We start from the raw sequence: 144,179 nt of genomic DNA on the forward strand, positions 1-144,179 counted from the left end.
TCGGCCTAAACACAGCTGTTCTACAGCTATGATAAAAATAATGGACGACATAAGGATGGAGTTCGACAAAGGACATCTTACACTCCTTTGCCTTTTAGACTTTTCGAAAGCATTTGATTTAGTGAATCATGATATTCTTTGCAAAAAGCTCAAGTATTTTTTTGGGTTTTCTGATAGTGCTCTAAACCTTATGGTTAGCTACCTTGCTGGAAGAACTCAGAAAGTGACCTGCAGCTCTACGTCCTCTTTGTCTAGTATCGTTACCTCTGGTGTACCGCAAGGATCTGTTCTTGGTCCCCTTTTATTTAGTCTCTTTGTCAATGATGTATTCTCCGTATGTCAGCATGTACAGGTTCACGCCTATGCTGACGATATACAACTGTATTTGTCCAGTCGTGTTGGTCTTGTTGAAGATATGTGCTATAAAATTAATTGTGATCTGTCATCTATTTCACAATGGGCTACTGTTAATTGTCTTTGTTTGAATGCTGTTAAGTCATATGTGTTGCCTATAGGTAGCAGTGTAGTGCATGTAGAAGATATCCCAAAGTTGTATATTGGTAATGCTGATTTAATGATTACTGGAAAGGTTAAAAATTTGGGATTTGTTGTAAACTCTACGATGACTTGCTTAGACCATATAAACAAAGTTGTAAGCAAAGTGTGTATTGCTCTACGTAGATTACGAATGTCCGCTTCATTTACGCCTCTTGAGACGAGAAAGAAACTGGCACTTCAACTAATTCTACCCCACATCACCTATTCTGAGCTTGTATATAGCAAGCTAGATTCTGCTTCGTCGCGCAAAATTGATGTTGCGTTTAACAGTGTTACGCGTTACGTCTACGGACTCAAAAGATATGATCACATCACTGCATGGAAGACCCAAATTCTGGAGTGTACTATTTCCAACTATCTCGCTGCTAGAAATTGCACGTTCATGTATAAGCTTTTAGAATGTAAAGCTCCGGAATACCTTTACGTTAAATTAATGCTAACAAGATCCAGAAGGCATCAAACTCTGATAATCACTAAATATAAATACCTGTCCTCTTCACGGCTTTTCTTCGTTAATGCTGCTATGCTCTGGAATTCAATTCCAGAAGATGTCAAAGCTGTTATGGGTAGATGTAACTACAGAAGGATAATTCACAATTATTTTATTTCTACAGTGTGAAAGTGATTGCGATCTGACTTGCTCTATGCATATTTCATTCCTCTATTTTTCCTTTTACTAAATTTTTCAAATTCTAACTTTAAAATTACAAACATAATATTATTATTAAATCAGTTTTTAATTTAAAATACTACGTTTATGTTAAATTTGTTTTTTTTTTTGTTTGAATTTCCAATTTCGTATTGTACTTTAAAATACTCAGTCTTACATGTACACCCACACATTCTAAATAAATAAATAAATAATTCTATGTCAATTTCATTTGATTTTACATAATTTTTATATTTTTGTTTAAGGAGCTCCATACCAAAACGTTATAATTACATGTGAAGTTTGTAGAAAATTTAAGAAAATACAATCAAAAAGTACAAAGTCTAAGATCAAATTCAAAATTTTAAAGAAAAAGTTAAGTAAGTTAGACCAGTTTGCTATATTTCCAACACTCGATGCATAGACTGAGTTGAAAAAAATACACGTTGGTCGAATTTCGACCACCGGCGATGCTAGTATTTATAAATGCAATATCTTGGTTGATTGTGACTGTGGCTGGATTGCATAAGATTGTGTTAAACGCCTAGGCACAATGAAATTTTTCATATAGATGCGTTTAACACAAGCTTATGCATTCCAGTCAATGTTTTAAACATTCTCCCTTTACAACAAAAAATACTTGCTAACATATTTTGTGTCGTATTCATTTGTTGCAGTTTTCAATTGCGAAAATGTTACAAAAGTTAACAACGAGTGCGAAAAATAATTCCACTTCCAAAGAGTGCCAGCACCCTTAGCCAAAGCAAATGCCAAATTCTTCTTATACTTTGCTTGCAACAAAATTTGAGAGCTGGCTACTTTTTCATATCAGACGGCGCCAGTCTCCATCGAACTGTCGTTCTGCATAAAAATACGTGCAAACAACACATCATGCATAAGCATGTGTTAGGCAAGATACACACGAGGCGTAGCTTCATAGATGCGTACAAGATATGACATGTAGCTACGATTTCTCTACGCTTCAAGATCTGCACACGAAGCTACTTTCGAGCGTCGCTACAAAAATTTCTTTAGGTATGTCCGTCCCCGAAGCGAAAGGAAAATAGATATTAAAAGTAGTTTGCATCCCCGTGCCTTTGTAAATTGTGAAAGGCAACTTTACACCACCGCGGACTAGAGAAAAAAAGGATTTGTAATTTCCAACACTTTTTAGCCTTTTGTGGTGTTGAATACTCTTTTTCGCTTTGCTAATATACCTTACATGCACTTTTATTAACTAGAATAGCATTTTCTAACTAATTATATAAATTTGCATACAAAAAATGTAAACCAGCATTTTTCTCTTTTTTTTTTTTCAAGCGTACGGACGCTCAGTGAACAACATTGCTGTACACTTAGCTACATGAAGCTTTCATGCATCTTGAAGCTCGTGTGCAACTCTCAATTCAAGTACATGTGTTCGATATCAAAGCGTCTATGACGCGTAGCCTCGTGTTCGCCTTGCCTTAAACTTATCTATATGAAAAACTGCTTATGTGACGGAGCTATAAACGCATATGAAACATTTGATTGCGCTTTGGCCTTTAAAGCTAAGGCCACACTGACCCTGCAAAAATTGTTGGATTACGTGTTCCATTTTCTTCATGCTGGAGTACTCTAACAATACTACTTTGCAATACGTTTGCGGACCACCATCAGCCGATCATTGCTCGTTTTTTAACGACAGTGATCACGACACGATGACGATCGAACAGAGTTGCCAAAAGTAAAATATTGCATGCAAATAACTAATAATAAAATTTACCTTGGCAACTCTGATAAAATGCAACTGCGCACTGGTTTTAGGTATACATACTAAAGTATGTATAGAGAAATATTAGTTTCTTTATTCACGCAAATTCTAAATAACATAAGAATATTCGTAGTATAAAATATAAAAGTTGTATTGCTCCTCTTCATTTACTTTCATTTTAAATTAAATTCACTTCGATAATTTTTTCCGACACAATTCCTCTTTAGTACGTTGGCATATGATCCTCTGTGGGTGCTCCATGGAGTACACAATGAAAGTATTTTGGAAAGTACTCTCACGTATGTACTCTATGGAACACTCACAAACAAAGCGAGAGTGGGATCAACTACTCCTCTCCTAGGACATCCAAATGTTAATTGGAGCACATTTTTTGTATGAATGCAGATTAGATTTGGAGCAGTCCTATACTCCCAAAGGAGTATTCCTTAAATTATTTATAGAGTATTCGCGTTTTTTGAAGGGGAGCTGCACTTTTTTGCCTATTTGATCGACATAGCCGCGCCGCGCAGTGCTGATGCCGCTAAGTGTGCTTTGCTTCATAAGAATATTTTGCAGCGCAGTGTAGTGCAGCTCAGTGTGGCCTTAGCTTAAGACTGAAGTTTCCGTGTGGGCATTGTATAAAAGTCGTAAAATTGCAATCAGCTTTTCGGAAAAATACGATTACGTTTAGGCTTTTGATAACGTTTTACAAGACGGTGCACCACCTCATTTTTATCGAAAATTATCAAAGGTGGTATCGAAAGACCTACCTAATAGCCGCGACCGATCACAAATAGTCATCAATATCCTCTAACGGGAGTCCAAGGAAACTCGCCGTTTCAACAGGGGTGGACCATAAGGAAAGGGTTGTTATAGGCGTTGGTTCCACATTACAATTAAAGAGATGGTTGGTGTCATGTGGGGACACATTGCAAGCGGGGCATACATTTTGTATGTCGGGGTTGATTCTGGATAGGTGCGAGTTTAACCTGTTACAGTATTCAGAACGAAGTTGAGCAAGAGTGACACGCGTTTCCCTGGGGAGTATGCGTTCCTCTTCCGCGAGTTTTGGATACTTTTCTTTAAGTACTGGATTCACCGGGCGATTCCCGGCATAAAGTTCCGACGCCTGTTTATGGATTTCACCAAGGACCTGCTTGTGTTTTTTCACCTCATACGGCTGGGTTCTCGGGTGCCGTATTTCCTCAAAATGCTTACGGAGATGACTCCTTAAGCCCCTAGGCGGTGCTGGCTCATCAATCAGATGTCTGTTGGGATGCCCAGGTTTCTGGGTATTCAACAGGAACTGTTTGGTCAACATCTCATTTCTCTCCCTGATGGGGAGTATTCTCGCCTCATTACGCAGATGGTGTTCTGGGGACATAAGAAGACAGCCCGTGGCGATTCTGAGAGCAGTATTTTTTTTTTTTTATTCCAGTGGGTAATTTTTAGCCTTGGCGACCATATGGGTGACGCGTAGCACGTAATCGGTTGGCTAATTGCTTTGTATGTAGTCATGAGCGTTTCTTTATCTTTTCCCAAGGTACTGCCAGCGAGGGATTTGAGGATTTTGTTACGGCTCTGAATTCTCGGAACAATTGCGGCTGCGTGCTCACCAAAATGTAGATCCTGATCAAACGTTACACCTAAGATTTTGGGGTGTAGGACAGTCGGTAGCGTAGTGCCAGCGACGTGGATGTTCAAAATGGTCGACATTTGGGACGCCCATGTTGTAAATAAGGTCGCGGAAGATTTAGTCGGTGGTAGTGCTATGGAGTTTTCTGAAGCCATGCTGATGAGGGGCCAGCTGCAAATTTGCTTGGAAATAAGGGAGCAAAATGGCTTCAAGCGTCTTTGCCACTGGCGATAGGAGAGACATCGGACGATACGACTCTCCTATGTTAGCTGGTTTCCCAGGCTTTAGTAGCGGGACCACCTTAGCCATTTTCCACTTCTCGGGTATGACAAAGGTGGAAAGAGACAGGTTGAAGACATGCGCTAAATATTTGAATGGCTATGCCGTCTGGGCCCACTGCTTTGGATGGTTTAGCACGACCAATGGCGTCCTCAACCTCTTTAGCGGTGATGGTGATTGGTGACGCGCTGAATTTGAGCTTATGTGCGTGTCTATTGGCTCTCCATCTATCTTTGTCGACCGTAGGATGCATTATATATTGTCGGCAGAAAGCGCTCGCGCATTTTTTCGCATCCGACAGCACTTTGTCGCCAAAGGCGATGGAAACTTTGTCTTTGTGCTTAGTCGGATTCGATAGGGACTTTACGGTGGACCAAAGTTTACCCCCACCGGTAGAGAGGTTACAACCTCTTGGGTGCTCCTCCCATTTCGCCCGCTTGTGTTCATCCACAAGCAATCTGATGCGTTGGTTTATATCCCTTATTGGGGGTCGCCTGGTTCAAGCTGTCTTATAAGATCACGTTCTCTCGCTAAGTTTGCGGCCTCCGCCGGGAAGTGGGACGGATTTCGGGATGTCTCCCGGCGGGAATGAAACGTGCCGAGGCTGATTCAATGACCTTACGGAAGGCACGCTCCCCTTGGCTGGAATGCATAAGATTGTGTTAAACGCCTAGGCACAATGAAATTTTTCATATAGATGCGTTTAACACAACGCATTCTCCCTTTACAACAAAAAATACTTGCTAACATATTTTGTGTCGTATTCATTTGTTGCAGTTTTCAATTGCGAAAAAGTTACAAAAGTTACCAACGAGTGCGAAAAATAATTTCACTTCCAAAGAGTGGTAATAGTCTAGTTGAGGGGTCGACTGCTAATACGCTACCAAAAATATCGAGAGAGGTGTCAAAAGACGCGTCTTGACATCAGTATTAATAATCCGAAGGCGGAAAATAAAAATTACGCGTTCAAAAGATATTAACGAAAAACCGAAAAAAGACCCGCGGGTACCTCCGAAACCGGGGGTCGGATCCATAGTATTTTTGCGCAGAACACCTTTCGGCGTTGGCGGCCTTCGGCCGCGCTTATAAAAAATAACCCTTGGCTACGCCATGCCACGTCCGGGTGTGTGGTTTAACCGTGGCTACCGCCACGGTGATGCACAATTTTTTTGGTGGGTACAAACACAACAACAACCACATGGAAATCGCCAACTTCAACTGCAAATATATCCGGACAGAGATAAAATTTTTCTTTTCCGCCTTCAGATTATTGTTCTCGAGGTTAATACGCGTCTTTTGACACCTCTCTCGATATTTTTGGTAGCGTATTAGCAGTCGACCCCTCAACTAGACTATTACCTTATTTTTTATAATCGCGGCCGAAGCCGCCAACGCACAAAGGTGTTCTGCGCAAAAATACTATGGATCCGACCCCCGGTTTCGGAGGTACCCGCGGGTCTTTTTTCGGTTTTTCGTTAATATCTTTTGAACACGTAAACATTTTTATTTTCCGCCTTGGGATTATTAATAATGATGTCAAGACGCGTCGTTTGACACCTCTCTTGATATTTTTGGTAGCGTATTAGGCTACGCCATGCCAAGTCCGGGTGTGTGGTATAACCGTGGCTACCGCCACGGTGATGCACAAATTTTTTTGGGGGTACTAACACAACAACAACCACATGTAAATCGCCAACTTCAACTGCAAATATCTCCGGACATAGATAAAATTTTTCTTTTCCGCCATCGGATTATTGTTCTCGAGATTAATACGCATCTTTTGACACCTCTCTCGATATTTTTGGTAGCGTATTAGCAGTCCACCAAAAATTTGAAAAAGCTGTTTTTTGCATTCGTGAACGAGCAGATATTACCTTATAACTCCTATGTTAGCCGATCCAACACCGGCTGCGCCATGCACAGTAATTCTGGTAGAACACCTTTTTGCATAGGCGGCCGAAGGCCGCCTACGCGGAAGTGTTTCAACTTTTCAAAATGAGTAGTAAAAATATATATTTTCCTTTTTCTTTATTAACTGAATGGTGGTAAGGTAATATTTATATTGTTTTTTTTTTGTTTATGTGGCAGCACAGCTTTGTAATGTCAATAAAAAAAAAAATATATATATATATATATATATATATATATATATATATATATATATATATATATATATATATATATATATATATATATATATATAATGTGCATGTTGCTACAAAAGCGCGATTGATTTAATAAAAACATTTATAATAAGTAAAAACAATGCAAAAATGAAATGTGAATATACAAAAATGCAATTTAAGTTTATCGTTGCCAATTTATATAGATATTTATGTGGATTAAGGTTTTGAAAGTTATGTAAATTGTAATTTAATGTGCTATAGAAATTTGCTAAATTTGCAAACTTTAACAACAAATAACTTTTAAATTATAAGTTTGCGCAGTTTGAAATATATATATTTGTGATCGGGACAACTCCCTCTTTCATTTGATACCAAGTTTTACCCCGAACTCGGGGGGGGGGTGCTATTCTAAAATATTCCCAAAATTTCAACCGATTTTTTGCTTATATCTTGACAGAAATAAAAATTTAAATTTTCGCTTTTGGATTCCAAAAACGGAGGTCGAGACGCGTCTTTTGATACCACCTTTGATAATTTTCGATAAAAATTAGGTGGTGCACCGTCTTGAAAAAAGTTACCCTTTGTGTTTATCCCATAAAGGGCGCCTGTTTCGGCGTTATCGGCGGTGAAAAACGATAACAATTCGGTGATCGGTTGAAATGTACACACGCATCTAAATACATGTGTTTATTTTATCGGGCGATCAAAATCGGTGGCTGTGTAAGCGTACTCCTATTGATATAAATTGTTAAAAATGGATTCTAGTAATAATTTCAATCGATATAAAATATACCACTTATTTTTAATTTTCGATTTTTTATTTCTAGTAAGCCAACATTTAGCATCAAGTACAAATACAGTTCAGGGCGGTTCGAGTTCTGCTGAAGTATGACTGAAGTCAAGAACAGGGGTCGACTGCTAATACTCTTCAAAAAATTTTGAAAGATGTTAAACGTGCGGGTAATAGTATAGCACAGAGGTCGATAGCTAATACGCTTCCAAAAATATGTAGTGAGGTGTCAAACGACGTGTGTTTACCTCGATAACAATAATCCGAAGGCGGAAAATAAAAATTTGGTAAAGTCTAGTTGAGGAATCGACTGCTAATACGCGTCCAAAAATAAAAAAAACGAGGGAGGTGTCCAAAGACGCGTATTGACCTCGGCAAAAATAATCCCAAGGCGGAATAAAAAAATTTTATCTTTGTCCGGAGATATTTGCAGTTGATGAGGGCGATTTTCGGTAGGGCAATTGTGCAGTTTAGGGGCCCCACCCCAAAACTGGGACTTTTTTTGAGTGAGGTATCAAAAGACGCGTATTCACGTCTAGATCAAGAATCCGAAAGCGGAAGTTAACTTTTGGTAGTAGTGCAGTTTACGGTACCCGCCCTAAAGTTGGGCGAAGATTTTCGAGTGATGTATCAAAAGACGCGTATTATAATCCAAAGGCGGAAAAGAAAAATGTTATCTCTGTCCGGAGATATTTGCAGCTGAAATTGGCGATTTTTATGTGGTTGTGTTGTGTTGTACCCACAAAAAAAATTGTGCATCACCGTGGCGGTAGCCACGGTTATACCACACACCCGGACTTGGCATGGCGTAGCCCAGGGTTATTTTTTATAAGCGCGACCGAAGGCCGCCAACGCATAAAGGTGTTCTGCGCAAAAATACTATGGATGGCAATGACATTTCTAACTATAGGCCGATTGCCAAACTCACAGTATGCTCCAGGCTTTTCGAAAAAATCATAAAGGAGAAGTTGTCTTATCATTAAAAGGGTGATTGACCCGCGTCAACATGGGTTTGTTGCTGGTCGCTCTACTGTCACTATTCTAGGGTCGTTTTCTGATTTCTGTATCTCTGCATTTAAGGATGGCTGCCAGGTTGATACCATATACACCGACTTCTCAAAGGCTTTTGATAAAGTTTCACATCAAATCTTACTATCTAAACTTGAGTATATTCTGTATTCTTATCTTGTTTAAAATCGTATCTATCGAACCGGTCTCTATGTGCTGAAATCGAGGGCTGCAAGTCCCTACCTTTTTATGCAACGTCTGGAGTTCCACAGGGTAGCATTCTCGGGCCTTTGTTGTTTGTGCTTTTTATAAATGATATTGGTTCCTGTTTTTTTTTCTTCCTCTTTCCTTATATATGCAGATGATTTAAAGTTATTTCATAGAGTTAATGGCGAGTCGGATTCCCCACTCCTACAAAATGACCTAAATAATCTTATTGAATGGTGTAATGCCAATAATCTCTTCCTCAATGTGAATAAATGTTTCCACATGTCTTTTACTAAATCATCTAACTTATATTCCACACTCTACGATATCGCAGGTGCTCGTCTGGTTTCGGTTAATGAATTTATTGACTTGCGTGTTGTTTTTGATTCCTGTTGTTGTTGTTGTTGTTGTTGTAGCAATGCTCGCCCCACCTAATAGCCGCGACCGATCACAAATTGTCATCAATATCCTCTAACGGGAGTCCAAGGAAACTTGCCGTTTCAACAGGGGTGGACCATAAGGAAAGGGGTGTTAGAGGCGTTGGTTCCACATTACAATTAAAGAGATGGTTGGTGTCATGTGGGGACACATTGCAAGCAGGGCATAAATTTTGTATGTCGGGGTTGATTCTGGATAGGTAAGAGTTTAACCAGTTACAGTATCCAGAACGAAGTTGAGCAAGAGTGACACGCGTTTCCCTGGGGAGTATGCGTTCCTCTTCTGCGAGTTCTGGATATTTTTCTTCAAGTACTGGATTCACCGGGCAATTCCCGACATAAAGGTCCGACGCCTGTCTATGGAGTTCACCAAGGACCTGCTTGTGTTTTTCCGCTTCGTACGGCTGGGTTCTCAGGTGCCGTATTTCCTCAAAATGCTTACGGAGATGACTCCTTAGGCCCCTAGGCGGTGCTGGTTCGTCAATCAGATGTCTGTTGGGATGCCCAGGTTTCTGGGTATTCAACAGAAACTGTTTGGTCAGCATCTCATTTCTCTCCCTGATGGGGAGTATTCTCGCCTCATTATGCAGATGGTGTTCTGGGGACATAAGAAGACAGCCCGTGGCGATTCTGAGAGCAGTATTTTGGCAGGCCTGTAGTTTCTTCCAGTGGGTGGTTTTTAGGCTTGGCGACCATATGGGTGACGCGTAGCACGTAATCGGCTGGCTAATTGCTTTGTATGTGGTCAAGAGCGTTTCTTTATCTTTTCCCCAGGTACTGCCAGCAAGGGATTTGAGGATTTTATTACGGCTCTGAATTCTTGGAACAATTGCGGTTGCGTGCGCACCAAAATGTAGATCCTGATCAAACGTCACACCCAAGATTTTGGGGTGTAGGACAGTCGGTAGCGTAGTGCCATCGACGTGGATGTTCAATATGGTCGACATTTGGGGCGTCCATGTTGTAAATAAGGTCGCGGAAGATTTAGTCGGTGACAATGCCAGGTTTCGCGAGGCGAAAAAACTGGAGAGATCAGGGAGATAGCCGTTTATTTTATTGCATAGCTCATCGATCTTTGGGCCTGGGCCTGTGGCCATTATTGTGCAGTCATCGGCGTAGGAAACGATTGTGACTCCTTCCGGTGGTGAAGGTAGCTTAGATATGTAGAAATTAAACAAAAGCGGGGATAGGACACCACCCTGTGGCACCCCTTGTTTAATTCTCCTTTGTTTTGATGTTTCGTTTCTGAATTGCACCGATGCCTGCCGACCACCCAGATAATTTGCGGTCCACCTTTTAAGACATGGGGGAAGGGTGGACCCTTCCAGGTCCTGCAGTAACGAGCCATGGTTGACCGTATCAAAAGCTTTTGATAGGTCTAACGCTACGAGTACTGTTCTATGGTGGGGATATTGATTCAAACCGCAATTTATCTGGGTGCTAATGACATTTAGCGCGGAGGTAGTGCTATGGAGTTTTCTAAAGCCATGCTGATGAGGGGCTAGCTGCAAATGTGCTTGGAAATAAGGGAGCAAAATGGCTTCAAGCGTCTTTGCCACTGGCGATAGGAGAGATATCGGACGATATGACTCACCTACGTTAGCTGGTTTCCCAGGCTTTAGTAGCGGGACCACCTTGGTCATTTTCCATTTCTCGGGTATGACAAAGGTGGAAAGAGACAGGTTGAAGACATGCGCTAAGTATTTGAAACCCTCTTTCCCTAGGTTTTTAAGCATGGGCATGGCTATGCCGTCTGGGCCAACTGCTTTGGATGGTTTAGCGCGAACAATGGCGTCCTCAACCTCTCTAGCGGTGATGGTCATTGGTGACGCGCTGAGTTTGTGTTTATGTGCGTGTCTATTGGCTCTCCGTCTATCTTTGTCGACCGTAGGATGCATTATATATTGTCGGCAGAAAGCGCTCGCGCATTTTTTCGCATCCGACAGCACCTTATCGCCAAAGGCGATGGAAACTTTGTCTTTGTGCTTAGTCGGATTCGATAGGGACTTTACGGTGGACCAAAGTTTACCTACACCGGTAGAGAGGTTACAACCTCTTAGGTGCTCTTCCCATTTCGCCCGCTTGTGTTCGTCCACAAGCAATCTGATGCGTTGGTTTATATCCCTTATTTGGGGGTCGCCTGGATCAAGCTGTCTTATAAGGTCGCGTTCCCTCGCTAAGCTCGCGGCCTCCGCCGGGAAGTGGGGCCGGATTTCGGGAATTCTCCCGGCGGGAATGAAATGTGCCGAGGCGGATTCAATGACCTTACGGAAGGCACGCTCCCCTTGGCGGGCATCAGTCGGGATAGGGAGGGCAGCAAAGCTGCTGTCTGTAGCAGATTTATATTCTTCCCACTTTCCTTTTTTGAAGTTTATGAAAGTGCGTTTTTCGGTGACGATGAAGTCGGCGGTACGCTCGAACGAAATAAGTATGGGCAGGTGGTCGGATGCCAATGTTACCATCGGCTGCCAGTTGACGCAGTTTACGAGTTCTGCGCTTACGATTGAGACATCTGGCGAGCTATGACAGCTTCGTACCATACGTGTGGGGGCGTCTCCGTTTATTGTGCAGAACGTCGTTTCGTCTATTTGATCCGCCAACATCTCACCCCTACTGTCCGCCCGCAAGTTTGAATGCCATAGGTCGTGATGGGCATTGAAATCGCCTAAGATAATGCGATTGTTGCCAGTGAGTAAAGCCTCGATATTAGGGCGGTATCCACTGGGGCAACAGGTGACAGGAGGGATGTAGATGTTGATGATTTCTAGATTTGCATCGCCTGACCGGACAGATAGGCCTTGACGTTCTAAGACATTGTCACTGCGGTCGATGCCACGATCAAATATATGATATTGCACAGAGTGGTGTATAATAAACGCGAGGCCGCCTCCATTTCCGCTCTCGCGGTCTTTCCTGTGGACATTATAACCAGAGCAGGTCTGCAATGCAGATCTTGTCGTGAGTTTAGTCTCTTGAATCGCTGCAATGCGGATGTTGTGCCGCTTCATGAAATCGACTATCTCCGTAATCTTCCCAGTTAGTCCATTACAGTTGAACTGCAGAATTCTGAAGTGCATGAGGGGTAAGTGAGGGGTGACTACGCCTAGGTTGTGGAAGGCCAGGACGCAATTGCTGTTGTGGCCTTGGGACTGGGCGCCCTTGGGCAAGCATTGGGGTACCCGGATGATTTGGGTTTGCGACCTGGCAACATGGCGCGATGAAACCCGTCGGGGGGTTGCCGTCGCGGAGACCAGAACATCTAGGAAAGTGGCACCACCCAAGGCAGAAGCTGCATTGAGCGGATGTCGCAAACCTATATATTCTGTGCTGGCAGACGGTGCAAACGGAGGCAAGGACTAAGAGTCTGTTTCCCTGACCTGCACGATTGCTGCCAGAAAAGAGGGGGGGAGAAGAAGACGGGGGCAGGGGCTGATGCTCAGCATTGCTACCAGCTCTACTACGAAGGTAGTAGTTATGAGTGGTATCAGCTGTTTGAGTTGTTGGCGCCGTGGGGCGCGAGCAGCAGCGGGTACTTGTTGTGGCTTGCTGAGCAGCGAAGCTGCTGGAAGGTAGTGGGGATACGCTTAGGCGTAGACTACGGGACGCCCTTGGGCGTGAGCAGCAAGGAGCCACAAAAGATTTATAAAAGTTACGTGGACGTCGGGTTTTGGGATCAAGCCCAGAACAACCTGTCCGATGCAACCATCCCTTGCACGAGACACACTGAACAGAGTATGACCGTCCTAAAAAGATTCTTTTCTGGCAAATGCAGCAAAACCATTTCTCATGACCGGGGTCAGGAGACGGACCCGGATTGGGTTCGATACCTTCCCGGAGTAAGAGAATATGTAGCAGTCCTGCTGCAAGGAGCTGCTGGGAGGATGACAATTTGTGGGAGGGACGAAACAAATTAAATGGGGTCACACTGAAATGACAGTCCTTGGTCGGGAAAAATCCCGAGTCGCTCCGGTACATAGAACCGACTGCCTTTGATTCCTCTTTGTCTTTTGTCAATCATATCTCTTATATGCTTCCCAAGGCTTACAGAAACCTCGCCTTTCTCGTAGATATGCAAAAGACTTTAAGGATCCTCATACAAGGAAGGCTCTTTATACCTCTCTCGTTCGTTCAAAACTAGAATACGCCTCAATTGTTTGGAATCCTATCTATAGCTGCTATGCTGCCAGAATTGAAAGGGTTCAAAGAAAATTTACTCTTTTTTATCTATTTTCACTCAACTTTGACGACCCAATTCCATCCTATCACTCGCTCTGCTTACTCATAAATCTCCAACCTCTCGAATCCAGAAGGATAGAACATCTGCTAATGTTCGTCTATGATCTAATAGTTGGCTCTCTTGATTGCCCAGTTCTCTTAGCGAAGGTGTCATTTAATGAACCTAATCGGAGTCTTCGAACGTTTTTTCCATTTTACATGAGTGCTTGCAGGGCTAATTATTGTAATTTTGACCCAATTTTTCGGGCACTAAATGAATTTAATAAGACTCTCAAGGAGGTTTTTTTATTGATTTTTCTCTGTCGAGAAGCATCTTCAAGTCAACTTTGCAAGAGTTCCTATAATCTTTACTTGCATTATCTTTTTATCTTTCGTTTTCGCTAGTCATGTTACTTACGTTATTCGTTGTGGTTTTCAGTTGATTATTTGTTCAAGTATTTACCTGCTTTTGTATTCTAGTCTGTAAGATTGTTTAATCATAGACTGCATAAATTATACATACATACATACATAATACACGTCCATAAATATCGAGAGAGGTGTCAAACGACGCGCCTTGACATCAGTATTAATAATCCGAAGGCGGAAAATAAAAAATTTTAACTCGTTCAAAAGATATTAACGAAAAACCGAAAAAAGACCCGCGGGTACCTCCGAAACCGGGGGTGGGATCCATAGTATTTTTATTCAGAACACCTTTCTGCGTTGGCGGCCTTCGGCCGCGCTTATAAAAAATAACCCTGGGCTACGCCATACCAAGTCCGGGTGTGTGGTAACCGTGGCTGATGCACAATTTCTTTTGTGGGTACCAACACAACAACAACCACATGAAAATCGCCAACTTCAACTGCAAATATCTCCGGACAGAGATAACATTTTTCTTTTCCGCCTTCGGATTATTGTTCTCGGTAATAGTCTAGTTGAGGGGTCGACTGCTAATACGCTACCAAAAACGCGTATTAATCTCGAGAACAATAATCCGATGGCGGAAAAGAAAAATTTTATCTCTATCCGGAGATATTTGCATTTGAAGTTGGCGATTTCCATGTGGTTGTTGTTCTGCGCAAAAATACTATGGATCCGACCCCCGGTTTCGGAGGTACCCGCGGGTCTTTTTTCGGTTTTTAATATCTTTTGAACGCGTTAAAATTTTTATTTTCCGCCTTCGGATTATTAATACTGATGTCAAGACGCGTCGTTCGACACCTCTCTTGATATTTTTGGTAGCGTATTAGCAGTCGACCCCTCAACTGGACTTTTACCAAGAAAAATTGTATCTCTGTCCGTAGATATTTGCAGTTGAAATTGGCGATTTTAATGTGGTTGTTGTTGTTGTACCCGCAAAAAAAATTGTGCATCACCGTGGCGATAGCCACGGTTATACCACACACCCGGACTTGGCATGGCGTAGCCCATGGTTATTTTTTACAAGCGCGGCCAAAGGCCACCAACGCAGAAAGGTCTTCTGCGTAAAATTACTATAGATCCCACCCCCGGTTTCGGAGGGACCCGCGGGTCTTTTTTCGGTTTTTCGTTAATATCTTTGGTAAAAAAAAGTTAACTTCCGCTTTAGGATTCTTGATCTTGACGTGAATAAGCGTCTTTTGATACCTCACTCGAAAATTTTGGCCCAAATTTCGGTGGGTACCGTAAACTGCACTATTACCAGAGCTAGAACTTTTTCTTTTCCGCCTTCGGATTATTGTTCTCGAGAATAATACGTGTCTTTGACGCATATTAGCAGTGTCATGCTGTCGTAAAGAACCGTACAGATACATATACAATATTTCTTTGCCGTCTTTCCTGTACGCATATTATATATATATTAGCAATCGACCCCTGTTTTAGACGGTTTATCCAATACGCGATTCGACTCTTATTTATTACCGTGTTCAAAATTGCAGGCGCGGTCCACAGGTCAGATACATATATCGTTTGATAGAAATATATGTAATACGAAGGTCCAGACGCGTCTTTTTATGCACCTTTTGAATAAAAAATTACGTAGTTCGTCGTCTTGCAAAACGTTTTCAATTCTCGAAACTAAAACAACCATGTGGAAACTTTTAACCTTTTTTATATATCTCCAGACCGAATTAATAGTTTTATTTTTGCAGTTGACCGCTGTCCTAGACTTACTTGATCCAATATTGTTCGACTCTTGTAATGTATTGTTTTCAGGGCATTGGTCCTGTTTTCATCAAACAAATACTTTTATCTCAAGAGGGAAGTATACAAATATTTGGTTTAACTTTTGGAATGATAACATGCGTTGCTGTAGTACGATCCATTGAAATATCTTCTACTAAAATAACTTATACCTTAGAGGATCACTCTGGGCAAATTGAGGCGCATTATTGGTTGGAGGAAGGAGATTCTCTTAAAGCGCCCGACGTTATGTTGAATAACTACGTTAAACTCTATGGGAGTGTTAGGGCTCAAGGATCCCAAAAAATGTTAATGATTTTTAAAATGCTCGCCATTATGAATTCCAACGACTTATGTACTCATATACTTGAAGTGCTTAATGTACGTTATAAGTCTTATGATTTTGCAACAAACACCTCCAATAATGTAGTGAATATAAATTCCGGACAGAGGAATGAATCTGGAGAAATTACCTACTTAGGTTTAGAAGGGAAGCAATTAGCAGTCCTCCAAGCAGTTAAGAACAACATTACAACTGAGGGGATAAACCGAAAAGAACTGCAACTCAAATTTAGTCATATTAGTGGAAACGAAATAAAGTAAGTAATGATTTTAGAATATTTATTTTAGTTCATGCGCCTTTAAAATTTAAGCATTTGATTTTTGATGTTGTTGTTGTAGCAGTGCCACGCAGGTCCGTCAAGCTGGACCCTCCACGATGTATTCGAAATTTGGTGGGCCAGGTATTATGTGCTATTTATGTGCTAATTTGTTCCCAAAATAAAAAATTTTGTGCTTTAATTTAAGTACTTTTTTCTAACCGACCACTTTTGAAGTTTTAAAAAAATCATTAAAAGTTCTCACAAAAAGAATCGTTTTTGGATCCATTGGGCCCATAAATAGCACATAATTCCCACATTTAAATTTTTTTGTTCGACCTAGTGCTTATGAGGGGGGGGGGGGGGGGGCGGCACTATTGAGCACATAAACCACATAATTCCCACAATTAAATTTTTTTGTTTGACCTAGTGCTTATGAGGGGGGTCTAGCTGGACCCCCACTTTTGATGTTTAAAAAAAAAATATTACAAGTTGTCAAAAAAAAAAAGTTTTTGGAACTATTGAGCCAATAAATAGCACAAAATTCTGCACCTATCCCGTTTCGATTTTGCCGTCTGGGGTTATATGCCCCCGCTTCCCCCTTACCACATAATTCCCACATTTAAATATTTTTGTTTGACCTAGTGCTTATGAGGGGGGGGGGGGGGGGGTCCAGCTGGACGTCCAGCCCATTTTGGGTTAAAAAAAGTACTTAAATTTTGAGCACACAATTTTTTATTTTGGGAATAATAATACCTTGCCTATAAAATTTCGAATCCATCGTGGGGGGTCCAGCTTGACGGACCTGCGCCTCGCCCCATACAATAGGTGCGACCAATCACAAATTGTCATGTTGTTGTTGTTGGTGTTGTTGTTGTTGTTGTTGTTGGTGGTGTTGTTGTTGTTGGTGGTGTTGTTGTTGTTGGTGTTGTTGTTGTTGTACCAGTGCTTCGCCCCACCTAACATCCGCGACCGATCACAAATTGTCATCAATATCCTCTAACGGGAGTCCAAGGAAACTTGCTGTTTCAACAGGGGTGGACGATAATGAAAGGGGTGTTAGAGGCGTTGGTTCCACATTACAATTAAAGAGATGGTTGGTGTCATGTGGGGACACATTGCAAGCGGGGCATACATTTTGTATGTCGGGGTTGATTCTGGATAGGTAAGAGTTTAACCTGTTACAGTATCCAGAACGAAGTTGAGCAAGAGTGACACGCGTTTCCCTGGGGAGTATGCGTTCCTCTTCCACACGTTTTGGGTACTTTTCTTTGAGTACTGGATTCACCGGGAAATTCCTGACATAAAGGTCCGACGCCTGTTTGTGGAGTTCACCAAGGACCTGCTTGTGTTTTTTGCTTCATACGGCTGGGTTCTCAGGTGCCGTATTTCCTCAAAATGCTTACGGAGATGACTCCTTATGCCCCTAGGCGGTGTTGGCTCATCAATCAGATGTCTGTTTGGATGCCCACGTTTCTGGGTATTCAACAGGAACTGTTTGGTTAGCATCTGAAAAGCGTAGTGCCATCGACGTGGATGTTCAAAATGGTCGACATTTGTGACGTCCAAGTTGTAAATAGGGTCGCGGATGATTTAGTCGGTGATAATGCCAGGTTTCGCGAGGCGAAAAAACTGCAGAGGTCAGGGAGGTAGCCGTTTATTTTTTTTGCAAAGCTCATCGATCTTTGGGCCCGGGCCCGTGGCCATTATAGTGCAGTCATAAGAAACGATAGTAACTGCTTCTGGTGGCGAAGGTAGTTTTGATATGTAAAAATTAAACAAAAGTGGGGATAGGACACCACCCTGAGGCACCCCTTGTTTAATTCTTCTTGGCTTTGATATTTTGTTTCTGAATTGCACCGATACCTGCCGACCACCCAGATAATTTGCGGTTCACCTTTTAAGACATGGGGGAAGGGTAGACCCTTCCAAGTCTTGCAGTAACGTGTCATGGTTGACCGGATCAAAAGCTTTTGATAGGTCTAGCGCTACGAGTACTGTTCTATGGTGGGGCTTCTGATTCAAACCACACTTTATCTGGGTGCTAATGACATTTAGCGCGGTGGTGGTGCTATGGAGTTTTCTAAAGCCATGACAGGCTAGCTGCAAATTTGCTTTGAAGTGGGGGAGCAAAATGGCTTCAAGCGTCTTGGCTACTGGCGATAGGAGAGATATCGGGCGATATGACTCTCCTATGTTAGCTGGTTTCCCAGGCTTTAGTAGCGGGACCAACTTGGCCATTTTCCATTTTTCGGGTATGACAAAGGTGGAAAGAGACAGGTTGAAGACATGTGCTAAATATTTGAAACCCTCTTTCCCTAGGCTTTTAAGCATCGGCATGGCTATGCCGTCTGGGCCCACTGCTTTGAATGGTATAGCATAACCGATGGCATCCTCAACCTCTTTGGCGGTGATGGTAATTGGTGACGTCTATCAGTCTATTTTTGTCGACCGTAGAATGCATTATGTATTGTTGGCAGAAAGCGCTCGCGCATTTTTTCGCATCCGACAGCACTTTGTCGCCAAAGGCGATGGAAACTTTGTCATTGTGCCTAGACGGATTCGATAGGGACTTTATGGTGGACCAAAGTTTACCTACACCGGCAGAGAGGTTACAACCGCTGAGGTGCTCCTCTCATTTCGCCCGATTGTGTTCATCCACACGCAACCTGATGCGTTGGTTTATATCCCTTATTTGGGGGTCGCCTGGATCGATCTGTCTTATAAGGTCACGTTCTCTCGCTAAATTTGCAGCCTCCGCCGGGAAGTGGGGCCGAATTTCGGGAATTCTACCGGCGGGAATAAAACGAGCCGAGGCGGATTCAATGGCATTGCGGAAAGCACGCTCCCCTTGGCGGGCATCAGTCGGGATAGGGAGGGCAGCAAATCGGTTTTCTGTAAAGGATTTGTATTCGTCCCACTTTCCTTTTTTAAAGTTTATGAAAGTGCTTTTTTCTGTAACGATGAAGTCGGCGGTACGCTCGGGCGCAATAAGCATAGCCAGGTGGTCGGATGTCAATGTTACCATCGGCTGCCAGTTGACGCAGTTTACGAGTTCTGCGCTCACTATTGAAATATCCGACGAACTGTGACAGCTTCCTACCATACGTGTGGAGACGTCTCCGTTTATTGTACAGAACGTCGTTTCTTCTATTTGCTCCGTCAACATCTCACCCCTACTGTCCGCCCGCAAGTTTGAATGATAGATCGTGATGTGTATTATTTATTTTTTTTTTATTTATTTTTTTTATTTATTTATTATTACGGTCTTTAAGACCTAGTTTAGGTTAAAATTAAAGGATTAACATAAATACGCATGTCACATTTAGTGACGTACAATACAAAAACAGTTTTTCTTTGAACTTACTAATATTTTCACAGTCTTTTATCTCATAAGGTAACTCATTGTATATTTTATACCCTAAATATTCTAGAGACCTTTTGACGAACTCAGTTCTTATTCTAGGCAGTCTTATTTGTATTTGTATTTGTATTTATTAGGCAATTCATCCCAGCACAACAATTTGGCAAAAATTATTTTATAGTGCTACTCGGTAAAAGGCATAAAATAGGAGCAATTCAAACTTGAAACTTAAAGCTAATGACTATGGCTAAGAAAAGGTTACAATAAATAATCTATTTAATAAATAATAAATAAATAAATAAATAAATAAATAAACGAATGATAGAGTACATTTGCTTAGAAGAAATCAGTATTTTAATTATCTAGGTTATTATAGAAACTTCTTAATACTTTATTGAAGAGCAGAGCATTGCTGATAAGCCTAAGTCTAGAACGGAGCGAGTTCCAAACCGTATGGAAGTAATGAAAAACTGGCGATCAGATATTAGCATACGATGTCTGAAGTGGGTAAGGATAACAGATCTAGACGACTGGAGAAAATTTAGTCTCCGATACAGATAGTCAGGTTCCTTCATATATATTAATTTATGTAGCGTAGTGAGCGTTTTAAGTTTAATAAGGTTATCGAAAGAAATGTTTACCAACCTGTAAGCATGCTGAGAGGCGTGGTCAAGTCTTTTCAACCCATAGACGTATCTAGCAATGTTGTTAAGTATTAAGTTATTAAGTACGCTTTTGCTATTAGTAGACGAATATGTAACGGAGTAAAATATTGTGTAAGCCAGAGTGTACGAAGCATCCCATACAATTTTCCCCCCGTGCGGAAGATGTGATCTTTCCATGTCAAGGTTTTGTTAAAAACTACACCTAGATTTTTTGCCGTGTCAACGTATTCTATAATAGTGTTGTCTAAAATTAAATTTTCCCACTTTTATCTAGTGACCTTCTATGAATGACTATACATTTCGACTTTTTTGGGTTAAGACATAAAGCCGTGGTTACTCACGAACGTACGTAGAAGAAACGTGTCAGCAGACACGACCTATCTTATGAGTGTGCAATGTAAACGAAAACTCACCGACGTGCAACGCCCGTACGTACGTAGCCCGGAACGTAGAAATCAAAACAATTTTGATTTTTTCCGTAGGAACGTGTCAGCTGATCGCTCTCTCACTAGACAGAGTTGCCTAGTAAACTTTTGTGCGCTAATTTTTGACCGTTTGCAATTTTATGCAAAAACGCCTAATTAAAGTTTGAAAAATTGTGAAAATAATTCGAGATAATTATGTAAAAGTGCTGATTATAAATATTTAATCTATTTATACTTATTTAATAGTATTCCGGCCTTTCACAATATCAAAAATTAAATTGGAAAAAGTTGATGTTTCCATAAGCATACATGCAAAATGGTCAATGGCAACAGTGCTTATCTGTAAACAATACACACACAAACATCTTATGTACATGTACACAGACGCACACATTGATTCCTACGGGCTTGAGAGTTCGGTCAAACGTGCTTCGTACGACAAACGTCCTTACGTACGGCACACGTCGGTGGGTAACTGCCGCATAAGCCGTTCATAGAAGCCCACGTACCAATTTGACACAAATCGTAATTTAAGTTATTAATACACGAACTGGTACGATCACTAGGACAGCACATATACAATTGTACCTCGTCAGCATAAATGTGAATATTACAATACTTGAGAACACCAGGCAAATCGTTTATATACAAAACAAATAACAGGGGACCAAGGACTTGTGGGACGCCTCTTAAAACACTGACGAAGTCAGACTTTCTGCTACCAACACTTACTGCCTGAGTTCGGTCGGCCAAATACGATCTGATTAGGGCTGTTGCACAGTTGGAGAAATTAAATAGGTTGTCCAGCTTCTTGCAGAGAACGGTGTGGTCGACCGAGTCAAACGCTTTTGAATGGTCGAGAAGAGTTAAGAAAGCAGTAAAATTTTTGTCAACTTGTTCTCGAATATCCTCTATCACCGATAGGAGCGCCGTTTTACAGCTACGATTTGACCTGAATCCAGACTGTGAATCTGTGAGAAGGTTGTTATCCTGCACATAAGTATTTATCTGGCAGTGAAAAATTCGTTCGACGACCTTGGAAAGGAAAGGCAGAATAGCTATAGGTCTCTATACTCCTTGTTTTGCTTGGGGATTGGGATTACCTTAGCAACTTTCCAACATTTGGGAAATACACACGACGTCAGCACAGAGTTAACCAAGTAGGTTAAGTGAGGAAGGATTTCAGGAAGAATTATTTTTAAAAATTTCGGACATATACCATCGAACCCCATAGCATTAGACTTTACTGAAAGAATGGCTTGAACGACATCACAATCATCGACACTAGCAAACTCAAGAGGACCAAAATCAACATTAGCGCGAATACAATAATTGTCAGCACATATATTGTCAGTTGAGATTGGCAGATTTACAAAATTTATATCTATCTCGTTAATGTCTACATTAGGGAGGACAGAAATATCACATTTGGATTTTCCGATACCAATATCTTTAATCGACGTCCAGGTTTCCTTCGAACTCAAAGCAGCACTAAACTTGTTATTATAAAATTTCTGCTTAGCTGACCTAATGGCTTTGTTTGCAGCGAGCCTAGCTTCTTTGAAGCAGTTGTGAGCCTCCAGGGTTTTGTGTCTTTTCCATCGTGAGTAAGCAAGGTTACGCTGGTGAATTAAGTGTTTTAGATTGGCACTAAACCAAGGGGTATTATTGTGTGTAGCAGCTTTGAGTTTCACTGCACATGGTTGTCGAAAAGCATAATAATATGGTTCTGTAGGAATGATGCCTGATCATCGACCGATGTCGGCGTACGAATCAAGCTCCATTCGACCGACTCCACCGCTGCATTAAGGGAACTGTAATCTATGCTTCTAAAATCACGATACGTAAAGGAACATTGAATGTGTGACGTTTGAAAGTTGTAACTAAGAAATATCAGATCGTGTTTTGAAAAGCAAGATGCAGACAATTGATTGTAGTGGAGCAATTTCAGGGGATCATTCACAAAAAATAAATCCAGCAAAGAAGAATTTGAGTCAGTAAAGTGTGTAGGTGAAGTTAAATTGGTGGGAAAAAGTCCAAGAGACTCCTTAGCTTTAGAGTTGAGTCGACGAGAATGTTGCAATTTCTAGTTCCATACTTGTGGATTTCATGATTATAATGTATTTTACTACTCAGGTAATTCTGTAACATTCCTAACCTAAGTTGGTGTATAAATTTCAATGTGAAATAACTAACTGACTGTTTAATACTAAGCCAGTTTAATCTATTGAGTATTACAATTTTTGGCGTTCTTGGAGGAAATTTTAAAATAAATCGCATTGCCTTGTTTTGCTGTATTTGGAGTTTCTTAATATATATATCATTACTTAATAAGAGAATAGTAGGACAATAATTGAACGATAAACCAATATTTTATGACTTTGACTGATGTGTTTACATGTTCTATACATGAAGCCTATTTTCTGTGCAATTTTCCTTTCCAGATAAGTTAAATGCTCTCCAAAATTTAGATTATCTTCAACCAAAACTCCTAAATACTTAATTTTGTCTACTCTTTGATTTGCAATGTTTTTTACCTTCAGCGTAATATTATTTAAACTATTGTTACCTATGATATTAGTGTTTTTACAAAATATCATGAACTTAGTTTTTTCGACATTTAATTTCAGTATACTAAGGCATAACCATTTGTATAGCGAGTCCAGGTCTTCTTGTACTTTCAGCACGGCACATTCTTCATATTTTTCACTTATGATAATCAATGTATCATCCGCAAATAGACGTATTTTACAATATTTTAAGCATCTTTTGATATCATTGATATACAATGTAAACAATATTGGCGCCAAGACCGAGCCTTGTGGTAAACCAATGTAAATATCCACCACTGATGAAACTTCCTTTCCAATTATCGTTCTCTGCTTTCTGTCGCTCAAATAACTCCGGAACCATTCCAACGCCTTTCCTCTTATACCAATTTTAAACATAACGTCCAAACACTCAGATCTATCGACAGTTTCAAAAGCCCGTTTTAAGTCCAAGAAGACAGACACCGTAAATTTTTTGTCCGCTATGTCTTCTTTCCAATCTGCAATTACCATATTTAACGCTGTTTCACAAGAATGGCTCTTCCTGAATCCCGATTGTTCTGGGATAATCACATTGTGCTTCTCTAAGTATGCCACAAGTTTATTCTTCACCACTGTCTCCATAATTTTTTCATCTGTAGGTAACGTGTTAATTGGACGTAGTTCCTCAGGTTTCATTGTATTTTTTACTTTTTCCACATGTATTATTGTTGAAATTTTCCAGTAACTAGGTACAATACCGCTGTTTAAGGACTCGTTAATTAGATCTTTGTAGAAAATAGCAGTATATATCATGTCATCTTTAAAAACACCCTCCGATAAAAGCTTGTCGCCGCCATATTTGGTTTTAAGTGATTTTGTGATAATAATAATATCGTCCACTACAATGTCAGTAAATTTAAATGTTTCAAATGGATTACTGGGATTTGCTCTTATTTCATCCCCATTTACAATTTCTTCGACGCTATCATTAATTTCAACAATACTTTGTATAAAAAAGTTATTTAGGGCATTAGCCATATCATATTCATTTTCCAGGCATTCACCGTTAATTACAATTTTAGTGATATTTTTTTAACATCATTAAGCTCGACAAGGTCTTTTAGACACTTCCACATACATTTCATATCGCCATTGTTATTATTTACTCTATCTTCCATCTTTTAAGCTACAAACCAATAAAACACGATATTATGATCTTTACTCTCTCACGTTTATTCACCAACTGCCTTATATTTAAAATGGCTTCACCTAGTGTTGCCACAATACCTTGAAATGTGTAATACTATGGATGCCAATCGTTTATTATTATAAAAGTATTCATAATGCTGCCACAGTTCGTCCATCCTGACCTGTAATCGTCCCGATTATGCCTTCATTAGAGAGATTATGATTCAACCAAGGCTTCATGTTCGCTACTTCCCATATTCCTTCATAAGGGATTTGACTAAGTTGAAAACCCTCGACATCTCTAATTAAATACCTATCATTTGGGAGGACTTTGCAAACTCTGTAAGGACCTTTGAACTTAGGTGCAATCTTTTTACACACACCTGGAGTACTTATATAATTTTTAACCATAACGTAATCGCCTTCTTTATACGTTCTTTGAATTCGATTTTTATCTTTTAATAATTTATTATAATTTTGAGACTTTAATATATTAGCTACTGCTTTTTCTCTTATTTCTGTCACATTGCGATCATTTTCGTGCAACATGTTTTCTTCCAATTTTTCTTTTAGGAAATCTATTACATGACCTCTTTGTGGAACTCCGAAAAGTATTTCACTTGGAGTTGTACCTGTACTACGATGCATCGTATTATTTCATGCACTCTATTTCCGGCAAGACCCTATCTAAACTAAAATTAGAACCACCACTAGTTAACTTTGCTATCATTGGTGCAAGACTACGGTTTACGCGCTCTACTTGGCCATTGGCTTGCGGTGAGCCCGTTGCAATTTTAATGTGTTTTATGTTGTTATTTTCCAAAAAACTTTCAAAATCTTTAGATGTAAATGCACTGCCTCTATCAGATATCAATACTTTCGGGCGACTATAGCTACTAAAATAAGATTTTAAACAGCTGAGGACCTCCTTCGCGCCTGCTGAACACGCCGCATATAATTTAAAAAATTTACTAAACCCATCTATAACCAAAAATACATACTTCTTTTTTGAGTTGTTAAGTGACACTGGACCAAAGTGGTCTATATGCAAAGTGTCGAATGGTACGTTTCCCTTTGGTATACTATGTAAGAGCCCCTCACGTTTCCCGCTTTTTGGTGAGAATGCAATACACTTCAAACAGTTTGAAATATAATGTTTAATTTTTTCCTTCATGTTAGGAAACCAATATGCTTTTATTATGGCATTGAAAACTTTATCACACCCCATATGACCCATTTCATCATGATACCTTTTCATTAAATTTCCTTCCATTTCCAATGGCACATAACATAATATCTTTTGTCAGACTACTCATCTACTACTATAGAAAATCTACCGTTATCATTTTTATTCGCATTATTTTTTCTTTTAGTTAGGATAGCTTTCAAATATAAAACCTATCGATATGCTCCCATATTGTCGACTCAGCTGGCATAGTATAGGTTTTTGATTGCAAATATGCCAATACCACTCGTGATGATGCTTCCCAAGGCAGTCGGTTCTATGTGCCGGAGCGACTCGGGATTTTTCCCGACCAAGGACTGTCATTTCAGTGTAACCCCATTTAATTTGTTGCGTCCCTCCCACAAATTGTCATCCTCCCAGCAGCTCCTTGCAGCGGGACTACTCCATATTCTCTTTCTCCGGGAAGGTATCGCATCCATTCCGGGTCCGTCTCCTGACCCCGGTCCTGAGAAATGGTTTTGCTGCATCTGCCGGAAAAGAATCTTTTTAGGACAGTCATACTCTGTTCAGTGTGTCTCGTGTAAGGGATTGTTGCATCGGACATGTTGCTTTTGACTTGATCCTAAAACCGGACGTCCACGTAACTTTTATAAATCTTTTGTGGCTCCTTGGTGTTCACGTCCAAGGGCGTCCCGTAGTCTACGCCTTAGCGCCCCCCACTACCTTCCAGCAGCCCAGCTGCTCAGCAAGCCACAACTAGTACCCGCTGCTGCTCGCGCCCCGCGGTTCCAACAACTCATACAGCTTCTACCACTCATAACTACTATCTCCGTACTAGAGTCGGTAGCAACGCTGAGCATCAGCCCCTGCCACGTCTTCTCCCCCCTCTTTTCCGGCAGCAATCGTGTAGGTCAGGGAAACAGACTCTTAGTCCCTAACCCCGTTTGCACCGTTTGCCAGCACAGAATATATATGTTTGCGACATCCGCCCAATGCAGCTCCTGCCAGCAGTTGCGTCCTGGCCTTCCTCAACCCAGGCGTAGTCACCTGTCACTTACTCCCAAAGTGGCGACGTCTCCCCCTATGCACTTCAGAATTCTGCAGTTAAACTGTAATGGACTAACTGGGAAGATCACGGAGATAGTTGATGAAGCGGCACAACATCCGCATTGCTGCGATTCAAGAGAATAAACTCGCAGCAAGATCTGCTCTGCAAACCTGTTCTGGGTATAATGTCCGCGAGAGCGGAAATGGAGGCGGCCTCGCGTTTATCATACACCATTCGGTGCAATATCATATATTTGATCCCGACATCGATCACAGGGACAGTGTCTTACAACGTCAAAGCTTATCATCATCCACATCTACATCCCTCCTGCCACCTGTTGCCCCAGTGGATACCGCCCTAATATCAGTGCCTTACTCACTGGCCACAATCGCATTATCTTATGCGATTTCAGGACTGTTGGGTGAAATACTGTTGATTCTACGGTTGTGTTTATTTCTGCTCCTCAAATTTTTCATTTTAAAATGGTAAAACTATATACAAATACTTTTTAAGAATAAATAATGTGTGAGACAGAGACTCAAAAAGAGGAATCAGAAGTTTGTTTCAAGAATATTATACCAAATAAAGTTTAATTTTTAAATTTAATATATTTGCAAGTGACTCTAAATAAAGAAAGCAAAACGCATACACTTACAAAGTTTGATACATTAATATACATATATTCATTCTTTACAAAAAATGCAGAATAAATGCGACAAGTGCAAAAATACGATACGTGGAGAAGTGTCAAAAACTCATTGCGTAGGGGTGTGTGGGAAATATTATCATTTAGCGCAAAAATGCTCTGGCATATACCAATATAGTGTTAATCAATTAGACGAATGTGAAATGCTTAGATTTATGTGTACTGATTGTGTGCAAAATGTGCATAACGTAGATGACATTCTAAAAGATATGCAGATGGTAGTGAGCAAAAATGGCAAACAACTATCTGAGTACCGGAATGAATTTGATAATGCTCTCAAGAAACATGAAAGAGAAATAAAACAAGTTTTAAAAGCAGTGAAAGTTGCATTTAGCGACAGAATTAAGGCAATGCAAAAAGCGCAAGAATAATGCGAAAATAGTGTTGTAGAAGTGAACAAAATACGGAAAATTGCTGAAGGCTTCAAGCGAAGCAGCGAGCAGGTCTGTGATGAGTTGAAAACAACCAAGGATGACAATAAGAAAATGATTGAAGAAATACGTAAAGAGAATAAAAAAATGTGCAATGAAATAAAGAAGTATGTTAATAGTGTTGAAGCCAAAGTGTCATACGCAGCGATAACAAAAAATGAAAGACAAAAAAAGAAGTGTTGCCAGACATTAGAAATAATCATCCCTTAATTGTCAAGCCGAATAAAAGGCAAAATATTGAAAAAACCAAAACTGCCCTAAACTAGAAACTTGATCCTAAAGAGCTGCATATAACTAATATAGTAGCAAGACAAAGAGGAGTTGTTATTGTTGAAAGCAAAAATGATCATGAGCCTGACAAAATAAAAAATGCCACTGAGAACAATCTGGGAAATAACTATGAGGTTAAGATTCCCAAAAAAGTGAAACCAGCAATCATGGTGACTGGTATAAATTTTAAATATAGCGACGAGGAACTGGTGCAAAGAAGTAAACGACAAAACATTTGTTTAAGTGAAACGGACATCAAAATTGTTAAGCAATATGAAGTGAAAAAGAACCCGAAAAACTACTATAATGCTATGATAGAAATAAATGTTGAAGCGTTCCCAAATATACTAGCTGGAGAGAGGCTTAATGTAGGTTGGGAACGTTGCCGAGTATATGATGCAGTGCAGGTATTGTGTTGTTTTAAATGCAAATGCTTCAATCACAAAGCGGCTGACTGCAAGGAAAAGGAAGTATGCACAAAGTGCTTGAGTGAGCATAAACATACACAATGCATAAAGGATGTAGTAATCAAGTGCATTAACTGCATAAGAGCAAATAAGGAGCTGAATCTAGGACTTGACGAAAACCAAGATACTCTGGATAGAACTTGTCCCGTATACCAACAAAAGCTAGATGCAACGAAAAGGAAAGTTGTTTATTAGCAACCAAAGAAGATCCTTAATGCAACACAAAAGTCAAAATATTATCGATATAAATAATCGAGATAGCAATATATACAACTTGGAATGCATTTATCTTAATATTAGTAGTATTATAGCAAATAATGGAACGTCTTATTGAAATAAGAAGACCAAGTATTGTGTTATGTACGGAAACGTCATATCTAATCTATGTTGCGTTAGAGCTGCCACCCAGTTTCTTCGAGCATTATTTTTGGCCCGTTTTTTTTTCGAACACCATGGATCCAGTCAATGGTGGTAAGCGTCGTGGTGACGACATTAATAACGAGGTTGATAGCGCCAAAAAGGTTCAACGGATCAGCGGCTTCTCTCCTAGTTTAATGCAAAACATGGACCAGCGATTTCCTAAGTTCAACGATCTGATTGCCAAGCAAATTTTGGACTCGAAAAAAAGCTCATTGAATTCGTATGCAAAAAACTAGAAGACAAATTTGTGGTGCTGAAAAAAGAGGTCAGTGACCTTAATGTAAGAGTTACTCAGCTGGAGAGCGTGTTCGAGCGCGTTGGTTATCTCGAAGAGGAAGTAAAAACACTCAAAAACAATGCGTCAAAGCAAGAGAGCCATATTGCCGCAAGTGAAGTCCGTGTACACGGAATTCCCTTTAAGGAAGGAGAAAACTAACAAGTGTCTTTCATCACCTCTGTTCCACTCTTAGATTGCAACCAATTCCTATACAGCCCAATTCTAAACCAAAATTCCGTGCGAGTTTTTTCCCTTCTCCCATTCCTCGTATTCTAAATAAAAATTCCTTGTGAGTTTTTTCACTTCTCCCTTTCCTCCTATTCTGAACAATGTTCGAAAAAGCGGAAATCGGTTATGGGAGAAAAGTAGGTATTATGAATGTGAGGGAGAGGGAGATTTCTCTCATAGGAGTTTTTTCACTTGTTAAATTAAAGGGAATGCATCAAAATAGTTAAAGGAAATTTGTTCTTTTAAGAAAGAACACTTATTTGCACAAATTTGTGCTAAAATATGTATTTACATTCTACCACAATATTATCACTGTTAATACGACAACAACTACAACCACAATATTCTTTATTTTAAGTCGAAAAGTATATCATAAGCAACGGTAGAGCTCTTGGTATACATATTTGATGCAGCCATCCAGAAATTGCGCAAGGATTTTTTAATAAGACTTAAATAGATTTTGGCATATGACGAAGGACGAATTCAACTCAACTTGGCCGCCAGAAAATTGCTTTGCTGAATGAAAGCAGGCAACTCCGGCAGATTTGTGTTATGTTCCGCTGTTGATGTTGCTGTGGCACCAATTCATTACTCATTTCAGTGAATACCACATGAAATGCAATAAATACTGTGCATTGTTTATATTTTATTTCTTAATTTCCAACAAATTTGCAACAATAATTAAACTTCAATTTTTTAAACAAAATAAGAAATGTGCAACGAAATTTCAATTGACAAAACAGCTGACTTCGAAAATTCGAAATTCCTACTCCCCAATTATTGTTCTCCCTAGGAGAACAGAATTGGAGGAATTTTTCCGCGGGAATAAAAAAATCCGCGGGAACAAAATTCCGCGAGAATATTTAGAATTGGTCTGATAATGAGCATTTTTCGGCTACGGAAACTAGACAACAGCGTGACAGATCCGGGGGGAGACGTCGTCACTCTGGGAGTAAGTTACGGGTGACTACGCCTGGGTTGTGGAAGGCTAGGACGCAACTGCTTTTGTGGCCCTGGGCTTGGACGTCCTTGGGTAAGCATTGGGGTACCCGGTGTATTTGGGTATGCGGCCTGGCTGTTGTTGTTGTTGTAGCAGTGCTTCGCCCCACCTAATAGTTGCGACCGATTACAAATTTTCATCAATATCCTCTAGCGGGAGTCCAAAGAAACTTGCTGTTTCAACAGGGGTAGACCATAATGAAAGGGGTGTTAGAGGCGTTGGTTCCACATTACAATTAAAGAGATGGTTGGTGTCATGTGGGGACACATTGCAAGCGGGACATACATTTTATGTTTATGTTTAATTTATTTAGTCTATGATCAGAAATAATCTTACATACTAGAAACAAAAGTAATTAAAAACTAAATAAACAACTTATAACTACAAAAAAATTTTGAAAATATTGTTACGAGTATTAGCAACACTAAGGGGTACTGTCATCTCTAAGCCGATGCTAAGAGTAACTTCTATGCACATCCATAAATAAATCATTATGTATCTACATAAACGAATCAATCATTATGTCTACACATATGTACATACACGCAGCGGAGAAGCATCGCACAAACACATGCAGATATCTTATCTGAGATGCTCCCAAACGTATGCAATTGTAATTGTGGAAGTGTCGCTCACAAATACACGCGCATATGAGAAGCTATACACGTTCATCTGTAGCAGAGCTGATGAAGAATGAAATCATTTGCTTTTTGAAATTAGAGCTTTTCTACAATCAGTATTTCACAATTTTTTCTTCATACGAGAATTATGATTTAATTTTTTTTAATTCTACAATCATGCAGAGAAATAAAGATCTCATGCAGCACCGCATGCAATTGAAAAGAATGCTAAATCAAACTGCAGAAATAAATGTACTGAAATCAATGAGTGCACTCAGGTGATTTCACATTTTTGGTGTGTGAAGTCATGCATTCAGTATCAATCACTTGCTACAAAAATGCGTATATAGTACCTAAAATAGTACGAAAAATTTTTAAGTTCCATTTTATGAAAGCTTAGTTTTAAAGTTGGTTGAAAAAGTTGTTATGAAGATAATTAGCGTGAGAAGAGTTAAAACAACTTGCTCAAGAGCATTAAGCATGACAATTTTAAAAATGTCGAGATATATTGAAAAAAAGTATCATTCCGGCAAGTGGAACATTTCTGTCTTTCATATAAATTTTTTTTTGGGGTTGCTGATATAGTGTGTTTTCTACTTGGGCATATTGAATTAACCCTCGGAGCATATTTGGTGATTAATTTTGTTAGGTTTTTTAACAAATTTTGCTCGCTATTTTCGACGGAGCCCTTGAAATTCGCTCTCACAGCTTTGAAAAAATAAAACTAAATGGAAAATAAATGCTTATCAAAATTTTATTTTGGAAATTGTCATAGGCAAAGTCCAAAACCACCCAAATAGCACAAATCGCAAACGTAAGATTTTACTGCTCTGAACCCCAGACACCCCGCTCTATACATACAAATCATAAAGTTTTTATTTGAACCTTAATTTTGCAAAATAACGGTTGAATAAAATGTTGCTTTCACAAATGCTATAGACTTTTTCAGTAAAAAGAAGCATTTTTTAATTTAGAAAAATTATTACTTACCTTCCTATGGTAAAAATTTGAAAAGAAAAAGTTGTCTACAGTTAGTTTTATACCCAACTGTGTAAAGTTTGCATCATCGGTTTCAATCAATTTCTTTTTTCCCCGTGATCATTTTGATACACTTTATCTCTATTAGTTTATGCCATTACGATGCAGAGTGACAGATGAAACCAATAACCTTATTATCTTGGTTAGAATAAAATAAAATGGATATATCCAAAATTGCACATCACTTGCGCACCATACAACAATATATGGCACATTTATATAAAAATCTGTGAAAATCGGCGTGATATCGAGCAATCTTTAAGTGAGTGTAAACTATTTACTTTACTGCAAAATTTCTAAACTGTACCTACTTGCTAAGAACCATGGATCTTACTGATCTTGGTATTCCTTATTTACGTAGTTTTTTTGTGCTTTTTTTCATAAAAAAAAAGTTTCTTGCACTTTTAATGTTTTTTATGTTATTAGTAAAAATACGTACTCACCGTACAAGTTTCTGAGGTCTCGAAAACTAAGTTTAGACATTTTTTTTAGTTTCCGAATAATGGGCGAATATGCCAACAAATTCTAAAACTTCACCTTATATTAGGGATGTCAATATTTTATAATTTCGGAATCTTGTATTGTAATTAATACCGGCATTAGATATTCTTTAGATTTCAAAAATCTAACCTACGAAAGTGCACAATATTATTTAGGATAACCTTTTATGGATCAAATCATAAGGGTTAAAATTAATTCAGAAATAAAAAGGTTTCAGACTTCGTTGCATAACATTTTCAATTCAAACTAACAATCACATATTTTGAAAAAAATAATATACATTGTATAATAATACCATAATTTCTTGAGAACCTTTAATCTATTGTGATCTGATAAGTCAAAGAAATATCATAACATTCTACTTATGTATGTGTATGTTCTGCTTTTAATACTAAGCATATGGTAATGAATACAGTTAGTTACTTTTAAGAGAGGAAGGAACCGATTTTTTAATACAAAAAAGCGAGTCCGAAACATCAAATGTGCTAGAGTGGGATATGTAATGCTGACACAAACAGCGGAAGGGCTCATTTAGTTCAAAATTTGATCTACAATATTTTAGGTAGAGAGGATTAAGATGTTTTGAAGGCCGGCAAGGGACATTAAAGTTGTTTACTTCGCTCAACAGGAATGAGTTAGAGACCGAACCATTTAGTAATTTAATCATAAATACAATTCCAAGCATTTCCCTACGACTAGCTAGGAAATTCCTTAAGGAGAAAGGTAAGAATTATTTTTGGACTGATTCTAGCCAATCAATATGAACCTGGTAGGCTCGGGTTCCAAATTATTGCACCATATTCTAATATCGGCCTGACTAATGTTGTAAAAAGAGCTTTAGTAACATACGGGTTGCTGAATTCTTTATACCATCGCCTTACAAACGCCAGAATACCTCTAGCCTTATTAACAGTTGTAGTAATATGAAGGTTGAAGTTATGTTTACTGTCAATATCAACCCCAGGGTCTATAAAACTGTATACATACCTGTTCAAGATTTTAATTGTTAAGAGTGTAGGAAGCTGGCTGAAGTAATCTACATAAATTTGTATTTTTTTCCAAATCTGATTGTAAAATAGACCTTTCTTCGCTTGACGCATAGGATACAAAAAATTTACATCTTCCTTTGCGAGAGAAAAACTAATTCTTAGTATTAACTTATTTGATTGGGCGAAATTCAAAATTTTCTTGCTAACATATTCTTGGAAAAGACACGGCGATATACATATATTGTATGAGCAATAAAGTTTCGAATTGGGTAGGTAGTCCAATATTGTACTTATGTCATTTAATGATTTATTTATTTTTATATATTTTTTGCTTATGACAATAGAAAAAACATCGCATCCAGACACAGTGTAGCATTTTCCACAAACATGAGATATATAAAGAAAAAAGCTTTTAGTTACACTGTTAACTATTAATAAAAAATTACGTTGGTGTCATGCGAATTTCATCATTTTATATGAACAAACTTTCTAAAAGTCTTGAAAACGATATAGGTCGTATTTTCCATTAAAAAAGTGGTCAATTTCGATACCATTCGCTGCCAAAGCTTTCTAAATTTTCAAAACTACTGCAGGGTCTCCAAGAAAACAAAAAAAGGTTTTTATAAATAATAATCTGTATAAAATCCCCCTTTCTCCTTGGTTTTGATCCCCCTGATTCAGGGATCGCCAAAAGCTTCTTATGGAAGTGTGACCACACCTACTTTGAAATCCAAAAATAAAAAAAAAAATGGCGACTAAGCTAGTAAAAAGTACACTGTAAAAACTTCGAAAATTCATAAAATAACAGTTTTTTAATATCTCGATCCTTGCGCCACCTGCCGGCGATTTTTTTCATATGTCGCTTTCTATTCATGTATGTAATATGTGTTCCAAATATTAGCCTAATCGGAGCACAGATACGATTTTTTGAAATATTTCGATCCATGCGCCACCTAGCGGGAGTTTCTTTTCACAAGGCGATTTCTATTCCCGTATTTAATATGCCTTCCAAATATGATCCTAATCGGAGTACAAATACGATTTTTTTAAATATTTCGATCCATGCGCCACCTATTTAAAATTTTTGTCCTATTGAATTTTCATCGAGTTCTGAACCATATTCCAAGTTTCAAGCTTGTAGCTTATCGGGAAGTTACTTAAATTTCGATTACAAAATTCTGTTCGCTACACAGAGTTAAGCTAAATAAAACCTTTTAAAAAAACGGCTATTATTTATTATATTCTATTAGATAATTGAGTGATAATCTTAAATTATTTTCTTAATTTCAAACTTTTCACTAATATGTATATTCCATATTCAACTTTTAAGTTCAAGTGACACGAAATAAATGTTTGTCAGTGGATGTCTATTCTTCATTTTGTTTTCTAAAAAAATAGCGACAACCAATCAGCGAGCAGAAATGGCGCTAGCATGTAAACAAACCCAGTCGGACTTGGTAGCTTTCAAAATTAACGTATCGCATAGTTTTCTTGAATGCATTTAAAAATACTTCTACGTGCCTTCAATTAAATAAATCAAACAAAGCTTCATTGTTTTCGTACAGGTGGCCGAAAAATATAACCAAAAATATTACTTCAAAAGTCATTTTACACGAAATTATCGCAGTTGAGTTCCTAATGGGCACAGCAGAATACATTCCTATGCGATGCGCTTGCTTAAGCGTTTTACAAAAACAATTGCGTGAAAGCGCTTATGAGGTGACGACCGCTGCCCTGATGCCTTTAGGCCATTTGTACCAAACGTAACGGGAAGCTTAGTTAATGCACAGAGACATCACAGCCCTAGATCTAGTGGAAAGTAACTATTAAATCTTGGTTTATTTTAAGTTATGCACACAATGCCGAAGACTTTGTAAATCGGAAAAATAGTTTTTTTAAATTTCAGAGTAGCTTTTTGTTTTTTTATAATGACTTTTACTTTTGACTTATACTTATATACATTGAAACATGCTTTACAGATGTTGTTGAATTTCGATACATAGGTATTTGCTAGTAAAAATAGATAAGATATCATTAACATGCTCTAATAAACGAATTCAAGTTACTTGTGCATGGTGAAATAGACAGAGGTCCAAAATTACAAAATATTAAATCACTGATTAGCATAGTTAACCATATCAAGAAATGCTGAAATAAATGTATTGCAAAGGCAAGCTTAAATCTGAAAGTGAAATAGTCTCCCAGTCTTAAAATATATATTTGGGGAAGATGAAGAAATGCCGGGCCTTTGAATAATACAATCACATTTTATGTGTTTTTGATATAAAGAGGCACACTGTGCACAACTATTTGACGTATACCGACTAACTCACAGCAAGATCTGCATTGCAGACCTGCTCTGGGTATAACGCCCACAGGAAAGACCGCGAGAGCGGAAATGGAGGCGGACTCGCGTTTATCATACACCACTCTGTGCAATATTGTATATTTGATCCTGGCATCGACCGCAGGGACAATGTCTTAGAACGTCAAGGCCTATCTGTCCGGTCAGAAATCATCAACATCTACATCCCTCCTGCCACCTGTTGCCCCAGTGGATACCGCCCTAATATCAGGGCCTTACTCACTGGCAACAATCGCATTATCTTAGGCGATTTCAATGCCCATCATGATCTATGGCATTCAAACTTGCGGGCGGACAGTAGGGGTGAGATGTTGGCGGATCAAATAGAAGAAACGACGTTCTGCACAATAAACGGAGACGCCCACACACGTATGGTAGGAAGCTGTCACAGCTCGCCAGATATCTCAATCGTGAGCGCAGAACTCGTAAACTGCGTCAACTGGCAGCCGATGGTAACATTGGCATCCGACCACCTGCCCATACTTATTTCGCTTGAGCGTAACGCCGACTTCATCGTCACTGAAAAACGCACTTTCATAAACTTCAAAAAAGGAAAGTGGGAAGAATATAAATCCTTTACAGACAGCCGCCTAGCTGCCCTCCCTATCCCGACTGATGCCCGCCAAGGGGAGCGTGCCTTCCGTAAGGTCATTAAATCCGCCTCGGCACATTTCATTCCCGCCGGGAGAATTCCCGAAATCCGGCCCCACTTCCCGGCGGAGGCCGCAAACTTAGCGAGAGAACGTTACCTTATAAGACAGCTTGACCCAGGCGACCCCCAAATAAGGGATATAAACCAACGCATCAGATTGCTTGTAGATGAACACAAGCGGGCGAAATGGGAGGAGCACCTAAGAGGTTGTAACCTCTCTACCGGTGTGGGTAAACTTTGGTCCACCGTAAAGTCCCTATCGAATCCGACTAAGCACAAAGACAAAGTTTCCATCGCCTTTGGCGACAAAGTGCTGTCGGACGCGAAAAAATGCGCGAGAGCTTTCTGCCGACAATATATAATGCATCCTACGGTCGACAAAGATAGACGGAGAGCCAATAGACGCGCACATACACACAAATTCAGCGCGTCACCAATCACCATCACCGGTACAGAGGTTGAGGACGCCATTGGTCGTGCTAAACCATCCAAAGCAGTGGGCCCAGACGGCATAGCCATGCCGATGCTTAAAAACCTAGGGAAAGAGGGGTTCAAATATTTAGCGCATGTCTTCAATCTGTCTCTTTCCACATTTGTCATACCTGAGAAATGGAAAATGGCCAAGGTGGTCCCGCTACTAAAGCCTGGGAAACCAGCTAACATAGGTGAATCGTATCGTCCGATATCTCTCCTATCGCCAGTGGCAAAGACGCTTGAAGCCATTTTGCTCTCTTATTTCCAAGCAAATTTGCAGCTAGCCCCTCATCAGCATGGCTTCAGAAAACTCCATAGCACTACCACCGCGCTAAATGCCATTAGCACCCAGATAAATTGCGGTTTAAATCAATACCCCCACCATAGAACAGTACTCGTAGCGCTAGACCTATCAAAAGCTTTTGATACGGTCAACCATGGCTCCTTACTGCAGGACCTGGAAGGGTCTACCCTTCCCCCATATCTTAAAAGGTGGACCGCAAATTATCTGGGTGGTCGGCAGGCATCGGTGCAATTGAGAAACGAAACATCAAAACCAAGGAGAATTAAACAGGGGGTGCCACAGGGTGGTGTCATATCCCCACTTTTGTTTAATTTCTACATATCTAAGCTACCTTCACCACCGGAAGGATTCACAATCGTTTCCTACGCCGATGACTGCACAATAATGGCCACAGGCCCAGGCCCAAAGATCGATGCGCTATGCAATAAAATAAACGGCTACCTCCCTGATCTCTCCAGTTTTTTCACCTCGCGAAACCTGGCATTATCACCGACTAAATCTTCCGCGACCTTATTTACAACATGGACGCCCCAAATGTCGACCATTTTGAACATCCACGTCAATGGCACTACGCTACCGACTGTCCGACACCCCAAAATCTTGGGTGTGACGTTCGATCAGGATCTACATTTTGGTGAGCACGCAGCCGCAATTGTTCCGAGAATTCAGAGCCCTAACAAAATCCTCAAATCCCTCGCTGGCAGTACTTGGGGAAAAGATAAAGAAACGCTCATGACTACATACAAAGCAATTAGCCAGCCGATTACGTGCTTCGCGTCACCCATATGGTCGCCAAGCCTAAAAATCACCCACTGGAAGAAACTACAGGCCTGCCAAAATACTGCTCTCAGAATCGCCACGGGCTGTCTTCTTATGTCCCCAGAAAACCATCTGCAGAATGAGGCAAGAATACTCCCCATCAGGGAGAGAAATGAGATGCTGACCAAACAGTTCCTGTTGAATACCCAGAAACCTGGGCATCCCAACAGACATCTGATTGATGAACCAGCACCACCTAGGGGCTTAAGGAGTCATCTCCGTAAGCATTTTGAGGAAATACGGCACCTGAGAACCCAGCCGTATGAAGTGAAAAAACACAAGCAGGTCCTTGGTGAACTCCATAAACAGGCGTCGGACCTTTATGCCGGGAATTGCCCGGTGAATCCAGTACATAACGAAAATTATCCAAAACTTGCGGAAGAGGAACGCATACTCCCCAGGGAAACGCGTGTCACTCTTGCTCAACTTCGTTCTGGATACTGTAACAGGTTAAACTCTTACCTATCCAGAATCAACCCCGACATATAAAATGTATGCCCCGCTTGCAATGTGTCCCCACATGACACAAACCATCTCTTCAATTGTAATGTGGAACCAACGCCTCTAACACCCCTTTCCTTATGGTCCACCCCTGTTGAAACGGCAAGTTTCCTTGGACTCCCGTTAGAGGATATTGATGACAATTTGTGATCGGTCTCGGCTATTAGGTGGGGCGAGCATTGCTACAACAACAACAACAACGTCTACCGTTTCAGGTTTTTAAACGCATTTTTCTCCACCTTCACTGCACTATAATCTACAAGAAGCACTTCATTATATTCCTTATTTATGTGGAAATTGATTTCTACTTAACTTTTAAAAAAAATATGCTTATTTTTGTAGAAAATACCAAAATACAGTTTTACAATATAAAATGTCAAAACATTGAGTCGGAGTTACCGTCGCTATTGAATGCGAGAACCACATTTTGGATTTATGATTGGAAATTATTTTTTTGGAAATAATATTTTATTCCAATTATGTTTTATGAATGTATTAACTCATTTGTTCGTGTTTCTTATTTATTTCTATCAGAACTGAAGCATTTAAAATTTAATTTCATTGATTTGGAGCAAAATTCCCCGAATAAAACTTTTTAGAATCAAACAAAATGTTTTAAATGAAATATGGCAACCCGGTTATTTATTTATAACTATTTTGACGCCTTCAAACCAATCACAGGTATGTTAGCCATCAAAAGTACGAAAGTATCAACTCTGAAAGCGGATATTTGAATGGAAGTGAATGAAAAAGTGATTGCAATCTACAAAGTTTGCAATCACTCGTAGGAGTGCTCTCGATGCATTCACAATCACGCTGAATGCTCTTTTTACAGTCATGCAATCACTAACGGAATTTTTGAATGGAAAAAATGAAATCGCATCCAAGCTTGGCTTATATATTTGAAATCACCCAATCATATTTGTAAAATGAATCAATCTTGATTTATAACTGTATTGATTGAATCATTTTACAGCTCTGATCTGTAGTTATAATTATATGGCAGTAACAAAGTAAATTCTGGAAGCGCCTAGAAGATGCAACGAGGAAATCACAGAGTATAAAAGCTCCAACAGTAGAGGCGCGAGAATAAGTTTTGTTTAAGCACGCTATCTGTCGAGCAATAGAAGTGTTATTTTGAAAGTAGTCTAATAAAGACCATTTTGCATTACTGAATAGTGGTGTTATTTATTCAACAGTTTAGTGATTCGAACCTTAGTAGAAAATTTGAAATAAGCGGAATTGCAGTAAATTCGTTACAATTGGTGTCAGTAGGAGGAATTGTTGAATAAATTCCGAAGACTTCGAATACAACTTGGACATGGCAAAGTTGAGTGAATTGACGATCCAGCAACTGAAGGAGGAGTTGGAAGTCCGTGGATTGGCTACTTTTGGCGATAAATCTCAGCTACAAAAACGACTAAGTGTAGCTATGGTATTTGAAGGAATCAATGCTGAGGAGTATGTCTTTCATTATGACAGCGACAAAACAACAACAAAAATGGAAGAAAAAAACGAAACACCGCAGACAGTGACGAGCACAATATCTGCACAAACATGGACAATGGCATCTCAGCTGGAGTAACAGGAGGCACGCATTTCAGAAATGGCGTCGCAAAGTCATCTCAATTGGAAGAGCAGAAGACATATATGTCATCTCAACTGGAAGCGCAAGAGGCACGTATATCTGGAATGTCGCAAAAATTTCGGAACAGGTATCATCGCAGCTCTTTGCGAAAATGGAAGAGCAGGATGCAAAAATTTTACAACTCGAGGACAAAATTGATGCCGAGATAGAAGCGTTGAAAGGTCTTATGCAACAGTTACAACTAAATCGTCCAGCTTTTCTAGCGAGCAATCCGAAGGTAAAAACTCCATCTTTTGACGGCTCTGTTCCTTTCGAGGTATTCAAGCTTCAATTTGAGAAGACGTCAGCAGTGAACAACTGGAATGCTGAAGATAAAGTTGCTGCACTGTTCGTGGCATTGAAAGGGCCTGCAGCTGAAATCTTACAGACAATTCCAGAGTACGAACGGAACAACTATGAAACATTGATGAGCGCTCTAGAGGGACGTTACGGAAGCCAGCATAGGAAACAGATATATCAAATTGAGTTGCAAAATCGTTACCAAAAGGCGAATGAGACTTTGCAGGAGTTTGCGTCGGATGTTGACAGATTGGCTCATCTCGAAAATGCAGACGTACCCGTGGAATACACCGAGAGGGTTAAAATTCAGAGCTTTATAAATGGAATACGGGATGCCGAAACGAAACGAGCTACATATGCGAACCCAAAGCCAACATTTGCTGAAACGATATGCCATGCCCTGCCTCACTTTTGAGTAAGCCCGCATACAAAGCTCATCGCGTGGAAGTGGAAAGGCCAGATTGGGTAGACACAATTTTGGAAGCACTGAAGGGATTACAACAAAAAAAATGCCGGAGTTATGAAGTGTTTCAAGTGCGGTAACCCAAGTCACATTGCACGTCATTGCAGCACTGGTCATGGTAGTTCCAACTTGGCTGGTCGTAAACGCAAAGCTAGAGGAGATAAGCAAGAGCGAGTCAAATGTAAAGATCGAGAAATTGCCCCAGCTATTGATTGTCGTGTGATACCTATCTCGCAAAATGGAAGGAAATCGAGCAGTCTAACCGTCAAAGGAAATGTGGATGGCAAGGAGCGTGTACTGACTGTAGATACGGGCGCATCTCATTCTTTAATCCGATCCGATTTAGTCAACAGGAGAGTAAAGCCATTACCTAGAGCTAGATTGCGTACGATTACTGGTGAGTATAACCAAATCCAGGGAGAAGTGGTATGTGAAGTCGTAATTGGGGAGGTCATGGTTCTACACAAATTCATTGTGGCAGAGATTGCTGATGAAGTCATATTGGGAGTGGACTTCTTGGTTGACCATGACATCAAGATCGGTATGCAGAGAAGGGTGATGCGTTATGAGAACCAGGATGTGCCACTTAATTTAAGTTTGGAAAAAGGGTTCAGCAGTAAGCGAGTGCTGGTGGAGGAGATTCGACAGAGACCACGAAAGTCAAGGAAAGTAGATCGAGCAAAGGCTGATGGAACAAATGGGCCAAACAAATCAAAATCGAAGGTATCTGTGAGAGAAACACTGGCATTGAAAAGCCCTAACGGACGTACTAAAACGACGGAAAGAATTTCGCACAAAGAATGCAAGGGTGGTTTCAAGCCAGGGCATACTACTGTTGTGAAGTGTCGGAACGATACTGATTATGCAAAGCAAATCCGTCAAGCGCAAGCTCTACGAAGTAGTTCATTGGCCAAACAACAAAGTGTGAGGGAACGAACCAGGGTAATGACCAGTACGATGAAACACAGGTACGACGAGAACAATAATTCGGGAGGTTTCTTGGCGGGAGATTTGGTACTGTTATACAACCCTCACCGGCGGAAAGGTGTTCCATCCAAATTTCGGTGCAGTTGGGAAGGCCCGTACAGAGTTGTGAAGAGGATCAGTGATGTTATCTACCGCATACAAACAATTGGGAAACCACGAAATAGAAGGGTGGTTCATTTGGAGAGGCTAGCAGCGGTTAGATCGAGAGATTTGTCTGATCGGGACGATCAGACTTAGGTGGAGGGCAGTGTTACGAATATTAGCAACACTAAGGGGTGCTGTCATCTCTAAGCCGATGCTAAGAGTGACTTATGCACATCCATAAATCAATCATTATGTATCTACATGAAGTCAATCATTATGTCTACACATATGTACGAACACGCAGCGGAGAAGCAACGCACAAACACATGTAGATATCTTATCTGAGATGCTCCCAAAAGTATGCAATTGTAGTTGTGGAAGTGTCGCTCACAAATACACGCGCATATGAGAAGCTATACACGTGCATCTGTAGTTATAATTATATGGCAGTAACAAAGTAAATTCTGGAAGCGCCTAGAAGATGCAACGAGGAAATCACAGAGTATAAAAGCACCAACAGTAGAGGCGCGAGAATCAGTTTTAATTAAGCACGCTATCTGTCGAGCAATAGAAGTGTTATTTTGAAAGTAGTCTAATAAAGACCATTTTGCATTACTGAATAGTGGTGTTATTTATTCAACAGTTTAGTGATTCGAACCTTAGTAGAAGATTTGAAATAAGCGTAATTGAAGTAAATTCGTTACAATATGAATAGCATAAGCAAAAAAAAAAAAAAAAAGATACAAATAGATATTGCAAGTTCAAATGAGAGATGTACTTCCAGAGTTGAATTGAAAATATTTCTCGACAAAGAGAAATCAATAAAAAACCTCCCCGAGAGTAAGTAAAATGGTAAAAATGTACGAAGACTCCTATTGGGAACATTAAATGACACCTTCGCTAAGAGAGCCAGCGATGAGATCATAGACGAACATTATCAGATGTACTACCCTTCTGGATTCGAGAGGTTGGAGATTTATGAGTAAGCAGCGCGAGTAATAGGATGGAATTGGGTCATCAAAGCTGAGTGAATTTAAACAAAAACGAATAAATTTTCTTTGAACCCTTTCAATTCTAGCAGCATAGCTGTTATAAATAGAATTCCATACAACTGAGGCATATTCAAGTTTTGCACGAACAAGAGAGGTATAAATAGCCTTCCTGGTATAGGAATCCCTAAAGTCTTTTGCATGTCTACGAAGAAAGGCAAGGTTTCTGTAAGCCTTGGGGAGCATATAAGAGATGTGATTGACGAAATAAAAAGTGGTATCAAAGACAACACCTAAGTCAATAAATTCATTGACAGAAGCCAGTCGAGCACCTGAGATTTCATAGAGGGTAGAATGTATGTTAGATGATTAGAAAAAATACATTTTGTATGTCGGGGTTGATTCTGGATAGGTAAGAGTTTAACCTGTTACAGTATCCAGAACGAAGTTGAGCTAGAGTGACTCGCGTTTCCGTTGGGAGTATGCGTTCCTCTTCCGCAAGTTTTGGGTACTTTTCTTTGAGTACTGGATTCACCGGGCAATTCCTGGCATAAAGTTCCGACGCCTGTTTGTGGAGTTCACCAAGGCCCAGCTTGTGTTTTTTTGCTTCATACGGCTGAGTTCTCAGGTGTCGTATTTCCTCAAAATGCTTACGGAGATGACTCCTTAAGTCCCTAGGCGGTGTTGGCTCATCAATCAGATGGCTGTTGGGATGCCCAGGATTCTGGGTATTCAACAGGACAGTTGTGACAGTCTATATAGTGCTCATATCGAAAACATTGTCAATCTTTGGGAAACTAATGATGATGCTAATTTTTGTATTCTTGGCGATTGGCGGACATCACATGGCTGAATTTACAGAATAATGGCATTTTAACTCCTACAAATGTTACGTTCTTACAAGAAATTAATCTCATTAATAGTTTTTTAAGTTGTGATCTTATCCAAATTAATCATTTATTTAACGCTCTTTCTAGGTTGCTTGATCTTGTGTTTGTGGACGAAATTTTAATATTTGAACTGTGCGCGTCCGATAAGAATCATGTTCCGCTTTCTATCTTTATTCAATACTTTGACGCGATTCCTGCTTCTACTCTCGCGGACAATCTTTCTTTGAACTACCGGTGAACTAATTTTGAAAGGGCTTAACAATTCCTTCCTCGATGTAGCTTGGGAAAATCTATTTGATTCTCAGGACGTCAGCGCTTGCTACGATACCTTCTGTATAAGTTGTGTGAGATTTTTAATATCAATGTGCCTCCTCTTGAGCCAAAGCTATATAAACTGCCTTGGTACAACAAAGCTCTAAAAAATCTAAAAAATAAGCGAAATAAGTATAACAAGTTGTATAGGGCTAATACTACGGATACTTTCCTCAAAGAGCAATGTACCACTGTTGTTGTTGTTGTTGTTGTAGCGATTAGGTTACTCCCCGAAGGCTTTGGGGAGTGTTATCGATGTGATGGTCCTTTGTCGGATACAGATCCGATACGCTCCGGTAACACAGCACCATTAAGGTGCTGGCCCGACCATCTCGGGAACGATTTATATGGCCACATTAAACCTTCAGCCCATCCCTCCCTCCCCACCCCCAAGTTCCATGAGGAGCTTGGGGTCGCCAGAGCCTCGTCTGTTAGTGAAACGGGATTCGCCGCTCGAAGGTGAGGTTAACAATTGGGTTGGAGAAGCTATATATTGCGCTACACAACCCCTTGAATCCCAGCAATGTACCACTAGTGTGAAACAGTTTAACGTTCTCGATAAATTTCTGTATAAACAGTATATGGGAAGGCTCGAAACGGATCTAAACGAAAATCCTAAGGCCTTTTGGAATTTTAATCGCTCCAAACGTGGCTCTTCTAATATTCCCACTTGCATGCACTTTAATGGCAAGAGCTCGCAGTCTCTGGATGTTTCTGTTGAATTCTTCGCTGAATTCTTTAAATCTTATTTTGAAGATGATGTTGCTGTTCCGAATCTGCTCTCGGCTGTCACTGAACGATTAGATTTTGCATCACTCACGATCTCCAATACCGATGTTGGCAATGCTATGTTAACACTAAAGCCCTCGGTGAAATGCGGCAGTAATGTCGTCTGCGCGTATGTTCTGAAGCACTGCATCGTATCTTTATGTTCCCCTCTTTGCTACATCTTTAACTTGTCTCTCTCATCTGGCATTTTTATTGATAGATGGAAATGTGCTTCGATAACACCGATTTTCAAAACCGGGAAAAAAACGATGTTTCAAACTATAGGCCCATTGCTAAACTTACTGTTTGTTCGAAACTTTTCGAAAAAATAATAAAAGATAAACTATCCTTTATAGTCAAACGTATTGTTGAACCCAATCAACATGGGTTTCGGACGCTCTACTGTCACTAACTTGGCGTCTTTCTCGGATTTCTGTATCCGCATTCAGAGATGGATCTCAAGTTGATGCTATATACACGGACTTCTCGAAGGCCTTCGACAAAGTCTCTCAATCTTAAGTCACACTCATTTGTCGCAACATCTGGAGTGCCTCAAGGCAATATTTTTGGTCCACTCCTGTTTGTGCTTTTCATAACTTGGTTCCTGCTTCAAAAACTCCAGCTTTCTGCTATTTCCTGATGATCTTGAATTTTTCCGTAGAATCAATGCCCCTTCAGATTCCTGCCTTATGCAAAGTGGCCTTAATGTGGAATATTGCTGTCGCGCCAATAATCTTTTCTTAAATGTTAAAAAATGGTTTAGTATGTCTTTCTCAAAATCCATGAGCTCCCATTCTTCGTTGTACTCTATTTCAGGCATCCAGTTGGCGTCAATTAACGAACATGTTGATCTAGGTGTTGTCTTTGACTCAAGTTTCACATTATCACCAATTATATATGTTATGTGCTCCCAATGGCCTACAGAAACCTTGCTTTTCTTCGCAGATATGCAAGGGACTTTAAAGATCCGTATACTAAGAAAGCCATATATATATCGTTAGTACGCTCCAAACTAGAATATGCTTCCAATATCTGGAACCCCATCTACAGCAATCATTCGGCCAGAATAGAAAGAATTCAAAGAAAGTTTGTCGGTTTTGCTTTGAACTCCATACATTTTGATAACCCGTTGCCTTTTTATTCTTCTCGTTGTCAATTGATAAATCTGCAATCACTTGAAGCGAAGAGAACGGTGCACTTGGTTATGTTTGTGTACGACTTAATCGTGGGCTCTTTGGACTGTGCGACTCTTCTTGCGAAAATATCGTTTAATGTGCCGCAAACAAATCTGCGCGCATTCCTGCCTTTTTATTTGAGTTCTTGTAGAGCAAATTACTTTAATTTTAGCCCAATTTTCCGCGCCCTATCAGAATTAAATAAGCTCTCTACTAGATTAAATATTGATTTTTCTGCGTCTTCCATTAAAGGCTTCCATTGACTTACTCTTTAAATAATGTTGTACCCATTGTATATGTTTAATGTTTATATTTATTTTAAATATGTTTTTGAATCTAGTCTGTAAGATTTTTGGTCATAGACTGAATTAATAAACTAAACTATGTTAATCGGCTGGCTAATTGCTTTGTATGTGGTAATGAGCGTTTCTTTGTCTTTTCCTCAAGTACTGCCAGCAAGCGATTTGAGGATTTTATTACGGCTCTGGATTTTCGGTACAATTGCGGCTGCGTGCTCGCCAAAGTTTAGATCCTGATCAAACGTCACACCCAAGATTTTTGAGTGTAGGACAGTCCTTAGCGCAGTGCCATCGACATGGATGTTCAAAATGGTCGACATTTGGGACGTCCATGTTGTACATAAGGTCGCGGAGGATTTAGTCGGTGATAATCCCAGGTTTCGCGAGGCGAAAAAATTGGAGAGATCTGGGAGGTAGCAGTTTATTCTATTGCAAAGCTCATCGATCTGTCGGCCTGGGCCTGTGGCCATTATTGTGCAGTCATCGGCGTAGGAAACGATAGCAACTCCTTTGGTGGCGAAGGTAGCTTAGATATGTAGAAATTAAACAAAAGTGGTATATGACACCACGCTGTGGCACCCCTTGTTTAATTCTTCTTGGTTTCGATGTTTCATTTCTAAATTGCACCGATGCCTGCCGACCACCCAGATAATTTGCGGTCCAAATTTTAAGACATGGGGGAAGGGTAGACCCTTCCAGGTCTTGCAGTAACGTGCCATGGTTGACCGTAAAGCTTTTGATAGGTCTAGAGCAACGAGTACTGTGGTGGGGGTTTTGATTTAAACCGCAATTTATCTGGGTGCTGATTGCATTTAGCGCGGTGGTGGTGCTATGGCATGCTGATGACAGGCTAGCTGCAAATTTGCTTTGAAGTAGGGGAGCAAAATGGCTTCAAGCGTCTTGGCTACTGGCGATAGGAGAGATATCGGGCGATATGACTCTCCTATGTTAGCTGGTTTCCCAGGCTTTAGTAGCGGTACCACCATGTCCATTTTCCATTTTTCGGGTATGACAAGACCCTTCCAGGTCTTGCAGTAACGAGCCATGGTTGACCGTATCAAAAGCTTTTGATAGGTCTAGGCTACGAGTACTGTTCTATGGTATTGATTTAAACCGCAATTTATCTGGGTGCTAATGGCATTTAGCGCGGTGGTAGTGTTATGGAGTTTTCCGAAGCCATGTTGATGAGGGACTAGCTGCAAATTTGCTTGGAAAAATGGAGCAAAATGGCTTCAAGCGTCTTTGCCACTGGCGATAGGAGAGATATCGGACGATACGACTCACCTATGTTAGCTGGTTTCCCAGGCTTTAATAGCGGGACCACCTTGGCCGTTTTCCATTTCTCGGGTATGACAAAAGTGGAAAGAGACAGGTTGAAGACATGTGCTAAATATTTGAAACCCTCTTTCCCTAGGCTTTTAAGCATCGGCATGGCTATGCCGTCTGGGCGCACTGCTTTGGATGATTTAGCATGACCGATGGCATCCTCAACCTCTTTGGCGGTGATGGTAATTGGTGACGCGCTGAACTTATGTTTATGTGCGTGTCTGTTGACCCTCCATCTATTTTTGTCGACCGTAGAATGCATTATATATTGTCGGCAGAAAGCGCTCGCGCATCTTTTCGCATCCGACAGCACTTTGTCGCCAAAGGCGATGGAAACTTTGTCATTGTGCCTAGACGGATTCGATAGGGACTTTACAGTGGACCAAAGTTTACCTACACCGGCAGAGAGGTTACAACCGCTTAGGTGCTCCTCCCATTTCGCCCGCTTGTGTCCATCTACAAGCAATCGTTGGTTTATATCCCTTATTTGGGGGTCGCCGGGATCGAGCTGTCTTATAAGGTCACGTTCTCTCGCTAAACTTGCGGCCTCTGCCAGGAAGTGGGGCCGAATTTCAGGAATTCTACCGGCGGGAATGAAACGAGCCGAGGCGGATTCAATGACCTTGCGGAAAGCGAGCTCTCATTGGCGGGCATCAGTAGGGATAAGGAGGACAGCAAAGCGGTTGTCTGTAAAGGATTTGTATTCGTCCCACTTTCCTTTTTTAAAGTTAATGAAAGTGAGTTTTTCTGCAACGATGAACGCTCAAGCGAAATAAGTATAGGCAGGTGGTCGGATGCCAATGTTAACATCGGCTGCCAGTTGACGCAGTTTGCGAGTTCTGCGCTCACGATTGAAATATCCGGCGAACTGTGACAGCTTGCTACCATACGTGTGGGGGCGTCTCCGTTTCTTGTGCAGAACGTCGTTTCTTCTATTTGATCCGCCAACATCTCACCCCTACTGTCAACCCGCAAGTTTGAATGCCATAGATCGTGATGGGTATTGAAATCGTCTAAGATAATGCGATTGTTGAGTACGGCGCTGACTTGATCCCAAAACCCGACGTCCACGTAACTTTTATAAATCTTTCAGGCTCCTTGCAGTTCACGCCCAAGGGCGTCCCGTAGTCTACGCCTAAGAGCCCCCAACTACCTTCCAGCAGCCCCGCTGCTCAGCAAGCCACAACAAGTACCCGCTGCTGCTCGCGCCCCGCGGCGCCAACAACCCAAACAGGTGATACCACTCATAACTACTACCTTTGTAGTAGAGTTGGTAGCAATGCTGAGCATCAGTGGCGGCGTCTCCCCTTATGCACTTCAGAATTCTGCAGTTAAACTGTAATGGACTAACTGGGAAGATTACGGAGATAGTCGATTTCATGAAGCGGCACAACATCCGCATTGCTGCGATTCAAGAGACTAAACTCACAGCAAGATCTGCATTGCAGACCTGCTCTGGGTATAATGTCCACAGGAAAGACCGCGAGAGCGGAAATGGAGGCGGCCTCGCGTTTATCATACACCACTCTGTGCAATATTATATATTTGATCCTGGCATCGATCGCAGGGACAATGTCTTAGAACGGCAAGGCCTATCTGTCCGGTCAGGCGATGCAAACCTAGAAATCATCAACATCTACATCCCTCCTGCCACCTCTTTCCCCAGTGGATACCGCCCTAATATCAGGGCCTTACTCACTGGCAATAATCGCATTATCTTAGGCGATTTCAATGCCCATCATGATCTATGGCATTCAAACTTGCGGGCGGACAGTAGGGGTGAGATGTTAGCGGATCAAATAGAAGAAACGACGTTCTGCACAATAAACGGAGACGTCCCCACACGTATGGTAGGAAGCTGTCAGAGTTCGCCGGATATTTCAATCGTGATCGCAGAACTCGTAAACTGCGTCAACTGGCAGCCGATGGTAATATTGGCATCCGACCACCTGCCCATACTTATTTCGCTCGAGCATACCGCCGACTTCATCGTCACTGAAAAACGCACTTTCATAAACTTCAAAAAAGGAAAGTGGGAAGAATATAAATCCTTTACATACAACCGCTTTGCTGCCCTCCCTATCCCGACTGATGCCCGCCAAGGGGAGCGTGCCTTCCGTAAGGTCATTGAATCCGCCTCGGCTCGCTACATTCCCCTCGGTAGAATTCCCGAAATTCGGCCCCACTTCCCGGCGGAGGCCGCAAGTTTAGCGAGAGAACGGGACCTTATAAGAAAGCTCGATCCCGGCGACCCCCAAATGAGGGATATAAACCAGCGCATCAGATTGCTTGTGGATGAACACAAGCGGGCGAAATGGGAGGAGAGCCCAAGCGGCTGTAACCTCTCTGCCTGTGTAAGTAAACTTTGGTCCACCGTAAAGTCCCTATCGAATCCGTCTAGGCACAATGACAAAGTTTCCATCGCCTTTGGCGATAAAGTGCTGTCGGATGCGCGAGCGCTTTCTGCCGACAATATATAGTGCATTCTACGGTCGACAAAGATAAACGGAGGGCCAACAGAGACGCACATAAGCGCGTCACCAATTACCATCACCGCCAAAGAGGTTGAGGATGCCATCCGTCATGCTAAACCATCCAAAGCAGTGGGCCCAGACGGCATAGCCATGCCGATGCTTAAAAGCCTAGAGAAAGAGGGTTTCAAATATTTAGCGCATGTCTGCAACCTGTCTCTTTCCACCTTTGTCATACCCGAGAAATGGAAAACGGCCAAGGTGGTCCCGCTATTAAAGCCTGGGAAACCAGCTAACATAGGTGAGTCGTATCGTCCGATATCTCTCCTATCGCCAGTGGCAAAGACGCTTGAAGCCATTTTGCTCCATTTTTCCAAGCAAATTTGCAGCTAGTCCCTCATCAACATGGCTTCGGAAAACTCCATAGCACTACCACCGCGCTAAATGCCATTAGCACCCAGATAAATTGCGGTTTAAATCAATACCATAGAACAGTACTCGTAGCCTAGACCTATCAAAAGCTTTTGATACGGTCAACCATGGCTCGTTACTGCAAGACCTGGAAGGGTCTACCCTTCCCCCATATCTTAAAAGGTGGACCGCAAATTATCTGGGTGGTCGGCCGGCATCGGTGCAATTTAGAAACGAAAGATCAAAACCAAGGAGAATTAAACAAGGGGTGACACAGGGTGGTGTCCTATCCCCACTTTTGTTTAATTTCTACATATCTAAGCTACCTTCACCACCGGAAGGAGTCTCGATCGTTTCCTACGCCGATGACTGCACAATAATGGCCACAGGCCCAGGCCCAAAGATCGATGCGCTATGCAATAAAATAAACGGCTACCTCCCCGATCTCTCCAGTTTTTTTGCCTCGCGAAACCTGGCATTATCGCCGACTAAATCTTCCGCGACCTTATTTACAACATGGACGTCCCAAATGTCGACCATTTTGAACATCCATGTCGATGGCACTACGCTACCGACTGTCCTACACCCCAAAATCTTGGGTGTGACGTTTGATCAGGATCTACATTTTGGTGAGCATGCAGCCGCAATTGTTCCGAGAATTCAGAGCCGTAACAAAATCCTCAAATCCCTCGCTGGCAGTACCTGGGGAAAAGATAAAGAAACGCTCATGACTACATACAAAGCAATTAGCCAGCCGATTACGTGCTATAATTGCAAATTAAATGGGGTTACACTGAAATGGCAGTCCTTGGTCGGGAAAAATCCCGAGTCGCTCCGGTACATAGAACCGGCGGCCTTGGGAAGCAACTCTCTTTATGCAGTGTGAGCGACCATGACTTGTTACTTGTAAATTACAATTTAGGGTTGAGTTAAGCGGTCGCTGTGGTCCGCCTACCATACCGAAGATCCTGGGTACTCGCCCCGGGCAAAGCAACATTAAAATTTTAGGCCTGAAGATTTAATGTGACCACATAAATCGTTCCCGTGATGGTCGGGCTAGCACCTTAATGGTGCTGTGGTACCGGAGCGTATCGGATCTGTATGCGGCAAAAGTCCATCACATCGATAACACGTGGAGTCTTCGGGGAGCAACCTTATCGCTACAACAACAACAAAAACAACAAAATTTTAGAAACCAGGTTTTTCAATTAGAAGAAAGTTTTTCTAAGCGGGATCGCCCCTCGGCAGTGTTTGGCAAGCACTCCGAGTGTATTTCTGCCATGAAAAGCCCTCAGTCAAAACTCATATGCCTTGCAGATGCTGTTCGGAGTCGGCATAAAACAAGAAGGTCCCGTCCCGCCAATTCGTAGGAAAAATTAAAAAAGGAGCACGACACAAATTGGAAGAGAAGCTCGGCTTAAAATCTCTTCGGAGGTTATCGTGCCTTACATTTATTTATTTTGTATAGGGTTTCATTCTCCTGTATACAATGTTAATGAGCTAGCTACTGAAGCGGCCGTCGTACCATGGAATGACTTTGTTTCTAGCTGACTTAAACGAAAAATTTGGTTATTTCTCCACGTTGGTTAGTTACCTCTATGATAAATACGTCCCTATAAAGAAAAAAAATAAGTAAACATAGGCAGGCGTGATTCACTACGGGGGTACGTAAAGCAATAAACGCAAGGCACAGGTGTTACTTTGCCTGGAAAAAAGACAGAACTGCGGAAAATTGGGCAATGTTCAAACTAATGCGTAACAGAGCTTCTGAAGCAGAGCTAAGAAATCTTACTTCCAAAGCAAACTCAATATCAAGATTCCTTCTAGTATTGTCGAAGAATCTAAGAAGTCTTGGGATAAAATCCCAAACGAAGTCAGAGTGTATGGTTGATCCTAACACTATGCACGAATATTTTTCAGTAAAGATGCCTGTTGATTGCGCTCGATTCGAACAGATTTGTGAACTTGTTCTTCAGAGTGATATTAAATTTAGTTTTAAAAATGTTAGTGAATCTGAAGTTATACCTTGTATGCTTTCAGTTAAATCAAATGTGGTAGGTGAGAACAGTATCAGTTTAAAGTTTATATAGTTAATTCTGTCGTATGTTATTGGCCCATTTACGCACATTTTAAATTTTTCATTTACAACTTCTAGGTTCCCTGACATTTGGAAAGTAGCTAGTGTAACACCTGCTGCTAAAAATATGATGCAACTCAACCATGTGATTTTCGACCAATTAGCATTTTACCGGCATTTTCAAAGGTTTTTGAAAGATTAATATTAAATCAAATGAGGGGATATCTATCAGAGAGTGGTCTCCTATCTGAGTATCAGTCCGGTTATCGCAATGCTACATCCCTATCTCATTGTTCGTATAGCATAGAAGATGTGTCTCCTCTTATACTGTGTGGTACAATTATCAAATATGAGAATGCTGCTAAAACCCTTGGCTTAGATTGAATACCCCCTCTCTCATTCGTTGATCATATAAATGCAACAATTTCTAAGTCTTACTCTGTATTGAGACAGCTTTGGATATTAAGCTAAAACTTGTTAAGACTTTATTAGTGCCCATAATCTCATATCAAGAACTAGTGTATGGTTGCCTTGATAAGTGTTGCATGAGTAAATTACATTTGCTAATAAATAACGCAGCTAGATATGTACACCTAAAAAGAAAATATGAACATATTCCGAACTATCCGTACAAATTCTTGGTTGCAGTTTATCAAAATTTTTTGAACGCCGTTTATGTTTATTTACACACAAGCTAATCCATCCCCGTTGTCCGAGCTATCTCTTCTCGAAATTAACGTTTGCACACTCAACTAGAACATGCAATCTTATAGTACCACACACAGTACTATCAAAAGTACAATAATTTAATTATATTTATTTTAGTATATGCTTAAACTTGAAACTCATTTGCAAGGTGTAAAAAACATACACTTTTCCTACAACTTTACAAAATTTTACCAAGTTTTCCCTAGCTATATACATGTATCTCTTATTTTCCAAAATTTTTTAAAAATCGGATATAGATTTAAACAAGAGTAGTACCCAAAGAAAAGTAATCAAATTACCTTTCTTTTGATAATACTAGCATTTATTACTCGTTTATAATGAGTGAAAAATATTCACTTTCGTTACAACTTTATAAAATGTCTCAACATTTTCACTAGTTACATATATGTGTATCTAAATTTGAAAAAATTTTCAGAAATCGTTTATCAATTTTAACGATAGTAGTACCGAAAGAAAAGTAATCAAATTACCTTTCTTTTCATATATACTATCATTTATTACTCGTTTACAATGAGTGAAAAATATTCACTTTCGTTACAACTTAATAAAATTTCTTAACATTATTTCTAGCTATATAAGTTTAACTAATATGCAAAAAAAACATATTTTCTCCGTTCCCAGCAGATCCATATCAGCGTAAGTGGTTGGCATGCTGCTCCTTATGATCCCTAAGATATATTTGCTACTGGAAAAATAGAAAAAATAAAAGACAAAATTAGTTATTGATTCAACATAACTTTCAGAGACGGGCTTTATTTACCTTTTCCAAAGTTCTGCTTACTGAAGCTATGGATGCATCCTGTGAATAAAGCAGGTTGAAGTATTTGATTTCTAAGAAGAAGAAAAGAAAAATAAAAGTCAAAATTAGAAATCAATTCAACAAAATTGTCTAAGTCTGAATCTTCCTTTTTTTAGAGTTCGGGTTAACGAAAGACACTAGTGCTGAGGTGAATATTTGCATTGCTGAAATAAAATTAAAAGCCAAAATTAATTATTGATGCAACAAAATTTTTAAAAACTTGATCTTCCCTTTTTTAGAGGTCGGGTTAAACAATAGCTTTTTGAATTTTGCTATGTCATTGCTGAGAAAAAAGAAAAAGAAAATTCTAAGTGTGTAAAAAAATTCAACATAATTTTTTAAAAAGACTTCATCTTCCTATTTTGAAAAGCAAAAACAAATTAAACAATTAATTTAGAAATTGTTAGTTCCAAAGTAGAATATACAAAATTTTACAAATAAATTAGAACTTTTTTAAAATAACTATTATGTATATATATTTTTTTTTGTTAATTCATATAATATTTTATTAAAAATATATTAATACTAATTATATACAAAGAAATAAATAATAAAAGCAATGCAGGTTAATTATGTACAAAATCAAAAAGGAAACGGAAAGACTTAAATAGTAAAAGGAAATGGTGAAATACATCTACAAACTACTATTTACAATGGCAATCTTAACTATATATAACCTATGCAAATTTATAAAATAAATTATGTAATAACGGAATTAAAATAAATCTAGGGCCTACAGGTATAGAATAATACTTAAGGACTAAATTTTCTTTGTTTATAATATGTATGTCCTCATCTATAAGTTGAGCTACTAAAATACCTAATCCAGATGAGGACACAATGGGCTCTATAAAAACGTTTCCAACTTTTGTTAAAACTCGAACTACGAAACTATTTTCGTTTTGTTGGTTAACAATCTTTATAGAACCCAATGCACTACTTAAGAAGAAACTGTCCTTATCATTCTTAAAATTTATAATAAAATTATCATTTTTAAAAGTTTTACTACAATCCGTAAAATTTCTTCTTTCTTCTATTCTCAAAAACACTTGCTGCAGTATCTTAGATGTATTGTGAATAATTTTTTTAATGTATTGCATATAATTCTTAAATTTATATGCTGAAAAAGAATCTAACGGGCCAAATTGTTTTACGCAATCGCTTAAATGCAAAAGGCCGTGGACATTGAAACTAATTAAATTCGCGCCAAAATATCTACTAAATTCGCAACATTAGATTCTACTTTACAAGACTTCTCACAGGAGAGAAGTCGAACAGCACAATGCAACAAAAGAATGTGATAATACCCCAGCGGGTTAGGGGATCAGAATATACCCGCGGTAGGTATGCCTGTCGTAAGAGGCGACCAAAATACCAGATTCAAAGGGCTGTGTAGCGCAACCTTTTAGGTTGCCAGCGCAATATATAGCTTCTCCAAACCCAATTGTCAACCTCACCTATCCGCGGCGAAACCTGTTTCACTAACAGACGAGGCTCTGGCGACCCCAAGCTCCTCATGGAACTTGGGGGTAGGGAGGGAGGGAATGGCCTGAAGGTTTAATGTGGCCACATAAATCGTTCCCGAGATGGTCGGGCTAGCACCTTAATGGTGCTGTGGTACCGGAGCGTACCGGATTTGTATCCGGCAAAGGACCATCACATCGATAACACTCCCCAAAGCCTTCGGGGAGCAACCTTATCGCTACAACAACAACAACAACAACAGAATGTGATAATAAAGGTTATCCGGTATGCAGTCTTTCAAAACGAAAATGCCAGAATACAATAAAAACTGCCGGTATTCTGTCGATTTCCAGTTGCTTAATTCGTCTAGATCACGGCTTCGTCTAGAAAACTCAGAGGGAACGTAATTATTCAGAAACATCAATTTTTCGTTCATTCTCGTTACGTTCCCTCTTTTAATAAGTAACTGGAGTAGTTTTTTTGTTACTCCTAAGTCCTCTTAAATGCATGGGTTCTAAGGGAAACTGAGAAACCATGCCAATATTTACTGATTCTAGCAAAATCTCCCTCTGCTTATGGAATGACAAAGCTAGCCTATTTTTAAATGAATCATCTGTTCTTAGTCGCCCACTTCTTGGGATAGGCACACAAGATCTAAATATTGCCCCATTTGCAAACATTTCGGGCAGCTATTTTTTGCTGTATGACCCTTTACCCCAGTTATAAATGCCCGAGGTGGTGAATCGCAAGTAAATAGCCTAACACTAAATTCCTTTAACAATTGTGTAGATCCCACTTTCACCCCATTATGAGCTAAAGTGCCTATCTCCTCGCAAAATTCTTTTAAAAAATCATTTAGATCTGGGGGCTTACTCATCCCTGAATAACAAGCTATCATAAATGGTTCCGAATTGGGGAAATCTACAACATAGCCCCTGTAATTGTTGATGGTACTTCATCTCTATCTAAAGAAATTGCCCCCTGCTAGTTGATGGTATAATCTGTATCTTGCCCAGATGATTCATTTAGTTTCCTAAATTTTTCTTTCAATTCCTCAAAATATGCCTTTTCTTTGCTCATTAAATTTGAGAACGTTCTCTTGTTCATCGGGACAATATAAATAATAATAATAATAATAACAATAATAATAATATTGATGATGATGATAATTATAAACATTTTTGTATCCTGTTTTGTTGTGCTGTTCTGCAGTGTGTTCCCCAAAAGAACTGGAAATAAAAAGTTAAAAAAAAAAAATGTTAAAAACTAATATATCAACATACATAAAATGACTCCGTAAAAGTCCTGAAATGACCCTGACATAGTCCAGGAAAAGTCCCAAAATAACCCCGACGGGATCCGAAAACCATCCAGAGATGCCGGAAGGGACCCAAAATGACCCCAAAAAAGTCCCGTAATGATCCCGGGAGCCATTAAGAATTTATCTATCACAAGTACGCAAATTATCCCGAAAATACCCCGACGGGGTGCCGGACGGATCCCGAAACCCATCCAGAAATGATGCCGGAAGGGTTCCCAAATGATCGCGAAATAGTCCCAAAATTATACCGGAAGTCCCGAAATGACCCCGGCGGGATCACGAAAACCACCCAGAAATGATCCCGGAAGGGTCTCGATATGACCCTAACGGGATTACAAATAAGGTGAAGCTAATTGTAAAACCATGTTAACAAGGCAGCAGGCGCGCTGGAGCGAATGAAGAGTTACATAGAAACATACAGGTAAAGCTAATAAAAGCGTGCTAATAAAAACAATTGAAGGAGGGCGGATGGCGGGAGGAGAAGGGAGACCACAGATGGTTTTTCCAAAATTGTTTTGATATCGATCTGTATGTGCCAGATACCAAAAACTATTAATTTAGGAGAAAATTTATATTGAGTTATAACAATTTATAGATTTTACACCAAAGGGGAGAGAAGAGGGAGAGGGGGCGGAGGGTGTCACTGCTCCCTTTGTAAGCCCTCGACTTATTTGACCCATTGAGTATGTAATATTGGTGAAGGCCAGTATACGTAAAGTTATAATGTGTATAAATTATTAAAAAGTAATTGTTCGAAGGGGTCGTGGGACCCCCACCCCCGTTTCCATGTTCCAAAAAAAATTCCGCTAGTAGACTATTGTCTGTGTCCCAAATTTCATCAAAATCCGTGTAGCCGTTCTGGCGTGATTCGGTCACAAAGACGAAAAAATACAATAATTACATTATAACTGTTCCTAGTAGGCGGGGACCGCCCCCTTTTCAAAAAAATATAGCTAGTAGATCCTTCTAGACTATTGGCTATATGTGTGTCAAATTTGATCCAAACCGGTCCAGCCGTTCTTGCGTGATTGAGTCACAAATACAAACGTCTGGACAAATATCCAATTTAATGTGACAACAAAAAATCTTCCAGAACTTTGTCAGGGACTTAGCACTGAACTGTTTTTGATGTACACTATTATGGATATATGTACAAGCGCATGCACATATATATTTTATGATAACATCATAAAATCTTTCAGAACTTTGTCAGGGGCCTAACACTGAACTGGTTTTGACATACACTACGACGCATATATGTAGAGGCGCATGCATATATATATTTTATGATAACAACATAAAATCTTATAGAACTTGGTCAGGGGCCTTGCACTGAACCCGTTTTGACATGCACTATGATGCATATATGTACAGGCGCATGCATATATATACTTTAATGTGACAACATAAAATCTTCCAGAACTTTGTCAGGGGCCTTGCACTGAACCCGTTTTGACATACACTACGATGCATATATGTACAGGCGCATGCATATATATGTTTTATGATAACAACATAAAATCTTATAGAAATTGGTCAGAGGCCTTGCACTGAACCCGTTTTGACATGCACTATGATGCATATATGTGCAGGCGCATGCATATATATATTTTATGATAACAACATAAAATCTTATAGAACTTGGTCAGGGGCCTTTCACTGAACCCGTTTTGACATACACTATGATGCATATATGTACAAGCGCATGCATATAAATATTTTATGATAACGCCATAAAATCTTATAGAACTTGGTCAGAAGCCTTGCACTGAACCCGTTTTGACATGCACTATGATGCATATATGTACAGGCGCATGCATATATATATTTTATGATAACACCATAAAATCTTATAGAACTTGGTCAGGGGCCTTGCACTGAACCCGTTTTGACATGCACTATGATGCATATATGTATAGGCGCATGCATATATATATTTTATGATAACAACATAAAATCTTATAGAACTTGGCCAGGGGCCTTGCACTGAACCCGTTTTGACATACACTATGATGCATATATGTACAAGCGCATGCATATAAATATTTTATGATAACACCATAAAATCTTATAGAACTTGGTCAGGAGCCTTGCACTGAACCCGTTTTGACATGCACTATGATGCATATATGTGCAGGCGCATGCATATATATATTTTATGATAACAACATAAAATCTTATAGAACTTGGTCAGAGGCCTTGCAGTGAGCCCGTTTTGACATGCACTATGATGCATATATGTGCAGGCGCATGCATATATATATTTTATGATAACATCATAAAATCTTATAGAACTTGGTCAGGGGCCTTGCACTGAACCCGTTTTGACATGCACTATGATGCATATATGTACAGGCGCATGCATATATATATTTTATGATAACAACATAAAATCTTATAGAACTTGGCCAGGGGCCTTGCACTGAACCCGTTTTGACATACACTGTTATGCATATATGTCCCAGCGCATGTACAGATATATTTTATGATGACACCATAATATCTTCCTGAAATTTGTCAGGGACTTAGCACTTCACTTGTTTTGGTATTCATCATAATATATAGATGCGTCAGCGCAGTTGCAGCTCTATATTATGTTGGACACCATAATATATAAATTTAGGATAATAATACACATTTTTTTGGAGTACTTACTGTATGGCGGCGATGAAAACGGCAGTTCTTAGAAATATGGTCGTCCGTTCCACTATTGTTTTATGAAAATCAAGAGTGCTTCACCGTTTGTTCACTTTTTTTGATATTTTTCACAATTAAAACTCAAATAATTAATAATTTTAGCGAAATTGCCAAAATCACGCTTGATTTTTTTTAAATTTTCCAACGTCAATGGCACGTCAAATAATTTTTCTTTATTTCCCTTGTTTTGGGATATTCATAAGCAAGACACTCATGTTGTTTCATTCGCACTCATTCTATTTATGGGAAATTTTTTTCACCCTCAAAAATATCCAAAAACTTGAATTTTTTGACACCGAAATGTTTGATGGTGTTGGAATTTCAGGGGAAAGTGGTTAAAAGTGGGTAGTCATGGTTGGCAGGTGAGCTTTGCTCATATTGCTTTATACAATGGTTTTTGTTATTAATATTAGAGAAAAATTGTAAAGTTTACAAACGGCGATGGTTACTAGGACATGTTTCTGAATTTCACTTCTTCATCAGCTAGCTTTTCGGGAGCTGAGCATTCAAAAGCGCGCCTAAAAATCATATCCACACTATTAGGAATAAACTACATACAGAGTGTATGTGCCTACATGGTGACTAAAAGGAATGGAAAAAAAAGGGCAATTCTTAGAGACCAATTGTACAGCGAGCAACGGGAAATTCATATGGCTCAGTAGCTAAAGGCATTTGCCTTTGCACTGATGGGAATGTTGGAGATTCGAGTTCAATACTCAGCTCCCGAAAAGCTAGCTGACGAAGAAGTGAAATTCAGAAACATGTCCTAGTAACCATCGCCGTTTGTAAACTTTACAATTTTTCTCTAATATCAATAACAAAAACCATTGTATAAAGCAATATGAGCAAAGCTCGCTAATTAAATACATATGATCATATTGATATATGTAATAGTAACAGCGGAAGTATTAAAAACAAATACTGTAAAAATCCGAACAAATGTTACTAAGCTTTCAAAAACGCGCCTAAAAATCATATCCCCACTATTAGGAATAAACTACATACAGAGTGTATGTGCCTACATGGTGACTAAAAGGAATAGAAACAAAAAGGCAATTCTCAAGCCGTGGTTACTCACGAACGTACGTAGAAAAAACGTGTCAGCTGACACGACCTATCTTATGAGTGTGCAATGTAAACGAAAACTCACCGACGTGCAACGCCCGTACGTACGTAGCCCGGAACGTAGAAATCAAAACAATTTTGATTTTTTCCGTAAGAACGTGTCAGCTGATCGCTCTCTCACTAGACAGAGTTGCCTAGTAAACTTTTGTGCGCTAATTTTTGACCGTTTGCAATTTTATGCAAAAACGCCTAATTAAAGTTTGAAAAATTGTGAAAATAATTCGAAATAATTATGTAAAAGTGCTGATTATAAATATTTAATTTATTTATACTTATTTAATAGTATTCCGGCCTTTTACAATATCAAAAATTAAATTGTTATAAAAATTTGTTTTCGAGCTCTAGGCCATGTATATGTAAATTAAAACACCAAAAATGCTTGTTTTACATATAAATTTTATATCTGTCAAATTTATTTTTATGAATTTATTTTAATCGATATTTCGATTTCAAACTGAAATCATCTTCAGGACTGAAAGGCATGTAAAAACAAAAATATTAACACATAAAACATAACAACATTCCATAATTTTTAACTTACACTCTTGAGTGCACCTGATCGACTAATTTAACAAATCTTGAAATAAACAAGTACAAGGGAAAACGATAAACAAAAAAGTAAACATCCAAAGAACCGTAATAATAAACAAATTTTTACATAAACAACAATACGTTAAATAATAAGTAGTAAGTGGCGCTCAGCACATTAGCGTTGGGACAGTATATTTGGAACGACACTCTTCTCACGAGGAATTGTAGTTGTTGTAATCAACCGACGATAGGCTGCCGCGCAGCCTTCTACATCTGCCTTAAAATTTATTCTTTGATCTCTTGGTGTATTGATAATATGAAGCATTTCTAATGTGTATCTTTTGTTGTAATGCCTCTCTTGTTGAATTACTGCTACGTTGTTTAAATCTGGAGAGTGTCCGGTAACTCTGCAATGTTGTGTCAAAGCTGTTTTATTATCATTAGCGTGGTCCCGATTTTTGATGTTAGATTTATGCGCGGAAATCCTTGTCTTTAATTTTGATTTTGTAGTCCCGACATATACTTTATTGCATACGTGGGACCCGTGTCGGGACTACAAAATCAAAATTAAAGACAAGGATTTCCGCGCATAAATCTAACATCAAAAATCGGGACCACGCTAATGATAATAAAACAGCTTTGACACAACATTGCAGAGTTACCGGACACTCTCCAGATTTAAACAACGTAGCAGTAATTCAACAAGAGAGGCATTACAACAAAAGATACACATTAGAAATGCTTCATATTATCAATACACCAAGAGATCAAAGAATAAATTTTAAGGCAGATGTAGAAGGCTGCGCGGCAGCCTATCGTCGGTTGATTACAACAACTACAATTCCTCGTGAGAAGAGTGTCGTTCCAAATATGCTGTCCCAACGCTAATGTGCTGAGCGCCACTTACTACTTATTATTTAACGTATTGTTGTTTATGTAAAAATTTGTTTATTATTACGGTTCTTTGGATGTTTACTTTTTTGTTTATCGTTTTCCCTTGTACTTGTTTATTTCAAGATTTGTTAAATTAGTCGATCAGGTGCACTCAAGAGTGTAAGTTAAAAATTATGGAATGTTGTTATGTTTTATGTGTTAATATTTTTGTTTTTACATGCCTTTCAGTCCTGAAGATGATTTCAGTTTGAAATCGAAATATCGATTAAAATAAATTCATAAAAATAAATTTGACAGATATAAAATTTATATGTAAAACAAGCATTTTTGGTGTTTTAATTTACATATACATGGCCTAGAGCTCGAAAACAAATTTTTATAAAAATTTACAAAATAAAGGCCGAAATAGAATAAAATTAAATTGAAAAAAGTTGATGTTTCCATAAGCATACATGCAAAATGGTCAATGGCAACAGTGCTTATCTGTAAACAATACACACACAAATATCTTATGTACATGTACACAGACGCACACATTGATTCCTACGGGCTTGAGAGTTCGGTCAAACGTGCTTCGTGCGACAAACGGCCGTACGTACGGCACACGTCGGTGGGTAATTGCCGCATTAGAGACCAATTAAACAGCGAGCAACGGGACATTCATATGGCTCAGTAGCTAAAGGCATTTGCCTTTGCACTGATGTGAATGTTGGAGATTCGAGTTCAATGCTCAGCTCCCGAAAAGCTAGCTGATGAAGAAGTGAAATTCAGAAACATGTCCTAGTAACCATCGCCGTTTGTAAACTTTACAAATTTTCTCTAATATCAATAACAAAAACCCAGGCATGCTTAACCAACGAAACGATATCATTTCGTTACGATAATCAACGTTAATAAACGAAACGAAGTCATTTCGTTTCGTTTATTAACGTTAAGATCGTCAAATTAACGAAATGATTTCGTTTCGTTTTCTGCCATATCAAAACGAAATCAAATCGTTTATGTTGATTATTAATTTCAAACTATGCTGGCAAAGCTGATTGATGGCGGAGTCATTAAAGGTGAAAGCATTATCCAAGCTGATTGCAACTTTTCTCATGAATTTTGACAGTACGAACATTTCTCAGAGTATTTTTGACATTACCACCAACGAATTACACAAACAAATTACATAGAGTTTGTGTGTGTATGTGCGCTCGTTGTTGCCACCTTACGGCTTCACCATGGCTATAGCATTGCCAGCACAATTCAAACATAAAGTATCACGTTTTCGTTAATGTTTTTAACGTTAACGAAAGCTTTTCGTTTCGGTTAAAAACGAGATACAATTTATCTTGATAATTTCTTTATCGATAATATTTCGAAGTGTTTCAACGGAAACGGTGGACATTTTTTGATAAACGATTAGCTTAACGTTAAGGTGCATCCCTGCAAAAACCATTGTATAAAGCAATATGAGCAAAGCTCGCTAATTAAATACATATGATCATATTGATAGATTAGTAACAGCGGAAGTATTAAAAACAAATACTGTAAAAATCCGAACAAATGTTACTAAGCTTTCAGAAGCGCGCCTAAAAATCATATCCACACTATTAGGAATAAACTACATACAGAGTGTATGTGCCTACATGGTGACTAAAAGGAAAAGAAACAAAAAGGAAATTCTTAGAGACCAATTAAACAGCGAGCAACGGGACATTCATATGGCTCAGTAGCTAAAGGCATTTGCCTTTGCACTGATGTGAATGTTGGAGATTCGAGTTCAATGCTCAGCTCCCGAAAAGCTAGCTGATGAAGAAGTGAAATTCAGAAACATGTGCTAGTAACCATCGCCGTATGTAAACTTTACAATTTTTCTCTAATATCAATTACAAAACAAATAGTCATAGAGGCTTGTTAACAAAAAATAAACGGAATAATACTTCATCTTAAACGGCGCAAACGTGAAAACAAAAGTATGTATTTAGTTTTAAGGGAAAGTCATTGCTATTTGTATTTGTACTATATTATTCTTTCTTTTATTTAATTTTGTTTTTTTTTTTATGTTGTAATCAGTTGCACTGAGGACAATCGACTAAATAATAATAATTCTTGTGTTTTTCATTATACAGATTTAACCTCGAGCAATCTTAACTCAAAGATAACCAATAATGGTCACCAAAATAGCATAATTAATCCATTTTCTTTATAATGATGTACAAATACTAAATTTAAGTTTATAAAAAGACAAGTTATTGAAAAATTATATTGAAAAATTTTAAAGGCGTATAATTTAAAAGTGATTAGGGTAGAATATTAAATGTTATTTACTTTTTATTGCAGCTCCATCATTGAGTTCTTGATATCTGAGGGTCATATATATTCAAGTTTTGATGCTGATCATTTTGTAAGCTCGGAATAACAATTGTATACAATTTTTATTTTTAATAAATAAAATAAATATTTAACGAAGTTCAGCCAACAGCCAACATGCACCCCATAGCAACTGTTTTAATAAATAATGAAATAATAATGAAAACACCCTGCTCAGCCGTTAATTCCGTTTTCAAATTCACATATCTATAACATGATGGACGGTCCTGGGAAACATGTTGCAACCGGATTGAATCCCAGATCGAGTTTCTTTGTTTATTCACCTATTATTAAGACGCGTAGTAAAATAGGGAAGCAGAATGGCTGCAGTGTCTTGGCTACCGGCGTTAGGAGGGATATCGGATGATCAAATTCTCGTATGTTGGCTGGTTTCCCATGCTTTAGTAGCGGTACCATCTGACCATTTTCAGTTTTTCGGGTATAACGAAGGTGGACAAGGATAGGTTGAAGACATGCGCTAGATATTTAAACTTCTCTGCTAAGTTTTTTAAGCATCGGCATGGCTATGCCATCTGGACCTACCGCTTTAGATGGTTTAGCATGAACGATGGCATCTTCAACCTCTTTGGCGGTGATGGTAATAGGGAAGGCGCTGTGTTTATGCTCGAGTGCGCGTCTGCTGGCCCGCCGTCTAGCTTTGTCAACCGTAGAATCCATTACATATTGTCGACAAAAAGCACTCGTGCATGTTTTCGCATCCGCAAACACTTTATAGCCAAAGGCAATGGATATTTTGTCGTTGTGCTCAGTCGGGTTCGATAGGGACTTTACCGTAGACCATAGCTTAACTACACCGGCAGAGAGGTTACAATTATTTAACTGCTTCTCCCATTTCGTTCGCTCGCTTGTGTTTATCCAGTTATTTGGGGGTCGCCAGGGTCATGCTGTCTTATAAGAGATTTCCGGGACTATTCTAGGGAATAAAACGAATCGACACGTATTCAATGACCTTGAGCAAAACTTGCTCCCCTTGACGGACATCAGTCGGGATTGAGAGGGCAGCAAAGCGATTGTCTGTAAATGTTTTTTCTTTCCAATTTCCTTTTTTAAAGTTGATGAATGCGCGTTTTTCAGTAGTGGTAAATTCGGCTGATCGCTCGACTGGAAGAAGTATGCGCAAGTGGTCAGATGTCAATATTTCCATCGACTTCCAGTTAACAAGCCCTGGTCCGCATTTCATTTTTCTCGTAATGGGGAGTACTCTCGCCTCACTGTGTAGGTGGTGTTCTGGGGACATAAGAAGACAGCCCATAGCCATTCTGACAGCAGTGCTTTGGCAGGCTTGTATTTTTTTATAGTGAGTAACCTTTAGGTTTGGCGACAATTGCTTTGTAAGAGCGTCTCTTCGTTGCTGTTGTTGTAACGATAAGGACAATCCCCGAAGGTTTTGTGGAGTGTAATCGATGTTGATGGTCCCTTGCCGGATATTGATACGGTACGTTCCGGTAACAGGTACTATTAAGGCACACCACAATGCGTGGGGAGGAGTAGATACGAATGAGGGAAGCGAACCCCCAGCGGGTTAGGGGGTTAGAATATCCCCGCGGTAGGTGTGCCTGTCGTAAGAGGCGATTAAAATACCAGATTAAATGAGCTGTGTAGCGCACCCTTTTCAGGTTGTCAGCGCAATATATAGCTTCTCCAAACCCAATTGTCAACCTCACCTATCCTTGGCGAATCGTGTTTCATTAACAGCCGAGACTCTGGCGACCCCGAACTCCTCATGAATGTAGGGGGTGGGAGGGCGGGATGGCCTAGAAGATCGCATGTGGTCATTACAACTTGTTCCCGAGATGGTTCGACTTGTAAATAAGGTCGCCCATGATTTAGTCGGTGACAATGTCAGGTCTCGCGAGGCGAAGAGAGATCAGGGAGATAGCTGCTTATTTTGCTACAAAGCTCATCGATCTGTATGCCTGGGCCTGTGGCCATTATTGTGCAGGCATCGGCGTAGGAAACGATAGTGACTCCTTCTAGTGGTGAAGATAGCTTTGATATGTAGAAGTTAAACAAAAGTGGGGATAGAACGCCACCCTGCGGGACCTCTTGTTCAATTCTTTTTGGTTTGGATGTTGCGTTCCTGAATTGCACCGATGCCTGACGACTAGATAGATAATTTGCGGTCCACCTTTTAAGACTTGGGGGAAGGGGAGACCCCTCCAGATCTTGCAGTAACGTGGCATGGTTGACCATATCAAAAGCTTTTGACAGGTCTAACGTAACGAGTACTGTCCTATGTTGGGGATTTTGATTTAATCCGCAATTTATCTGAGTACTTGTGCCATTTAGCGCGGTGGTTGTGCTGTGTAATTTTCTGAAGCCATGCTTATGATTGGCTAATTGCAAATTTGCATTAAAGTAGGGAGCGCCGAACGTGGTATATCAATGACCGACCATGCGTTTATCACCTTCAGCATCCCCCTAAAGAGGGTAGAGAAGGGAGGAACCTTTAGAAACCATAGGTCAACAAACTGGATGAAATTCCAGAAACAGGTAGAAACAAAACTGTAACAACCCAAAGAGGTTGCAATGTGGAGGAACTGAGGGAGTCTAATGAATTCCTAACAAGGACGCTTATGACTATAACCGCTTCTCAAGGCAGCCGGTTTTATGTACCGGAGCGAATCGGGATTTTCCTGACCAAGGGCTGTCATTTCAGTGTAACCCCATTTAATTTGTTGCGTCCCTCCCACAAATTTTCACCCTCCCAGCAGCTCCTTGCAGCGAGACTGCTCCATACTCTCCTGCTCCGGGAAGGTATCGAACCCAATCCGAGTCCTTCTCCTGGCCCCGGTCCTGAGAAATGGGTTTGCTGCGTTTGCCAACAACTTTTTAGGACGGTCATACTCTTGCCAATATGTCCTGTGCAAGGGATGGTTGCATCGGACAGGCTGCTCTGAGATAGATCAAGAAAACCCGACGTCCCTGTAGATAGATAGATGTTGTGAGGTTAAGCACTGCGACCTATTGGTCTATTGTGCCCTCATTCTCTTTACAACACTTCATCCAAGCCGAGTTCTCTGAGAAAATCTAGAATGGTTCTCGGCTTCAGAGAGTTTATGTGAATATTTTCTAGTTTGTATGATCCTCTAAGTCTTCGTCACGCGACTGCCTCACATTCCTTCAGGATGTGTTCTGCAGACTCATCTTCGACATCACAGAATCGACAGAGGCTACTATCTGATATGGGCAATTTATGCATATGGCTCTGTAGCGTACAGTGACCTGTGAGTATACCTGTTAAAATCCTAAGGCTACTTCTTGGGAGGTTATCATAGCCTTATATCGCTTCGAGTTGTACCCTCCTATTAGTGCCTTTGCACGCCTCCTTTTGCCTAAAGTCCTCCCTTATTGTATGTGACCCTATATGCTCGTGTCCTATTGGCTTTCCGGCCGCTGCCAACCTGGCAAGCTCGTCCGCTCGCTCGTTACCATCTACTCCTCTGTGTCCAGATACCCATGCCAGACGGATGGTGTTATTGACTCCTAGACTGTTTAACTCTCCACGCACTCAAGGACTGGTGATGATTTAATCTCAACTGAAGATAATGTATTGAGTGCAGCTTGACTGTCGCTGAGTATAGCGATTTTCTCGTTGGTATATCCCCGCTGTAAATTTATCTCTGCACACCGGCTTATGGCGACAACTTCGGCTTGGAAGATGCTCGGATATTTTCCGAGTGGTAGGGATATTTTGGTTCGGGGTCCGAAGATCCCCGCTCCTGTGCCCTCCGGTGTCTTCGAGCCATCGGTGTACCATATTATAGTGTGTTCCTGGTGAAGCGCTTCAATCCTGGAGGTGTCCCATGTATATTTGCTCCCCAGTTCTATTTTGAAGCGCTTCTCAAACTTAGTTTTCTTCCTCTTATCATCTCTGGGAAGTTGGATAAGTGGAATCTGCTCCTGCAGCTTCGCCAAGCTCCCTGACTGTATCACTGTGCCTCTTCCACATCCCTCTTTAGCTATGTTTACTAAAATACTCCTGGCTGCCTGCTTAATTATTATATGTAGAGGCGTTAACTCAAGCAGCACTTCTATTGCTGCCGTCGGGCATGTTCGCATGGCTCCCGTAATGCAGACACACGCTAAGCGTTGAAGCTTCGTGAGCGATTTTTGTACGGTCACCATGGTTGTTCTTGATGCCCACGCAACTGCTCCGTACAATATGATAGGTCTCACTATCATAGTGTACATCCATCTTAGGATCTTTGGGCTGCATTTTTTGCCTGGTGAAGGGTACAATGGATGTATTGTTAGGGTTGATGCTTAGCCCTACCTCAGTACACCATTTTTTCGTTAACCTCAATGCCCTTTGCATTATGTCGTAAAGGGTGCTCTCAAATTTGCCCCTTACAATGATAACAATATCATCCGCGTATGTGATAATTGTGACGTGTTATGGCAGCAAGAAGCAGAGCCTGAATATCAGTAAGTGTGTATTCACAATTGCATATGTTCATTTTTATGTATATATGTATCCCTTGTTGTACAGGAAGCAAACAACTCATCGCTGTGTAGCACGACCAAGAATACCACATTAAAAGTAAAATTGTTAAATATTAAAACGTATTTCATTTACTGGGCACACTAAAATATTACATGGTGTCAGAAGTGAAGACAAAGAGAGTTGTGGATCAAAATAAGTAAAAGCAATTAGGATTACAAGAGTAAAAGTGGATTTTCCACAAAGAATTTGCCATACGCACAATTAACAGCGTGCACCTCACAAATTGTATTAAAATAAAGTGTAAATTAGCAGCGTCCACCTCACGTTTGCGTGCCTATCTTATATACCCACAAATTGTAACATGGCATTGAAATAAAATTAAAATTGAGTATTTGAAAATAAGTTCACCGCTTCCGCTTATAGTTGCGTTTAGTCATTGATTTTGATAACTATATAAGATACGCCTCGCCCATTGGAGTGTACAAATATTGCAACAGAGTGGCCTAAATGGAGGCAACAATTTACTGTGTGGATGATTGCTAATGGGAAGATGGAAAGACCAGAGAAGGAGAAAATTGCACTGTTCATATGGCTATTAGGTGAGCAAGGACTGGCGATCTACAATACCCTCTACCCAAATGATGGGTCAGAACTGTCGATGCTGGGCGTCAACATACCAGCACCAACGGAAGCTAACCAAGATGCAGTAAGACAACGACAATTAGATGAGGTAATTAAAGCATTTGAAGAATATTGTGTGCCACGGAAAAATGTCGCAATGGTGGCATATAAATTTAATATAATAACGCAAAAGGAAAAGCAAATATTCTCTGAGTTTGAAACCCAGTTGCGGAAGCAAATACAATATTGTGAGTACAACTGCAGTTGTGGAATAAAGTATGATGACAGGATGTTGCGCGATCGCATCATTTTGGGAGTCCATGAAAAAAAATTGCAACTAAAGTTATTAGATGGTCGTGATGAAACCTTAGCCAAAGTAATTGACACATGCAAGGTATTTGAAGGGGCAAACCAATACAAGCAAATGCTAAAAGCAAAACAAGTTGTGGCGACTGTATCAACTGAGGATGAAGTTTTTTCGCCTCGCGAAACCTGGCATTGTCACCGACTAAATCTTCCGCGACCTTATTTACAACATGGGCGCCCCAAATGTCGACCATATTGAACATCCACGTCGATGGCACTACGCTACCGACTGTCCTACACCCCAAGATCTTGGGTGTGACGTTTGATCAGGATCTACATTTTGGTGCGCACGCAACCGCAATTGTTCTGAGAATTCAGAGCCGTAATAAAATCCTCAAATCCATTGCTGGCAGTACCTGGGGAAAAGATAAAGAAACGCTCATGACCACATACAAAGCAATTAGCCAGCCGATTACGTGCTACGCGTCACCCATATGGTCGCCAAGCCTAAAAACTACCCACTGGAAGAAACTACAGGCCTGCCAAAATACTGCTCTCAGAATCGCCACGGGCTGTCTTCTTATGTCCCCAGAACACCATCTGCATAATGACGCGAGAATACTCCCCATCAGGGAGAGAAATGAGATGCTGACCAAACAGTTTCTGTTGAATACCCAGAAACCTGGGCATCCCAACAGACATCTGATTGACGAACCAGCACCGCCTAGGGGCCTAAGGAGTCATCTCCGTAAGCATTTTGCGGAAATACGGCACCTGAGAACCCAGCCGTATGAAGCGAAAAAACACAAGCAGGTCCTTGGTGAACTCCATAGACAGGCGTCGGACCTTTATGTCGGGAATTGCCCGGTGAATCCAGTGCTTGAAGAAAAATATTCAGAACTCGCGGAAGAGGAACGCATACTCCCCAGGGAAACGCGTGTCACTCTTGCTCAACTTCGTTCTGGATACTGTAACAGGTTAAACTCTTACCTATCCAGAATCAACCCCGACATACAAAATGTATGCCCCGCTTGCAATGTGTCCCCACATGACACCAACCATCTCTTTAATTGTAATGTGGAACCAACGCCTCTAACACCCCTTTCCTTATGGGTTACACCTGTTGAAACGGCAAGTTTCCTTGGACTCCCGTTAGAGGATATTGATGACAATTTGTGATCGGCGCGGCTATTAGGTGGGGCGAGCATTGCTCCAACAACAACAACAACAACATGATGAAGTGAAGGTTATTAATCAACCAAAGCGCGTCTGCTTTAATTGTGGACAGCTATGAGATGTTCAACATAAGTTGGTGTGCAAAGCAAAGGAGTTGACGAGTCGAAATTGTACAAAAAAGGGTCATCTTGCGAGCATGTGCAGACAACGAGGGAAGAGTACACAACAGAGAGGTGTCAACAACAATAAAGGCAGATCAATTTTAAAGGAAAATTCTAAACCAGTACTGCACTATAAGAAGAGAATACCACATTCACTAATGGGTAAATTAAAAATAGAACTTAAGAAAATGTTGCAAGATGAAATCATTTCACCAGTTGACTACCCAACTGACTGGGTCAATAATGTGCAAATTGTTGAAAAACCAAACGGTGCGCTACGCATTTGTCTTGATCCAAAGCCGCTCAATGCATGTATAAAGATAGAGCAATTTCTGATTCCCACGGTAGAGAACCTTAAAACTGGTCTGGCAAACTCTAAAGTGTTTTCTGTGCTGGATATAAAAAGTGGTTATTGGCACATGTCACTTGATAAGGCCACATCAGATCTAACGACATTCATGACGCCATTTGGGCGTTTTAAATTTAATCGCTTGCCATATGGCCTTAATTGTGCACCAGAGATGTTTCAAAGAACAATGATACAAATATTTGGAAATATCCCGGGAACGTGTATATATTTTGATGACATTTTAGTACATGCAGAGAGTTTGGAAGAGCATGATAAAATTGTGAACACAGTGCTCGGGAGTATCATGTCAAATTTAATGCAGAAAAAATTCAGTATAGGAAAGATTCATGGGTATTCTAGTGTCACATAATCAACTGAAAGTGGACCGAAAGTACTGTTAAGCGATTCTTAGCATGGAAAGACCAAAGGACAAATCAGGGGTTTTGCGTTTTCTAGGATTGTTAAAATATTTAGCTCGGTTTATTCCAAATTTATCGAAAATTACTGCAGAATTAAGACAACTAACAAGGGCCGATTCGATTTTCATTGGAACGACAAACATGAATTAGAATTTAAAAAATTATTGGATGTTGTATCATCAGAGCCGGTGTTAGCAATTTATGATCCGGGGTTGCCTGTGATTGTCCAAACTGATGCATCTAAAGATGGATTAGGGTGTGTGAATGGACATCCAATTGGGTTCGCGTCTCGAACATTAACAAAGAGTGAACATAAATGGGCACAAATAGAAAAGGAAATCTTAGCTATTGTGTTCGCTTGTCAACGGTTCCATTATTTCATATTTCATATCTTTATTAAGTCAAATGGTAACAACCTTACTGACTAGATTACAGGTTAACTTAGTACTAGTTTAACAATTTTAAAGTAAGATTTACTGAGATAAGTAATAGGACTCAATGCGTGCCTTAAACAGAGACCTTGGCATGGCAAAGTCCAGGTCAAGGCTTCTGGATAGGCGATTAAATTCTACAAGACCTCTTATAAGAGGTGCAAAACTGAAGTAATTCGAACGCAGCACTTCAACGCGGAATGTACTGTGAAAGCGGAGAGCTCTGTTAGGGACATTGAAATTCAACTGCTCAAGTAGTTCTGAGCAGTCAATGGCACGGGATATTATGTCAAAAATAAACATTACGTTTTGAACAAGACGTCTAACTTCAAGTGGCAAGACACTGATAAGCATGCATCTTGCATTGTAGGGTGGCAGGGGATTAACAAAGTGCAGAGGTTCAAGAGCAAATCGTATGAACTTGCGCTGAATTCTTTCAATTCTTAAAGAGTGTGAGGAGTATATGGGATTCCAGATGACTGATGCATACTCTAACTTGGAACGCACTAAGGCATTGTATAAGATTTTCCTGGTATATGGGTCCTTGAAATCCTTGGCATATCGTCGCAAGAAAGCTAAGTTGGTTGTTGTTGTTGTTGTAGCGATTAGGTTACTCCCCGAAGGCTTTGGGGAGTGTTATCGATGTGATGGTCCTTTGTCGGATACAGATCCGATACGCTCCGGTAACACAGCACCATTAAGGTGCTGGCCCGACCATCTCGGGAACGATTTATATGGCCACATTGAACCTTCAGGCCATCCCTCCCTCCCCACCCCCAAGTTCCATGAGGAGCTTGGGGTCGCCAGAGCCTCGTCTGTTAGTGAACCGGGATTCGCCGCTCGAAGGTGAGGTTGACAATTGGGTTGGAGAAGCTATATATTGCGCTACACAACCCCTTGAATTCCAAGCTAAGTTGGTATAAGCCTTTGGTATGAGAAAGTTTACATGATTACAAAAAGTAAAAGATGAGTCAAAAATTACGCCAAGATCGCGAAACTCATTAATTGACGCAAGAGTTACATTTGAAATCGAGTACGCAAATGAAACCACATTCGTAGACTTAGTATACGTCATGTGGCAGCATTTACTAATATTGAGTCGCAGATTATTTTGACAGGCCCAATTATTTATAGCATTCAGATCTTCTTGCAGACGCAATGCATCAGAAGTACAGGAGATTCTCCGAAAGAGTTTTAAGTCGTCAGCATAAAGCAAATAATTCGAATAGTTTATGCATGAGCCAACATCATTAATAAACATTAAGAACAAAATAGGACCAAGGATGCTACCTTGTGGTACACCCGAAGTTGCTGAGAATTCATTAGACTTAGTTCTCTCGATTTCAACAAAAGATATTCTATTTTCCAAATAGGACTTCACCCACGACAGAAAGCTTGAGTGAAAGCCCATGTTTCAAGTTTCCACAGAAGTAATTTGTGCGAAACTGTGTCAAAAGCCTTGGAAAAATCCGTATATATGGTGTCAACTTGACATCCATCCTTAAACGCAGAGACACAAAACTGATAGAAAACAGCCAGATTTGTAGCAGTCGAACGTCCCGCAATGAAACTATGCTGACATGGATCGACTATTTTATTTATAGCGAATGATACTTTGTTTTTAACTACCTTTTCAAAAAGTTTTGAACATGTTGACAGTTTGGATATTGGCCTATAATTCTTTACTTCATTTTTATTGCCTGACTTGAAGATAGGAGTGATAGACACCAGCTTCCAGCGATCAACAAAAACTCCAGACGATAGCGAAATATTGAAAATGTGGCACAGTGGCACACAAAGAGAAATACTACACTTCTTAAATAAAAAAGAGGACAATCCATCAATATCATTTTTGATTGAGGTCTGTAAGGAGGATATACCCAAGATAATATCGGTCTCAGACAAGGACAGAGACCCAAAGTTTAAAGGTTTGGGGCTATCAGTAAGATACCTGTTATCAAAGTTATCGGCCTCAACAACAAACGTAGATTTGAAAAAATCAGCAAAAAGATTTGCCGAATCGACCAAACTGTTGGAGCAAATGTCATTAAATTTGACACAGGTGTCATATAGGAAGTATACTGATCTTTAAAAACAGTATCGCTGGTATCCTTGTATAATTTAAAGTACTTATTTCTTTGATTTTTCAACTTTTTCAACCTAGTATTGTACCAGGGTAGTTTGTGAACTTTAACTGGTAGGAGAGAAAGATTCTTACTGAATATGTCAGCCATCTTTACCAGAAAAATGTCGAAACATTCAGTTGCATTTTTAGCAAAGAAAATAGATGTCCAGCCTATTTCAGATATGAGGAGTTTAAGGATTCGTAATTTGCATCCTTAAAGTTATAGGCGAACTCATTATTATTTATATTGTTTTTCGGCACTAGGTCGAAGAATTCAATAGATAAATATAGGGCTACATGATGCATATCTGATTTATATATAGGAAACACACATTCAGTCAAGTGAGTTATGAGGTTCTCATCGACAAAAATTAGGTCCAAAATATATATATACTATATGGTCTTGAGTTCACAGGTGAAGGTGACCACAAACCATTGGAAACGCTAGTTAAGAAGGATATTGATGATGCAACAATGCGTCTTCAACGCATGTTTATGTTTCTGTTGAAGTACCCACAGATGAATGTGATTTATAAGCCGGGAATGGAGATGTTAATTGCTGACTGTCTATCACGGGCTCAGTTAAAAGATGATGAGGAATTGGAAGGGTCTCGGGAGTTATACATACAGTTTGCTTATCGGAAGACAATCTTAATTATTATCGAGGAGTGTTGAATACAGATGAAAGCTATACAAAAATTTGTAACTATGTTGAGTGTGGCTAGCCAAGCTTCCACCAATTAAGTGAGTTGGGTCAAAAGTTTCACAAATTGAAAGCGGAACTGCATGTAGAACAGGGATTGTTATTTTTAAATCACAGGCTTGTAATACCAACATCTTTGCAAGGCAAACTTACAAAATGGTTACATGCTCCACACTTAGGTATTGAAAAAACGTTGGCCCGAGCAAGAAAGTTGTATTATTGGCCTGGGATGAATGGCCACATTAAAGAGGTGGTTCAATCATTTAAGGTTTGTGAGAAATTTCATAGGAACAATCAGAAGGAAATGTTGATGCAGGAAGAATCGCCTAGATACTCTTTCCACATAGTGGCAATGGATTTATTTGAATATGCGGGTCGCGATTTCGTTGCACTTATTGACTCTTATTCCAATTATCTTGTTTCTATTGCGCTTAGTAACAAAACGTCAAAACACATCATTGCTGAGATTAATAAAATATTTTGTAAAGTGGGTTTTCCAACAGTTATCAAATGTGATAATAGTCCCTTTGAATCTCGAGAATTTGATAACTATGCAAGTGAATTTAACATTCGGTTCAAATTTTCCAGCCCTCATTACCCACAAAGTAATGGGCTAGCGGAAAAAGGGGTAGCTATTGCAAAAAACATTTTGAAAAGGTGCTATGAGGTGAATGATATAGAATCATATCAGTATTGAATATTAGAATATAATACAACGCCGGTGGCGAGCATGCAAATTTCCTCGGTGGAACTATTTTTTGGACGGTTAGTCAAGACAAAATTACCAGTATCGGAGTCATTGTTGTTGAGAAACAAAGTACACGAAGAGTTAGTTAGTCAAAAAATTGAAAAGAAAAAAGAAAAGCAAAAATATTATTATAATCAACATGTTAAAACATTACCGGAATTAAAGATGGGGGATTTAGTTATTTAAAAAAAAAAAATGCAAACGAGTGGCACTATGGCACTGTAGTTAAAAGAATGAATAACCGATCGTACATCATTCGTGATACTTTTGATAGTTCTTTTAGACGCAATCGGCGATTTATAGCGAAAACAAAAAATTCAGATTTCAATGTCAGTGATGCATTGCTTGAGGAAAGCATGCAACGTAGCTCAGAAAAAAACAGTCCCGAAAGGAACATAGGGACACAAGAAGAAAGCCTTATAGGGTTAAGCAATAGTGTCGATGAGCGAGATAGTGTGGAAGAACCCCTATTACCAGCTTTATTGTCAGATGAATCCATATCGGACAATAACTATGCAACTGCTGGTAGTAGTGAGTCTGACACAAGCTCAGATAGTGAAGCTATTCCTCTTATACCTATGCGAGATTTCAAAACAACAAGAAGTGGCAGGGTCGTCCGGAAATATGGCTTTGATGATTAAAAAAAAAAAACAGCAAAAAAGAAAGCGCGCGATAATTGTAGCGTGTTATGGCAGCAAGAAGCAGAGCCTGAGTATCACCAAGTGTGCATTCACAATTGCATATGTTCATTTTTATGTATATATGTATCCCTTGTTGTACAGGAAGTAGAATTTATTTTGCTGCTTCTTGCAAACAACTCATCACTGTGTAGCACGACCAAGAATACCACATTAAAAGTAAAATTGTTAAATATTAAAACGTATTTCATTTACTGGGCACACTAAAATATTACAGCGTACCCCTGACATCGGATTCCGTTGTCTGAGAGCCTCTGTAGAAGTTCATCTACTACCAGGCTCCACACCAGGGGTGACAGGACGCCCCCTTTCGTTGTTTTAATCTCTACTGTATCGTCCCCACTTGAGGTTTCGGCAATCCTCGTACGCAATAAGGCGTTTATCCACATACGGATTGGACGTTGTATCTCTCTTCTCTCGAGTACCCGATTCACACTTTTGTGTGTCGCGTTGTCGAAAGCCCCCTCTATGTCCAAAAATGCGCATAGAGTTATCTCCCCGCACTCGAACGCACTTTGGATTTCTGTGGACAGCTGATACAGTGCAGTTTCTGTCGACCAGCCTGTTCTGTATGCATGCTGATCTTTATGTAGTGGCACTCTATCGAGAGCCTTTGATCTAATCTCGTGGTCTACAATCTTCTCCATTGATTTGAAAGCAAAGGATGTCAGGCTTATAGGCTTAAAGGACTTAGGACAGGAGTAGTCCTTTTTAGCCACACTAGGTATAAAGACCACTTTTGCTCTTCTCCACACCGTCGGGATGTATGCCAGTGCGAGGCTATCCCTCATAATCTGACCAGTTGTGGGATCAATTCCTCGCCCTGCTGCAGAAAGGCTGGATATATACCATCCACTCCCGGAGATTAGTAGCTCTGGAAAGACTTTACCGCCCACTTAACTGTGCCATCGTTGAAGAGTTCTTTTGCGTGGTTCCAATCTGTGGGCGTCGGTCTCAATTCACGAGTCTCCTCCGTTGAGGTATCCGAGGATGCGTCCGGGAAATGCCCTGCAAGCAGGGCACGTGCTCTTTCTTCCTCAGTCCTTGAGTAGGTTCCATCAGGGAGCTTAGTCGATAGTCGTGTCGCCCTTTGGTCCTTGGCTAGGGCTTTGTGAAGCCTTGCCGCCTCTGCAACCTCCGAAATACCCTCGCAAAATTTTCTGAAGCTCTCTCTTTTAGCATTTCTTATCTCTTTGTTATATGTTATTAGATTCGCTGTGTATTGCTCCCAGTTTCCCGTGCGCCTCGCTTGGTTGAAGAGTTTGCGCACGGTTTTCCTCATTTCCGAGAGTTTCCTCGACCACCAGGGGGTTTTATTTCCTGGGCCCTTGGATTCTCGACAGCTAGAGTTAAACGCTTGAATAATGACACGGTTGAAGTTATTAACTCTGGTCTCTAATTCCATATAACTTGTTCCTCTGTTCCTACTATCTATAATAGAAAGATTTGAATTTCATGCTTTGGCCTATGCCACCTTCATATATGCTCTGGGCTTACAAACGGAAACCGTCTGACCGGTACATTGTTGTTGTTGTAGCTGTGCTTCGCCCCATCCAATAGGTGCGACTCGCGTTGGTTTATATCCCTTATTTGGGGGTCGCCGGGATAGAGCTGTCTTATAAGGTCACGTTCTCTCGCTAAAATTGCGGCCTCTGCCGGGAAGTGGTTCCCGGCGGGAATGAAACGAGCCGAGACGGATTCAATGACCTTACGGAAAGCACGCTCCCCTTGGCGGGCATCAGTACGAATAGGGAGGGCAGCAAAGCGGTTGTCTGTAAAGGATTTGTATTCGTCCCACTTTCCTTTTTTAAAGTTAATGAAAGTGCGTTTTTCTGCGACGATGAAGTCGGCGGAACGCTCGAGCGAAATAAGTATAGGCAGGTAGTCGGATATGGAGGGTGGAGCTGTGTGTAGAAGTCCACGAAAGTGGGGAAAGCTTCTGACCGCCATGCACCTGGGAATGGCCAGAGCGATTCTTTTGCATGCGGTTCAAGCAGCTCACTACTGCCGGTCGCTTGCGACCAAGTGTCCTCTGGGTAGCCGACAACCTGGCTAGGCCGGGGGAGATCTCATCGACAGTGTCTGTACACCTCTAGATGCGGCTGTAAGCGCAAACGGCTCGCTATATAAACGTGCAAGTAATATTTTCACCCCGCTGAGCGGGTTGTGCGCTGGGCCTGGGACCCGCCACGTAAAACCATACTCCAATGAAATATAACAAGAAGCCTCGGATAAATACACTCTTTATTGATGACGACCATGGCAAACGTTTGAAGGACAATGAATTGAGGGCATGCACCTGGAACGTCCGCTCCCTGAATGGGATTGGTGTAGATGCCCGGTTGGTTGATGTCCTCGTCAAAGCAAAATCTGACATCACCGCCATCCAAGAAATGCGTTGGACGAAGCAAGGAAGAAAGAAGATCAAAAATTGTGACATCTATTGGAGTGGCCATACGAATAAGCGCAGTTTCGGCGTCGGATTCGTGGTGGGAGAGAGACTGTCGCCAAGTGCTGGCGTTCACGCCTGTGGACGAGCGTCTCGCCGCTATCCAAATAAAAGCAAAATGTTTTAATATATCATTCATCTGCGCCCATGCGCCGACAGAGGAGAAAGACGATGAGGTGAAAGACACTTTTTATGAACAATTAGAACGGACATACGAGCACTGCCCCCGTCATGATGTAAAAGTCGGGCGACTTTAACGCCAGGGTGGGCAAAGAAGGTGTTTTTGGCCCTACAGTTGGAAAGTTCAGCCTACACAATGAAACTTCTCCTAACGGACTGAGGCTGATTGGCTTTGCCGGTGCTCGAAACATGGTCATATCCAGCACGAGGTTCATACATAAAAAGATACATCAAGGTACATGGCTGTCTCCTGATCGAAATACTCGCAGTCTCTGAGAGCACAACTAATCCTGAAGGAATACAGGAGCAGTGGGAGCATATCTCCAAAGCACTTCGTACTGCCGCCGAGGAAAAGATTGGTTACCGGCGGCCACGAAAAAACAACTGGTACGATGAAGAATGCTGCGTTGCATCCGAAAGAAAAGACGCTGCCTACAGGGCTACGTTAAAAGCGAGCGCGACAAGAGGAGTGTGTGAACGCTATCGTGAGTTGAAAAGGGAAGCGAGACACCTTTTCAGGAAGAAAAAAGCAGAAGCAGAAAGGCGTGAGTGCGAGGGGCTTGAGCTGATAGCCACCAGGAATAACGCCCGAAAATTCTACCAAAAAATACGGCGACAGACGGAAGGTTTTAAGACCGGGGCAAACTCCTGTAGGAATGAAAACGGCGAGCTTGTAACTGATGTCCAGAGAGTGCTTAGATTATGGAGGGAATACTTCTCTGCTCTTCTAAATGGAGTCAGCAATTCACCGTGCAAAGATGAGGAACCCGATCCAGCAATCGATGATGATGGAATATATGTCCCCCCGCCCGATTATGACGAAATTAGAATAGCAATAACCAGATTGAAAAACAACAAGGCCGTGGGCGCTGATGGATTGCCTGCGGAGCTATTCAAGTACGGCGGCGAGGAGTTGGTAAGGCGCATGCAACAGCTTCTTAGCAAAATATAGGCGGACGAGTGCATGTCCGACGGTTGGAATCTAAGTGTTCTTTGCCCAGTCCACAAGAAGGGGGATACTGCAAAATACACCAACTATCGTGGAATCAGCCTTCTTAATATCGCATATAAGGTCCCTTCAAGTGTATTGTGCGAAAGATTGAAGCCCACCGTGAACCGGCTGATTGGACCTTATAAGTGCGGCCTGAGACCTGGTAAATCTACCATCGACCAGATCTTCACAATGCGCCAAATCTTGGAAAAACCCGTGAAAGGAGAAACGACACACATCACCTCTTCGTCGACTTTAAAGCCGCCTTCGACAGCACGAAAAGGAGCTGCCTATATGCCGCTATGTCTGAATTTGGTTTCCCCGCAAAACGTATACGGCTGTGCAAAATGACGTTGAGCAACACCATCAGTTCAGTCAGAATTGGGAAGGACCTCTCCGAGCCGTTCGAAACTAAACGAGGTTTCAGACAGGGTGACCCCCCTGCGATTTCTTTAATTTGATGCTGGAGAAAATTATACTAGCTGCAGAACTTAACCGCACTGGAACAATATACTATAAAAGCGTGCAATTACTGGCATATGCTGATGACATTGATATCATCGGCCTAAACACCCGCGCTGTTAGTTCTGCTTACTCCAAACTGGAAAAAGAAGCGGTAAAGATGGGTTTGATGGTGAATGAGGACAAAACAAAGTACCTGCTGTCATCCAGCAAAGAGTCAGCGCATACGCGCCTTGGCAACCACGCTACTGTTGGCAGCCATAATTTCGAAATAGTAAACGACTTCGTTTATTTGGGAACCAGCATCAACACTAGCAACAACATCAGCACTGAAATCCAGCGAAGAATCAATCTTGCCAATAAATGCTACTTTGGACTAGGTAGGCAATTGAAAAGTAAAGTCCTCTCTCGGCGAACGAAAATCATACTCTACAAGTCACTTATCGTACCCGTCCTGCTATATGGGGCAGAAGCATGGACCATGACAATAGCAGATGAAGCGGCTTTGGGAGTGTTGGAGAGAAAAGTTCTCCGTAAGATTTATGGACCTCTACGCGTTGGCGATGGCGAGTACCGAAGAAGATTTAATGATGAGCTGTACAAGCTATACGCAGACATCAACATAGTTCAGCGAATTAAATCGCAGCGGCTGCGCTGGCTAGGCCATGTTATGCGAATGAATGATGATGCTCCGGCCAAGAAAGTGTTTCTATCGGAACCCGCCTATGGAAGCAGAGGTAGAGGGCGACCCCCACTCCGTTGGAAGGACCAGGTGGAAAACGATTTAAACTCCCTTGGTGTGGCCAATTGGCGCCGGTTGGCGGAGCGAAGGAGCGACTGGCGCACCTTGTTGGACGGCCATAACCGTTTAGAAGGTTAAGCGCCAATTAAGTAAGTAAGTAAGGTGGTCGGATGCCAATGTTACCATCGGCTGCCAGTTGACGCAGTTTACGAGTTCTGCGCTCACGATTGAAATATCCGGCGAACTCTGACAGCTTCCTACCATACGTGTAGGCACGTCTCCATTTATTGTGCAGAACGTCGTTTCTTCTATTTGATCCGCTAACATCTCACCCCTACTGTCCATCCGCAAGTTTGAATGCCATAGATCGTGATGGGCATTGAAATCGCCTAAGATAATGCGATTGTTTCCAGTGAGTACGCCGCTGATATCAGGGCGGTATCCACTGGGGCAACAGGTGACAGGAGGGATGTAGATGTTGATGATATCTAGGTTTGCATCGCCCGACCGGACAGATAATCCTTGACGTTCTAAGACACTGTCCCTGCGGTCGATGTCGGGATCAAATATATGATATTGCACAGTGTGGTGTATGATAAACGCGAAACCGCCTCCATTTCCGCTCTCGCGATCTTTTCTGTGGACATTATACCCAGAACAGGTCTGCAATGCAGATTTTGCTGGTAGTTTAGTCTCTTGAATCGCAGCAATGCGGATGTTGTGCCGCTTCATGAAGTCGACTATCTCCGTGATCTTCCCAGTTAATCCATTGCAGTTTAACTGCCGAATTCTGAAGTGCATAGGGGGAGAGGTCGTCACTCTGGGAGTAAGTGACGGGTGACTACGCCTGGGTTGTGGAAGGCCAGAACGCGATTGCTAAGGCGCAGACTACGGGACGTCCTAGGGCGTGAACAGAAAGCAGCCACGAAAAATTTATAGAAGTTACGTGGACGTCTGGTTTTGGGGTCTAGCCCAGAAGAACCTGTTCGATGCAACCATCCCTTACACGAGACTCACTGACAAGAGTATGACCGTCCTAAAAAGATTCTTTTCCGGCAGATGCAGCAAAGCCATTTCTCAGGACCGGGGTCAGGAGACGGACCCGGATTCGGTTCGATACCTTCCCGTAGCAAGAGAATATGGAGCAGTCCCGCTGCAAGGAGCTGCTGGGAGGATGACAATTTGTGGGAGGGACGCAACAAATTAAATGGGGTTACACTGAAATGGCAATCCTTGGTCGGGAAAAATTCCGAGTCGCTCCGGTACGTAGAACCGACGGCCTTGGGAAGCGTTTTCTTCTCTTCATTTTTATTACTGTTATTATTGGAAGTATTTTTAGTTTGCGATCTTGTCGTGACGTTAATTATTTTACATGCCTGTACTGACATTTCTTTCAAATCATTGATATCTATTCGTGACAGAGCGTCTGCCGTGAATTTCATTATTTTACATGCCTGTACTGACATTTCTTTCAAATCATTGATATCTATTCGTGACAGAGCGTCTGCCCCTAAGTCATACTCTTCCAAATCTAACCTGATTCTAGTTAATTTTGATGAAGGGTTTTTCATTGAAAATAAATATGCTAAGGGTCGATGATCGGTTTTCACTGTGAATTTTCTGCCATAAACATATGGTCTAAAATATATAATGGCCCAATTTATGGCCGCCAATTATTTTTCGATCGTGGCTTTATTTATTTCGCCTTTTGTAAATGATCTTGATGGGTAATTGTTCTCCTTCATACTCTTGGCTTAGCACAGCACCGCAAACATAACCACTTGCGTCAGTTGTAATAAAGAACTCTCTACCAATCGTCTGTCCAATTGAAAATTACATTTTTCTTACTCAGCCTTGTTAACCCATTTACAGCGACCGATCGTTAAAAAGATCAAAAAATTCTTCGAAGTTACCTTCAACATAATACCAGTAACGCTCATATATTTATTGTTTATTGTTTACAGATCGTCGAAGTGATTGTTTAGAATTGTTTCGGTGCATACAAATTTAATTTGAGATTTTTATTTCGTAAATCATATACATTTTAATTCAGATTGGTGGAATTGAACTTTACTATGGATACGAAGCGGTAAGTTTTTATTAAATTTCTTGTAGTAGAAATGTATTTTGTGCACATAATTTATAAATTCATAACCCGCCTAACAAACCAGTGAAGCAAAGTTTGATGTTTTATACATTTTTTTTTTAAATAAAATTATGTTAAACTTCTTGATCGTTAAAAAGATCGGTAATAATATGGGGATGTATTTTTACTTCAAGCTCAAGGCACAGTAAACCTTTGTCGCTCAATGAAATCATTGATGAATTGGAGAAATTAGATGATGATAGTCCATTTCCAAGAAATGTAACCATCTTTCCACCGGACAACGCCAATTGTGAACTTACCGATGAAGATTCCGGTGATGAGGAGATAGTAACATTGAGCAATCTTCCAGGTTTGATATAGATCTTATATAAATGTTTGAGAGTTTGTTGTGTGAAATATTATTTTATATACCTAACATCGTTATTTTTATGTATGTAGGTTCTCAACTAAGAGCTCCGGCAGAGATTGAATGCATGTCCTCTGACAGTGATGATGACGATGTACCTTTGTCTTTTTTGGCTAAAAGGGGTCGAATAACCGAGGAACCCATAGCTGAACAACGTGAATCAGAGCTTTCTCTACCCAGTTTAACTACAACAGCCATTCCTTTCGTTGATCCGAAAGTATCCAACAAAGATAAATATACTTGGAGAAATCGCCACAATCCCTGCGGCCAACTAGAATGGGGAGAATTCAGGGGGCACGATACCCTCAAAGTCCATTATATTATTTTGATTGTATGTTTGGCGATGGCTTAATAGATCTTTTGGTTACATACACCAATATTTACGCCACTCAAAAAAACAAAGTTGGTAATGTAACAAACAGCGAGATGAAATGCTTTCTGGGAGTTATCCTTTATAGTGGATATGTTGTAGTTCCAAGAAGATACATGTATTGGGAAAAATCATCCGACACTGATTTCGATATTGTATATAACGCCATTTCAAGGGATAGATTTACATTTATCATGACTCACCTTCACTGTTGCGACAAGCTGAGACCACTGATCAGTATGTTGAACGAAATATTTCTCGATATGGCTCCTTTTGAAGAAATTTGCAGTATTGACGAGGCTATGGTGCGTTACTACGGAGGACACAGCTGGAAAGAATTTATCCGGGGAAAGCCAATTAGATGGGGGTATAAATTTTGGGTTGGTGCGACTAGCTTAGGATATGTATTATGGTTTGATCCATACCAAGGCCATGCAGCAGTTATTCCATCGGCTTATAGACAGTTAGGTCTAGGGGCTGCTGTTGTTTTACGTTTTTCTGATTGTTTACAATTTTGTTACCCAGATGTGCCTTTTCACCTATTCTTTGATAACTTCTTTTCCTCTATTCCTCTCTTTCACGAATTAGGTGAAAGAGGACTCAAAGCCACAGGAACAATTCGCGAAGACCGTACACAAAACTGTCCTTTACCGTGCAATAAAGATTTCAAGAAAACAGAAAGGGGCACATTCAAGTACAAGTCAAGTCAACCTGGAGATATTTTGTTTTGTAAGTGGAATGGCAATAGTGTGGTGACTGTGGCATCAAATTCAGAAACAATAGAACCTTTACATAAAGCAAAACGATTTTCCCAGCAGCAGAAGAAATATATAATGATTGATCAGCCAGCAATTATAAAAAGTTATAACCAAAATATGGGTGGGGTCGATAGGTCCGATCAAAACATTGGGCTCTATCGTACTGCTGTTCGTGGTAAAAAATGGTATTTTTCATTATTTTCTCACTGCTTGGACATGGCCACACACAATGCATGGCAACTTTACAAAAGTAATGGAGGAGAGTACGATCATCTCTTATTCCGGAGAACTGTCGCCAGAGGTATCTTGGAAACACATAAAAAGAGTGAAAAACGCGGTCCCTGCCCACTCATAGAACTTATAGGAAAACTTCACGTTACGATAAGATTGACCATTTAATACAGTACAATGACTCTCAGCTTCGATGTTGGATTTGCAAAAAAAAAATACAAGCTTTACTTGCCAAAAGTGTAAAATTCATTTGCACCCTAAATCATGTTTTGTAACATACCATACCTATATAGATAAACTGGATACTAATTTTTTTCTTTAAATAAATTAAAAATAAAGTGAATTGAAATGAAAATGAAATAAAATAAACCATTTTCAGTAAAAAAAGTTGTTTCTTTGGTTGGAATAGGGTAAGATCGACTAACTTGTACTTATATGGGCAGGTACTTACCTGCTTATTACTACTGATCGTTATAAAGATCATCATTTTCCAAGCTTTTCAGAAAACTCAGATTTTTTGTACTACTTTTCCTTGTTTACTAGACGCATTATGGTAATAATATTAAAAAATCACGTTGTAACTAGACAAAAAATAGTTTTAGTAAGAACCGGGTTAAAATCGTGGCGTTTTCCGCGAAATTTGGTATGAATCTTCTATGATAATTACAAAATGCGGCAAATCTCTTTGCTTCGTCGGCATTTTTGTGAGTTGGGTAATTTTGAACAATTTTAAATTTATTTGGGTCTGGTAAAATTCCAGTACTTGTGCATTTATGTCCAAGATAACTAACTTCTTGGCGGAAAAATAGACATTGGTCCGGATGTATATCATCTTGAATTAGTTTATTTACTTGTTTATTTATTTCATTCTTATGTGCTTGAGGTATTCTATAATTTTTAATATACACAGGAGTGTTATCTTTCATATGCATCTTTTGTTTGTAAAAATTGTTGGTCGTGATTGGTTCTGTTTCTAATGAAAATATATCATCGAATTCTCAGCGTAATGTGTTGAGTGATTTTCTAGCGAATGGCGGGACATTTTTATTCAATCTTTCTAACTCTTCTTATTATTAGCTTTACAGTGAGGTGTATTTTCAATTATTACATAATCCTCTAAACTTTCTGTTTTGATGTCATAATCTTGAATGATTGCATGTTTATCTGTTGTATTTATTATTCTTATTAAAGCTTGATTTGAGTTTACTATTGTGTTGGCTACAAAAATGCCATCAGTCAATTCTTGATGAGGTACTAATAGTTCCTTATTGTAACTATTGATATAAACCTGTATAATTACTTCGGATCTTGCGGGTATTGTAATGCTATTGATTGTTGGTTTATTTGTCATTTGTATAACTATATCTTCTGGGTAATCGTATGATCGTAGTATTAGGCTGTCCCCATTTTTATTATAATCTAAAATGCAATTATATTTTTTAATGAAGTCGAGTCCCAAAATTCCATCACATGGGATTGGGAACTTGTCTTCTACTATGTGAAATTTGTGTCCTATTAAAAGACTATCATCTCCTAGATCTGCTTTTACTGTTCCAAGTGTGCTTGTTATGCCTTGGCCAATACCCTTTAAATCTGTGATCTGTGAGTTATTTATTGTTACATTACTGTCAATTTGACCCTTCTTTATTATTGAGATATCCGCTCTTGTATCTATCAGGAACGTTGAAGTTGACTTATTTAGAGTAGTATTGGAAGATATGTAGCTGTTCAGATGCAAGTTGAATGTATATACTTTATTACCGTTGGAGTTTACTGTTGGAGTGGAGTTTGCTGGTTTTCCTGTTGTTTATATTACGGAGATTGCTCGTGCTACTCTGATTAGATGATCTTGACTGACCTCCAAAATTGCGTGTTAGGAAATTATTATTTTTTCTATTACTATTATTATTATTATATCTGTTAACATTACCATAATATCTTCGTTTTTGGTTACCTCGATAATATTATTTTGTTAGCTTCTTCGGAAGTTACCTCGGTAATTACCTTGTGAGCGCGTCAGGCGTAACGCTGTATTTGGGTTACCCGCGACTTCAGTACAGCTATTCGTGAATTTTGAAATAGCCTCGTTCATAGATGTGAACGTTCCTGTCTGCATTATCAGTTTAACTCTTTCGTTAGCCGAGTTCGTACACATAGCCTTTACAGCTGATTGTGTGGAATATTTGGTTGCCATATCAGGTGCAAGACCGTCAGATATGTAAGCACCCTCCAACGATTTTGTTAATTTTTCGATTTCGGCAGTGTACTGGTTAGCTGTTTTACTGCGCTGTTAGACGTTTAGGAGTTTTGCCGTCACAACTTCTACAGATTCACCTTTAATTGCTGAACTCAACTTTTGCTTTATTGCTAGTATTGAATTTTCAGTGCTCAAAATATTTCTAGCTGTTCCCTTGAGTTTAGTTTTTATCATGGAGATTGCTATGGTCTCGTGAGTATCCTTAAATTGTTCTAGGATATTTAGTGAGTCTAAGAAACAATGCAAGTTCTCAGGCTTACCATTAAACTCAGGCAGAATTGGCGAAGCCGTTTTTAAGAATTCTACTGTGGTTTGTGCCATTTTGTCTGGATTTAAGGTACACTTTCGATTGCATGTTCTCCAAATGTTGGTCCTCATCGAACGTCACACCCAGCATTTTTGGGTGTAAGACAGTCCGTAGCTTAGTGCCATCGATGTGGATGTCCAACATGGTTGACATTTCCTATACCCATGTTGTAAATCAAGTGAGCGATGATTTAGTCGGTGACAATGTCAGGTTTCGTGAGGCGAAAAACTGAAGAGTTTAGGGAGATAGTTCTGTATTTTATTACATAGCGCATTGATGGGTGGGCCGGGACCTGTAGCCAATATCGTACATTCATCGGCGTAAGATACAACGGTGACTCCTTCTGGTGGCGAAGGGAGCTTCGATATGTAGAAAAGAAACAAAAGCGAGGATAGGACATCACTCCGTGGTATCCCTTGTTTAATTCTCCTGGGTTTAGATGAATTGCACCGATGCCTCCCGACCAGACAGATAACTTGCGGTCCAACTTTCAAGACTGTCAAGTTCTCTCTCTGCCAAGTTTTTTAAGCATCGGCACGGCTATGCCGTCTGGGCCTACTGTTTTAGATGGTTTTTATAGCTTACCTACAACGACAGAGCGGTTACAATGCTTTAACTGCTCCTCCCATTTTGCCCGCTTTTGTTTACCCACAAGCTGTCTGATGCGTAGGTTTATGTCCCAGCAGGAATAAAACGAGCCGAAGCGTATTCAATGGCCTTGCGGAAAGCATGTTCCCCTTGTGGGGCATCAGTCGGGCTGGGAGGGCAGCAAAGCAATTGTCTGTAAATGTTTTGTAGGTTTCCCACTTTCCTGTTTTGAAGTTGATGGAAGTGCGTTTTTCAGTTGCGATAAATTCGGCTGATCGCTCAAGCGAAATGCTTTCGGGGAGTGCCCTTCTCGCTACAACAACCACATACCCACATCAAAAATTTGATATGTGGTTGTTGTTGTAGCGATAAGGACACTACCCGAAAGCCTTGGGGAGTGTTATCGATGTTGTTGGTCCTTTGGCGGATGTAGATCCGGTACGTTCCGCTAACAAGCACCATTAAAGCACCAGCCGGATCATCTTGGGAACGATTAAGTGTGACCACATGAATCCTTCAAGGCCATACCGCCCTCCCACCCCCTAGATCAATGAGGAACTTGGGGTCGCCAAAGCCTCGTCTGTTAAAATAACAGGATTCGCCACGGGCAGATGAGGTTGACAACTGGGCTGGCAACCCCTGGAAAGGGTTACCCCTTATGACAGGCATACCTGCCGTGGGTATATTCTAAACAGCCTAACCTGCTGGGGTATGGGTATGTGGTCGGATGCCAATGTTTCCATCGGCTATAAAAGGTGTAAAATGAATTGTCTGTTTTGTGAGGTGTCAGTGCGAATGAGTGAATGAATCTTTATTCAAATATTGTTAGCTTATTTATACTAAATTATTCAAAACATATTCTTACATACATATTTACTTTAATTATACATACTTACATACCTACATACATATCGACACCAATATGTACCTACATATTTGTGTGGGTTGTGCCATCTGTGGGAAACGCAATGTTAGCAAATTTGCCTCAATGCAAATTTGGTTTAGTCGTGCGTTGTACACACACCTGTATTAAATCGTGTGAATTGCTCTGTCAGCAACAATTAGCAAATGCCCCTTTTGTGTTGATTAAAATTTAGACTATTTTTGTTACAGGGTAGCATATTAACTGGTTCCTCATTTGGCATTGAAATTGTTGGCTTTTTACACTACATCTCCCTTTTTTCAGAATGCTTATGCATTTGGCGAATGCATGAGCATTCTATTTTTATTTGTTTAAATATAAATTAATTCTATATTTTGTATTTTATGTTTGTAGGTTGGAAATTTACTTATTCTATTAATTTAAGTCTATTTTTGCGTATTATTATTTTCTTATTGTTTCTGATATTGCTATTTTCTATGTTACTGAGAAATTTTTGCTTATCATTATTTCCTATTCTAGACGGGATTAAAGTGTAATTATTTTTACTATCGATATTTTCTACTTTATAGGGTACTAGAGTAAAATTATTATTTTTATCGATATCTTCTACCTTATAGGGCCCTTTATATCTACTATCTAACTTATGACCTGCTTCAGTTTTTACTAACACTAGATCACGTACAGTTATTTCCTTATAGTGAATATTTTTATCATAACTAATCTTTTGTTTTCTTTAGCTTCTTTTACTAATTAAAGGCTCTATCCTGTGCTATTTGTAACCTATATTTAATTTCTTTATCGTAAGCCTCATAATTGTATAATGGGCTTACCGTATTTTCTTGTAAAAATTCGTAAGTCTGTGGTTTTTTACCAAAGAGCAATTCGAATGGGCAATAACTATGGACTGTAGATGGGGTAGTATTGTAACAATATGCAAAATATTTAAGATACTCATCCCAATCATCTTTGTTAATGGATATGTTAGAAAGCACATATTCATTGAAAGTTCTATGGCTACGTTCAACCGTGCCTAAAGTTTGGTGGTGATACGGCGTAGATGTTTTGTGCTCAATATTGAGAAGTTTACATAGTTCCTCAAAGAAGATATTTTTATATTCAGATCCCATATCCGTTATTATTGTTTTTATACTTCCATAAATTAAGATGAAATTTTCGAATATGGCTCTGTCTACTGTTTTTGCATGTTTGCTCTGTATAGGAATTGCAACTAAGTATTTAGTCAAATCACATATCAGAGTGACAGCGTATTCATTTCCATTCAATGATCTCGGTAAAGGTCCAATTGTACTAATATAACTAATAGAACTATTTCGAACGCCTTCGGTGTTGTTTCAGCCAAAATCATTGGTTCTTTTAAATTTTTATAAATTTTATTTTTATTACAATTTACGCGCTTCTTTATATATTTTCTTATATCATTTTTTCATATTTTTCCAGTAATATTTTTATCTTATCTTATTAGTTGTACGATTGATTCCTGGGTGGTCACTATTAACAGGATCATCGTGATATTTTTGAAGAATCTTTTTAATTTTATCATTTTCCGTCACATGCACAACCTCCGGAGTTAACGCAATTGTTAAATTTTTGAGAACTTTGGTACCTATTTCTTTAAATGTGTCTACTCGAGTATAATTAAACAATTTGTCTCCTAAGGACAACTGTATTTTCTTAATTCCCAAATTGCCGGCTTTTTCCATAACCCTGGTAAAGAATTGGCCTAAGTCTATCTTCGCCTCAAAAATTTGATTCGCTATATTTATTTCACTACAAATTTTCTTTCCTTTTTTGAAAATAAATTCGGAGGATCGAAAACGAGCTGTGCTAGTCTTTTTACTTCACATTTATTAGGCGCTTCGTATACTATAGGGTTCTCTTTGTGACTTTTCTTCTCTTCATTTATATTATGTTATTACTGGAATTGTTTTAAGTTTGCGATCTTGTCGTAACTTTCATTATTTTACATGCCTGTACTGACATTTCTTTCAAATCATTGATATCTACTCGTGACAGAGCGTCTGCCACGTAATTTTCTTTTCCGGCTATGTACTCCACCCCAAAGTCATACTTTTTCAAATCTAGCCTGATTCTAGTTAATTTAGATGAATGATTTTTCATTGAGAATAAATATGTTAAAGGTCGATGATCCGTTTTCACTGTGAATTTTCTGCCATAAACATATGGTCTAAAATATACAATGGCCCAATGTATGGCCGCCAATTCTTTTTCGATCGTGGCTTTATTTCGCCTTTTGTAAATGATCTTGAGGCGTAGGCAATTTTTATTTATTTATTTATTTATTTATTATTTAAAGTCGACGACAAACTATGGTCGACTGCATAATATAAAAGATATATAAATATACAACTCAAAAGATAAAATTTAAGATATATCGAGCTTTCAACAATGTTATATAACAAACAAAGAAATATTAATGAACATTACTATTTAATTTCAGAATATAATAATAATAAGAAATATGAGCAGAAATAAGATCTTATGCCGAAATCTTATACTGGCGGAATGCATCAGATTCCGCTCAGCATGATTTCGGAATGCAGTGGATTCCAATCTCCCTGTTGGAATGCAACAAGATTCCAATCAGCATGTCATGGGAATCCGGCAGTGCTAAGAGTAGTGTAATGAGGATACGCCATCACAAGGCATAAAAAAGTAACATGACCTGTGTTGTTGGAATGCACCGGATTCCAATCAGCTCGATGCCTGACCCATAAGATTATACTGCCGGAATGCATACGATTCCGGTCAGTGACTCATGAAAAAGCATGTTTTTTACGTTGTTGGAATGCACCAGATTCCAATCAACACAGTACTGTCTTGTTCCTTCTTAATGATACATGTTGATAAATGTTCCTCCATCCTTAAGCGAGATAGTTCCTGTTTTTTATCGAAGGAATAAAATTCCGGCAAATTAAATTAGCTTGTTTCTCTTAAATTAGATAGGCAAGTACTGCATTACGTATAGTGGCAAAAGTACATTCAAGACTGATGCAGCTATACAAGTCATTGTAGTGCGCGCACCAGATAAGAAGAGGATTATTTTTAGCAAAGTTTCGTCGACAAAGGGGTAAATAGAAAGGAACGTAGTGTCTGGATACTCTAGAGGGAACCGCAAAAAACAAGCGGCTGAGGAGGTCCGCGGAATCAATTTCTCCAATAATGAGCTTATGGATGAACAATACCCCCAGTAATATTCTCCGATTTTCCAGAGTGGGTAAGTTAATAAGAAGAAGTCTACTTCTGTATGGAGGAAGGTGGAGACTTGAGTCCCAATTAAGACCGCGCAATGCAAATATCAAAAATTGCTTTTGAACTGACTCAAGACGCTTTATATGCTTTTGAGAAACAGGGGACCAAACGCATGAGCAATACTCGAGTATTGGACGAACCAGCGATGTGTAAAGAACCTTAGTGAGGTACGGATCATCGAACTCTTTAGCCCATCTTTTAACAAATCCAAGTAAACCCAACGCTTTGTTGGCTATAGATGAAATATGCATGTTAAAATTCAATTTCGGATCAAAAAGGACACCTAGATCATTTGCAATAGATATACGCTCCAAAGGCGTACCATCTATTAAATAAGATTTCAATGCTGGCTTCGCTCGGTGAAATGTCATATGCTTACATTTAGAGCAATTTAAAGCTAGTAAATTTGTTGTGCACCAACATTGGAACGAGTCCAAGTCGGCCTGAAGAAGATCCAAGGAACTCAAATCGGTAGGACAGTAAGTGTAGCAAAGTTTTACATCATCCGCATACATTATAGTATGGGAATATAATATTGCCACAGTCATTAATGAAAAGGGCAAAGAGCAAAGGGCCTAGATGACTTCCCTGGGGTACACCGGAGGAAACTCCGAACGATTTCGACAGATTGCACTTGAACAGGACTTTTTGGTTCCGGTTAGAAAGATAGCTTTTCAGCCACATTAATAGGTGAAACGGAAAGCCCAGTAAATCAAGCTTATGAATAAGCAACTCGTGGTTGACGGTATCAAATGCTTTGCTGAAGTCCGTGTAGATGACATCCGTTTGCTTGTTCGCTAAAAATCCTCCCATAACTATAGAGGTGAATACAAGCAAATTTGTAGTGGTAGACCTTTGGCGAATAAAACCGTGTTGACATGGAGATAAAAGACTAGAACACTGATATTGCAGTTGATTGGTGACAATCTGTTCAAAGACTTTAGGAATGACTGAAAGTTTAGCAATACCCCTGTAGTTTTCAACTTTTGACCTACTACGTTTTTTATGCAGGGGTATAATAAAAGACTGTTTCCAAAGTGCCGGGAATGACGCAGATCCCAGAGATAGCTCAAATAATTTTAAAATAGGCTCCTACATGTTTTCGGCGCAGTACCTAAGCACGCAACTAGGAACACCGTCCGGTCCCGGAGAAAAGGTGGGCTTCAAAGATTGAAGACTCTGAAGAACAATATTACCATCAATAGCAGGATTCCTAATGTAATTCGAGCTATCTAAGCGATAGGGATATTGACCAGAATGAAAACCACTGGATGAATACGTGGACTTAAAGAACTCAGAAAATAGTTCAGCAACGTCGTCATCAGTGCAAGCTTTTTTACCTCCAAAGGTTAATGAGGAAGGATACCCAGAAGTTTTCCGCTTTGAATTTACGAAACTGTAAAACTTTTTTGGATTTCTAAAAAATTGGGCTTTACAACAACTCAAGTAATTTTTATAACAAAGCTGATTAAGACGGTGAAATTTAGAACGAGCTATTAGATATTTAGAGAGGTCTGCAGATGCTCCAGATTTCTTGAACCTCTTATAAAGCCTAGATTTGATGTTATTAAGTCTGATAAGTTGCCTTGAAAACCAAGGGGGCTTATTCGAACATAGGGTATAGCGAGTAGGAATGCAGGTATCAAAGAAGCTATCAAGCGTACTGTAAAATATAGAGATAGCCGAATCGACATCAGTGCAAGCATAGAGATCCGACCAATCATGGGAAGCCAACAGATCATTGAGCATAATGAAATTCGCTTTGTAGAAGCATCTAGATCGGGGACGAGACTGTACTTGAATCCTACGGGGTAGGCTGATATCAAGTGATATCTCTAGCGTAGGGTGAAGAGGGTCTTCTGGAAGGGATAAAGGTGGTATTTGCGTAAGGGCAGTACCCATCGAGCCATCCACAAATACTAAATCCAGCATTTTATTTCCACTATTTGGAACATTGTTAATCTGTAAAAGAGATGAGTCTAACAAGCAATTGAAAAACTCATGTTGAGCAGTGGGAGTTAAAAAGTTTGAATCACTTATATTAACCCAACTAACTGTTGGCAAGTTAAAGTCACCAACAACAACAAGTCGATCGTTATCTCCCAACTGCGAATGCAAATCACAGATGGCCGAGCTATGACTAGCATAAACATCCATATCCGAACGAGGTGGTATATACGAACAGCAAACAATTACGCTATAGCTACCGAATGAAAGCCTAACTGCTATGAAGTCGATATGAGAGATATTGTCCAGCGAAATCAACTCAGACGATAGGTTAGATTCAACAGCAATAAGGACACCTCCCGCTCTAGAGATGCGATCACGCCGATAAACAGCATATTTATTTGAAAAAACCTCAGAATTGTAATTATCAGGCTTTAGCCAGGTCTCCGTAAAAGCTACAACTTGTGCAGAAAAGTTGAAAGAATTAAGGAAGAATGGAACAAGTTTTGATCGTAAACCACGAACATTTTGATAATTAATGAGAAGACGGGACAGATCAGCAATTACCTTTGTGTTGTTATTACTGTGTTCGTCATACCATTTTTTGGCTGTAATAAAACAGGTTCGGCCCTCGCCTTTCTCGTGAACAAGTGAACCACAGTATGCTTGGGCCAAGAAGAGGAATCAAGTACCTTATCGAAATATTCATCTGAAAGGGATATTTTAAATGAGGAGATGTCTCTCTCATATTTAAAGTTAAATTTATACACATTGATGTTACTAGTGGGTGCAACACCAAGTTTAGAGCAAACGTAATGAGCAATGTCATTTTCGGTAAGCGAGGCGTGTAATCGGGACACAAATACAGCCCTACGAGGTGGCACGGCAGTCACCTCAAAGGAGTAGCGGATAGCGCACCAGAGAGCTGGGAAGGTGCGGCCGTTATAGCGTTGGTTATCGAGCCCGTACTATTTTTTTCAGGTACACTTGTATCGCTAGCAACAACCCCAGTATCGGTAACTGTTATTGTTGGAGCTAAAGATACCGGTGGAGGTGTAGGATGAATTGGGGAGTCCAGCGAAATCAACATTGGTGACGTAGAACAAACAGCCGCAAAAGTACCACTATTAGTTCGTGCATCGTTTAATTTGCCATAGATCGTCTCACTGGAAGTCTCGACACAACCTTGTGTAGATTCTTGTGGAGATTCCTGAGCTGCATTGTTCATAACGTCTTTGGTTAGCCTGTTCGTATTAGTCAACGCTATTGAAGGGACATTCGTAGGAGGACAGCTTTGCCCCTGACTCGAAGACAAGTTGGAGTCATTGTTGGGCATACATTTCTTTCGTTTTGGGGATTCAGATATCACTTTCAATTTTTTAAAGTGAGCCTCCATCGTTTTGAATCTTTCGTTAAGATCACGAAACCCAATAAAAATGTTGTTGAACTCTTTCTGAGTTTGCCTCATAAAAGCTCGCATGTCATTTTCTACGGAACGACAATTATGACATGTCCAGTTCAGTCCAATTTTGCTGGATATTAGGTCAACCACCCGACCACCTATGTGAGAGAAACCGGCACAGATAACATGAGCCATATTTTCACAGAGCCAACAACAAACATAAGTATCACCACGGGAAATTTTCTTTTGATTGGTGCACTTCTTGACACAGCAATCCAACATAATTGCAAAGTTAAACAAACCCAAAAGAAAAATAGGCAAAAGAAACTATAAGTATAAGATAAATTGAACAGCTGTTCAAAAATAGGTAATTGTTTTCCTTCATACTCTTGGCTTAGCACAGCATAACCCTTGCGTCAGTTGTAATAAAGAACTCTATCAAAATTGGGATATTGTAGGATATTTGGACTAATTAATGCATTATTTAGGTAGCTAAAAGATTTCTCGCAGTCGTCTGTCCAATTGAAAATTACATTTTTCTTACTAAGCCTTGTTAGAATCCTGGCGTATTCCGCGAAATTTGGTATGAATCTTCTATAATAATTACAAAATGCGACAAATCTTTCTGCTTCATCGGCATTTTTGGGAGTTGGGTAATTTTGAACAATTTTAAATTTATTTGGGTCTGGTAAAATTCCAGTACTTGTGCATTTATGTCCAAGATAAGTAACTTCTTGACTGAAGAATAAACATTTATCGGGACGTAATTCTGAATTATATTATCTGCAAGTTGAAAAGACATTTCTTAAATTTTGTATCATATGTTTTTCGGAGCATCCTAAACGACTAAGTCGTCCATGTATAGAAATGCTTGTGATGGTTTCAGACCTGCGAATGCCAATGTCATCATCCTCTGGAATGAGCTTGGAGCTACTTTGAAGCCATAAGGCAAACTTTTGAAAAGATAAGTACCGTTATCTGCTGTAAAGGATGTGATATCCCTTGACTCTGCGCTGAGTTCTATTTGGTGAAATCCTGACATTAAATTTAGGCATGAGAAATATTTCGCGCTTCCTAATTGATCCAGAATATCGTCTATTCTAGGCAAAGTGAATTTATATGCGGTTAATTTTTTATTTATTTGTCTGAAATCAACAACTAATGTCCACCTTTATTCTTGTTTGCCCGGAAGAGATTTTTTAGGTATCAATAAAATGGGGCTGTTGTACTCTGAGGTTGACGGTTCCACAATATCATCTTGAATTAGTTTATTTACTTGTTTATTTATTTCATTCTTATGTGCTTGAGATAGTCTATAATTTTTAATATACACAGGAGTGTTATCTTTCATATGCAACTTTTGTTTGTAAAAATTGTTGGTCGTGATTGGTTCTGTTTCTAATGAAAATATATCAACGAATTCTGAACATAATGTGTTGAGTGATTTTCTAGCGAATGGTGGGAAAATTTTATTCAATCTTTCTAACTCTTCTTTATTATTAGCTTTACAGTGAGGTGTATTTTCAATTATTACATAATCCTCTAAACTTTCTGTTTTGATGTCATAATCTTGAATGATTGCATGTTTATCTGTTGTATTTATTATTCTTATTAAAGCTTGATTTGAGTTTACTATTGTGTTGGCTACAAAAATGCCATCAGTCAATTCTTGATGAGGTACTAATAGTTCCTTATTGTAACTATTGATATAAACCTGTATAATTACTTCGGATCTTGCGGGTATTGTAATGCTATTGATTGTTGGTTTAATTGTCATTTGTATTACTATATCTTCTGGGTAATCGTATGGTCGTAGTATTAAGCTGCCCCCATTTTTATTTAATGCAGTCGAGTCCCAAAATTCCATCACATGGGATAGGGAAACCATTTTCTACTATGTGAAATTTGTGTCGTATTAAAAGACTATCATTTGCTAGATCTACTTTTACTGTTCCAAGTGTGCTTGTTATGCCCCGGCCAATACCTTTTAAATCTGTGATCTGTGAGTTATTTATCGTGACATTACTGTCAATTTGACGCTTCCTTATTATTGAGATATCCGCTCCTGTATCTATCAGGAACGTTGAAGTTGACTTATTTAGAGTGGTATTGGAAGATATGTAGCTGTTTAGACGCAAGTTGAATGTACATACTTTATTACCGTTGGGGTTTACTGATGGAGTGGAGTTTGCTGATTTTCCTGTTGGTTTATATTACGGAGATTGCGCGTGTTACTCTGATTAGATGATCTTTACTGACCTCCAAAATTGCGTCTTGGGAAATTATTATTTTGTCTATTACTATTATTATTATTATAACTGTTAGCATTACTGTAATATCTTCGTTTTTGGTTACCTCGATAATTATTATTTTGGTAGCTTCTTCCGAAGTTACCTCGGTAATTACATTGTGAGCGCGTCAGGCGTAACACTGTAATTGGGTTACCCGCGATTTCAGTACAGCTATTCGTGAATTTTGAAATAGCCTCGTTCATAGATGTGAACGTTCCACGTTCCTGCCTGCATTATCAGTTTAACTCTTTCGTTAGCCGAGTTCTTACACATAGCCTTTACAGCTGATTGTGTGCCATATTTGATTGCCACATCAGGTGCAAGACCGTGAGATATGTAAGCACCCCCCAACGATTTTGTTAATTTTTCGATTTCGGCAGTGTACTGCTTAGCTGTTTTACTACGCAGTTGGACGTTTAGGAGCTTTGCCGCCAAAAAATTCTACAGATTCACCTTTATTTGCTGAGCTCAACTTTTGCTTTATTGCCTGCTATGGTCTCGTGAGTATCCTTAATTTGTTCTAGGATATATAGTGCGTCTAAGAAACTATGTAAGTTCTCAGGCTTACCACCAAACTCAGGCAGAATTGACGAAGCCGTTTTTAAGAATTCTACTGTGGTTTGTTCCATTTTGTCTTTTCTTGTTTGGTAGTTTGGTGTCCCTATTAAAATTTATTTTTGTTCCTGTTTTTGTTCTTCTTTTTGTTCTACTTCTGGTTCCTCTTCTAAATCGGAGGCTGACTCCAGCAGGAATGTGCTAAAGTCTATTTCTATTTCCTTTTTGAAACTCGTTGGTACTATGAATTCTATATCATATCTTGCCAGTGAGGACACAAATTTGTGTCTAACGCTGGTAAAAATTTGATATGCTTGGTCTTTTCGATTGCCGTCTAGTTTACTATTTAACTGTTGTATTATTTTTCCTATTTTGTTAAATGCTTCAACTATTATTTTGAGATGCTTTACTACAGTTTCTGCCTTTAGCTTTGTCTTTTTATTAATACATTTGTAAGATTTTTCTCCTATCATTTTTTCTTCTATGAGTAGTTTAACGATATCTTCCCATTTGCCTATTGGGGATGGTAGATAAAAAAGTTTGTTAAACCTTATCTAAATCGTCGGCGCGGCTTATCTATCGAAGTCTGCTTTTTCTAAAAGGTGTTGCCGCAATCCCGCGTGCACCCATACTCTCCACGCCGACTCCTCTGCCTCCTCCGTGCATCTCGGCGCACTCTCTTGTAGACAACAGCATCTTTCACGCACAGATCCGGTAACCGATCGGAGTTTTGTTCTATGTGGCGCTTCAGTGATGTGTAGGCTTCATTGGCGAACTCGGGCGACGCGAAATCGATGTCGGCTTCTCCTTCTAGCTCGGTGACCTCTTCCATGTGGATTCTGCTCAGCGTGTCTGGCACGACATTTTGCGGTCTTGTGCTCGATTTTAAAATCGAAACCTTGCAATTTCAGGTTCCACCTCGCTAATCGTCCGGACAGGTCCTTTTGCCCTTGTACAGGCAACAATATTTTTTGTTGCTAATGCGATTTACCGACAAAGATTTGAATAGTTGTGAAAATTTAAGTTGCTGCGAGAAAACGACGCGATGCTGGCTGTGGCTTACGATTCAATGATATTATTATTTTTCTTCTTTTCTCTCGATTCTTAGTACTAATTACAGTGTTGCTTACTATTTAATATATTCAAAATAGATATTTGTACTAAGGACAGTACGAGTAATTAGTATATGGAATATACAGTGACGGTTACTTAAAAACTATTAAGTACAATTCAATTGTGACCGAATATACTGGGCCCATTGATGCGTATGTATCAATAATATTATATGAAAGAAAAACTAATACAATGACTGAATGCTCACATTTTAAATTCATGCCATCTTTTCCAGTAACGTCATTTGTAACCCTGCCCATAAGCCATCTTTGGGGAGGCATGTTGTCTTCGTGGACGAGTACCATGGTGCCAGTATCTCTGTTGGTTTCGGGTTTTACCCATTTGGCTCTGGCCTGAAGCTCTAAGAGGTAATCTCTGCGGAATGCAGACCAAAATTGCCCTTTCAGGTAGGCGATACGTTGCCATCTCTTTGAGTAAGTTACGTTGTCTGTTTCTACGCTGGGCTCTGGAATAGCTTTCAGTGAACATCCAATCAGTAAGTGTGCGGATGTAAGTGCTTCTCCATCGCTTTAATCGGCAGACATTGGGGCAATGGGCCTTGAATTTAGGACTGCCTCTACCTCGGCGAGGACGGTCGATAGTTCTTCGAAGGTCAGATTGGCGTTTGCGACGGTGCGATAGAGCAAGTTTTTTGTCGATTTTACGGCTGCCTCCCACAGCCCTCCGAAATGAGGTGCGCGAGGCGGGATGAACTCAAATGTCACTCCTTTAATCTTGGCGTTCGCTCCCACGAAATTCGTTGCGTTGTCGCAGACGACCTTCTGCGGTAATCCTCTCCTTCCGATAAACCTTTTAAAACAAGAAATAAATGAGTTACTGGTTAAATCCGAAACAGCTTCAATGTGAGACGAAAAACAAACAAATATAGCTATATATGTTTTATAAAGGGGGTCGACCACGAATTCTATATGACGTATAGATTGGACCGCAAAACTCAACACAAGCTACCCAAAACGGTCTAACTGATAATAAACGATCCATCGGTGGACTTCCCATGATTTGCGTCAACAGTTTAGGTTTATATCTAAAACAGTGTGTGCAGTTGCGTACTACTTTTCTCGCAATTTCTCTGGCGTTTACAGACCAAATTTTTAATCGCATCAGCGCAATAAGCGCTCTAGGGCCGCGTGACAGTTTGTTAAATGTAACTGAGTAGCGTACAAGTATACGAACCAACATTTTGGAATGAGCAGTGGATGTTTAGTATCATTGCCAATGAGGAGTTTTGTAACCGGCCACGGAGTAATGTGAATTGTCGATTGCTTTCGAGGTGTTCTATGCCTTGAGTTTTTGCATGTGCTTGTTCACCGGCGACGAATTCTTAAGGCACTTAATTTCATTCTCGAATTCTTCATGCTCTATTACTTCGACAATTTTTAGGAATGACATTTCAAGTTCTTTTGCGGTAATTTGAGGCGTTTTTCAGTTCGGGTGACAAATCTGTAAACGTAGTCTTACAATTTTTAAGTAAGTCGAACAATTTTCTATGAGGCTGGAATTTTTTTTAGATGCTTTTTCTTCTTGTAATCTGTGTGAAAATTTTTTATATTTTCTAGATTAATATTGAGATAAATAAATAAAATAAATAAATAAATACAGGACTTTTTAGATGCTACAAGTACTAAGGGCTTGGCTTTACGAATCTCCAGGCTTTCCTTATCCTCCGGCGTTTTGAAATGCGGATTATTTGGCCAATTTTCTTCATCTTGTGTTAGGAACCTGGGCGCACTAAACCATATTGATTGACGCATTTCATCCACATTACAACTTCTGGAGATAATATCGGCTGGGTTGTGAGCAGTTGGAATATGTTTCCAAAGTACGTTTCCTGTCCACCCCTGAACATCTGCCACTCTATTACCCACGAAAACTGACAATGTGGATGGGTGTTTTTTTTTATAGCAAATATAGCAAAATTTCCGAGTCAGTCCAAAATACGGTTTTTTCAATATTTGGGAGTAATATTGGGGATACAGTTTTCCACAGTTTTGACAATAAATGAACAGCGCATAACTCAAGCCTCGGTAGGGTTTTGGTTTTCAGTGGAGCGACTTTTGATTTTGCTGTAAAGAGTATAGATTTATAGTTATTTTTGCAACCGATACGAATATAAATGCAACAACCATAAGTACGCATGGACGCATCTGCGAATCCATTAACTTATGTTTTCGACGACGACAACATGTTTATAAAGCGAGGAATGCGAACTTCGGGAATTTTTCTAATATTTTCTTTAAAACTTTCCCAGCTTGTTGCCAGCGACATTGAAATTGATTCGTCCCAGTCCAATTTGTGAATCCATAACTCCTGCAAAATTATTTTCGCTCTTGTTATAACTGGGCATAGTAGGCCTAATAGGCCGAAAAGTCGGGACGACACTGACAATATATTGCACTTGGTTGCTTGCAAATTATCAAAGCCATTAACACAGCTAAAACGAAGTTCGTCACGCTTCGGATGCCAAATTATTCCCAACGTCTTGGTAATTTCGGTCTCGTTTAGTGATATTGTCTTTTCTGAACTATTATTGGTTTTAAGGAAATCATGGTTTGAGTACCATTTCACCAGCTTAAATCCGGCAGAGGCGAGAATTTTTAACAACTTCATTTTGTATTTGCATAATTTCGTCGTAAGGTTTCACCACCCGACAATAGATCGTCTACATAAAAATCTTCTCGGATAGCCCTGGAACGAACAGGCATGACTTTCTGATTTATTTTTGCAAGTTCTTCCAGGCACCTTATTGCCAAAAAGGGCGCTGGAGATGTGCTATATGTAACTGTTGCAATGATGGGAATAAAAAGTAACTGGATCTGGTGTAGTGCCCATTTAGTGGCACCAGACGGAATTGAGTTCTTTATTAAAAGCTGTTTCTTTTATACAAAATGTCTATAAGCTAAAATACCTACTTACACTAATACTTACAAACTATATATATTGCATACATATACATTCAGTTCAGTTCCCTGGGAACTGCATTCTAAGCATAAATAAAATTAGCTGTGGAATCTGCAACGCAAGCACAAATGAATCATGTTAATAATTGGAATACAGGTAAAGGCTTGTTGCGAGCAAGCTCTAAACAGTAACATACCAAGGTTCAGGTTACAAGACAGTGCACGGCTTAGTTACCGTGGCATGTAGAAAATATATGTTTGTACAAATAATGAATGTGTCAATGAATCTCAGGCCGTACCAAAGCGAGCCAAAATATATGTATGTGCAAATGTATTAACATGTATGTAAGAGTCAATGCATTTTAAGACATTCCAAAACGGGTTGAGATATATGTTTGTACAAATGAATGAATGTGTCAATGAATAACTTAATGAGTGAATGCTACACCATCCGCCTTTGAAAGAGTAGACATATATAATTTTGTGCACGAATTATCTCTGGCTACTCAAGTTATACTATCAATTTTTGAATCCGTTTGTGCTTACTTTCTTTGTTGGGTTTTTTGTTTTTTTTTTTTATGTGTGTTTCAGTATTTTATGACATTTAGCTTGATTTCCAAAGAATTGTTTACATTTGTTTTTCTCTTTTGTTTTGTTTTATTATTGTATTTTTCTTTTGCATACAATAAAAATGTTCTTTGCGTTTACAAAATTAAAGTGCTCTTATTCTATGAGTTTAAGTCTATTTTTATGTATTAAAATTTCCTTATTTTTATTATTTTGATTTATGTTTTCTATGCTTCTATTTTCTGTATTGTTTTTATCGATATTTACTACTCTAAATGGAATTTTCAGGAAGAAAACAGCAGAAGCAGAAAGGCGTGAGTGTGGAACTTGAGCTGCTAGCCACCAGGAATAACGCCCGAAAATTTTACCAAAAAATACGGTGACAGACGGAAGGTTTTAAGACCGGGGCAAACTCCTGTAGGAACGAAAACGGCGACCTTGTAACTGATGTCCAGAGAGTGCTTAGATTATGGAGGGAACACTTCTCTGCTCTCCTAAATGGAGTCACCAATTCACCGCGCAGAGATGAAGAGCTCGTTCCCGCAATCGATGATGATGGAATATATGTCGCCCCGCCCGATTATGACGAAGTTAGAATAGCAATAACCGGATTGAAAAACAGCAAGGCCGTGGGAGCTGATGGATTGCCTGCGGAGCTATTCAAGTACGGCGGCGAGGAGTTGGTAAGGCGCATGCAGCAGCTTCTTAGCAAAATATGGCGGACGAGTGCATGCCCGACGGTTGGAATCTAAGTGTTCTTTGCACAGTCCACAAGAAGGGGGATACTGCAAAATGCACCAACTACCGTAGAATCAGCCTTCTTAATATCACATATAAGGTCCTTTCAAGTCTATTATGCGAAAGATTGAAGCTCACCGTGAACCGGCTGATTGGACCTTATCAGTGCGGCTTCGGACCTGGTAAATCTACCATCGACCAGATTTTCACAATGTGCCAAATCTTGGAAAAAAACCATGAAAAGAGAATCGACACACATCACCTCTTCTTCGACTTTAAAGCCGCTTCCGACAGCATGAAAAGGAGCTGCCTATATGCCGCTATGTCTGAATTTGGTTACCCCGCAAAACTTATACGGCTGTGCAAAATGACGTTGAGCAACACTATCAGCTCAGTCAGAATTGGGAAGGACCTCTCCGAGCCGTTCGAAACTAATCGAGGTTTCAGACAGGGTGACCCACTATCGTGCGATTTCTTTAACTTGATGCTGGAGAAAATTATACTAGCTGCAGAACTTAACCGCACTGGAACAATATACTATAAAAGCGTGCAATTACTGGCATATGCTGACGACATTGATATCATCGGCCTAAACACCCGCGCTGTTGGTTCTGCTTACTCCAAACTGGAAAAAGAAGCGGTAAAGATGGGTTTGAGGGTGAATGGGGACAAAACGAAGTACCTGCTGTCATCCAGCAAAGAGTCAGCGCATACGCGCCTTGGCAACCACGCTACTGTTGGCAGCCATAATTTCGAAATAGTAAAAGACTTCGTTTATTGGGGAATCAGCATCAACACTAGCAACAACATCAGCACTGAAATACAGCGAAAAATCAATCTTGCTAATAAATGCTACTTTGGACTAGGTAGGTAATTGTAAAGTAAAGTCCTCTCTCGGGGAACGAAAATCATACTCTACAAGTCACGTATCGTACCCGTCCCATAAACAAATCAGCAAAGATCCCGCATTCCGGAAATGTTGTATTTGTAACTGAATTTGAAAAAAAAGTTTGATGACGTAGCGCTTTTGAAGTTTTTCGATTTATTACATTTCTCTTATATTTCGCTACCAGTGTTCGGAGTATTTATAACTGTTACCTGAGTAAACGACTACGGCGGAGTAAAAATAAAATTTTCGGAGTATATTGTAACGAATTTACTTGCAATCCTCTTATTTGCCCTTTTGCTAAGTTCGAATCACTAAACTGTTGAATAAATAACTCCAAATTGTAATAATGCAAAATGGCCTTTATTAAAGTACTTTACAATAACACTCAAACTGTGCAACGAATAGCTTGCTTAATAACCAAACTGATAGCTTAAATGAAATTGACTTTCAAAATAATACTGCTATTGCTCGCTAGATATCGTCTTAATCGAAACTGCATGACAACTCAAATCAAACTGAATTCCAGCGCCTCCACAATTGCTGGATTTTATACTCTTTGATTTCAACCTTCGCATCTTCTAGGCGCTTCCAGAATCTACTAGTCCAGCAGCTCTCAAACTTCTCAGCTGTAACTACAATTGCACAATTTTATAGTTTTTCTCATTGCATACTTATAGGAGTATCTCAGATATATGCATGTGTTTGTGCATTGACTCTCCGCTGCTCGTATACGTACATGGTACATATATGTAGAAGCAGTTATTGTTTCGTTTATGTAGATAGATAATAATTGAATTATTGATGTGCATTCACGTCACTGCTTAGCATCGGCTTAGAGACGATAGCATCGCTCAGTGCTGCTAACATTCGTTACAATATTTTTTTACTTTTTGAAAGCGGGCGAACAACTAACAGCAAATTAATTTGGTGGCTTGGCAATCCCTTCTATTGTGTTTTCGTCATGAAAAGTTTCTCAGCAAAAAAGTTATCTGCCTTATCAGATGCACATGGAGTCGGCCTAAAACGTGTAGGATTACCAAATAATGCTCCCATTGGCACACAACATTCTGGAAAAAAGTGCGCTCTATCTCCCCGGATATATATCGCGAAAAATATTATTATTATTTTTGGTTTATCATACATTTTTTATACTCTTTTAATGGCAGAAGGTTTCAAGACCTGGGCAGATTTCTGTAGGAATGATAATGGCGACCTGGTAACTGACGTACAGAGTGTGCGGGAAGACGAACCCGATACCCCGATTGCCGATGACGAAAAACAAGCTCCGGCATCCAACTTTGGCGAAGTGAAAATGGCAATATTACGGCTAAGAAATCACAAGGTGCCAAGTAATGACGGGATACCCGACGGGCTGTTCAAACATGGAGGCGATGATCTGGTATAAGATAAAAAACAAAAAAGTGGGTGTTGCAGTAAATGTGGACGAGGCGAAGTACTTGCTGTCATCGTGGCCTTTGTAGCTACGTCACTGTTGGCGGATTCAAAATTGGAGACTGTGAAGGATTTCGTTTATTTGGGAAGCAGCATTAAAAGCAAAAACAATATCGGCCTAGAAATCAAACGGAGAATAACTCTTGCCAACAAGTGCTTCTTTAAGCAATTGAAAAGTAAAGTTCTGTCCCGACGAACAAAATTCTCGCTCTATAAGTCACTCATCATAACTGTCCTGATGTATGGCTCGGAATGATAAAAGGTGTTGAGAGAAGATGAGATGGCTCTTGGAGTATTCGAGAGAAAAGTTCTCCGGAGGATTTATAGTCCTATCCGTGATGTCGACGGCGAGTATCGAAGAGGTATAATGATGAGCTATATGAGCTTTTCGCAGATATGACGATAGTGCAGCCAATAAAAACAAAAAGCTTCGCTAGCTAGGTCATGTTATGCGGATGAACGAATACGCTCCGGCAGTTTGTAAACATAGGAAAGAGAATACCTTCACTGAGTTCGGATAGACAGTTGAAAGAAGCTTTGACCTCGCTTGGTGCCAATTGGCGACTGTTATCGCAAAACAGGGTTGCTGACCTCAATTACTCAACGTACTTAATTTTTTTTTTTTTATATAAAACTTCAAGAAGAGCAGTATGTTGAATTTAGGCAGGATTTACAGATCGCGTCCGGACACATTTTTGCTTGCATTTTACTCCTTCTATTCTGATTCCATACGAAAAATGTGAACAAACATGTCTTAAGACACGAACAATAATTTCGTCCAATCATCACTTGTAAACAATCAGCTTTTCATACGTACATATGCATTGAAAACTTCAACCTAAAGATATTAGGTAGTAATATTATTTAGTTTTCAACTCGACCCAAATAAACTTTTAAGATAAAAAATGTAGTAGGAGGTAAGAGCGGAGCAAAATACTCCAATTGGAATAAAGTCTGAACACTACGAGAAATTTATTTCCCAGCCAACTATGATTTTTTGCTCTCTCATTTTTTAATACGGGATCTGTTTATTGGTTCATGGTACCCGTCCTGCTATATGGGGCAGAAGCATGGACCATGACAACAGCAGATGAAGCGGCTTTGGGAGTGTTGGAGAGAAAAGTTATTCGAAAGATTTATGGACCTCTACGCGTTGGCGATGGCGAGTACCGAAGAAGATTTAATGATGAGCTGTACGAGCTATACGCAGATATACATAGTCCAGCGAATTAAAACGCAGCGGCTGCGCTGGCTAGGCGATGTTATGCGAATGAAAGATGATGCTCCGGCCAAGAAAGTGTTTCTATCGGAACACGGTTATAGAAGCAGAGGTAGAGGGCGGCCCCCACTCCGTTGGAAGGACCAGGTGGAAAACGATTTAAACTCCCTGGGTGTGACCAATTGGCGCCGGTTGGCGGACCAAAGGAGCGACTGACGTGCCTTGTTGGGCGGCCATAACCGTTTAGACGGTTAAGCGCCAATTAAGTAAGTAAGTAAATGGAATTATAGTAAAATTATTATTGTTATAAATTTTTTCTACCTTATAGGGACCTTTATATCTACTATCTAACTTATGACCTCTCTAAAAGGCGAGGTTTTCCTAGAGGAAACAGGACAAACTCATATTTATATTTCTAAAAAAAAAAATAATGAAGATTAACGATTTAGTCTTCCTTACTTTCTACTCCACAGGACCCTATATAAGTTAAATTACTAAAGGTTATTTAGTTGAAAAAAAATGTTTTTATTGGGAGCTATGGCTCCTTTATTACTCAATGTCAGAATTAGAACTAACTTTTGCAAATATTATTTTCTTACAACTAACTTATTTTGTCGCCGCTCTACCGACTGCGCTGCTGTTGCCGCTTTGTGAATTCGCTGACGATGCGCTTCCCACCGCTTGCTGCATTTCTGCTTATTTTCGTGATGTTATGACTTGGTTGAAATGTTGACGATGCATTTCTCACCGCTTGCTGCATTCTTAGTTATTTTCGTGGTGTTATGTTTCGTTATGGAATTTTGTTTACCAGCTTGTGCAACAAGTGTCTTCTTGCTTTACTATTTGGCGTGCGTCGTGCTAACAGCTCCCACCCTGAAATTCAAACGTCCGCGTTTGAGGTGCTGGGTTTTTGAAATATTTGATTTAGCCCCTCTATTGCAGCCTCGATGGGCTGCTGCTGGTTAACCTTTTTGAGGGGTAATCTTGACCTTGTAATGGATATAATAATGATTATAGCTACCAGTGCGATACTGATATTAGTGGCATAGTTGAAATGATTTGCAGATTTTGTGTATTCTATTTGTTTCGTGTTATTTATGTTTATCTGCTTTAGCATTTTTAGGGACAATATTTCTTCGGTTGTATTTGATTCTGAAAATGGTTGAAGTACAGCGGGTAGGGGCTTGCTTGTGCGCTTTTCTGTATTGGAAATTTTTTTCCCGTTGATTATAATTGTAGCGTTGTTGTAGTGTATTATAAATGTGCCGTTAAGGGATGTAGTTTCTTCGTTTATTACGATTTCTCCTTTAAAGTCGTTCAAAAATAGGATGTCTGTTGAGAGTGCTTCAACTTCCGGTATGTGTTGACTGTTGGTCACTGTGCAGTTCGGCAAGCGGCTGTTTAGGAGATTACTTGTACAATAGTCCCTACTTAAATCTAACAAATTATTTTTTGAACATATTTGAATTGAGTTGTATTGTTTACATTCTTTTTGTATGCCATAAAGGTTTCTTTCACAGGTAAGTATTGATTCGAAATTTATTTTATTAATCTTATTGTTTTTCTTTATTGCTCTAATGTCTATTGTTTTACAAGTTTGTTCTTCTACCGTGGGTAGACTTATGATATAAATGATAATTTTGCCATTTGTTGCTATTTTAATTTGTGAAAATTCTAAAGCTTCATCCAAATTTATAAACGGAATATTATCTTTTTCGAAAATCTGTTTGGCAATGTCTACTTCTTCACTTGACATAATATATGAGTTTACTATATTGGCTTTCGCCCAATGAATAGCATATGCTATATTTATGATTTCTTCCTTTAAAATTTCTAATTTGTATTTCAATTTCAAAAATGCTTCTATTTCCCTGCTTTTGTCATTTTGCAATTCCCTGGTAATATTGTTTGTAATATTTGTAATTTCATTTATCTTTTTTATTGTTAGTTTGTTAATAATAACCTGATTGTTATTATTTTCAAGGACGTTATTTAATTTATTTAAAACTATTTCATGATCCTCGTGGTCTGGATTTCCTGCGATCCATTTCCACGCACTACTTATGGAATTTAGTGACCTTTTCGATCTTCCTTCTATTTTTAGATTATTTAGATGAGCCTTAATTTGTGATATGAGAAGGGGTAAGAAGGGATAATTGGGATTTCTATAGAGTTCTTCTGCTTGTGTTTTCAGTTCTATATGCTCCAGGATTTCGTTGTATTTGTCAATGTCGATTTCGTGTATTATTCTAAATGTTCCGGTCTGTAGTTTGGCTGTTCCTTTTTCTATTGTTACAAGTTGGGAGTTAGAGTAGTCGAGTATTTGTACCTCTGCTAGGCAGAGCGGTATGAAAAATCTGCAAAGAAGAAGTTTTACACATCTTTTAATTAGTTGCGTATCCTACTTTTGTGTACTATTTGTCCTTTTTCGGTAATTACTGTACTATTTCGATCCTCCTTAACTATTTCCTTAGTATATGGCTTACTTAATTTAGTCCCTAACCTCCTGTTTTTCTTGACGTAAATGATTTGACTTGGTAAATATGATTTTACGTTATGTTTCTTTCTGTTGTGGTATTCTATGTCCTTTCTCTGTTTAAGTGCCAGTTTCTCTAAGTTACTTTGCCTACTTCTTTCTATATCTTCTGGAGTAAACGTAACGTTTCTACCGAAATATAAATCTACTGGCCTCTTTTTAGTCACAGAATGGATAGTATGATTGTATTCCGACACAGCTCTTTCTAGGAGCTCGTCAAAGTTCCTGTGTCCTCCATTCTCTTTGAGGCAACGCATTATTTCCACCAGAGTAGAATGGAACCTTTCTACTTGCCCATTTGCCTGGCTTTTGTATGGTGGTGTTGTAAAAACTTCTATTCCCAACTCGTCCGTCATCATAAATTTAATTGAACTAGAATTCAATGAAGGTTCGTTGTCGATTACAATCAGTTTGGGCACTCCGAAATAGAAAATCAAGTCTCTTAAAGGACCTCTAACGTCTACTATTGCCCTGCTTGAAAGCTTCCTTGTTTGTGCGTATTTCGTAAATTTGTCCAGGGCAGTCATAATTACTTTACCTTCTGTTAAAAAAATGTCTATGTGGACCGTGTGTCCGGGATATGTGGGTAATGGCGTCTCGCCAATTTTGGGTTGGTTGGGATGGCGTTCGTATTTGTTTTCTTTGCAAGTTGTGCAATTAGTTACAATTCTTTTTATTTTGCTGAGCATTCCTGGGAAATAGCTTTTTTCCAGAATCTGTACTTGGTTTTCAACTGCATTTCTGTGTGCGCGTTTATGGATGTCTAAAATGGTGTTTTCCTGGTCCTGTTCGTTGGTGATGTCGTCAACTAATTTTTGGGTATAGCGTATCTTATAGTTACTAAAATGTAGTGGATAGATGTTTTGGATCATGCCCATTATCCTTTCATCTGTGTTGATTCCGTTGATGACGGAGGGGTTAAGGTATCGTTTTAGGTGCGTAGTGAGAATTTGATTGTCATATTGGGGTTCTGTAATTATGTGACGATGGATTGTTGGAAATATTATTTTAAATTGATATGAAGATGTTTCGTCTTGCTTGAAAAATATTTAATTTTTAAAAACGTTTATTGGGGCCTCTGTACATGGTATGAGGTTATGGCTTGAGCTCTCGTCACTGTGGATTGTGGGAGTGAGGGAATTTATTTGGGGAGGTATCCTTGATAAGGCGTCTGCGACCAAGTTGGAGTACCCTGGTTTATACTTCAGTTCGTAATTATATTCCTCCAGGATTGCTTTCCATCGTTTCATTTTGCTATTCGTATTCCTTGTACTTAAAGCGTATGTAAGCGGTTGGTGGTCGGTAAATATATTTACTTTTCTTGACCCGTACAAGTAGTTCCTTAAGGAGCTTAAGGACCATATAATGGCCAGCATCTCCTTCTCATTGGTTGCATAAGATTCTTCAGTTTTGTTGAGGGTTCTGGATATGTATGTTACGGGTTTTTTATTTTGTGATAGTACGGCGCCTATTGCGAAGTCGGATGCGTCCGTGGTCAGTTCGAAGTCCTTTTCAAAATTCGGATGGGACAGAACGATGTCCGGTGAAGTAAGGGTGTTTTTTATTTTGTCGAATGCATTTAATGCTTCCTGATATAGGGTAATGAATTGCTTCCTTGATGCGTTTTTGGAAATATTTCCAAATTCGCCTCGCAAAATGGCCGTAAGTGGCTTGGCGATCTTGGCAAAGTCCTGAATAAATCTTCTATAATAGCCTGCCATGCCAAGGAACGAACGAAGTTCCTTAAGATTTTTAGGAGGAGGCATATTAACTATGGCTTCTACCTTTTTTGGGTTTGTTTTTATTCCTTCCGGGGTAACAACGTAGCCCAGGAATTCTACTTCCTGTTTGGCAAACTCGCACTTGTCTAGCTGTATTTTCATGTTTGCACTCTCTAGGGTTCTGAACACTAATTCAATATTTTTTAAGTGTTCCTCTTCGTTTTTCCCAAATATTATTACATCATCGATGTAGACGTAACATCTTACACCGATATGTTGCCGAAGGATATCATCCAGTGCCCGTTGAAATGTGGAAGGGGCATTCTTAAGCCCAAATGGCAATCGGAGAAATTCGTACTTTCCGTTGTTTACGGAAAATGCCGTTTTCTCGATATCGGACTCACGAAGTGGAATCTGATGAAATCCGCTTTTAAGATCAACAACGGTAAATAGTGAATTATTTCCGAGGTTTGCAAGAACCTCATTTATTTCTGGTATAGGGTACTTATCGGGGATTGTATTGAATTGAGCTTTCGATAGTCGATCACCATCCGGTATTTCTTTTTACCAGAGGCGTCCAACTTTTTGTCGACTATCCAGACTGGTGAGTTATAGGGGGATTTTGATCTCCTAATTATCCCGTTATCTAGGAGTTCCTCTATTTGCCTTTCTATTTCCTCTTTAAGCGCCATTGGATAAGGATAAGGCTTGGAATATACGGGTGTGTCGCTGGTAGTGCGGATTTCGCCCTTTACTAAAGTAGTATATGTTAGATGATGTATATTGGAACGATTTTCCGTCATCCCTTGTCAAATTTGGTTTTGAGACAAACCGGTTTCGGCGTTGTGCCATCATCAGTGTCGATTTTCGTTCTGATCTGTTGTTGTCATTTGTCCTGTATTTATAGTTCGTAGGTATATGAGCAGGTATTGTCAAATTGATGCTTGTGTATATTTAGTTATGTGTATGTGCTGTGTGTTCGTTCAGAACCGAGGGTGGTTTACTAATCGATTTGTGTGGCTGACTGGGGTAGGTAGAAATCTGTGATTTTAGTCGTTTGACCTTCTTTGTCGGTTTTTTGTTTTGGTGTGTTAATTGTTTTGTGTTTATTTGTTGTTGTGCGTTTGTCTGTTGTACCTGTGTGATTAAGTTGTTTCCTGTAAACAAGTTTTAAAGGCTCGAATATTGTGTCAGAAATGGTGTTTATCTGTTCGTTTATTATTCTACCGTCGAATGTTTTCTGTTTGTAGATTTCCATATTTTCGAGTACGTTGAGACGTCGGCCCTTTTCTTGTATGTGAAGAACCCTAACTGTTTTATTGATGTTTGCTGGGGAACATTCATTCTCGACCATGTGATTCGCGAAGTTAGACTCGGGTATAATGTTTGGATTCCGTATTTTTTTGTTGTAATCTCTAATATGTTCTCTGAACCTCGTTCTTATTTGCCGTCCTGTTTGTCCTATGTAACTATGCTGGCATCCGCAGGTAAGCTTGTATACGCCGTGGCTGCTAAACGGATCCTCTGAGTTAATGTTAGTTCTTAGTTTTCGCCCTAGATTGTTCGATGTTTTGAATGCTGTGTTAATGTTGTATTTTTTAAAGAAATTTGCCAATTTATATGTTGCTTTTCCAGTATATGTCATAGTCGTCCAGCTATTATTTTCTTTTTCATTATTTCTTTTTGGTTCTCCATTTGTCCTTCTGAGCTTATCTACTAGTGCTTTTTTATATCCGTTGTTTGCAGCGATATTATATATGACCTCAAGTTCTCTCTTATATGCCTCTTGTGTAAGAGGTGTTCTTTCAAGTCTATGTACCAAGTGCCTTAATGCTGCATTTTTATGATGTTGAGGGTGATTTGAGGTATTGTGTATTATTGTGTCGGTAGCCGTTGACTTTCTATATATGTCATAGTTAAATCTTTTGGCTTCTTTATCAATATTTATCGTGAGGTCTAGATAGTTGATTCCTCCGTCTTTTTCGGTTTCCATTGTAAATTTTATATTGCCGTGCTGTTTGTTGAGGTACTCCAGTACGAGCTCTTCGTTATTAGTAGTTAAAACGCATATTATGTCATCCACGTATCTAGCATAAAATGACACGCCTAATTTGGACTTCAGCTCCTGTATGTACTTTTCTTCCAGATTTTGCATGAACACTTCCATAAGAATTGCTGATGTGGGGCTTCCCATTCCAAGACCGTTTGTTTGTCTATATATTTTATTGTTGAATTTAAAATAGTTTTGACGTAAAGTGGTTCTTAGCATATTTGTGATTTGCATACTTTTTACTTTGTTTTTTGTGTTATGAACTATTGTTGAGCTAACTATGTCCAAAGTCTCCGATAGTGGTATAGATGGGTATAGATCTTTTATGTCAAAAGATACCAATTTGCTGTTTCTTGTTAGCTCTACGGTCTCGAGTCTCTCTATTAGTTCTGTTGTGTTAGCTATTGCATATTCGTTCCTTAGCTCCAGAGTGTCTATCAATATCGTTTTTAAATATTTGGACAGTTTGTAACATGGTGCCGATTTAAAATTAATGATGGGCCTCATTGGCGTGTCCGGCTTGTGGATTTTTGGTAGCGCAACCAGTGGAGGAGCGGAAGGGTTCATTTGGACCAATCTATGTGCCATGTTAGAATCTACTATATTTGTTGCATTTTTTATAGCAACTTTGATTTGTTTTTGGTATTCATCTGTGGGATCCTCTCTCATTCTACGACATTTCATTTCCTCTATGAGATCCTCGGTTTTGGATATATATTTCTCTTTTTCGATTAGCACAGTGGTGTTTCCTTTGTCCGCTTTCGTTGTGACAATATTGTTTTTCCTTAGTTTATGCCGTAGATTCTTTATTGTTTTCTCCTCTGTATTCGGTTTTTGTCCTTCCTGTGCTTTCGCCTCCTTTCTTATGATTTCCCTGCACATGTGTCTTGCGTGCTCCTGTTCTTCCTGTGGTATCAATGATATTGCGATCTCCGCATCTACAATCGCTTGCTTCGTTTTTCTTACTGTATTCTGGTCCATGATATTGTGCTTCAGGCCCTTTTCGAGAAGTTGTGCCTCTTCCTTGGTAATGGCCACTGTTGTGAGGTTAACGAACTTGTCATGAAACTGGTGAGTGTTTTGGTTTTGGTTACCCTCTTGTCGTCCTGCCAGCTTATCCAATTTTCGGTTCAGCGACCTGTATTTTTGTTGTAGTTCCTGATCGACCTCTGTCTTAATGCGGTCGAAGCATTCCATTAATACAGTCGTAGGTAGTTGTTCTGCCAATCTTAAATGGATAGATAATAACTCGGCATTTATCTCATCCTTCTTCGAGTATAAGCTTTCCAACTCATATTTTAAAAAATCCTTTTCCGCTTTTCTAACTGTTTTCCTGCTAGATTTGGTATTTGCCTTTATTGTTATTTTTGCGAATTTCGGAGTAACATTCAATTCCAGGCATTGTTTGTTGAACCAAATGCTCGCCTTTGCTTTATATATTTTCAGTAGGCGTCGCTTGTAAATTGTTAGTAGTCCGTTCGCGTTCAAGTTAAAAGCCTGACAAGCAATAACTGACTTATCTTGTTTGGTTGATTTTCCGACAGGGTGGATAAATGATGTATATTGGAACGATTTTCCGTCATCCCTTGTCAAATTTGGTTTTGAGACAAACCGGTTTCGGCGTTGTGCCATCATCAGTGTCGATTTTCGTTCTGATCTGTTGTTGTCATTTGTCCTGTATTTATAGTTCGTAGGTATATGAGCAGGTATTGTCAAATTGATGCTTGTGTATATTTAGTTATGTGTATGTGCTGTGTGTTCGTTCAGAACCGAGGGTGGTTTACTAATCGATTTGTGTGGCTGACTGGGGTAGGTAGAAATCTGTGATTTTAGTCGTTTGACCTTCTTTGTCGGTTTTTTGTTTTGGTGTGTTAATTGTTTTGTGTCTATTTGTTGTTGTGCGTTTGTCTGTTGTACCTGTGTGATTAAGTTGTTTCCTGTAAACAAGTTTTAAAGGCTCGAATATTGTGTCAGAAATGGTGTTTATCTGTTCGTTTATTATTCTACCGTCGAATGTTTTCTGTTTTTAGATTTCCATATTTTCGAGTACGTTGAGACGTCGGCCCTTTTCTTGTATGTGAAGAACCCTAACTGTTTTATTGATGTTTGCTGGGGAACATTCATTCTCGACCATGTGATTCGCGAAGTTAGACTCGGGTATAATGTTTGGATTCCGTATTTTTTTGTTGTAATCTCTAATATGTTCTCTGAACCTCGTTCTTATTTGCCGTCCTGTTTGTCCTATGTAACTATGCTGGCATCCGCAGGTAAGCTTGTATACGCCGTGGCTGCTAAACGGATCCTCTGAGTTAATGTTAGTTCTTAGTTTTCGCCCTAGATTGTTCGATGTTTTGAATGCTGTGTTAATGTTGTATTTTTTAAAGAAATTTGCCAATTTATATGTTGCTTTTCCAGTATATGTCATAGTCGTCCAGCTATTATTTTCTTTTTCATTATTTCTTTTTGGTTCTCCATTTGTCCTTCTGAGCTTATCTACTAGTGCTTTTTTATATCCGTTGTTTGCAGCGATATTATATATGACCTCAAGTTCTCTCTTATATGCCTCTTGTGTAAGAGGTGTTCTTTCAAGTCTATGTACCAAGTGCCTTAATGCTGCATTTTTATGATGTTGAGGGTGATTTGAGGTATTGTGTATTATTGTGTCGGTAGCCGTTGACTTTCTATATATGTCATAGTTAAATCTTTTGGCTTCTTTATCAATATTTATCGTGAGGTCTAGATAGTTGATTCCTCCGTCTTTTTCGGTTTCCATTGTAAATTTTATATTGCCGTGCTGTTTGTTGAGGTACTCCAGTACGAGCTCTTCGTTATTAGTAGTTAAAACGCATATTATGTCATCCACGTATCTAGCATAAAATGACACGCCTAATTTGGACTTCAGCTCCTGTATGTACTTTTCTTCCAGATTTTGCATGAACACTTCCATAAGAATTGCTGATGTGGGGCTTCCCATTCCAAGACCGTTTGTTTGTCTATATATTTTATTGTTGAATTTAAAATAGTTTTGACGTAAAGTGGTTCTTAGCATATTTGTGATTTGCATACTTTTTACTTTGTTTTTTGTGTTATGAACTATTGTTGAGCTAACTATGTCCAAAGTCTCCGATAGTGGTATAGATGGGTATAGATCTTTTATGTCAAAAGATACCAATTTGCTGTTTCTTGTTAGCTCTACGGTCTCGAGTCTCTCTATTAGTTCTGTTGTGTTAGCTATTGCATATTCGTTCCTTAGCTCCAGAGTGTCTATCAATATCGTTTTTAAATATTTGGACAGTTTGTAACATGGTGCCGATTTAAAATTAATGATGGGCCTCATTGGCGTGTCCGGCTTGTGGACAAAAAGAAATAATGAAAAAGAAAATAATAGCTGGACGACTATGACATATACTGGAAAAGCAACATATAAATTGGCAAATTTCTTTAAAAAATACAACATTAACACAGCATTCAAAACATCGAACAATCTAGGGCGAAAACTAAGAACTAACATTAACTCAGAGGATCCGTTTAGCAGCCACGGCGTATACAAGCTTACCTGCGGATGCCAGCATAGTTACATAGGACAAACAGGACGGCAAATAAGAACGAGGTTCAGAGAACATATTAGAGATTACAACAAAAAAATACGGAATCCAAACATTATACCCGAGTCTAACTTCGCGAATCACATGGTCGAGAATGAATGTTCCCCAGCAAACATCAATAAAACAGTTAGGGTTCTTCACATACAAGAAAAGGGCCGACGTCTCAACGTACTCGAAAATATGGAAATCTACAAACAGAAAACATTCGACGGTAGAATAATAAACGAACAGATAAACACCATTTCTGACACAATATTCGAGCCTTTAAAACTTGTTTACAGGAAACAACTTAATCACACAGGTACAACAGACAAACGCACAACAACAAATAAACACAAAACAATTAACACACCAAAACAAAAAACCGACAAAGAAGGTCAAACGACTAAAATCACAGATTTCTACCTACCCCAGTCAGCCACACAAATCGATTAGTAAACCACCCTCGGTTCTGAACGAACACACAGCACATACACATAACTAAATATACACAAGCATCAATTTGACAATACCTGCTCATATACCTACGAACTATAAATACAGGACAAATGACAACAACAGATCAGAACGAAAATCGACACTGATGATGGCACAACGCCGAAACCGGTTTGTCTCAAAATCAAATTTGACAAGGGATGACGAAAAATCGTTCCAATATACATCATTTATCCACCCTGTCGGAAAATCAACCAAACAAGATAAGTCAGTTATTGCTTGTCAGGCTTTTAACTTGAACGCGAACGGACTACTAACAATTTACAAGCGACGCCTACTGAAAATATATAAAGCAAAGGCGAGCATTTGGTTCAACAAACAATGCCTGGAATTGAATGTTACTCCGAAATTCGCAAAAATAACAATAAAGGCAAATACCAAATCTAGCAGGAAAACAGTTAGAAAAGCGGAAAAGGATTTTTTAAAATATGAGTTGGAAAGCTTATACTCGAAGAAGGATGAGATAAATGCCGAGTTATTATCTATCCATTTAAGATTGGCAGAACAACTACCTACGACTGTATTAATGGAATGCTTCGACCGCATTAAGACAGAGGTCGATCAGGAACTACAACAAAAATACAGGTCGCTGAACCGAAAATTGGATAAGCTGGCAGGACGACAAGAGGGTAACCAAAACCAAAACACTCACCAGTTTCATGACAAGTTCGTTAACCTCACAACAGTGGCCATTACCAAGGAAGAGGCACAACTTCTCGAAAAGGGCCTGAAGCACAATATCATGGACCAGAATACAGTAAGAAAAACGGAGCAAGCGATTGTAGATGCGGAGATCGCAATATCATTGATACCACAGGAAGAACAGGAGCACGCAAGACACATGTGCAGGGAAATTATAAGAAAGGAGGCGAAAGCACAGGAAGGACAAAAACCGAATACAGAGGAGAAAACAATAAAGAATCTACGGCATAAACTAAGGAAAAACAATATTGTCACAACGAAAGCGGACAAAGGAAACACCACTGTGCTAATCGAAAAAGAGAAATATATATCCAAAACCGAGGATCTCATAGAGGAAATGAAATGTCGTAGAATGAGAGAGGATCCCACAGATGAATACCAAAAACAAATCAAAGTTGCTATAAAAAATGCAACAAATATAGTAGATTCTAACATGGCACATAGATTGGTCCAAATGAACCCTTCGGCTCCTCCACTGGTTGCGCTACCAAAAATCCACAAGCCGGACACGCCAATGAGGCCCATCATTAATTTTAAATCGGCACCATGTTACAAACTGTCCAAATATTTAAAAACGATATTGATAGACACTCTGGAGCTAAGGAACGAATATGCAATAGCTAACACAACAGAACTAATAGAGAGACTCGAGACCGTAGAGCTAACAAGAAACAGCAAATTGGTATCTTTTGACATAAAAGATCTATACCCATCTATACCACTATCGGAGACTTTGGACATAGTTAGCTCAACAATAGTTCATAACACAAAAAACAAAGTAAAAAGTATGCAAATCACAAATATGCTAAGAACCACTTTACGTCAAAACTATTTTAAATTCAACAATAAAATATATAGACAAACAAACGGTCTTGGAATGGGAAGCCCCACATCAGCAATTCTTATGGAAGTGTTCATGCAAAATCTGGAAGAAAAGTACATACAGGAGCTGAAGTCCAAATTAGGCGTGTCATTTTATGCTAGATACGTGGATGACATAATATGCGTTTTAACTACTAATAACGAAGAGCTCGTACTGGAGTACCTCAACAAACAGCACGGCAATATAAAATTTACAATGGAAACCGAAAAAGACGGAGGAATCAACTATCTAGACCTCACGATAAATATTGATAAAGAAGCCAAAAGATTTAACTATGACATATATAGAAAGTCAACGGCTACCGACACAATAATACACAATACCTCAAATCACCCTCAACATCATAAAAATGCAGCATTAAGGCACTTGGTACATAGACTTGAAAGAACACCTCTTACACAAGAGGCATATAAGAGAGAACTTGAGGTCATATATAATATCGCTGCAAACAACGGATATAAAAAAGCACTAGTAGATAAGCTCAGAAGGACAAATGGAGAACCAAAAAGAAATAATGAAAAAGAAAATAATAGCTGGACGACTATGACATATACTGGAAAAGCAACATATAAATTGGCAAATTTCTTTAAAAAATACAACATTAACACAGCATTCAAAACATCGAACAATCTAGGGCGAAAACTAAGAACTAACATTAACTCAGAGGATCCGTTTAGCAGCCACGGCGTATACAAGCTTACCTGCGGATGCCAGCATAGTTACATAGGACAAACAGGACGGCAAATAAGAACGAGGTTCAGAGAACATATTAGAGATTACAACAAAAAAATACGGAATCCAAACATTATACCCGAGTCTAACTTCGCGAATCACATGGTCGAGAATGAATGTTCCCCAGCAAACATCAATAAAACAGTTAGGGTTCTTCACATACAAGAAAAGGGCCGACGTCTCAACGTACTCGAAAATATGGAAATCTACAAACAGAAAACATTCGACGGTAGAATAATAAACGAACAGATAAACACCATTTCTGACACAATATTCGAGCCTTTAAAACTTGTTTACAGGAAACAACTTAATCACACAGGTACAACAGACAAACGCACAACAACAAATAAACACAAAACAATTAACACACCAAAACAAAAAACCGACAAAGAAGGTCAAACGACTAAAATCACAGATTTCTACCTACCCCAGTCAGCCACACAAATCGATTAGTAAACCACCCTCGGTTCTGAACGAACACACAGCACATACACATAACTAAATATACACAAGCATCAATTTGACAATACCTGCTCATATACCTACGAACTATAAATACAGGACAAATGACAACAACAGATCAGAACGAAAATCGACACTGATGATGGCACAACGCCGAAACCGGTTTGTTTCAAAACCAAATTTGACAAGGGATGACGGAAAATCGTTCCAATATACATCATTTATCCACCCTGTCGGAAAATCAACCAAACAAGATAAGTCAGTTATTACTTGTCAGGCTTTTAACTTGAACGCGAACGGACTACTAACAATTTACAAGCGACGCCTACTGAAAATATATAAAGCAAAGGCGAGCATTTGGTTCAACAAACAATGCCTGGAATTGAATGTTACTCCGAAATTCGCAAAAATAACAATAAAGGCAAATACCAAATCTAGCAGGAAAACAGTTAGAAAAGCGGAAAAGGATTTTTTAAAATATGAGTTGGAAAGCTTATACTCGAAGAAGGATGAGATAAATGCCGAGTTATTATCTATCCATTTAAGATTGGCAGAACAACTACCTACGACTGTATTAATGGAATGCTTCGACCGCATTAAGACAGAGGTCGATCAGGAACTACAACAAAAATACAGGTCGCTGAACCGAAAATTGGATAAGCTGGCAGGACGACAAGAGGGTAACCAAAACCAAAACACTCACCAGTTTCATGACAAGTTCGTTAACCTCACAACAGTGGCCATTACCAAGGAAGAGGCACAACTTCTCGAAAAGGGCCTGAAGCACAATATCATGGACCAGAATACAGTAAGAAAAACGGAGCAAGCGATTGTAGATGCGGAGATCGCAATATCATTGATACCACAGGAAGAACAGGAGCACGCAAGACACATGTGCAGGGAAATCATAAGAAAGGAGGCGAAAGCACAGGAAGGACAAAAACCGAATACAGAGGAGAAAACAATAAAGAATCTACGGCATAAACTAAGGAAAAACAATATTGTCACAACGAAAGCGGACAAAGGAAACACCACTGTGCTAATCGAAAAAGAGAAATATATATCCAAAACCGAGGATCTCATAGAGGAAATGAAATGTCGTAGAATGAGAGAGGATCCCACAGATGAATACCAAAAACAAATCAAAGTTGCTATAAAAAATGCAACAAATATAGTAGATTCTAACATGGCACATAGATTGGTCCAAATGAACCCTTCGGCTCCTCCACTGGTTGCGCTACCAAAAATCCACAAGCCGGACACGCCAATGAGGCCCATCATTAATTTTAAATCGGCACCATGTTACAAACTGTCCAAATATTTAAAAACGATATTGATAGACACTCTGGAGCTAAGGAACGAATATGCAATAGCTAACACAACAGAACTAATAAAGAGACTCGAGACCGTAGAGCTAACAAGAAACAGCAAATTGGTATCTTTTGACATAAAAGATCTATACCCATCTATACCACTATCGGAGACTTTGGACATAGTTAGCTCAACAATAGTTCATAACACAAAAAACAAAGTAAAAAGTATGCAAATCACAAATATGCTAAGAACCACTTTACGTCAAAACTATTTTAAATTCAACAATAAAATATATAGACAAACAAACGGTCTTGGAATGGGAAGCCCCACATCAGCAATTCTTATGGAAGTGTTCATGCAAAATCTGGAAGAAAAGTACATACAGGAGCTGAAGTCCAAATTAGGCGTGTCATTTTATGCTAGATACGTGGATGACATAATATGCGTTTTAACTACTAATAACGAAGAGCTCGTACTGGAGTACCTCAACAAACAGCACGGCAATATAAAATTTACAATGGAAACCGAAAAAGACGGAGGAATCAACTATCTAGACCTCACGATAAATATTGATAAAGAAGCCAAAAGATTTAACTATGACATATATAGAAAGTCAACGGCTACCGACACAATAATACACAATACCTCAAATCACCCTCAACATCATAAAAATGCAGCATTAAGGCACTTGGTACATAGACTTGAAAGAACACCTCTTACACAAGAGGCATATAAGAGAGAACTTGAGGTCATATATAATATCGCTGCAAACAACGGATATAAAAAAGCACTAGTAGATAAGCTCAGAAGGACAAATGGAGAACCAAAAAGAAATAATGAAAAAGAAAATAATAGCTGGACGACTATGACATATACTGGAAAAGCAACATATAAATTGGCAAATTTCTTTAAAAAATACAACATTAACACAGCATTCAAAACATCGAACAATCTAGGGCGAAAACTAAGAACTAACATTAACTCAGAGGATCCGTTTAGCAGCCACGGCGTATACAAGCTTACCTGCGGATGCCAGCATAGTTACATAGGACAAACAGGACGGCAAATAAGAACGAGGTTCAGAGAACATATTAGAGATTACAACAAAAAAATACGGAATCCAAACATTATACCCGAGTCTAACTTCGCGAATCACATGGTCGAGAATGAATGTTCCCCAGCAAACATCAATAAAACAGTTAGGGTTCTTCACATACAAGAAAAGGGCCGACGTCTCAACGTACTCGAAAATATGGAAATCTACAAACAGAAAACATTCGACGGTAGAATAATAAACGAACAGATAAACACCATTTCTGACACAATATTCGAGCCTTTAAAACTTGTTTACAGGAAACAACTTAATCACACAGGTACAACAGACAAACGCACAACAACAAATAAACACAAAACAATTAACACACCAAAACAAAAAACCGACAAAGAAGGTCAAACGACTAAAATCACAGATTTCTACCTACCCCAGTCAGCCACACAAATCGATTAGTAAACCACCCTCGGTTCTGAACGAACACACAGCACATACACATAACTAAATATACACAAGCATCAATTTGACAATACCTGCTCATATACCTACGAACTATAAATACAGGACAAATGACAACAACAGATCAGAACGAAAATCGACACTGATGATGGCACAACGCCGAAACCGGTTTGTCTCAAAACCAAATTTGACAAGGGATGACGGAAAATCGTTCCAATATACATCATTTATCCACCCTGTCGGAAAATCAACCAAACAAGATAAGTTAGTATATGTTAGTTTTTCGTCGGGATCCGAGAACAGATTGGGACATTTCCCAATTATGCCATTAATTTTTGATTGAATTTCGGCAGAAAGACGTGGTATTTTTATTCCTACATTATTCACTTCTTGTGACACCCTTTGTTTTAGAGGGATAACTATATTTTCGAAAATTGTCATCATATTTTTATCAGTGTGGATTGTTGCTTGCAGTTGTTTGAGCGTGTCGTTACCTATTATTCCGTGAAAGGAGTTTAATGTTGGTAAAATGAAAAATTTAATTTTGCCTACGCCGTGTCCGAAAATATCCACGTACGTGTGGTGAGTGATCTCTATGTCTCCTGCGACAGAGTTAACTTTAAAAGTATGCTCATTAGGAATTGGATTTCTTATCCTCGAGGATTGTATGTAATTTTTATTCGAGCCGGTATCTATTAGAAAGTCTAGTCCATCTCCGCTCCTAGCAATGAACTCGTAATAGGGGAGTGAAGATGGAGTTAGTCTAAAAAATGAATAGTATCTAGTTCGGTGCAATCCTGCCCGTTCAGGGCCGGATTATTGTTTGTGATTAAATTAAGGTTACTTTTTGGTATGTGGTCTGGTTGATTTTCATTTCCATAATTAGTTAGGACGGGATTATCCTCGTAGATTTGGTGAGGATCTACCTGATCGTAGTATTCATCCGGTTTAGTGTAGTCCGTATTGGCGTAAAAAGTTCTTTGCATTTTATTTGGTGCGTGAGGATGTTGGGTAGAAAGGGGACGCTTCTGCGCGAAGTTGTTTTGGTTATTCTGCGGCCGGTTTTGATAGTTGACCTGCTTGGAATGTATGGACTGGTCTACATCCATTGGTACTGGTGGTTTTGGTGGTAGATTATTTCTGTTATTATTGGAGTAATTATTTTGATTGTTGTATCCTGTTGGGTTCGAACGGAAATTTGGGTTATACTGGGGATAATTGGTTTGGCCGTAGTATCCCGTGCGGAATCCTTGGTCATATCCGGGGTAATTGTAGTTGATAGGACGATTTGTCTGTGGAATGAATGGATTATTTCGGTACCTATTTGGTTGTCGATTAAACTGTTGCAACCTCGGTGCAAAACTAGGTTTTGGTGCTAAGTCAGCTTGGGATAGAAGGGTCTGTTATTGTTATAATTTGTGGTATTTCGTGGTAGTCGTGGCGGTCCATTGATAATTGATCTATTCACAGTGTTCGCGTGGTTCATTCGGAAGGACATGTTATCAAGTTTTTGACACAGGTGCAATGCCTGTGGCAGGGTGGTTGGTTCACGGATACTGAGGAGCCGGGGTAGGTCTCCATTAAGCCCGCGAATAAACGTATCCGGAGCTTTCTCTCTGTAGGAGTTTGTCATGGCTCTGATGGACTCTTCGCCCAAGTCGAGACAGGAAATTTTGTCAAGGATTAGTGAAAGATGTTGATAGACCTTCTGATAGAAGGTAGAGATATCATCGTGGCGCTGGGCCAGTGTGGTCATTTGGTATTCTAAAGTACCAATATCTCTCTTGTCGGAATAGTGCATCATGAGGCACTTTCTAATATGCATCCAATCTAGTGGAGTACTATAGGATTCGAGAGCCTTGTCGGCATCGCCCACAATTTTGTGTCTGATTGTATGTAGTATGGCGAAATATTTAGGTGTGTCTTTCAAAGATTCATATGCTTTTAGTATTCTGTCGACACTTTTTCTCCAGGAGCTAAATTCCCCTGGTCGTCCTGAGAATTCTCTCAGGCATTTTACCATATCTGGTACCCTATCTAGATCGTTTATATTTTGCGCATTTAATGTAACACTATGGTCTGGTGGCAAATCATTAGGGGAAGTCCTATTCATTCTATCTAACGCTTCTATAGCTGCTGATTCTACTGCCGTCGTATTAGAGACGGGAAGATTTCCCTGACGGGTATTTCCGTATTCCAACCTAAGTTGGTTCAATTGATCAACGAGTTCCTCCGCGGATTCTGGCATTTTCCTAAAGATTTTTTTTTTTTTTTTTTTTTTTTTTATTTGATTGCTAATTTCTTTTAGCTCTTCTTTTATTTCACAAGGCACAACTCAGTTTACTTTTCACAATGATTTCTGTATAATATTTTCTTCAGATTTTATGGATTTCTTTCCTAATTTCTAGTTAATTTTTCTTTCACAAAAAGCAATTAAATTTACTTATCACAATAATTTCCTTCTCTTTTTTGTTTCACAAGCGCAACTCAATTTACTTTCTCGCAATGATTTCTGTGTAAATTTTTATATTTGATTTTATGGATTTGTATGATAATTTCTCTTTTAATTTTTCTTTTCTTTCACAAAGCGCAATTAGATCTACTTTTCATAATAATTTCTTTTTCTCTTTTTTTCAATTGTTATTATTATTTTTGTTTTCAATTATTTACTTATTACTATTTAGTCTTACGCTAGTATCATGTCCAACGCTGGATGTGGGGTTTTCGCCGCTTCGGTGTTCGTCCTTTTCCCTCCTGGTACTTGGGTACCTCGGTCGTACTGCTTATTCCACTTCCCGGTGCCGCTGTAGACGCGTGGCCTTACTTGTTATTTTTCAGGCACTTTTAACGTTTTTTTTTTTTATATACGTCACTCGCGTGGCCTTACTTTTTGATTTTCAGGCACTACTACTTTCCGACACTCGAGCTGGTCCCTGCTCGGGCGCCAGTTAAATTACTAAAGGTTATTTAGTTGAAAAAAAAAATGTTTTTATTGGGAGCTATGGCTCCTTTATTACTCAATGTCAGAATTAGAACTAACTTTTGCAAATATTATTTTCTTACAACTAACTTAGTTTGTCGCCGCTCTACCGACTGCGCTGCTGTTGCCGCTTTGTGAATTCGCTGACGATGCGCTTCCCACCGCTTGCTGCATTTCTGCTTATTTTCGTGATGTTATGACTTGGTTGAAATGTTGACGATGCATTTCTCACCGCTTGCTGCATTCTTAGTTATTTTCGTGGTGTTATGTTTCGTTATGGAATTTTGTTTACCAGCTTGTGCAACAAGTGTCTTCTTGCTTTACTATTTGGCGTGCGTCGTGCTAACATATATATCCTATCGACTAAATATAGGAGATTTAGTTTTCCTTACCTTGACTATTTCTATGAAACAAAGCTTTTGCATTTTTTTCTCGGACGTTGTGTCAGCGCACTGCCCTCAAGTGGCCCGATGAAACCAGGCTAATCCTGTTTTTTTTTTTTTATTTCATTCATACTTTTTTTGTCCAAATTCTTATTTATGTGTTATTTATAATTTTTTTGTTACCGAGATCTAAAACCGCTCAGCTACAGAGAAACTCATCAGCTGAGAAATATAGATTCACAAATACAATATATTAAAAGTATAAATATATTTTTTTAATTATTAAAAGAAGATAGAACCGTCTTTTTTATGGCAAAGAGTGAGAGTTATAATCTTCACACAAACATAGAAAAGGTTCGTGTAGTTGGAAATTGCTTCTGCATTGTTTAAGAATTAGAGGTTTATAATGCCTTGAAACTCGGCATGGAACATTCAAGTTTACTTGGTTCAAAAGAAATGGGCTTGAAATCAACCCATTTAAAAGTCTAGCCATAAATAGTACACCTAGCATTTCTCTACGACTTGCAAGGGTAGGAAGATTTATTAGTTTTAATCGATTAGTGTAAGGAGGAAGATTATACGGAGAGTCCCATTGAAGACTTCTCAAGGCGAAAAGTAAAAACTGTTTTTGAATTGATTCTAGTCTATCCACATGAACTTGATAACGCGGATTCTAAATTATCGATCCATATTCTAATATCGGCCTCACCAATGATGTAAAAAGAGTTTTTGTAACGTAAGGATCACTAAACTCTTTTTCCCATCTTTTCACAAATGCTAAAACTCCTCTCGCTTTATTGACTGTGGCATTAATATGAGGGTTGAAACTAAGTTTGCAATTCATTGTAACTCCCAAGTCGACAAAAACATCAACGCTTTCCAGAGTTTGGCCATTAATTGTGTAAGAAGCTGGCTGTATGTTCCCACGTGAAAAACACATGGATTTACATTTTTCTATGTTGAGAGGCATAAAATTCGCATTACACTAAACGATTACACAGTAACTAAACGATTTAAATCCGCCTGGAGTACAGAACGTTCTTCAACCGACGGGTATGCTTAAAAAGTTTTACGTCGTCGGCATATATTAAAATTTTTTAATATTTTATAGTTGTAGAAACATTGTTTATAAAGATCAAAAACAGAATAGGACCGAGATGGCTGCCCTGAGGCACACCGGAGGGAACATCGATGACATTCGAACAAATATTTTTAAAAATGACTCTTTGAGTTCTACCGCAAAGATAGGAGGAGATCCAGCGAGTTAGGCCAGATTGAAAACCAAGCAATTCGAGTTTATAAGCAAGTAATGAGTAGCGTACTTTGTCCAATGCTTTGCTGAAATCAGTGTATATAACGTCGGTATGATGATTGTTTCTAAACCCATTAAAGACGTGAGTTGTAAATTCAAGCAAATTGGTTGTGGTTGATTTGGCTCTACAAAAGCCATGCTGAGAACTATCTATCAATGTAGAAATTGAAAATGTAAGGTGATTAGTAACGATTGCTTCGAAAAGCTTAGGGATAGCGGAGAGCTTTGCTATTCCACGAAAGTTTTCAATAAACGAGTTCCTTCCTTTTTTATGGAGTGGGCTAAGAAAAGATTCCTTCCAAGCCGTCGGGAAAATGTAATTTTTTAAAGAGAGGTTAAACAGATCAGTAAGGGGCTGATAAATGTATTCCGCACATTTTTTAAGAAAACATGTTGGGATCAAATCGGGACCGTATTTGAAGGATTCTTTTAGGGTCTTTAGGTGTAGTAGAACATCTTCAGGCAACAAATGTGGGGCATATATTGAGTTACTAGAATGGAGCTCAAACGGATAATTTGTAGGTGATGAATCAACCACAGCAGAGTAATTAGAGTGAAAGAATTGAGCGAAGAAGTTTGCAATCTCTTGATCGTCGCTGGAAATGCTATTTCTAAACTTCACGGCAGAAGGAAACCCGTTAGTTCTGCGTTTAGAATTTACGAAATCATAAAAAGATTTCGGGTTGAAAATAATGTTTTTTTTTAATTTTACATATGTAAGCTTTATAACACTTTTTATTAAGTTCAAAATACTTATAACAGAAAATAGCGTACTGTGCATAATCAGAATGTAAACCGGTTCTCTTATATAATTTGAATAAACGAGATTTCTTATTTTTAAAAGCTTTTAAATCTTTAGTAAACCAGACTTGCACTGGTTCAATGTACGAGCATGTGCGTTTGGGCACATGTTTTTCAAATAAAGTATAAATGGTTTTATTAAAATGTAAAACGTTTTGCTCTACATCCTCTATATCGAGGCCACGTGTAAAAAACGTTTTTGTAACGAAAGGATCACTAAACTCTTTTGCCCACCTTTTCACAAATGCTAAAAATCCTCTCGCTTTATTGACTGTGACATTAGTATGAGGGTTGAAACTAAGCTTGCAATTCATTTTAACTCACAAGTCGACAAAAACATCAACGCTTTCCAGAGTTTGGCCATTATTTGTGTAGGAAGCTGGCTGTATGTTTCCACGTGAAAAACACATGGATTTACATTTTTCTATGTTGAGAGGCATACAATTCGCATTACACTAAACGATTACACAGTAACCAAACGATTTAAATCCGCCTGAAGTACAGAACGTTCTTCAACCGACGGGTATGACTCAAAAAGTTTTACGTCGTCGGCATACATTAAAATTTTAGAATATTTTATAGTTGTGGAAACATCGTTTATAAAGATCAAAAACAGAATAGGACCGAGATGGCTGTCCTGAGGTACACCGGAGGGAGCATCGATGTCATTCGAACAAATGTTTTTAAAAATGACTCTTTGAGTTCTACCGCAAAGATAGGAGGAGATCCAGCGAGTTAGGCCAGGTTGAAAACCAAGCAATTCGAGTTTATAAACAAGTAATGAGTGGCGTACTTTGTCGAATGCTTTGCTGAAATCAGTGTATATAACATCGGTATGATGATTGTTTCTAAACCCATTAAAGACGTGAGTTGTAAATTCAAGCAAATTGGTTGTGATTGATTTGGCTCTACAAAAGCCATGCTGAGAACTATCTATCAATGTAGAAATCGAAAATTTAAGGTGACAAGTAACGATTGCTTCGAAAAGCTTAGGGATAGCGGAGAGCTTTGCTATTCCACGATAGTTTTCAATAGACGACTTGCTTCCTTTTTTATAGAGTGTGATAAGAAAAGATTCCTTCCAAGCCGTCGGGAAAATGCCATTTTTTAAAGAGAGGTTAAACAGATTAGTAAGGGGCTGGTAAATGTTTTCCGCACATTTTTTAAGAAAACATGTTGGGATCAAATCGGGACCGTATTTGAAGGATTCTTTTAGGGTCTTTAGATGTAGTAGAACATCTTCAGGCAACAAATGTGGGGCATATATTGAGTTACTAGAATGGAGCTCATACGGATAATTTGTAGGTGATGAATCAACCACAGCAGAGTAATTAGAGTGAAAGAATTGAGCGAAGAAGTTTGCAATCTCTTGATCGTCGCTGGAAATGCTATTTCTAAGCCAAATTGCAGAAGGAAACCCGTTAGTTCTGCGTTTAGAATTTACGAAATCATAAAAAGACTTCGGGTTGCAAATAATGTTATTTTAATTTTACATATGTAAGCTTTATAACACTTTTTATTAAGTTCAAAATACTTATGAGGGAAAATAGCGTACTGTGCATAATCAGAATGTAAACCGGTTCTCTTATATAATTTGAATAAACGTGAGTTCTTATCTTTTAAAGCTTTTAAATCTTTAGTAAACCAGGCTTGCACTGGTTCAATGTACGAGCATGTGCGTTTGGGCACATGTTTTTCAAATAAAGTATAAATGGTTTTATTAAAATGTAAAACGTTTTGCTCTACATCCTCTTTATATCGAGGCCACGTTATCTCAGAGAGCTCTTTATTTAAATTTTTGAAATTAGTTTTGGAAAAATGAAAGCATCTGGTAGAGTCACGTGTTTTGTTAGTGCAGCCGACTTCGTTGCTTATGATTTCGTAAGTTATCTCAAGAGAAGGATGGTAAACGTCTTCTGGCAAAACAAGAGGTCCACACCGATTTATAGAGAATTTAGATATGTAGTCAACAAATGCTAAGTCTAAGAATTTTCCATACTTATTCGGAAAGAAATTGATCTGATTAAGGCAAAAATCAGTAATTCCATCCAAAAAGTCATTATTATGCATCTTGGATGATAAGGGGCCAATATTGTGATCAACGGTATTCCAAGATATATGTGGCAGGTTAAAGTCGCCTAAAACAATCATTGAGTCCGTGGGATTTATCATCGAATTGACTGATTGTAACAGTGAAATATGGTGCATATACACTGATAGATCAGAAGACGGTGGAATATAGCAAACGGCTAAGTAAATATAACCCCGGCCTAGTACGATTCGGATGCATTTAAACTCGATGGAATCAACTTCGGCTAAATTAACATCTTCAGATGGAATTGAAGAATGTACAGCTAGCAAGACACCACCTCCGGTCCTATTTAAGCGATCATTTCTATAGGTCTGATACTCACTGCAAAAAATTTCGGAATTTAAAACATTGGGTTTCAGCCATGTTTCGGTAAAAGCAATAATATTATAGTTACAATGAATGGTTTTCAAATATAAGTCAGTTAATTTAGTATTTAAGCCTCTAACGTTTTGATAGTAAATGCTTAAGCAAGATGTTAAATTAAGTTTTTTGGATCGGAACTTTGAGGAGGAATTTTTGCTACATTTTGAGTAATCTCAATAGTCTTATGCCGAACAAAAGCCCCTGGCGGCCAAAATGCGCTGTCCAAAAGTTTATCAAAATCTTTTGAGTAGACATCAATTCTAAATGAAGAAATGTTTCTTTCGTAATTAAATTTAAATTTTCTTAAAATCGTTTTCGTATCCTTTCCTATACCATTCTTCATATTTTCCAGTAATATTTTTATTTGATGCATAACTTCTGGGGTTAATGCAAATATTAGATCTTTGAGAACTTGGGTACCTATTTTATATTTTGCAAATTTGCCTACTCGAGTATTCCATTCATTAACAATCAATTTGTCCCTAAGGGCGACTGTATTTTTATTTTACAAGGCAACCTAGGCCGGCATTTTTCAGCCTGGTTAAGTATTGTCCTAAGTCAATCTTTTCCTAAACAATCTGGTTGCTTGTGTTTATTATGCTACAAATTTCCTATCCTTTTGGATGAAAACGAGCGCGACATGTCTAATTGCAAATTCATTAATTTATTTATTAAGCGCTTTATATATAATAATAAGGTTCTCTTTGTGACTTTTTCTTCATTTCTACTGTTATTACTGGTGCAAAAATATTTTTTCTCTTGTGGTATCTTTTGGTGTGTTGCATGTTTCCACTGACATTCAGCTATGTATTCTTTGAAGCATTAATTGTGATATAAATATCAAATTCGTTATTTTTATAATGGGTATGTGATTAGAAGAGGTATTAAGTACATGCATTTTTATTTGAATTACCACTATTTGTGAATATCGATATTGGCATTGCTTAATGATTATCTTTGGTTTGTGTAAAGATATCATGAGCATCCAAAAGAAAATTATGCAAATTCTTGCTTTGCTATCGGACTTAGACAGTGCTGGTAAAGCTCTCTGAAGAGACTTTGCTGTTAAATGAAGCATTTTGCGGTTTGCTGCTCTTCCTCAAAATCTGATTGAGTTGCAAATAATGAATGCTGCGGTTATGAACGCTTTTCAATAGGTGGCTCATATTTGATTATTCTGGTCTCTGATTTTTCAGTTTTTTCATTCCCTTGGGTTTAGACTTTGTCTAGACCATCTTTTTTCTTTAAAAATTTATTATGAGTTGAGTCTAATTTTAGGAATAAGTTGAGGCAAGTGCAGACTGTTAAAATTATCAACAGGATTTTTATAAATTCTAATACTTCACTATGGTCAATGACCTGAATAGAATTATTTACATTCGCATTAGGCTCTTCTAATTTTGATTCTTTACCTCCCATTTTAAAATAATAATTGTAAAAATGTTGTTATTACTTTTTCCAATTTGTTTTCTATGCCATTTTGGACTTAAAAAAATGTTCTGTTTTCGAAAAACATCAGTAAACATTTCAAAAAATTTGAACCTTGGTCTATTAGGGCACGAATTTTATGAAATTCGCCAGCATAGTATATTGATACTACTGCTGTTGGTAGTAGGGTGGTTCCATGATTACTCGAGAAGAGTGTAGAAACCGGGTTTTTGTCTTGAGACTGTTGGGAGGAGGTGGCTCTTGCGGCGGCTTTCGATGTTGAGGCTCGCTCGTCGTCCGTTCTCCTAGGGGTGCCGGCTTGGGCATCTTGAGATCTGGGGTTTGGTTGTGATTGCTGGGGTTTGGGCGGCAAATGCAGTAGTGAATGATGACGTCTTTGCCAATAAACGCACGTGAAACTACTTTTACATTCGTTCTTGGGGTGTGACGTAGACAAACAGTTTTCGCAATAACTATTTTCTCTCACAAATTTGATTCGGTCTGATACCGATAAATTTTTAAACCTAACGCAAGATTTGACTGCGGGGTATTGGTTGCACAATCTACACGAAGCCGTTTTATTGAACTCGGTGTGATATGCATGGGTTTTATTATTATTGGGTTGGGTCGAGTTTTGATTCACCATTCGTGGTGTAAAACTCGAAAATTGGGGCTTCGCCTTGCCTGGTCTGTAGGTACTTAGTCTTTCTACTACCTCGTATCTGCTGGTGAGGAATTTATTCATGTCCTCCCAAAGGGGCAGCTCCTTCCGGGAGCTGAGGGATTGTTCCCATAGTGAAAGGCTTTCCCTTGGCAGCTTTGATGAGCACAGATAAACGAGAATCGGGTCCCATTCCGTTGTCGGGATTCCTTGGGTGTTTAAAGTTGACATGCAATTGTTGATTGTTGTCTGCATCTTCTGGATTTGTTCTCCGTTTTCTGTGAATATTGTGGGCAGGCTGGCCAAGTGAAAGCCTTTCACTATGGGAACAATCCTTCAGCTCCCGGAAGGAGCTGCCCTTTGGGACGACACGAATCGCCAAAGCTTAGACAAATTTTTTTTTCTCATGATTATGAACGCTTTTCAATAGGTGGCTCATATTTGATTAATCTGGTCTCTGATTTTTCAGTTTTTTCATTCCCTTGAGCTTAGACTTTGTCTAGACCATCTTTTTTCTTTAAAAATTTATTACGAGTTGAGTATAATTTTAGGAATAAGTTGACGCAAGTGCAGACTGTTAAAATTATCAACAGGATATTGATAAATTCTAATGCCTCACTATGGTCAATGGCCTGAATAGAATTAATTACATTCGCGTTAGGCTCTTCTAATTTTGATCTTTTACCTCCCATTTTAAAATAATAATTGTAAAAATTTTGTTATTACTTTTTCCAATTTGTTTTCTATGCCATTTTGGGTTTAAAAAAATGTTCTGTTTTTGGACAACATCAGTAAACATTTCAAAAAATTTGTTTTTCTCTATTAAGGAGTTTTATGAATTAAAAAAAATCTAACCTTTTTGTTTTTCTTCTTCTATTAATATATATATTACTACAACGCAAGAATACTGCGTCAAATTCTTCCTGACTATATCATTGATTTAAAAAATTTAAGTGATACAAAAAATTCTTAATTCTATTGGCAAAAATCTACTTTTTGCCCATAAACTGGCAGCCGTTAGTTTGCCAAATGCTTCTAAAAATACTTAAATAAAAAATAATTTAACTAATTATGCTTGGCGTCCTCCACGATCTTGTCTTCCTTCTAGCTTGCTGGATCTCTTGTTTATTCCACTTCGTTATGCGTTGGTTTTGGCGGCGGTAGCGCAATACATTTCAACTGAAGGTCGTCGTTATATGTAACGTTAAAGAAAGCGGTGAAAAATATGCGCATATTCTAAAATCTTTTTAAATTAGTTATACGCACTAAATATTTGTGAAAAATATACATAAAAACTCTAAAATTCAACTACAATTAGCGGGCATAAATGTTCTGCAGTTATTTGATGCAAAAACATTGTAAACTACTTTTATAATAAATTTTGTATATGTGGAAAGAAGAACGGAGAGAACATGTGACAAATGCAAAAGTAATATACGAGGAGAAGCGTCAAAAATTCGGTGTGAAGGGGTGTGTGGTAAATATTACCACTTAACAACAAAATGCTCAGGCTTGGATCAATACAGCGTCACCAAACTTGAAGAATGTGAGATGCTTAGGTTTATGTGTACTGAACTATGTGCAGTATGTACATAACGTTGATGACATCCTTAAAGATATGCAAATGGTGGTAAAGCAGAATGGACAACAATTAGCAGAGTATAGAAGTGAGTTTGATAATTCACTAAAGAAAAATGAGCGAGAGATTAAACAAGTACTTAAAGCAGTGGAAGTTGCATTTAGTGAAAGAATCAAAGCAATGCAAAAAGTTCAAGAGTCTTGCGAAAGAAGTGTGAAAGAAGTAAACGAAATCCGCGAAATAGCAGAAGGGTTCAAGCGAAGCAGTGAGCAAGTATGCAATAAAAATGACAATAAGAAAATGATTGAAACAATTAGTAATGAAAATAAAAAAATGTGCAAATGACCATGTTCGTGAGAAAATAAAAAATGCTATTGAGAACAGCCTCGGAAATAATTACAATGTGAAGATTCCTATGAAAGTGAAACCAACTGTTATTTTAACTGGTATAAATTTCAAGTATGATAGTGATGAGCTTACCCAGAGAATTAAACGTCAAAATAATTGTCTATCCGAAACAGATATAAAAATTGTCAAGCAGTTGTAAGCAGAAGTCAAGTTGTAAGCAGAAGTTAAAAAAATGAGAAAATTTATTATAATGCCGTACTTGAAGTGGAGGTTGAAGCTCTTATGAATATACTAGCCGGAGAAAGGCTCAATGTAGGCTGGGAGCGGTGCAGAGTATATGATGCAGTGCAAGTACTATGTTCTTTCAAATGCAAAGGGTTCAATCACAAAGCCAGTGACTGCAAAGAAAAAGAAGTATGCACAAAATGCTTGGGTGAGCATAAATATGTGGTATGCAATAAAGAAGCAATAAATAAATGCATCAACTGCATCAGGGCAAATAAAGAATTAAATTTGGGACTGGACGAAAATCACGATTCCATGGACAGAATGTGTCCTGCGTATCAACAAAAGCTCATAGCAAGGAAGAGGAATATTGGCTATTAGCAACCAATGAGGGAATCTGTAACCACAAAACACAAGTCAAAAACTAATACAAACCTGCATAACAAAGTGCTCAACTTGGACTGTATATATCTTAATATTAATAGTATTACAGCAAATAAGCTAGAGCTGGAACATCTTATTGAAATAAAAAAACCCAGCAGTGTTTTATGCGCGGAAACATGTACAACAGATAAAATCATGGATTCTGAGCTATGTATTTCCACATATAAATTCATTCGCTGCGATTCCCACAGGAGACATACAGGTGGTGTTCTAATGTATGTACATGAAAATTTACAATATAGCATAGTGTGTAATAAAGCTATTGACAGGAATGTTCAGGAGATCCTGAACAATATTTTAACTGGAGCTATGCAAGCACTGACGTATGAGAAGAGGATCCAAATACAACTGAGGAATAAGTGGTATGACCGTGAGCTAAGGGAACTGCACAAAAGTAAACTTGAATACTGGCAACTGGGAGGATTATAATGGCGTTAAAAATATACAAAAAAACTGTTATGTATAAAAAGAAGAAATATATTGAAAATAAAGTGCTCGATAGTGAAGGAGACATGAAGCGGATGTGGAAGTCTTTAAAAGATCTTGCTGAGCTCACCGATGACAAAAAGGTCGTTAGCAAAATAGTAATTAACCCGAAATACATTTTTTGTACAGAGCATTGCTGAAATTAATGATAGCAATGAAATAATTCCGATTGCGGCAGAAACAAGTGTAAATAATGCAATTGAAACTTTTCAATTCACCGACGTAGAGTTAGATGATATAATGAACATTACTAAATCTTTTAGAAACAAATATGGTGGAAAAAAGCTTTTGTCGGAGGGGGTATTTAAAGATGCCATGATTTACATTGCTCACTTCTACAAAGATATAATAAACGAATCAATAAACAGTAGCATTGTTCCAAATTGCTGGAAAGTATCAACTATAGTACCTGTGGAAAAATTCAAAAATACAGTAAGGCCGAAGGAACTGCGCCCAATTAATATGCTACCCGCAGATGAAAAAATTATGGAAACGGTGGTTAAAAATAATTAGTGGCATATCTAGATAAATACCAAATTATTATACCTGAACAATCTGGGTTTAGGAAGAGCCATTCTTGCGAAACAGCACTGAATATGGTTATTGCGGAATGGAAAGAGGATATAACTGACAAGAAAGTTGTGATCTCAGTCTTTTTAGACTTAAAACGTGCTTTTGAAACTGTGGATAGAGAGGAACTGCTGAATGTTATGTTTAATAATGGGATAAGAGGAAAAGCCCTGGAATGGTTCAGAAGCTATTTGAGTAATAGAAAGCAGAAGACGATAATTGGAAGTGCAGTTTCACCGGTGGCTGATGTATATATTGGGCTACCGCAAGGTTCAGTATTAGCACCGCCATTGTTTACAATATATATTAACGATATTAAAGAATGGTTGAAATATTGCAATATTCGACTATTTTCCGATGATGCATTGATAACCATTAGTGAAAGCAATGCGGGCTTTGCGGTATCGAAAATGCAAGAAGACTTAGACTCCCTTTACAAATGGCTATGCCATAGAAAGTTGAAATTGAATGTGGATAAAACCAAATGTATGATATTTTCAAAAATCAAAGCATTATGGGCATGCTGGGCCAATAACCTTAGCAATATTACTCTGAAGATAAGAAATGTTGAAATTGAGCAAGTAGACAAGATCAAATACCTAGGAGTCTGGATCGACAAAAACCTTAGATTTGGAGAACACATAAGTTATTTAGAAAACAAAATTGCAAAAAAAAATGGTTTTATGTACAGAACTTGTAAATATATTAGTCAACGACACAAAATATTAGTGTATCGATCAATTATTGAACCGCACTTTATATATTGTCCAACAATCCCACTATTAGCAAATGACACGCAAATAAAAAAAATGCAGATACAACAAAACAAGGCAATGCGATCAATTTTAAAATGTTCGCTTAGAACACCAAAAACTACAATGCTAAATATGTTAAACTGGCTCAGTGTAAAACAGTCGATATATTATTTTACATTGAAATTTTTACATCATATGAAATTAGAAATAACACTGAATTATCTGAACGGAGAATACATTTTAATCATGAAATACATAACTATGGAACTAGAATCAGCGGAAATATCAGACTGCCTAGAGTAGGAACGGAGTTCGCGAAGAAGACTTTAGAATATATAGGTTATAAAATGTACAATGAATTACCAAATGCGATAAAAGACTGTGAAAATATTAACAAGTTTAAAGCAAAATTATTTTTATACTGTAAGTCATTAAGCATGTAATGTAAACAATTTATTATATATATATTTTTTTTTAACTTGAACTAGGTCTTAAAGACCATAAATAAATAAATTATTATTATGTTATTATTATACCCATTACGTGGACATATGTAGTAGATGCAAATGGTTATCATACAACTGGTGAGCATAAACTGGATCTCTTATTTATTCCACTTCGTTATGCGTCGGTGGAGGCCTTTTTGGTGGCGGTAGTGCAATACATTTCAATGGAAGGTATACCCATTGCGTGGACAAATGTAGCAGATGCAAACGGTTATCATCCAACTGGTTATCCTAAACCCTAGTTACTGGAACAAGTGTTGTTTAATTTGTTAATATGATAATGAGGATGCCAATAATAAGGCAGGGTGCTAATTTAGGCAGGATGCCAATAATGATTTAGGATGCCAATAATAAGGCAGGATGCCAATTAGGCAGGATGCCAATAACAAGGCAGTGTGGTACTAGGGTCGGCAGTCGGATGTCAATTTAGGCAGGATCGCCATATAATGATGGGAATAAAAAGTAATTGGATTTGGTGTAGTGCCCATTTAGCGGCATCACACGGAATTGAGTTCTTTATTAAAAGCTGTTTCTTTTATGCAAAATTTCTATAAGCTAAAATACCTACTTACACTAATTCTTACAAACTAAGTATATTACATACATATACATTCAGTTCAGTTCCCTGGGAACTGCATTCTAAGCATAAATAAAATTAGCTGTGGAATCTGCAACGCAAGCACAAATGAATCATGTTAATAATTTGTATACAGGTAAAGGCTTGTTGCGGGCAAGCTCTAAACAGTAACATACCAAGGTTCAGGTTACCAGACAGTGCACGGCTTAGTTACCGTGGCATGTAGAAAATATATGTTTGTACAAATGAATGAATGTGTCAATGAATCTCAGGCCGTTCCAAAGCGAGCCAAAATATATGTATGTACAAATGTATTAACATGTATGTAAGAGTCAATGCATTTTAAGACATTCCAAAACGGGTTGAGATATATGTTTGTACAAATGAATGAATGTGTCAATGAATCTCAGGCCGTACCAAAGCGAGCCAAAATATATGTATGTACAAATGTGTTAACATGTATGTAAGAGTCAATGCATTTTAAGACATTCCAAAACGGGTTGAGATATTTATTTATTTATTTGAGTCTTTAAATTTACAAATTTTTACAGACTAGCATAATATTAAGAGTAGAAAGATCTTAAATGACTAATTAGGGTTGCATACGAAGAAGTGCAGTCAACACCTGAAGAACTGAAAAACAAATTGAAATCCGCACAAGCCCTCGCAAAAGGCGCATTTACCGCATAGTTGGTCCTTGCAAAACTAATTTTAAAGGTCTCAAAGTGCCGCAAGTTTCTGCAGGGAACATTGAACTGAATTTTTTCCAGGAGCGATGGACAATCAACAGCTCCAGAAATTAAGCCAATGATAAACGAGCACGATAAGATGGTTCGTCTATTTACAAGCGTACTCAGTTCAATTAAAAGACATCTCGATTCATATGACGGCAAAGGATCAGAAAAATTCAAAGAGCGGAGAGCAAAACGTAAAAAAACTTTTTGAACTCTCTTGATACGATTAGAGGGACTAGTATGGTATGGTCTCCAAATTATAGCAGCATACTCCAGTCTCGATCTGACAAAAGAGCAATAAAGAGACTTGAGGGTGTGAGGGTTAGTGAAAGCTGAACAATTTCTACGAATGAACGCTAGCATGGCATAAGACCGAGTAATAACGTAGTTAACTTGGTTAGCGAAACCGCGAAGCGCGTCAGAAAATACACCCAAGTCTTTAATTTCCTCAACGGATTCCAGGGTACAGCCCGCAATACTATATGAAGTCCGTAGAACATTAGCCGATTTAGAAAAAGTCACGTGAAAACACTTTTTGATGTTAAGAGTAAGACGATTTAGACAACACCAGTTTTCAACATTGAGGAGGTCCGATTGCAGCCTTTCAGAGTCACGAGAACTCTTTATGGTGGCGAAAATTTTCAAATCGTCTGCATACAACAAGTATTCCGCAAAAGCGAAGCATGAGCCGATATCATTTATAAATAATATAATATATGTTTGTACAAATGAATGAATGTGTCAATGAATAACTTAATGAGTGAATGCTACACTGTGTTAAGCTCGTAAACCTTTACTGGCACATGAAGTGTTTCTCGCCACAAAATCATTTGAAACTTTCTATCTTCCTCATGTACTTCCTCTTGCCTGTACATTATTGTACTGTCAGCTGTTATTGCAAATTTACGACAACGAAATTTCAGCAACGTTGTGTATAGCTCTGGTTGTATAGTTGGACCGACCATTAACGTTTCGTTGAGAGATATGTTTGTGGACGTCTTTGCTGACGCATGAAATACCACTCTTAATTTTGTGGTTAACCTGTCTAATCTTATCACGACTTGGTGAGGTATAAAAAAATTTGGATTGGATAGGATAATGTTCTTGACTTCTGACATATGCCCTAGAAACAAATACTCTAACATGAAATCATTATACATTCGTTGAGTATCGGGCGTCTTTGCAAGCTTGCGTTCAAGAGATAGGTACCTACGTTTTGCTACGTCATAGGATGAACCAAGCTCTGATTGATCCCTATTAAATGGTAGACGAACTTTAAACCGACCCTTTGGAAGAAATTGGGTATTTTCCACAAAATGATTCTCATAATCAGTAAATTCCGCACGGGTGTTATTTCCAGCTACTGGGCTTTCTTCAATTTCCCAGAATTTCCTCACAGTTTCATCCAGAGATACCAATAATGCGTCGGTACTGCCACTTGCCATATTGAACGCTCCAGTTTTAATGCATTTGCCCTGCTTGTACCGACCAGAAACTATCCAACCAAGAAGTTTTTTTGCAATGTGGGTAATGACTCGTTTGATTTTATTTGGCCCACAGATAATAATTCGAAAAATATGTCAGCTCCTATGAGCAGATGGACTCTCTGCTGCTTGTTGAAATGTGGATCTGCTAGTTAAATATTTTGTGGGACCTGCCAAGTACTAAATTGAAGGTTGACTTCGGGTTGGTAACTTCAAATTGATTTAATTACCCAATAATCTGTGTGGAATTGATGATTATTGAGTATGGACTTGACTGTGGTATTGATTTGATGCCTTAAATTCGCATTAAGCTCCCCAATACCTGATAGCTTGAGATTTTTAAATTCCCTCTTTAGCTGCAGATTGGCTGCACATTCTTCGCTTATGAAATTCAATTGTGAACCTGAGTCTAGAAACGCTCGTACTAAATGGTCCCTTCCGCTGCGATATTTTATTTTAACTAGAGCCGTGGCTTAAACTACAATATCAGTATTGCTCGACACGTGTTGTGAGGAGCAATGGTTTCCTGAAGTTTTAGCGGCTGAGGATGACGACGGTTGCATTGAAACATTACTATTGGACGCACCGGAGTTGCCTTGCTGAGGGTTCACTTCATACCTATGCAGCAGAGTGTGATGGGGGCATTGGCAAACTCTACAATGCGATTTTGAACAACTTGGCACAGAATGACCCGTTTTCAGGCAATTAATGCAGCTTCCTTCTTTTTTAACAAATTCGAACCTTTCGCTGATTGGCAAGGCAGCAAATGAATTCCAATTATAAATTGAATATCCGTTAGTATGGCAAAATGTACATTTACCCTCACCATTGCTTCACGTTACCGTATACGAGGCTTTATTGCTACCATTAATCGAGTTGGGGTTACTATTTTTTCTTTTGCCAAAATTGTTATTTTTATTGGAGTGATCTTCATTCACTTCTAGGGATTGGCAACGACGAATTAAATGCTTGGAGCACTTTTGAGTAATCTAAATGCTCATTCCATTTTGACTCGGTATATAAGGGCATTAGCTATATCCTTTTCTGAGCCTAGAGACAACAACGAATCATAAATTGCTGACACCGTATCAACTTCATTTCTCAGCGCTGGTGCATTGTGTTTGTTCATTTTTTCAATCTCAAATAACTGCTCTATATTATCAAAAAATATTAAACCCTTTCTGTCGTACCGGTCAGCTAAGCGTTCTAAAGCCTTTTCATAATTATCTTCCGTAACCTGAAATGCATTAACTGTTCTAAGTGCATCACCCGACAAACAACTAAGTAAATCATTAAATTTTTCAATTGGAGCTAGATGCGCCTCATTATGAACCAAATTATTGAATGAGTTTATACAATATTTGTGGTCCGCATATTTTCTGCTAAATGCCGGTAATTTCAATTTTGGTAGACGAGATGCTTGAGGCATGGTGATGCCGAGCGTTGTTTCTAGCGCTGATCTCTCGCGTCGCTTATGTTGCCCTAAAAGCTGCAGGAGTTTCGTTTTTGCACTAATGCACAACTCTTCAATATCACCCCTTTTATCATCACTAGGGTCCTCTCTCTCAATCTACGTTTGATACGCCATTATTTGCTTGATATACGAGCTCAAAATTTCTAACCGGCATTCCAAATCTATAACGTTCCACGAGGTGGAAGAATTTCCCAACAAGTTTTTAATTCTGGTTATATTTTTTCGGGCAGTTGAGCGCTGCTGTTTTATTGTAGCCAACCTTACCGCAGATGCGGATTCATCACCTGATTTTAAACCCATTTTATCAAACTTTTTGTTTTTTATGTACCTTGACACTAGAACAACGCCCACGGACTATTATCTTTGTCCAGCGACTCGATTACTTAAATGGGAGTAAATAAAGAAAAGGGAAAGCCCACAGAAATTTCCAACTTGATCGACAATTTTATTATATTTCGCAATGTAGCAAGAACCCTTTTCAATTATCAATTTTCAATTTATAACTTTCGTTTTCTTTAGAAGGCTTGCAAATATCACCCTTTATACGCCAGTATGCGCATATGTATAGCTTAAATATATGCTACCTACATATAGCTATACAAATCAAGTAGCTAGCTATGTATATACTTAGTATAAAGTTTAGTTCATCTGCACTTGAAA

The 144,179-nt window shown here is 39.1% G+C and overlaps 1 protein-coding gene across 10 annotated transcripts; it reads left to right on the top strand.

Annotated features, from left to right (window-relative positions):
- Positions 1-3,601: 3,601 nt before the first annotated feature.
- On the top strand, positions 3,602-65,116 carry RPA2 (Replication protein A2). Of its 10 annotated transcripts, none has more exons than XM_067791465.1 (4): positions 3,602-3,676; positions 7,602-7,721; positions 15,861-16,426; positions 19,928-20,047. In XM_067791465.1, exons 2-4 carry the CDS (start codon positions 7,683-7,685, stop codon positions 20,013-20,015), a joined length of 693 nt encoding a protein of 230 aa, XP_067647566.1. In that variant the 5' UTR covers positions 3,602-3,676; positions 7,602-7,682; the 3' UTR covers positions 20,016-20,047. The 10 variants fall into 10 exon arrangements, with proteins under 10 accessions (XP_067647566.1, XP_067647569.1, XP_067647567.1 ...); XM_067791468.1 differs by lacking the exons at positions 3,602-3,676; positions 19,928-20,047 and adding exons at positions 7,829-7,887; positions 54,425-54,458 and having other exon boundaries at positions 7,459-7,768; XM_067791466.1 differs by lacking the exons at positions 3,602-3,676; positions 19,928-20,047 and adding exons at positions 7,829-7,887; positions 39,238-39,370 and having other exon boundaries at positions 7,459-7,768.
- The last annotated feature ends 79,063 nt before the right edge of the window (positions 65,117-144,179 follow it).

The sequence above is a fragment of the Eurosta solidaginis genome, chromosome 5 (genome assembly GCF_040869045.1).
Source record: "Eurosta solidaginis isolate ZX-2024a chromosome 5, ASM4086904v1, whole genome shotgun sequence".
Taxonomy (NCBI): domain Eukaryota; kingdom Metazoa; phylum Arthropoda; class Insecta; order Diptera; family Tephritidae; genus Eurosta; species Eurosta solidaginis.

Excerpts from the sequence above, each read along its gene's own strand:
- RPA2 (XM_067791460.1), top strand. The coding sequence starts at position 7,756 with ATGGATTCTAGTAATAATTTCAATCGATATAAAATATACCACTTATTT. Across the intron at positions 7,828-15,860 it reads TTTTCGATTTTTTATTTCTA|GGCATTGGTCCTGTTTTCAT; the intron begins GTAAGCCAACAT and ends TATTGTTTTCAG. Across the intron at positions 16,427-19,927 it reads ATTAGTGGAAACGAAATAAA|GCAATTCATCCCAGCACAAC; the intron begins GTAAGTAATGAT and ends TGTATTTATTAG.